The sequence below is a fragment of the Triturus cristatus genome, chromosome 8, assembly GCF_964204655.1.
Source record: "Triturus cristatus chromosome 8, aTriCri1.1, whole genome shotgun sequence".
In the NCBI taxonomy this organism is placed as follows: domain Eukaryota; kingdom Metazoa; phylum Chordata; class Amphibia; order Caudata; family Salamandridae; genus Triturus; species Triturus cristatus.
In genome coordinates this window covers 897,448,454-897,592,632 of record NC_140591.1, presented here as the reverse complement: position 1 = coordinate 897,592,632, position 144,179 = coordinate 897,448,454, and positions in this window count along the sequence as shown.

Genomic DNA, 144,179 nt, shown 5'->3' with positions numbered 1-144,179 from the left:
AACTCTTACTCTGGCCTAACAGCTAAGGTTTTAGACTCATACTCTGGCCTAATAGCTAAGGTCTTAAACTCGTACTCTGGCCTGCAGGTTAAGGTCTTAACTCTTACTCTGGCCTAATAGCTAAGGTCTTAGACTCGTACTCTGGCCTAATGGTTAAGCTTTTAACTCCTACTCTGGCCTAATAGCTAAGGTCTTAACTCTTACTCTGGCATACTGGTTAAGGTTTTAACTCTTACTCTGGCCTAATAGCTAAGGTCTTAGACTCATACTCTGGCCTAATGGTTAAGGTCTTAACTCTTACTCTGGCCTAATAGCTAAGGTTTTAGACTCGTACTCTGGCCTACTGGTTAAGGTCTTAACTCTTACTCTGGCCTAATAGCTAAGGTCTTAGATTTGTACTCTGGCCTAATGGTTAAGGTCTTAACTCTTACTCTGGCCTAATAGCTAAGGTCTTAGACTCGTACTCTGGCCTACTGGTTAAGGTCTTAACTCTTACTTTGGCCTACTGGTTAAGGTCTTAACTCTTACTCTTGCCTAATAGCTAAGGTCTTAGACTCATACTCTGGCCTAATGGTTAAGGTCTTAACTCTTACTCTGGCCTACTGGTTAAGGTCTTAACTCTTACTCTGGCCTACTGGTTAAGGTCTTAACTCTTACTCTGGCCTAATAGCTAAGGTCTTAACGCTTACTCTTGCCTTATAGCTAAGGTCTTAACTCTTGCTCTGGCCTAATAGCTAAGGTCTTAGACTCGTACTCTGGCCTAATGGTTAAGGTCTTAACTCTTACTCTGGCCTACTGGTTAAGGTCTTAACTCTTACTCTGGCCTAATAGCTAAGGTCTTAACTCTTACTCTGGCCTAATAGCAAAGGTCTTAGACTCGTAATCTGGCCTAATAGCTAAGGTCTTAACTCTTACTCTGACCTAATAGCTAAGATCTTAGACTCGTACTTTGGCCTAATGGTTAAGGTCTTAACTCTTACTCTGGCCTACTGGTTAAGGTCTTAGACTCGTACTCTGGCCTAATAGCTAAGGTCTTAGACTCGTACTCTGGCCTAATGGTTAAGGTCATAACTCTTACTCTGGCCTACTGGTTAAGGTCTTAACTCTTACTCTGGCCTACTGGTTAAGGTCTTAACTCTTACTCTGGCCTAATAGCTAAGATCTTAACACTTACTCTGGCCTAATAGCTAAGGTCTTAGACTCGTACTCTGGCCTAATGGTTAAAGTCTTAACTCTTACTCTGGCCTAATATCAAAGGTCTTAACTCTTACTCTGGCCTAATAGCTAAGGTCTTAGACTCGTACTCTGGCCTAATAGCTAAGGTCCTAGACTCGTACTCTGGCTTAATGGTTAAGGTCTTAACTCTTACTCTGGCCTAATAGCTAAGGTCTCAGACTCGTACTCTGGCCTAATGGTTAAGGTCTTAACTTTTTCTCTGGCCTAATAGCTAAGGTCTTAACTCTTACTCTGGCCTAATAGCTAAGGTCTTAGCTTCGTACTCTGGCCTACTGGTTAAGGTCTTAACTCGTACTCTGGCCTAATGGTTAAGGCCTTAACGCTTACTCTGCTCTAATAGCTAATGTCTTAGACTTGTGCTCTGGCCTAATAGCTAAGGTCTTAGACTCGTACTCTGGCCTAATGGTTAAGGTCTTAACTCTTACTCTGTCCTACTGGTTAAGGTCTTAACTCTTACTCTGGCCTACTGGTTAAGGTCTTAACTCTTACTCTGGCCTAATAGCTAAGGTCTTAACACTTACTCTGGCCTAATAGCTAAGGTCTTAGACTCGTACTCTGGCCTAATGGTTAAGGTCTTAACTCTTACTCTGGCCTAATAGCTAAGGTCTTAACACTTACTCTGGCCTAATAGCTAAGGTCTTAGACTCGTACTCTGGCCTAATAGCTAAGGTCCTAGACTCGTACTCTGGCCTAATGGTTAAGGTCTTAACTCTTACTCTGGCCTAATAGCTAAGGTCTTAGACTCGTACTCTGGCCTAATGGTTAAGGTCTTAACTTTTACTCTGGCCTAATAGCTAAGGTCTTAACTCTTACTCTAGCCTAATAGCTAAGGTCTTAGCTTCATAATCTGGCCTACTGGTTACGGTCTTAACTCGTACTCTGGCCTAATGGTTAAGGTCTTAACGCTTACTCTGCTCTAATAGCTAAGGTCTTAGACTCGTACTCTGGCCTAATAGCTAAGGTCTTAGACTCGTACTCTGGCCTAATGGTTAAGGTCTTAACTCTTACTCTGGCCTAATAGCTAAGGTCTTAGACTCGTACTGTGGCCTAATGGTTAAGGTCTTAACTTTTACTTTGGCCTAATAGCTAAGGTTTTAACTCTTACTCTGGCCTAATAGCTAAGGTCTTAGCCTTGTACTCTGGCCTACTGGTTAAGGTCTTAACTCTTACTCTGGCCTAATAGCTAAGGTCTTAGACTCGTACTCTGGCCTAATAGCTAAGGTCTTAGACTCGTACTCTGGCCTAATGGTTAACGTCTTAACTCCTACTCTGGCCTAATAGCTAAGGTCTTAGACTCGTACTCTGGCCTAATGGTTAAGGTCTTAACTTTTACTCTGGCCTAATAGCTAAGGTCTTAACTCTTACACTGGACTAATAGCTAAGGTCTTAGACTTGTACTCTGGCCTACTGGTTAAGGTCTTAACTCTTACTCTGGCCTACTGGTTAATGTCTTAACTCTTACTCTGGCCTAATAGCTAAGGTCTTAGACTCGTACTCTGGCCTAATAGCTAAGGTCTTAGACTCGTACTCTGGCCTAATGGTTAAGCTTTTAACTCCTACTCTGGCCTAATAGCTAAGGTCTTAACTGTTACTCTGGCCTAATAGCTAAGGTCTTAACTCTTACTCTGGCCTAATAGCTAAGGTCTTAGACTCATACTCTGGCCTAATGTTTAAGGTCTTAACTCTTACTCTGGCCTACTGGTTAAGGTCTTAACTCTTACTCTGGCCTAATAGCTAAGGTTTTAGACTCGTACTCTGGCCTACTGGTTAAGGTCTTAACTCTTACTCTGGCTTAATAGCTAAGGTCTTAGACTCGTACTCTGGCCTACTGGTTAAGGTCTTAGACTCTTACTCTGGCCTACTGGTTAAGGTCTTAACTCTTACTCTGGCCTAATAGCTATGGTCTTAGACTCGTACTCTGGCCTACTGGTTAAGGTCTTAACTCTTACTCTAGCCTAATAGCTAAGGTCTTAACTCTTACTCCTGCCTAATAGCTAAGGTCTTAGACTCATACTCTGGCCTAATGGTTAAGGTCTTAACTCTTACTCTGGCCTACTGGTTAAGGTCTTAGACTCGTACTCTGGCCTAATAGCTAAGGTCTTAGACTCGTACTCTGGCCTAATGGTTAAGGTCTTAACTCTTACTCTGGCCTACTGGTTAAGGTCTTAAGTCTTACTCTGGCCTAATAGCTAAGGTCTTAACTCTTACTCTGGCCTAATAGCTAAGGTCTTAGACTCATACTCTGGCCTAATGGTTGAGGTCTTAACTCTTACTCTGGCCTACTGGTTAAGGTCTTAACTCTTACTCTGGCCTAATAGCTAAGGTCTTAGACTCGTACTCTGGCCTAATAGTTAAGGTCTTAGACTTGTACTCTGGCCTAATGGTTAAGGTCTTAACTCTTACTCTGGCCTAATAGCTAAGGTCTTAACTCTTACTCTGGCCTATTGGTTAAGGTCTTAACTCTTACTCTGGCCTAATAGCTAAGGTCTTAGGCTCGTACTCTGGCCTAATAGCTAAGGTCTTAACTCTTACTCTGGACTAATAGCTAAGGTCTTAGACTCGTACTCTGGCCTACTGGTTAAGGTCTTAACTCTTACTCTGGCCTACTGGTTAAGGTCTTAACTCTTACTCTGGCCTAATAGCTAAGGTCTTAACTCTTACTCTGGCCTACTGGTTAAGGTCTTAACTCTTACTCTGGCCTAATAGCTAAGGTCTTAACTCATACTCTGGCCTAATAGCTAAGGTTTTAGACTCGTACTCTGGCCTAATGGTTAAGGTCTTAATTCTTACTCTGGCCTACTGGTTAAGGTATTAACTCTTACTCTGGCCTAATAGCTAAGGTCTTAGACTCGTACTCTGGCCTAATGGTTAAGGTCTTAAATCTTACTCTGGCCTAATAGCTAAGGTCTTAGACTCGTACTCTGGCCTACTGGTAAAGGTCTTAACTCTTACTCTGGCCTACTGGTTAAGGTCTTAACTCTTACTCTGGCCTAATAGCTAAGGTCTTAGACTCGTACTCTGGCCTACTGGTAAAGGTCTTAACTCTTACTCTGGCCTACTGGTTAAGGTCTTAACACTTACTCTGGCCTAATAGCTAAGGTCTTAGACTCGTACTCTGGCCTAATGGTTAAGGTCTTAACGCTTACTCTGCTCTAATGGCTAAGGACTTAGACTCGTACTCTGGCCTAATGGTTAAGGTCTTAACTCTTACTCTGGCTCAATAGCTAAGGTCTTGGACTCGTACTGTGGCCTAATGGTTAAGGTCTTAACTTTTACTCTTGCCTAATAGCTAAGGTTTTAACTCTTACTCTGGCCTACTGGTTAAGGTCTTAACTCTTACTCTGGCCTGATAGCTAAGGTCTTAGACTCGTACTCTGGCCTAATAGCTAAGGTCTTAGACTCGTACTCTGGCCTAATGGTTAAGGTCTTAACTCCTACTCTGGCCTAATAGCTAAGGTCTTAGACTCATACTCTGGCCTAATGGTTAAGGTCTTAACTCTTACTCTGGCCTACTGGTTAAGGTCTTAGACTCATACTCTGGCCTAATAGCTAAGGTCTTAGACTCATACTCTGGCCTAATGGTTAAGGTCTTAACTCTTACTCTGGCCTACTGGTTAAAGTTTTAACTCTTACTCTGGCCTAATAGCTAAGGTCTTAACTCTTACTCTGGCCTAATAGCTAAGGTCTTAGACTCATACTCTGGCCTAATGGTTGAGGTCTTAACTCTTACTCTGGCCTACTGGTTAAGGTCTTAACTCTTACTCTGGCCTAATAGCTAAGGTCTTAGACTCGTACTCTGGCCTAATAGTTAAGGTCTTAGACTTGTACTCTGGCCTAATGGTTAAGGTCTTAACTCTTACTCTGGCCTAATAGCTAAGGTCTTAACTCTTACTCTGGCCTATTGGTTAAGGTCTTAACTCTTACTCTGGCCTAATAGCTAAGGTCTTAGACTCGTACTCTGGCCTAATAGCTAAGGTCTTAACTCTTACTCTGGCCTAATAGCTAAGGTCTTAGACTCGTACTCTGGCCTACTGGTTAAGGTCTTAACTCTTACTCTGGCCTAATGGTTAAGGTCTTAACTCTTATTCTGGCCTAATAGCTAAGGTCTTAACTCTTACTCTGGCCTAATAGCTAAGGTCTTAACTCGTACTCTGGCCTAATAGCTAAGGTTTTAGACTCGTACTCTGGCCTAATGGTTAAGGTCTTAATTCTTACTCTGGCCTACTTGTTAAGGTATTAACTCTTACTCTGGCCTAATAGCTAAGGTCTTAGACTCGTACTCTGGCCTAATGGTTAAGGTCTTAAATCTTACTCTGGCCTAATAGCTAAGGTCTTAGACTCGTACTCTGGCCTACTGGTAAATGTCTTAACTCTTACTCTGGCCTACTGGTTAAGGTCTTAACTTTTACTCTGGCCTAATAGCTAAGGTCTTAGACTCGTACTCTGGCCTAATGGTTAAGGTCTTAACGCTTACTCTGCTCTAATAGCTAAGGTCTTAGACTCGTACTCTGGCCTAATGGTTAAGGTCTTAACTCTTACTCTGGCTTAATAGCTAAGGTCTTAGACTCGTACTGTGGCCTAATGGTTAAGGTCTTAACTTTTACTCTTGCCTAATAGCTAAGGTTTTATCTCTTACTCTGGCCTACTGGTTAAGGTCTTAACTCTTACTCTGGCCTAATAGCTAAGGTCTTAGACTCGTACTCTGGCCTAATAGCTAAGGTCTTAGACTCGTACTCTGGCCTAATGGTTAAGGTCTTAACTCCTACTCTGGCCTAATAGCTAAGGTCTTAGACTCGTACTCTGGCCTAATGTTTAAGGTCTTAACTTTTACTCTGGCCAAATAGCTAAGGTCTTAACTCTTACACTGGACTAATAGCTAAGGTCTTAGACTCGTACTCTGGCCTACTTGTTAAGGTCTTAACTCTTACTCTGGCCTACTGGTTAAGGTCTTAACTCTTACTCTGGCCTAATAGCTAAGGTCTTAGACTCGTACTCTGGCCTAATAGCTAAGGTCTTAGACTCGTACTCTGGCCTAATGGTTAAGCTTTTAACTCCTACTCTGGCCTAATAGCTAAGGTCTTAACTCTTACTCTGGCCTACTGGTTAAGGTCTTAACTCTTACTCTGGCCTAATAGCTAAGGTCTTAACTCTTACTCTGGCCTAATAGCTAAGGTCTTAGACTCATACTCTGGCCTAATAGTTAAGGTCTTAACTCTTACTCTGGCCTACTGGTTAAGGTTTTAACTCTTACTCTGGCCTAATAGCTAAGGTTTTAGACTCGTACTCTGGCCTACTGGTTAAGGTCTTAACTCTTACTCTGGGATAATAGCTAAGGTCTTAACTCTTACTCTGGCCTAATAGCTAAGGTCTTAGACTCATACTCTGGCCTAATAGCTAAGGTCTTAACTCTTACTCGGGCCTAATAGCTAATGTCTTAACTCTTACTCTGGCCTAATAGCTAAGGTCTTACACTCGTACTCTGGCCTAATAGCTAAGGTCTTAACTCTTACTCTGGCCTACTGGTTAATGTCTTAACTCTTACTCTGGCCTAATAGCTAAGGTCTTAGACTCGTACTCTGGCCTAATAGCTAAGGTCTTAGACTCGTACTCTGGCCTAATGGTTAAGCTTTTAACTCCTACTCTGGCCTAATAGCTAAGGTCTTAACTGTTACTCTGGCCTAATAGCTAAGGTCTTAACTCTTACTCTGGCCTAATAGCTAAGGTCTTAGACTCATACTCTGGCCTAATGTTTAAGGTCTTAACTCTTACTCTGGCCTACTGGTTAAGGTCTTAACTCTTACTCTGGCCTAATAGCTAAGGTTTTAGACTCGTACTCTGGCCTACTGGTTAAGGTCTTAACTCTTACTCTGGCTTAATAGCTAAGGTCTTAGACTCGTACTCTGGCCTACTGGTTAAGGTCTTAGACTCTTACTCTGGCCTACTGGTTAAGGTCTTAACTCTTACTCTGGCCTAATAGCTATGGTCTTAGACTCGTACTCTGGCCTACTGGTTAAGGTCTTAACTCTTACTCTAGCCTAATAGCTAAGGTCTTAACTCTTACTCCTGCCTAATAGCTAAGGTCTTAGACTCATACTCTGGCCTAATGGTTAAGGTCTTAACTCTTACTCTGGCCTACTGGTTAAGGTCTTAGACTCGTACTCTGGCCTAATAGCTAAGGTCTTAGACTCGTACTCTGGCCTAATGGTTAAGGTCTTAACTCTTACTCTGGCCTACTGGTTAAGGTCTTAAGTCTTACTCTGGCCTAATAGCTAAGGTCTTAACTCTTACTCTGGCCTAATAGCTAAGGTCTTAGACTCGTACTCTGGCCTAATGGTTAAGGTCTTAATTCTTACTCTGGCCTACTTGTTAAGGTATTAACTCTTACTCTGGCCTAATAGCTAAGGTCTTAGACTCGTACTCTGGCCTAATGGTTAAGGTCTTAAATCTTACTCTGGCCTAATAGCTAAGGTCTTAGACTCGTACTCTGGCCTACTGGTAAATGTCTTAACTCTTACTCTGGCCTACTGGTTAAGGTCTTAACTTTTACTCTGGCCTAATAGCTAAGGTCTTAGACTCGTACTCTGGCCTAATGGTTAAGGTCTTAACGCTTACTCTGCTCTAATAGCTAAGGTCTTAGACTCGTACTCTGGCCTAATGGTTAAGGTCTTAACTCTTACTCTGGCTTAATAGCTAAGGTCTTAGACTCGTACTGTGGCCTAATGGTTAAGGTCTTAACTTTTACTCTTGCCTAATAGCTAAGGTTTTATCTCTTACTCTGGCCTACTGGTTAAGGTCTTAACTCTTACTCTGGCCTAATAGCTAAGGTCTTAGACTCGTACTCTGGCCTAATAGCTAAGGTCTTAGACTCGTACTCTGGCCTAATGGTTAAGGTCTTAACTCCTACTCTGGCCTAATAGCTAAGGTCTTAGACTCGTACTCTGGCCTAATGTTTAAGGTCTTAACTTTTACTCTGGCCAAATAGCTAAGGTCTTAACTCTTACACTGGACTAATAGCTAAGGTCTTAGACTCGTACTCTGGCCTACTTGTTAAGGTCTTAACTCTTACTCTGGCCTACTGGTTAAGGTCTTAACTCTTACTCTGGCCTAATAGCTAAGGTCTTAGACTCGTACTCTGGCCTAATAGCTAAGGTCTTAGACTCGTACTCTGGCCTAATGGTTAAGCTTTTAACTCCTACTCTGGCCTAATAGCTAAGGTCTTAACTCTTACTCTGGCCTACTGGTTAAGGTCTTAACTCTTACTCTGGCCTAATAGCTAAGGTCTTAACTCTTACTCTGGCCTAATAGCTAAGGTCTTAGACTCATACTCTGGCCTAATAGTTAAGGTCTTAACTCTTACTCTGGCCTACTGGTTAAGGTTTTAACTCTTACTCTGGCCTAATAGCTAAGGTTTTAGACTCGTACTCTGGCCTACTGGTTAAGGTCTTAACTCTTACTCTGGGATAATAGCTAAGGTCTTAACTCTTACTCTGGCCTAATAGCTAAGGTCTTAGACTCATACTCTGGCCTAATAGCTAAGGTCTTAACTCTTACTCGGGCCTAATAGCTAATGTCTTAACTCTTACTCTGGCCTAATAGCTAAGGTCTTACACTCGTACTCTGGCCTAATAGCTAAGGTCTTAACTCTTACTCTGGCCTACTGGTTAATGTCTTAACTCTTACTCTGGCCTAATAGCTAAGGTCTTAGACTCGTACTCTGGCCTAATAGCTAAGGTCTTAGACTCGTACTCTGGCCTAATGGTTAAGCTTTTAACTCCTACTCTGGCCTAATAGCTAAGGTCTTAACTGTTACTCTGGCCTAATAGCTAAGGTCTTAACTCTTACTCTGGCCTAATAGCTAAGGTCTTAGACTCATACTCTGGCCTAATGTTTAAGGTCTTAACTCTTACTCTGGCCTACTGGTTAAGGTCTTAACTCTTACTCTGGCCTAATAGCTAAGGTTTTAGACTCGTACTCTGGCCTACTGGTTAAGGTCTTAACTCTTACTCTGGCTTAATAGCTAAGGTCTTAGACTCGTACTCTGGCCTACTGGTTAAGGTCTTAGACTCTTACTCTGGCCTACTGGTTAAGGTCTTAACTCTTACTCTGGCCTAATAGCTATGGTCTTAGACTCGTACTCTGGCCTACTGGTTAAGGTCTTAACTCTTACTCTAGCCTAATAGCTAAGGTCTTAACTCTTACTCCTGCCTAATAGCTAAGGTCTTAGACTCATACTCTGGCCTAATGGTTAAGGTCTTAACTCTTACTCTGGCCTACTGGTTAAGGTCTTAGACTCGTACTCTGGCCTAATAGCTAAGGTCTTAGACTCGTACTCTGGCCTAATGGTTAAGGTCTTAACTCTTACTCTGGCCTACTGGTTAAGGTCTTAAGTCTTACTCTGGCCTAATAGCTAAGGTCTTAACTCTTACTCTGGCCTAATAGCTAAGGTCTTAGACTCGTACTCTGGCCTAATGGTTAAGGTCTTAATTCTTACTCTGGCCTACTTGTTAAGGTATTAACTCTTACTCTGGCCTAATAGCTAAGGTCTTAGACTCGTACTCTGGCCTAATGGTTAAGGTCTTAAATCTTACTCTGGCCTAATAGCTAAGGTCTTAGACTCGTACTCTGGCCTACTGGTAAATGTCTTAACTCTTACTCTGGCCTACTGGTTAAGGTCTTAACTTTTACTCTGGCCTAATAGCTAAGGTCTTAGACTCGTACTCTGGCCTAATGGTTAAGGTCTTAACGCTTACTCTGCTCTAATAGCTAAGGTCTTAGACTCGTACTCTGGCCTAATGGTTAAGGTCTTAACTCTTACTCTGGCTTAATAGCTAAGGTCTTAGACTCGTACTGTGGCCTAATGGTTAAGGTCTTAACTTTTACTCTTGCCTAATAGCTAAGGTTTTATCTCTTACTCTGGCCTACTGGTTAAGGTCTTAACTCTTACTCTGGCCTAATAGCTAAGGTCTTAGACTCGTACTCTGGCCTAATAGCTAAGGTCTTAGACTCGTACTCTGGCCTAATGGTTAAGGTCTTAACTCCTACTCTGGCCTAATAGCTAAGGTCTTAGACTCGTACTCTGGCCTAATGTTTAAGGTCTTAACTTTTACTCTGGCCAAATAGCTAAGGTCTTAACTCTTACACTGGACTAATAGCTAAGGTCTTAGACTCGTACTCTGGCCTACTTGTTAAGGTCTTAACTCTTACTCTGGCCTACTGGTTAAGGTCTTAACTCTTACTCTGGCCTAATAGCTAAGGTCTTAGACTCGTACTCTGGCCTAATAGCTAAGGTCTTAGACTCGTACTCTGGCCTAATGGTTAAGCTTTTAACTCCTACTCTGGCCTAATAGCTAAGGTCTTAACTCTTACTCTGGCCTACTGGTTAAGGTCTTAACTCTTACTCTGGCCTAATAGCTAAGGTCTTAACTCTTACTCTGGCCTAATAGCTAAGGTCTTAGACTCATACTCTGGCCTAATAGTTAAGGTCTTAACTCTTACTCTGGCCTACTGGTTAAGGTTTTAACTCTTACTCTGGCCTAATAGCTAAGGTTTTAGACTCGTACTCTGGCCTACTGGTTAAGGTCTTAACTCTTACTCTGGGATAATAGCTAAGGTCTTAACTCTTACTCTGGCCTAATAGCTAAGGTCTTAGACTCATACTCTGGCCTAATAGCTAAGGTCTTAACTCTTACTCGGGCCTAATAGCTAATGTCTTAACTCTTACTCTGGCCTAATAGCTAAGGTCTTACACTCGTACTCTGGCCTAATAGCTAAGGTCTTAACTCTTACTCTGGCCTACTGGTTAATGTCTTAACTCTTACTCTGGCCTAATAGCTAAGGTCTTAGACTCGTACTCTGGCCTAATAGCTAAGGTCTTAGACTCGTACTCTGGCCTAATGGTTAAGCTTTTAACTCCTACTCTGGCCTAATAGCTAAGGTCTTAACTGTTACTCTGGCCTAATAGCTAAGGTCTTAACTCTTACTCTGGCCTAATAGCTAAGGTCTTAGACTCATACTCTGGCCTAATGTTTAAGGTCTTAACTCTTACTCTGGCCTACTGGTTAAGGTCTTAACTCTTACTCTGGCCTAATAGCTAAGGTTTTAGACTCGTACTCTGGCCTACTGGTTAAGGTCTTAACTCTTACTCTGGCTTAATAGCTAAGGTCTTAGACTCGTACTCTGGCCTACTGGTTAAGGTCTTAGACTCTTACTCTGGCCTACTGGTTAAGGTCTTAACTCTTACTCTGGCCTAATAGCTATGGTCTTAGACTCGTACTCTGGCCTACTGGTTAAGGTCTTAACTCTTACTCTAGCCTAATAGCTAAGGTCTTAACTCTTACTCCTGCCTAATAGCTAAGGTCTTAGACTCATACTCTGGCCTAATGGTTAAGGTCTTAACTCTTACTCTGGCCTACTGGTTAAGGTCTTAGACTCGTACTCTGGCCTAATAGCTAAGGTCTTAGACTCGTACTCTGGCCTAATGGTTAAGGTCTTAACTCTTACTCTGGCCTACTGGTTAAGGTCTTAAGTCTTACTCTGGCCTAATAGCTAAGGTCTTAACTCTTACTCTGGCCTAATAGCTAAGGTCTTAGACTCATACTCTGGCCTAATGGTTGAGGTCTTAACTCTTACTCTGGCCTACTGGTTAAGGTCTTAACTCTTACTCTGGCCTAATAGCTAAGGTCTTAGACTCGTACTCTGGCCTAATAGTTAAGGTCTTAGACTTGTACTCTGGCCTAATGGTTAAGGTCTTAACTCTTACTCTGGCCTAATAGCTAAGGTCTTAACTCTTACTCTGGCCTATTGGTTAAGGTCTTAACTCTTACTCTGGCCTAATAGCTAAGGTCTTAGACTCGTACTCTGGCCTAATAGCTAAGGTCTTAACTCTTACTCTGGACTAATAGCTAAGGTCTTAGACTCGTACTCTGGCCTACTGGTTAAGGTCTTAACTCTTACTCTGGCCTACTGGTTAAGGTCTTAACTCTTACTCTGGCCTAATAGCTAAGGTCTTAACTCATACTCTGGCCTAATAGCTAAGGTTTTAGACTCGTACTCTGGCCTAATGGTTAAGGTCTTAAATCTTACTCTGGCCTAATAGCTAAGGTCTTAGACTCGTACTCTGGCCTACTGGTAAAGGTCTTAACTCTTACTCTGGCCTACTGGTTAAGGTCTTAACTCTTACTCTGGCCTAATAGCTAAGGTCTTAGACTCGTACTCTGGCCTACTGGTAAAGGTCTTAACTCTTACTCTGGCCTACTGGTTAAGGTCTTAACACTTACTCTGGCCTAATAGCTAAGGTCTTAGACTCGTACTCTGGCCTAATGGTTAAGGTCTTAACGCTTACTCTGCTCTAATGGCTAAGGACTTAGACTCGTACTCTGGCCTAATGGTTAAGGTCTTAACTCTTACTCTGGCTCAATAGCTAAGGTCTTAGACTCGTACTGTGGCCTAATGGTTAAGGTCTTAACTTTTACTCTTGCCTAATAGCTAAGGTTTTAACTCTTACTCTGGCCTACTGGTTAAGGTCTTAACTCTTACTCTGGCCTGATAGCTAAGGTCTTAGACTCGTACTCTGGCCTAATAGCTAAGGTCTTAGACTCGTACTCTGGCCTAATGGTTAAGGTCTTAACTCCTACTCTGGCCTAATAGCTAAGGTCTTAGACTCATACTCTGGCCTAATGGTTAAGGTCTTAACTCTTACTCTGGCCTACTGGTTAAGGTCTTAGACTCATACTCTGGCCTAATAGCTAAGGTCTTAGACTCATACTCTGGCCTAATGGTTAAGGTCTTAACTCTTACTCTGGCCTACTGGTTAAAGTTTTAACTCTTACTCTGGCCTAATAGCTAAGGTCTTAACTCTTACTCTGGCCTAATAGCTAAGGTCTTAGACTCATACTCTGGCCTAATGGTTGAGGTCTTAACTCTTACTCTGGCCTACTGGTTAAGGTCTTAACACTTACTCTGGCCTAATAGCTAAGGTCTTAGACTCGTACTCTGGCCTAATAGTTAAGGTCTTAGACTTGTACTCTGGCCTAATGGTTAAGGTCTTAACTGTTACTCTGGCCTAATAGCTAAGGTCTTAACTCTTACTCTGGCCTATTGGTTAAGGTCTTAACTCTTACTCTGGCCTAATAGCTAAGGTCTTAGACTCGTACTCTGGCCTAATAGCTAAGGTCTTAACTCTTACTCTGGCCTAATAGCTAAGGTCTTAGACTCGTACTCTGGCCTACTGGTTAAGGTCTTAACTCTTACTCTGGCCTACTGGTTAAGGTCTTAACTCTTACTCTGGCCTAATAGCTAAGGTCTTAACTCTTACTCTGGCCTAATAGCTAAGGTCTTAACTCGTACTCTGGCCTAATAGCTAAGGTTTTAGACTCGTACTCTGGCCTAATGGTTAAGGTCTTAATTCTTTCTCTGGCCTACTTGTTAAGGTATTAACTCTTACTCTGGCCTAATAGCTAAGGTCTTAGACTCGTACTCTGGCCTAATGGTTAAGGTCTTAAATCTTACTCTGGCCTAATAGCTAAGGTCTTAGACTCGTACTCTGGCCTACTGGTAAATGTCTTAACTCTTACTCTGGCCTACTGGTTAAGGTCTTAACTTTTACTCTGGCCTAATAGCTAAGGTCTAAGACTCGTACTCTGGCCTAATGGTTAAGGTCTTAACGCTTACTCTGCTCTAATAGCTAAGGTCTTAGACTCGTACTCTGGCCTAATGGTTAAGGTCTTAACTCTTACTCTGGCTTAATAGCTAAGGTCTTAGACTCGTACTGTGGCCTAATGGTTAAGGTCTTAACTTTTACTCTTGCCTAATAGCTAAGGTTTTATCTCTTACTCTGGCCTACTGGTTAAGGTCTTAACTCTTACTCTGGCCTAATAGCTAAGGTCTTAGACTCGTACTCTGGCCTAATAGCTAAGGTCTTAGACTCGTACTCTGGCCTAATGGTTAAGGTCTTAACTCCTACTCTGGCCTAATAGCTAACGTCTTAGACTCGTACTCTGGCCTAATGTTTAAGGTCTTAACTTTTACTCTGGCCTAATAGCTAAGGTCTTAACTCTTACACTGGACTAATAGCTAAGGTCTTAGACTCGTACTCTGGCCTACTTGTTAAGGTCTTAACTCTTACTCTGGCCTACTGGTTAAGGTCTTAACTCTTACTCTGGCCTAATAGCTAAGGTCTTAGACTCGTACTCTGGCCTAATAGCTAAGGTCTTAGACTCGTACTCTGGCCTAATGGTTAAGCTTTTAACTCCTACTCTGGCCTAATAGCTAAGGTCTTAACTCTTACTCTGGCCTACTGGTTAAGGTCTTAACTCTTACTCTGGCCTAATAGCTAAGGTCTTAACTCTTACTCTGGCCTAATAGCTAAGGTCTTAGACTCATACTCTGGCCTAATAGTTAAGGTCTTAACTCTTACTCTGGCCTACTGGTTAAGGTTTTAACTCTTACTCTGGCCTAATAGCTAAGGTTTTAGACTCGTACTCTGGCCTACTGGTTAAGGTCTTAACTCTTACTCTGGGATAATAGCTAAGGTCTTAACTCTTACTCTGGCCTAATAGCTAAGGTCTTAGACTCATACTCTGGCCTAATAGCTAAGGTCTTAACTCTTACTCGGGCCTAATAGCTAATGTCTTAACTCTTACTCTGGCCTAATAGCTAAGGTCTTAGACTCGTACTCTGGCCTAATAGCTAAGGTCTTAACTCTTACTCTGGCCTACTGGTTAATGTCTTAACTCTTACTCTGGCCTAATAGCTAAGTTCTTAACTCTGTCTCTGGCCTATTGGTTAGGGTCTTAACTCTTACTCTGGCCTAACAGCTAAGGTCTTAGACTCGTACTTTGGCCTGCAGGTTAAGGTCTTAACTCCTACTCGGGCCTTCTGGTTAAGGTCTTAACTCTTACTCTGGCCTAATAGCTAAGGTCTTAGACTCGTACTCTGGCCTAATGGTTAAGGTCTTAACTCTTACTCTGGCCTACTGGTTAAGGTCTTAACTCTTACTCTGGCCTAATAGCTGAGGTCTTAACTCTTACTCTGGCATACTGGTTAAGGTCTTAACTTTTACTCTGGCCTAATAGCTAAGGTCTTAGACTCATACTGTGGTAAATATTTCATTACCGGTACTATTTTTATGCGGTAAAGTCTAGTAAGAATAACTCAGTAAATATAAGAGGCAGAATCCGTGGTATTAGAGGTTCTAAAAAGGCTTTATTCCTATACAAAGGAATACAATTCGAATTGCAGGCTTCTATTCCATCACCACGAAAGTTCAGGAAGGAAGGGCATACATTATTGACAGATAATCAGTTTTATAGGAATTGCATTACAGTAAAACAGATGCAGGAGGCGTAACAGCTGATAATACAGATAAAATGTGCATACGTAACTAATAGAGGCGGACATATAGGCGTAACTTAGTAAACGTCATTATACATGAGGTCACAAGTGGGTGGATCCATAAGAGAATCCTGCAATGTCAGCAGAAATATTTGACAGAGATGCGCGCGCAGCCGCATGACGTGTGATTGACGTGCAACTAGAGGGTGAAGGGGACTTGATATTTAGCTCTACATGGGGAGACAGAAGTCTGGGGGGTCATGTCAACCTAATCCCAAATCATATCTAATATCCTATGTTTAAAGAACTGTGTTATCCAAAAGGGAAGGTCTCTAGGATAGAATCTATTCTATACTGACTGTTAGTGCGTGTACAAGCGTCTAAGTGTCTGCATGAGATGCGAGGGGGTAGGAATATTCCATGGTAACGGGGCTATGAATTACTTGCATGAGGACAGCGAGGCCTGGCCCTTTGCACGGTAGCTGGAGGAATGTTTACCTAAACTACTAGACAGGAATGTATCGGATGAGGAGCGGAGCAGATAATCTTGAAGGTGAAATACAGTTTTTGGCAGGCAACAGGCTGGATCAGGCACCGTTAGCCGCGCAGGGAGTAGGACAAAGTTCATGGATACAGATGCAGGTTCAGACTGGAGCTTTCAGAGGCAGAAGGCAGGAAAAGGCTTGATGACAGAATTCTGGGCCTACTCGCCTGAATCTGTAAAATGTGGAAAGTAAACCACATAAAGTCGGTGGCCTTTCATACTTAGGAATGGAATATCCGACCCATTCATGGCGGATCTGAAAGAGTACATGTTGACGGTGGACGCACATGTATTTGCGTCTTCAAAACTGGAACTGGAGGGAACATACATGTACTTATAGCATGCACATGGAGCCGTTGGGGTCTACGATAGGGGACATAACTGATCACAAAATTCATATTTCCTCATTCCCTCCTTGTCCCCTACGGACCCTCAGGAGATATCGATCTTCATCAATCCATCGATCTGTTCATATAGCATCATTTGTTCTTCTTTCTTCTTCCGGAATCTTGAACGAAAACTTGGATGTGGGATACACGATGTGGCACACAGACCACAAATCGCTGGCCCACATTGTAGACATAAGCAGCAACTGAATAGTATGAGAAAGCCAATACCTAGGAAGGATAGGATTCTCCATCCCCAGGCTGACAACACGCTCCAAAACCAACCGGACCAAGTCCAGGTGCCTGGACTCTGGTGTATCTGGCTCATAATCTTATGAAGGCAAGTTATGGCTTTATATACTGACGGCGAATTTTCTGGTATGAAAACGCAGCAACTTGATCCGATGACCCTACAAGCTCCGCCCCTATCGGCCAGGATGACATCAAGGACAAGACGATTTTGAAGCACAACAATCCGCATAGCAGACTGCTCTTCTGTTAAATTGCCCAAGGCTGAAGTAGTCTCGTTCACTACTGCTTCAAGGGTTCTGGTTAATCTACGTATCAGCTTACTATTAGTGACTGTACCTATATAGGGAAAGAAACCTTTATTGAAATCTGTGTATTGCTCCCATGCTGTTTCAGTGTAATCGACAATTGGGAGATCTCTCTGCTGTCTATTGTGTACTAAATGGGTATTTCTGTGATAATCAGGAGGGGCTAGAAAAACAGGTGGCAGAAGGAATGCTATGTAACAGGTACCATCCCAATCTAGAGGTAGACGTATATATGCGGTCTGGCCACATATGAAGTAGGAATGATGGGAAGCTCTAAATGTAGACTTGCCTTGATCACTGAATTTTATTACAGTGGTGCATTTACTATGGCCCATGTGTATGGAACCATTCTTTCTTACACATAATTCCCCTTTAACTGGGAATACTGACATGGCGGGCAAGATTGGTGTAGCTTCAGATTCAACGTTCAGGATCATGAGGTTAAGTGTAAAATTACCTAATCCATATACTTCATTTTCTAGATCAGTTCCTGTTCTTTTGGGAAGTCCCTCCTTGTTAGGGTAGCAGACTTTAAGCAAAACTAGGTTCAGGTTTCCCCATACCCAGTTGTCTTGATAAACTGTGGAATTTGAATCTAGGGAATTAATCAAGCTAAACCATGCTCCACAGGAGCCATTGTGTGTGAACGGATAGGGAAAGAGGGGCAAAACTCCCTTATAGTTCTGATAGGGAGGGAGTCGGCCACATATCCAACAATTTGTGGCATTGCTGGTCTGATGGGAATGATGTAACATACTAATGAATGTGTTGTTGCGCAGCGCAAATCTATAGGACAACTCATGCGGAGGTAATTCGCTAAAAGAATGTTCTGCAGTTACATTGTAAGCACGTTTAAGAATAGGGTAATACATGTGTAATAGTATGCTGGAAATGATGATCAGAAGACTTAGAAAAAACAAAATTAATAATGTTACTGTGCAGTGACTACGAAGTGATTTACAATACGCATGCTTTTTAAGCTGCATCTGTTGATTTCTTTCTCTATACCGGTCTAGAGGATACATGTCAGAGACAAATTCAACCGATTCACCTTGGAGAGGACTTAAACAATCAAATTGTCTGACTTGCTAGACCTTAATTTTAGTTTATAAAGTTCAGTGTTTGTTGGTTCAACCAAGGGGAGCTTTGAGTCTGTCTGTGAGGGAATGCAGGGCTGAGCGTTCACACTAGATGGTAGTCCATAAAATTTCTTGATATGACTCGAGTGCAACCACCCTTTACGTCCCTCGATCTTCACGGCTGTCCTTGTGGTTAGTAGAACAAGCTTCGGCGACTTCCACCTAGGCTCCAGTTGGGTCTTCCGGTCGAAATTCCGGACCAGAACCAGGTTGCCCGGAACCACGTCATGGGGCTTCACCTCAGTATTATCGGGAAAAGCTGCAGCTACCTGTGAACGACAAGATTGTAGTGCAGACATCAAGGAAGCCAGGTAATCTGTCAACATATTACAGTCAACATCAGTGATTTTGCGAGGTATAGGCGTCCCCCACATATTTGGTGGTCTACCGAAGATCACCTCGTACGGGGATAGCCCTGTTCGAGAATGTGCTACCATTCTCATGTAAAAGAGCGCAACTGGTAAGGCTACTATCCAATCGACACCTTTTTCTCTACATATTTTTGACAATCTAATTTTCAGAGTTTGATTATGGCGTTCCACGAGACCTGCTGCCTCGGGATGTCGGACACAGTGGAATTTCCATTGGTAGCCTAACAAAAGGGAAACGTGTTTCATCAGTTCGGAGGAGAACGGCTGGCCGTTATCTGAGTAGACAACACGTGGCAAACCATACCGTGGGAAGAATTCTCGAACTAACTGTTTGGCAGTAGTCGGGGCAGTGTAATCTGAAACCGGGTAGGCTTCTGTCCAACGGGAAAGAGCACAGACAACTACGAGAACATATTTGAATCCTCGACATCGTTCCATCTGGATATAATCCATCTGGAGGGCTTCAAAAGCATGATCGGGAGGTTGAAATCCACCCTGCTCTACGGGGATGCTTTTACCTGGATTGAACTGACAACATATCATACAGGTACGAACTTTTTGTTTAGCTGCTGCTCGCAAGTGTTTGTTGAACCAAATGTGTTGAATGCTGTCTAGCATAGCTTTTTCTCCTAGGTGCGCTGGACTATGTATTGTGTTAATGATGACTTGAACCATGGAGTCGGGAAGAAACCATATAGATTTTTCCTTCGTCATCCATCCTTGATCCGTTTGGATCCCTCCTAATTCAGTCCATTTCTTTATTTCTTCTGGTGTAGCATGTGTCTGTATGTCAATTACATCAAGGGCGGGATCCTTAACTGTCATGCAATGTGTTGGTGTCGGAACTATTGTCTTTGTCATGTTAGTTGTGTGAGTCTGATTCTGAGCAGTCTGTTTAGCTGCTCTGTCAGCTAGGTCATTACCCTGAGAAATGATATCGGTAACTTTTGTGTGGGCTTTGCATTTCATAATCGATATTGCAGTAGGTAGATGAATCGCGTCTAATAGGGCTTGAATGAGGGGTCCGTGTTGGATGTGGGCACCGTGAGAAGTTAAATAACCTCTCTCTCGCCACAGTACGCCGAAGTCATGGACGACTCCGAATGCATAACGTGAATCTGTGTATATGTTGACTTTCTTATTTTTGGCTTGAATACAGGCTTGTGTCAGAGCGATGAGCTCTGCTGAATGAGCTGACAAAGTGTTAATACAATTTGTTTCAATGACTTCAGTGTCTGTTGTGACTGCGTAAGCGGCCACTAACTCTCCTGTACTTGTTCTCATACATGACCCATCTACATACAATGTCAAGTCTGGATCTGACAAAGGGATATCTGTCAAGTCTTGTCTGGGTTTCGTCGTGATAGTAATGACTTCGACACAATCATGTGCCAATGGATCTGTTCCGCCCACTGGTAACAGTGTGGCAGGATTCAACGTATTACAACGTCTGATTTCTATGTGTGGCTGAAACAATGTCAATTCGTAACCAGTGAGTCTCGCTATAGTCAAGTGTTGTGTTTGTGTGCGGTTCAAGAGAACCTCTACTGCGTGTGGTACTTGTACTGTCAATTGGTGTCCTAACACTATGGCATCGCTTTGTCTGATTGCTAAAGCTGTTGCTGCCACCGATTTCAGGCATGCAGGAAGAGCCTGAGCTACTGGATCTAATGTACTAGAGAAATAAGCACATGGTTTGTGTGATCCTGCTTGTTCCTGAGTGAGTACTGACAAGGCAGTACCTTCGCGTTCTGTAACAAAGAGTGTAAACTGTTTACTGTAACATGGTGTTGCTAAAACAGGTGCTTGGCATAAAGCTATCTTTAAGCTTTCAAAGGCATGTGTATGTTCTTGAGTCCAAGGGAGGACAGTCGATGTGGCTGCCTCCTGTGTTGTCAACTGGATGAGTGGTTTTGCTAGAAATGCATATTGAGGGATCCACTGCCTACAGTATGAAGTGAGGCCTATAAAAGCCCGCACCTCCTTTTGTGTCTTGGGTGGTGGCATGTTAGCGATTAACTGGATATGATCAGGTGTAAGCTGTCTTCCCTCCTTGGACAGCGAGTGCCCAAGGTAAACAACTCACTGGACACAGAATTGCAGCTTAGAAGGGGACACCTTGTGCCCCTTGTCGGCCAGAAATTTCAAAACCGTCAGTGACGCTGTTTCACATTCAGGTTCGCTTCGGGCGGTGATCAGCAGATCATCGACATATTGAAGCAAGGCAGTGTTAACTGGCATGTGGATACTGTCAAGTTCTCGTTTCAGTGCTTGGCTATAGATGCTGGGGCTTTCTGTAAATCCTTGAGGTACGCGTGTGAATTTAAAACTTCGTCCATTTAAACTGAATCCGAACAGATATTGACTTTCCGGATCTATTGGGACGCTAAAGAAAGCATTCTTGAGATCAATTACAGTGAAGAACGTTGCTTCTGAGTCAATAGCTGTTAGTAATAAAAAGATATCTGGGACCACAGGGTATTGTGGTACAATACATTTATTTAATTCGCGCAGATCAATAACTAATCGATATACTGGTGGTGCTTTTGGATCCGTTCTTTTAAGAATCGGAATTATCGAGGAATTACATACATTGGAGTCAGTTTCCACAACCACTCCTTGTGCAATGAGCTCGTCAATGATTTGCAGCAAAGCCACAACAGCATCTGGTGGTAACTTGTATTGTCGCATTCGTGGTAGTACTACTCCTGTTTTCAGTGTGACTCGATATGGTGTAATGTTCATGCAACCAACATCAGTGGGGCCTTGTGCCCATAAATGTGTAGGTAAATTCTGCAGCCGGTGATCCATGTCTCTTGACACGTAGTGACCTTTAAAAGTCACGTAGAAATAGTCGTACGCCTTCCGGAGAACAACATATAATGGCTCCTAGAGATTTCAATGTTTTTATACCTAACAAGTTTTCTGGACATGATTTAGTAAGCAATAAATCTGTAGTACGTGTCAATGGACCAACCGTGAGTGGAAGAGGTTGTGTTACGTCATTAATTATAGGTTTTCCTGAGAATCCAAGGGAAATATTTTGTGAGCCTGAGAGGGGTGCCCCTGGAACTTCACTGCGTTGTATAGTTGTTCTGCTTGCCCCTGTATCAAGTAAAAACTTTATGTCTTCCCCTAATAGTTCACTATGTACATAAGGTCCCTCTTGGTCTACAGGAACCTCAATAAGGGGTAAGCCAACTTCCCTCTCTAGGCTATTTCATGTATATCGTTGATATTCGGGATAATCTGCTTGTGCATACTGATACATCTGTTGTGTGGTTGCTTGTGTGGCAGCAATAGGCTGCGCTTGTGGTGGTGCTACGGTCTGTTGTGGAGCTGCCTGTTGCGGAGCTAGTTGTTGCGGAGCTAACCTAGGTTGTGTATGCTGAGGGATTTGTTGTTGATTCTGATCCTGTCTAGGAGGACGTGGTCTTTCCTGGGTTCTACCTGTGGCAATATTATGTTTCAGGACTGGACAATCGTGTATATAATGACCTTGTTGTTTACAATAGTTGCATGTCCCTTTCGTTGGACCTGCGGAATCACCCTTTTGATGACCATCAGCTGGAACTGACTGAGCAACAAGCATTTTCATTTTTGTATCTTTCATACGTCTTTGTTCGTGTTCTTGTTCTTCTCTAATTCTATTGTGGTGATATTGTAACATCTGTAACATCTGTGACGGGGTATTACCTTGCCAGGTACTTTCGAATTTCAATACTCTATTCTTGACTTGTGGTAGGGAATTTTCAACTAATTTTGTCACAAACAGATGAGGATATGATTCGCTACTTGCTTTTATGCCACTATTTATACCAAAACATTTTTCAAATCGGGAATAGAAATCACTAGTGTCTTCATCTTGCTTTTGTTTACAGGCTGAGATTGCACCCCAGTCTTCCTTTTTCGTAGTTAATAAACGTGGCAGTACCTGCACTAGTAATCCTGGTAGTGCTGTAGTCTTTTCCCCAAGCCCTGCTCCTGCAGCTCGGGCCCTTTCTTCGTTTTCTAATGCTGTCCAATCTATCTTTTGGTCTCCCACCTCCCATTCCTTTTCTTTGAGTTTCTCGTAAACACCGGCGGGTAATAGGACTTTTAATATTTTCATAATGTCGGGGTAGGTATACTCTCCCATGAGTAACATGTCTTTTATCTCACGGTGGAAACCTGCTGGATCCTTGTTATGGCTGGGTACTACTTTCTTCATTTCTAATAATTCAATTTTAGTTATAGGCGTGTACACAAACACGCGTGTAAAGTTATTACCTTCACCTCTGATTGGGTGTACTTCGCGTAACGGATTCTGTCTATCTATGTGATACATTTTTCTTCCCATAATGGGAACTGGAACGTGTTCTGGGCATACGAAAGCTATATACTGGTTTCGAAATTCTAGAATTTCATTAATTAAATCAATACCTGACCCTCTCCATTTATTCGTGAGTAGTTCTGTCAATATGTCAGGTAAGGGTCCTGGATCGGAGTGTTGGCTTTTATATAATATAATGAGGTGTTGAATCATGTAAATACTAGCTAAACGCTGTTCGTAGGGGTCAAGATTCAGAAACGTGTGTGCTAGTGCATCATCATTGTATTCGCTGGGACTATCAGCCCATTGTACTGCCGACCTGGCTAATTCTTGTTCGTCCATGGAATCGAGCATATGGTACCCCCTTCGATCTCGGAGTAATTTATCAGCGGCTTGGAATCGGTGTTCGGGGGACCTTGTATTCAACATAGGAGTTTGCAAATGTCGATTATATTCTGGACGTATCGGACGTATCGGGTCATTAAAACCTCTGGTATTATTATGGGGTCTTCCTCTACCTACATAAGCTATCGTATCTAATTGTTCTGATTCTTGCTCCTCCTCTTCCTCTGATTCAACTCTGTCTGCTTCTCGTCTTTCTTTATGTATTCGTTCTACTTCCTTGCGGATCTTTCGATACATGGCGATTATACACGCCTGCCTATCATGTTTCTCTTCTGATATGTTCTGACCCCATTTGGCAAGTTTTTGCATGGTATCATGATCTGCCCCAGGCCTGTCTTGGTTCCTAATCACGCAATTTATGAAAAAGCGTAGTAATTGTCTTTGTACATCCACTTTCTGGTATTCCATGGCTTCGTTAATACTTTCTGGACCTCGTCCTGTTTGGACAAAGCGATATATATTGTCTAGGTGTTCAACCATTCCTGGTATCGTCATTAAATACAATGTAGCTCGTCGTATACGTAGTGATGATATGAGCAATTTGTCCTGTCTACCTGGCACTGGATCGTATCTACAATCCACAAGCTGTTCTTTAAACATGTCGGATGTCGCTAGTTGGGGTGTACGTTGGAGTGCTAAATCTCTAAGGGTCTGTTTATTTCGCGGCGGGGTGGCAAACATGTCTGTCGTACCTCCTGTAGCACCATCTGAGGTGCTGGGCAAGAAAGGATTCGTTGGACGTAGGATAGAGATTGTAGATGCGGGAAAAACTGTAGAAACGGACGGACCTGTGGGAACTTGTGTAAGAGTTTGTAGTTGCGGGGATACAGACGGATGCTCTTGGTGTTGAACACCATCGGCAAGCGGTGTGTGTGGTATGGCATTAGCATACTCGGGAGCTACGTCATCTAAATAGGAGGAAAGGAAAACGTCCTTTGCTGTTTTGGGATGTGTTTTGGGATGTGCTTTTATCGGGAGCAATGGAGGAGTTAAGTCTTTTGGTATTTCCGGGGTAGCCTTAGGTAACCCTTCGGTCAGAAGAGGATACATACCATTCATAAGAGTGTTTCTTTGTCTATCTACTTGTTCTGATTTTACTCGGGTACCTTCCTCAATTAATAGATTTTCTCGGGTTTTATTTGAATTCTCTCTACCTTTCTCTTCCTGTCTGAGCGCTTTTTCTGTACGTCTATATGATTCTTTACGCCATAATTCAATGGCATCTTTCTGTGACTGTCTGGCTTTCTTTTTCCATAATTCTTCTTCTACTCTCATGATGCAATCTGCATCCCAGGTCCCCGCTGCGGGCCATCTCTGATTTTATGGCAAATCCTTGGTGTAGTCCACCCATAAATCAAGAAATAATACGGCATCTAGGCCATGCTTATGATACATAAAGTACCCTGGAGTGTCCCTAGGTGGAATGGGAACAGCTTCTTCGAGTACCCCTTTTCTGGTTTTGATCTGTCTTAATTTCGAAAAGAGCGGCATTTTTAGACGGTTACTAGAACACACTTTATACAATAAACACAATAATGAACAGTCATTCACACCACAATATATATAAAACGTATTAAAACATTTAACACTTAACAGTTTTACGAACGATGATAACTAATAGAAAACTAGTTACTGACATAATACTGACACTAGATAATACTTATTTATATGCAAGACATACTATATATACTGCTAAACAGTACAGATACACTGCTGAAACAGTGCAAACCGGATTTGTGTACCCAAACCCGTCTTGACCGGCACAGACTATGTGCACGTTAAATGCCTCCCCGGTAATGGTACTCACCGGGTAGCTCGGAACGGAAGGCCTCGGAACGGAACTGAAACTGGACCGGACTGGACTCGACTCGACTGGACTCGGAACTTCGGAACCTGGTGGGCCTCTGTATACCTCGGATCTTGCTCTCTCAGCTAGGCTCTGGTCGGGATACTTCGCACTTCTCACCGCCTCGTCTGGGTGTTGATCGCAGCCTCAGTCGCCCCCGCTTGGCCGGAGGGAGATACAGGAAATCCTGCAGGTACGCGTTTTTGTCCGTTCAGCTGTGGCAGGAGACCGGGCCTGCAACGCACCTCCGGCGCGTGAGATGAGAAAGTGTCCCTGTTCGGGCGCCAATTTATGTGGTAAATATTTCATTACCGGTACTATTTTTATGCGGTAAAGTCTAGTAAGAATAACTCAGTAAATATAAGAGGCAGAATCCGTGGTATTAGAGGTTCTAAAAAGGCTTTATTCCTATACAAAGGAATACAATTCGAATTGCAGGCTTCTATTCCATCACCACGAAAGTTCAGGAAGGAAGGGCATACATTATTGACAGATAATCAGTTTTATAGGAATTGCATTACAGTAAAACAGATGCAGGAGGCGTAACAGCTGATAATACAGATAAAATGTGCATACGTAACTAATAGAGGCGGACATATAGGCGTAACTTAGTAAACGTCATTATACATGAGGTCACAAGTGGGTGGATCCATAAGAGAATCCTGCAATGTCAGCAGAAATATTTGACAGAGATGCGCGCGCAGCCGCATGACGTGTGATTGACGTGCAACTAGAGGGTGAAGGGGACTTGATATTTAGCTCTACATGGGGAGACAGAAGTCTGGGGGGTCATGTCAACCTAATCCCAAATCATATCTAATATCCTATGTTTAAAGAACTGTGTTATCCAAAAGGGAAGGTCTCTAGGATAGAATCTATTCTATACTGACTGTTAGTGCGTGTACAAGCGTCTAAGTGTCTGCATGAGATGCGAGGGGGTAGGAATATTCCATGGTAACGGGGCTATGAATTACTTGCATGAGGACAGCGAGGCCTGGCCCTTTGCACGGTAACTGGAGGAATGTTTACCTAAACTACTAGACAGGAATGTATCGGATGAGGAGCGGAGCAGATAATCTTGAAGGTGAAATACAGTTTTTGGCAGGCAACAGGCTGGATCAGGCACCGTTAGCCGCACAGGGAGTAGGACAAAGTTCATGGATACAGATGCAGGTTCAGACTGGAGCTTTCAGAGGCAGAAGGCAGGAAAAGGCTTGATGACAGAATTCTGGGCCTACTCGCCTGAATCTGTAAAATGTGGAAAGTAAACCACATAAAGTCGGTGGCCTTTCATACTTAGGAATGGAATATCCGACCCATTCATGGCGGATCTGAAAGAGTACATGTTGACGGTGGACGCACATGTATTTGCGTCTTCAAAACTGGAACTGGAGGGAACATACATGTACTTATAGCATGCACATGGAGCCGTTGGGGTCTACGATAGGGGACATAACTGATCACAAAATTCATATTTCCTCAATACTGTGGCCTAATGGTTAAGGTCTTAACTCTTACTCTGGCCTAATAGCTAAGGTCCTAACTCTTACTCTGGCCTAATAGCTAAGGTCTTAACTCTTACTCTGGCCTACTGGTTAAGGTCTTAACTCTTACTCTGGCCTAATAGCTAAGGTCTTAGACTCGTACTCTGGCCTAATAGCTAAGGTCTTAGACTTGTACTCTGGCCTACTGGTTACGGTCTTAATTCTTACTCTGGCCTAATAACTAAGGTCTTAACTCTTACTCTGGCCTAATAGCTAAGGTCTTAGACTCGTACTCTGGCCTAATGGTTAAGGTCTTAACTCTTACTCTGGCCTACTGGTTAAGGTCTTAACTCTTACACTGGCCTAATAGCTGAGGTCTTAACTCTTACTCTGGCCTACTGGTTAAGGTCTTAACTCTTACTCTGGCCTGATAGCTAAGGTCTTAGACTCGTACTCTGGCCTAATAGCTAAGGTCTTAGACTCGTACTCTGGCCTAATGGTTAAGGTCTTAACTCCTACTCTGGCCTAATAGCTAAGGTCTTAGACTCATACTCTGGCCTAATGGTTAAGGTCGTAACTCTTACTCTGGCCTACTGGTTAAGGTCTTAGACTCGTACTCTGGCTTAATAGCTAAGGTCTTAGACTCATACTCTGGCCTAATGGTTAAGGTCTTAACTCTTACTCTGGCCTACTGGTTAAGGTCTTAACTCTTACTCTGGCCTAATAGCTAAGGTCTTAACTCTTACTCTGGCCTAATAGCTAAGGTCTTAGACTCATACTCTGGCCTAATGGTTGAGGTCTTAACTCTTACTCTGGCCTACTGGTTAAGGTCTTAACTCTTACTCTGGCCTAATAGCTAAGGTCTTAGACTCGTACTCTGGCCTAATAGTTAAGGTCTTAGACTTTGTACTCTGGCCTAATGGTTAAGGTCTTAACTCTTACTCTGGCCTAATAGCTAAGGTCTTAACTCTTACTCTGGCCTATTGGTTAAGGTCTTAACTCTTACTCTGGCCTAATAGCTAAGGTTTTAACTCTTACTCTGGCCTACTGGTTAAGGTCTTAACTCTTACTCTGGCCTAATAGCTAAGGTCTTAGACTCGTACTCTGGCCTAATAGCTAAGGTCTTAGACTCGTACTCTGGCCTAATGGTTAAGGTCTTACCTCCTACTCTGGCCTAATAGCTAAGGTCTTAGACTCGTACTCTGGCCTAATGTTTAAGGTCTTAACTTTTACTCTGGCCTGATAGCTAAGGTCTTAACTCTTACACTGGACTAATAGCTAAGGTCTTAGACTCGTACTCTGGCCTACTGGTTAAGGTCTTAACTCTTACTCTGGCCTACTGGTTAAGGTCTTAACTCTTACTCTGGCCTAATAGCTAAGGTCTTAGACTCGTACTCTGGCCTAATAGCTAAGGTCTTAGACTCATACTCTGGCCTAATAGCTAAGGTCTTAACTCTTACTCTGGCCTACTGGTTAAGATGTTAACTCTTACTCTGGCCTAATAGCTAAGGTTTTAGCTCTTACTCTGGCCTACTGGTTAAGGTCTTAACTCTTACTCTGGCCTAATAGCTAAGGTCTTAGACTCGTACTCTGGCCTAATAGCTAAGGTCTTAGACTCGTACTCTGGCCTAATGGTTGAGCTTTTAACTCCTACTCTGGCCTAATAGCTAAGGTCTTAACTCTTACTCTGGCCTACTGGTTAAGGTCTTAACTCTTACTCTGGCCTAATAGCTAAGGTCTTAACTCTTACTCTGGCCTAATAGCTAAGGTCTTAGACTCATACTCTGGCCTAATAGCTAAGGTCTTAACTCTTACTCTGGCCTACTGGTTAAGATGTTAACTCTTACTCTGGCCTAATAGCTAAGGTTTTAGACTCGTACTCTGGCCTACTGGTTAAGGTCTTAACTCTTACTCTGGGATAATAGCTAAGGTCTTAGACTCGTACTCTGGCCTAATAGCTATGGTCTTAACTCTGACTCGGGCCTAATAGCTAATGTCTTAACTCTTACTCTGGCCTAATAGCTAAGGTCTTAGGCTCGTACTCTGGCCTAATGTTTAAGGTCTTAACTTTTACTCTGGCCTGATAGCTAAGGTCTTAACTCTTACACTGGACTAATAGCTAAGGTCTTAGACTCGTACTCTGGCCTACTGGTTAAGGTCTTAACTCTAACTCTGGCCTACTGGTTAAGGTCTTAACTCTTACTCTGGCCTAATAGCTAAGGTCTTAACTCTTACTCTGGCCTAATAGCTAAGGTCTTAACTCGTACTCTGGCCTAATAGCTAAGGTTTTATACTCGTACTCTGGCCTAATGGTTAAGGTCTTAATTCTTACTCTGGCCTAATGGTTAAGGTCTTAACTCTTACTCGGGCTTAATAGCTAAGGTCTTAGACTCGTACTGTGGCCTAATGGTTAAGGTCTTAACTTTTACTCTTGCCTAATAGCTAAGGTTTTAACTCTTACTCTGGCCTACTGGTTAAGGTCTTAACTCTTACTCTGGCCTAATAGCTAAGGTCTTAGACTCGTACTCTGGCCTAATAGCTAAGGTCTTAGACTCGTACTCTGGCCTAATGGTTAAGGTCTTAACTCCTACTCTGGCCTAATAGCTAAGGTCTTAGACTCGTACTCTGGCCTAATGTTTAAGGTCTTAACTTTTACTCTGGCCTGATAGCTAAGGTCTTAACTCTTACACTGGACTAATAGCTAAGGTCTTAGACTCGTACTCTGGCCTACTGGTTAAGGTCTTAACTCTTACTCTGGCCTACTGGTTAAGGTCTTAACTCTTACTCTGGCCTAATAGCTAAGGTCTTAGACTCGTACTGTGGCCTAATAGCTAAGGTCTTAGACTCGTACTCTGGCCTAATGGTTGAGCTTTTAACTACTACTCTGGCCTAATAGCTAAGGTCTTAACTCTTACTCTGGCCTACTGGTTAAGGTCTTAACTCCTACTCTGGCCTAATAGCTAAGGTCTTAACTCTTACTCTGGCCTAATAGCTAAGGTCTTAGACTCATACTCTGGCCTAATAGTTAAGGTCTTAACTCTTACTCTGGCCTACTGGTTAAGATGTTAACTCTTACTCTGGCCTAATAGCTAAGGTTTTAGACTCGTACTCTGGCCTACTGGTTAAGGTCATAACTCTTACTCTGGGATAATAGCTAAGGTCTTAGACTCGTACTCTGGCCTAATAGCTAAGGTCTTAACTCTTACTCGGGCCTAATAGCTAATGTCTTAACTCTTACTCTGGCCTAATAGCTAAGGTCTTAGACTCGTACTCTGGCCTAATAGCTAAGGTCTTAACTCTTACTCTGGCCTACTGGTTAATGTCTTAACTCTTACTCTGGCCTAATAGCTAAGTTCTTAACTCTGTCTCTGGCCTACTGGTTAGGGTCTTAACTCTTACTCTGGCCTAACAGCTAAGGTCTTAGACTCATACTCTGGCCTAATAGCTAAGGTCTTAGACTCGTACTTTGGCCTGCAGGTTAAGGTCTTAACTCCTACTCGGGCCTTCTGGTTAAGGTCCTAACTCGTTCTCTGGCCTAATAGCTAAGGTCTTAGACTCGTACTCTGGCCTAATGGTTAAGGTCTTAACTCTTACTCTGGCCTACTGGTTAAGGTCTTAACTCTTACTCTGGCCTAATAGCTGAGGTCTTAACTCTTACTCTGGCCTACTGGTTAAGGTCTTAACTTTTACTCTGGCCTAATAGCTAAGGTCTTAGACTCATACTCTGGCCTAATGGTTAAGGTCTTAACTCTTACTCTGGCCTAATAGCTAAGGTCCTAACTCTTACTCTGGCCTAATAGCTAAGGTCTTAACTCTTACTCTGACCTACTGGTTAAGGTCTTAACTCTTACGCTGGCCTAATAGCTAAGGTCTTAGACTCGTACTCTGGCCTAATAGCTAAGGTCCTAGACTTGTACTCTGGCCTACTGGTTACGGTCTTAACTCTTACTCTGGCCTAATAACTAAGGTCTTAACTCTTACTCTGGCCTAATAGCTAAGGTCTTAGACTCGTACTCTGACCTAATGGTTAAGGTATTAACTCTTACTCTGGCCTACTGGTTAAGGTCTTTACCCTTACTCTGGCATAATAGCTAAGGTCTTAGACTCGTACTCTGGCCTAATGGTTAAGGTCTTAACTCTTACTCTGGCCTAATAGCTAGGGTCTTAACTCGTACTCTGGCCTAATAGCTAAGGTCTTAGACTCGTACTTTGGCCTAATGGTTAAGGTGTTACCTCTTACTCTGGCCTACTGGTTAAGGTCTTAACTCTTACTATGGCCTAATAGCTAAGGTCTTAACTCTTACTCTGGCCTAATAGCTAAGGTCTTAGACTCGTACTCTGGCCTACTGGTTAAGGTCTTAGACTCGTACTCTGTCCTAATAGCTAAGGTCTTAGACTCGTACTCTGGCCTAATGGTTAAGGTTTTAACTCTTACTCTGGCCTACTGGTTAAGGTCTTAACTCTTACTCTAGCCTACTGGTTAAGGTCTTAACTCTTCATCTGGCCTAATAGCTAAGGTCTTAACACTTACTCTGGCCTAATAGCTAAGGTCTTAGACTTATACTCTGGCCTAATGGTTAAGGTCTTAACTCTTACTCTAGCCTAATAGCTAAGGTCTTAACTCTTACTCTGGCCTAATAGCTAAGGTCTTAGAATCGTACTCTGGCCTAATAGCTAAGGTCCTAGACTCGTACTCTGGCCTAATGGTTAAGGTCTTAACTCTTACTCTGGCCTAATAGCTAAGGTCTTAGACTCGTACTCTGGCCTAATGGTTAAGGTCTTAACTTTTACTCTGGCCTAATAGCTAATGTCTTAACTCTTACTCTGGCCTAATAGCTAAGGTCTTAGCTTCATACTCTGGCCTACTGGTTAAGGTCTTAACTCGTACTCTGGCCTAATGGTTAAGGTCTTAACGCTTACTCTGGCCTAATAGCTAAGGTCTTAGACTCGTACTCTGGCCTAATAGCTAAGGTCTTAGACTCGTACTCTGGCCTAATGGTTAAGCTTTTAACTCCTACTCTGGCCTAATAGCTAAGGTCTTAACTCTTACTCTGGCCTAATAGCTAAGGTCTTAGACTCATACACTGGCCTAATAGCTAAGGTCTTAACTCTTACTCGGGCCTAATAGCTAATGTCTTAACTCTTACTCTGGCCTAATAGCTAAGGTCTTAGACTCGTACTCTGGCCTAATAGCTAAGGTCTTAACTCTTACTCTGGCCTACTGGTTAATGTCTTAACTCTTACTCTGGCCTAATAGCTAAGTTCTTAACTCTGTCTCTGGCCTACTGGTTAGGGTCTTAACACTTACTCTGGCCTAACAGCTAAGGTCTTAGACTCATACTCTGGCCTAATAGCTAAGGTCTTAGACTCGTACTTTGGCCTGCAGGTTAAGGTCTTAACTCCTACTCGGGCCTTCTGGTTAAGGTCTTAACTCTTACTCTGGCCTAATAGCTAAGGTCTTAGACTCGTACTCTGGCCTAATGGTTAAGGTCTTAACTCTTACTCTGGCCTACTGGTTAAGGTCTTAACTCTTACTCTGGCCTAATAGCTAAGGTCCTAACTCTTACTCTGGCCTAATAGCTAAGGTCTTAACTCTTACTCTGGCCTACTGGTTAAGGTCTTAACTTTTACTCTGGCCTAATAGCTAAGGTCTTAGACTCATACTCTGGCCTAATGGTTAAGGTCTTAACTCTTACTCTGGCCTAATAGCTAAGGTCCTAACTCTTACTCTGGCCTAATAGCTAAGGTCTTAACTCTTACTCTGGCCTACTGGTTAAGGTCTTAACTCTTACTCTGGCCTAATAGCTAAGGTCTTAGACTCGTACTCTGACCTAATGGTTAAGGTATTAACTCTTACTCTGGCCTACTGGTTAAGGTCTTTACCCTTACTCTGGCATAATAGCTAAGGTCTTAGACTCGTACTCTGGCCTAATGGTTAAGGTCTTAACTTTTACTCTGGCCTAATAGCTAATGTCTTAACTCTTACTCTGGCCTAATAGCTAAGGTCTTAGCTTCGTACTCTGGCCTACTGGTTAAGGTCTTAACTCGTACTCTGGCCTAATGGTTAAGGTCTTAACGCTTACTCTGCTCTAATAGCTAAGGCCTTAGACTCGTACTCTGGCCTAATGGTTAAGGTCTTAACTCTTACTCTGGCCTAATAACTAAGGTCTTAGACTCGTACTGTGGCCTAATGGTTAAGGTCTTAACTTTTACTCTGGCCTAATAGCTAAGGTTTTAACTCTTACTCTGGCCTAATAGCTAAGGTCTTAGACTCGTACTCTGGCCTAATGGTTAAGGTCTTAACTTTTACTCTGGCCTAATAGCTAATGTCTTAACTCTTACTCTGGCCTAATAGCTAAGGTCTTAGCTTCATACTCTGGCCTACTGGTTAAGGTCTTAACTCGTACTCTGGCCTAATGGTTAAGGTCTTAACGCTTACTCTGGCCTAATAGCTAAGGTCTTAGACTCGTACTCTGGCCTAATAGCTAAGGTCTTAGACTCGTACTCTGGCCTAATGGTTAAGCTTTTAACTCCTACTCTGGCCTAATAGCTAAGGTCTTAACTCTTACTCTGGCCTAATAGCTAAGGTCTTAGACTCATACACTGGCCTAATAGCTAAGGTCTTAACTCTTACTCGGGCCTAATAGCTAATGTCTTAACTCTTACTCTGGCCTAATAGCTAAGGTCTTAGACTCGTACTCTGGCCTAATAGCTAAGGTCTTAACTCTTACTCTGGCCTACTGGTTAATGTCTTAACTCTTACTCTGGCCTAATAGCTAAGTTCTTAACTCTGTCTCTGGCCTACTGGTTAGGGTCTTAACACTTACTCTGGCCTAACAGCTAAGGTCTTAGACTCATACTCTGGCCTAATAGCTAAGGTCTTAGACTCGTACTTTGGCCTGCAGGTTAAGGTCTTAACTCCTACTCGGGCCTTCTGGTTAAGGTCTTAACTCTTACTCTGGCCTAATAGCTAAGGTCTTAGACTCGTACTCTGGCCTAATGGTTAAGGTCTTAACTCTTACTCTGGCCTACTGGTTAAGGTCTTAACTCTTACTCTGGCCTAATAGCTAAGGTCCTAACTCTTACTCTGGCCTAATAGCTAAGGTCTTAACTCTTACTCTGGCCTACTGGTTAAGGTCTTAACTTTTACTCTGGCCTAATAGCTAAGGTCTTAGACTCATACTCTGGCCTAATGGTTAAGGTCTTAACTCTTACTCTGGCCTAATAGCTAAGGTCCTAACTCTTACTCTGGCCTAATAGCTAAGGTCTTAACTCTTACTCTGGCCTACTGGTTAAGGTCTTAACTCTTACTCTGGCCTAATAGCTAAGGTCTTAGACTCGTACTCTGACCTAATGGTTAAGGTATTAACTCTTACTCTGGCCTACTGGTTAAGGTCTTTACCCTTACTCTGGCATAATAGCTAAGGTCTTAGACTCGTACTCTGGCCTAATGGTTAAGGTCTTAACTTTTACTCTGGCCTAATAGCTAATGTCTTAACTCTTACTCTGGCCTAATAGCTAAGGTCTTAGCTTCGTACTCTGGCCTACTGGTTAAGGTCTTAACTCGTACTCTGGCCTAATGGTTAAGGTCTTAACGCTTACTCTGCTCTAATAGCTAAGGCCTTAGACTCGTACTCTGGCCTAATGGTTAAGGTCTTAACTCTTACTCTGGCCTAATAACTAAGGTCTTAGACTCGTACTGTGGCCTAATGGTTAAGGTCTTAACTTTTACTCTGGCCTAATAGCTAAGGTTTTAACTCTTACTCTGGCCTAATAGCTAAGGTCTTAGCCTTGTACTCTGGCCTACTGGTTAAGGTCTTAACTCTTACTCTGGCCTACTGGTTAAGGTCTTAACTCTTACTCTGGCCTAATAGCTAAGGTCTTAGACTCGTACTCTGGCCTAATAGCTAAGGTCTTAGACTCGTACTCTGGCCTAATGGTTAAGGTCTTAACTCCTACTCTGGCCTAATAGCTAAGGTCTTAGACTCGTACTCTGGCCTAATGGTTAAGGTCTTAACTTTTACTCTGGCCTAATAGCTAACGTCTTAGACTCGTACTCTGGCCTAATAGCTAAGGTCTTAGACTCGTACTCTGGCCTAATGGTTAAGCTTTTAACTCCTACTCTGGCCTAATAGCTAAGGTCTTAACTCTTACTCTGGCCTAATAGCTAAGGTCTTAGACTCATACTCTGGCCTAATGGTTAAGGTCTTAACTCTTACTCTGGCCTACTGGTTAAGGTCTTAACTCTTACTCTGGCCTAATAGCTAAGGTTTTAGACTCGTACTCTGGCCTACTGGTTAAGGTCTTAACTCTTACGCTGGGATAATAGCTAAGGTCTTAGACTCGTACTCTGGCCTGCAGGTTAAGGTCTTAACTCTTACTCGGGCCTTCTGGTTAAGGTCTTAACTCTTACTCTGGCCTAATAGCTAAGGTCTTAGACTCGTACTCTGGCCTAATGGTTAAGGTCTTAACTCTTACTCTGGCCTACTGGTTAAGGTCTTAACACTTACTCTGGCCTAATAGCTGAGGTCTTAACTCTTACTCTGGCCTACTGGTTAAGGTCTTAACTTTTATTCTGGCCTAATAGCTAAGGTCTTAGACTCATACTCTGGCCTAATGGTTAAGGTCTTAACTCTTACTCTGGCCTAATAGCTAAGGTCCTAACTCTTACTCTGGCCTAATAGCTAAGGTCTTAACTCTCACTCTGGCCTACTGGTTAAGATCTTAACTCTTACTCTGGCCTAATAGCTAAGGTCTTAGACTCATACTCTGGCCTAATAGCTAAGGTCTTAGACTCGTACTCTGGCTTAATAGTTAAGGTCTTAACTTTTACTCTGGCCTACAGGTTAAGGTCTTAACTCTTACTCTGGCCTACTGGTTAAGGTCTTTACCCTTACTCTGGCATAATAGCTAAGGTCTTAGAATCGTACTCTGGCCTAATGGTTAAGGTCTTAACTCTTACTCTGGCCTAATAGCTAGGGTCTTAACTCGTACTCTGGCCTAATAGCTAAGGTCTTAGACTCGTACTCTGGCCTACTGGTTAAGGTCTTACCTCTTACTCTGGCCTACTGGTTAAGGTCTTAACTGTTACTCTGGCCTAATAGCTAATTTCTTAACTCTTACTCTGGCCTAATAGCTAAGGTCTTAGACTCGTACTCTGGCCTAATGGTTAAGGTCTTAACTCTTACACTGGACTAATAGCTAAGGTCTTAGACTCGTACTCTGGCCTACTGGTTAAGGTCTTAACTCTTACTCTGGCCTACTGGTTAAGGTCTTAACTCTTACTCTGGCCTAATAGCTAAGGTCTTAGACTCGTACTCTGGCCTAATAGCTAAGGTCTTAGACTCGTACTCTGGCCTAATGGTTGAGCTTTTAACTCCTACTCTGGCCTAATAGCTAAGGTCTTAACTCTTACTCTGTCCTACTGGTTAAGGTCTTAACTCTTACTCTGGCCTAATAGCTAAGGTCTTAACTCTTACTCTGGCCTAATAGCTAAGGTCTTAGACTCCTACTCTGGCCTAATAGTTAAGGTCTTAACTCTTACTCTGGCCTACTGGTTAAGATGTTAACTCTTACTCTGGCCTAATAGCTAAGGTTTTAGACTCGTACTCTGGCCTACTGGTTAAGGTCTTAACTCTTACTCTGGGATAATAGCTAAGGTCTTAACTCTTACTCGGGCCTAATAGCTAATGTCTTAACTCTTACTCTGGCCTAATAGCTAAGGTCTTAGACTCGTACTCTGGCCTAATAGCTAAGGTCTTAACTCTTACTCTGGCCTACTTTTTAATGTCTTAACTCTTACTCTGGCCTAATAGCTAAGTTCTTAGACTCATACTCTGGCCTAATAGCTAAGGTCTTAGACTCGTACTTTGGCCTGCAGGTTAAGGTCTTAACTCCTACTCGGGCCTTCTGGTTAAGGTCTTAACTCTTACTCTGGCCTAATAGCTAAGGTCTTTAACTCGTACTCTGGCCTACTGGTTAAGGTCTTAACTCTTACTCTGGCCTACTGGTTAAGGTCTTAACTCTTACTCTGGCCTAATAGCTAAGGTCTTAACTCTTACTCTGGCCTACTGGTTAAGGTCTTAACTCTTACTCTGGCCTAATAGCTAAGGTCTTAACTCATACTCTGGCCTAATAGCTAAGGTTTTAGACTCGTACTCTGGCCTAATGGTTAAGGTCTTAATTCTTACTCTGGCCTACTGGTTAAGGTATTAACTCTTACTCTGGCCTAATAGCTAAGGTCTTAGACTCGTACTCTGGCCTAATGGTTAAGGTCTTAAATCTTACTCTGGCCTAATAGCTAAGGTCTTAGACTCGTACTCTGGCCTACTGGTAAAGGTCTTAACTCTTACTCTGGCCTACTGGTTAAGGTCTTAACACTTACTCTGGCCTAATAGCTAAGGTCTTAGACTCGTACTCTGGCCTAATGGTTAAGGTCTTAACGCTTACTCTGCTCTAATGGCTAAGGACATAGACTCGTACTCTGGCCTAATGGTTAAGGTCTTAACTCTTACTCTGGCTCAATAGCTAAGGTCTTAGACTCGTACTGTGGCCTAATGGTTAAGGTCTTAACTTTTACTCTTGCCTAATAGTTAAGGTTTTAACTCTTACTCTGGCCTACTGGTTAAGGTCTTAACTCTTACTCTGGCCTGATAGCTAAGGTCTTAGACTCGTACTCTGGCCTAATAGCTAAGGTCTTAGACTCGTACTCTGGCCTAATGGTTAAGGTCTTAACTCCTACTCTGGCCTAATAACTAAGGTCTTAGACTCATACTCTGGCCTAATGGTTAAGGTCTTAACTCTTACTCTGGCCTACTGGTTAAGGTCTTAGACTCGTACTCTGGCCTAATAGCTAAGGTCTTAGACTCATACTCTGGCCTAATGGTTAAGGTCTTAACCCTTACTCTGGCCTACTGGTTAAAGTTTTAACTCTTACTCTGGCCTAATAGCTAAGGTCTTAACTCTTACTCTGGCCTAATAGCTAAGGTCTTAGACTCATACTCTGGCCTAATGGTTGAGGTCTTAACTCTTACTCTGGCCTACTGGTTAAGGTCTTAACTCTTACTCTGGCCTAATAGCTAAGGTCTTAGACTCGTACTCTGGCCTAATAGTTAAGGTCTTAGACTTGTACTCTGGCCTAATGGTTAAGGTCTTAACTCTTACTCTGGCCTAATAGCTAAGGTCTTAACTCTTACTCTGGCCTATTGGTTAAGGTCTTAACTCTTACTCTGGCCTAATAGCTAAGGTCTTAGACTCGTACTCTGGCCTAATAGCTAAGGTCTTAACTCTTACTCTGGCCTAATAGCTAAGGTCTTAGACTCGTACTCTGGCCTACTGGTTAATGTCTTAACTCTTACTCTGGCCTACTGGTTAAGGTCTTAACTCTTACTCTGGCCTAATAGCTAAGGTCTTAACTCTTACTCTGGCCTAATAGCTAAGGTCTTAACTCGTACTCTGGCCTAATAGCTAAGGTTTTAGACTCGTACTCTGGCCTAATGGTTAAGGTCTTAATTCTTACTCTGGCCTACTTGTTAAGGTATTAACTCTTACTCTGGCCTAATAGCTAAGGTCTTAGACTCGTACTCTGGCCTAATGGTTAAGGTCTTAAATCTTACTCTGGCCTAATAGCTAAGGTCTTAGACTCGTACTCTGGCCTACTGGTAAATGTCTTAACTCTTACTCTGGCCTACTGGTTAAGGTCTTAACTTTTACTCTGGCCTAATAGCTAAGGTCTTAGACTCGTACTCTGGCCTAATGGTTAAGGTCTTAACGCTTACTCTGCTCTAATAGCTAAGGTCTTAGACTCGTACTCTGCCCTAATGGTTAAGGTCTTAACTCTTACTCTGGCTTAATAGCTAAGGTCTTAGACTCGTACTGTGGCCTAATGGTTAAGGTCTTAACTTTTACTCTTGCCTAATAGCTAAGGTTTTAACTCTTACTCTGGCCTACTGGTTAAGGTCTTAACTCTTACTCTGGCCTAATAGCTAAGGTCTTAGACTCGTACTCTGGCCTAATAGCTAAGGTCTTAGACTCGTACTCTGGCCTAATGGTTAAGGTCTTAACTCCTACTCTGGCCTAATAGCTAAGGTCTTAGACTCGTACTCTGGCCTAATGTTTAAGGTCTTAACTTTTACTCTGGCCTAATAGCTAAGGTCTTAACTCTTACACTGGACTAATAGCTAAGGTCTTAGACTCGTACTCTGGCCTACTGGTTAAGGTCTTAACTCTTACTCTGGCCTACTGGTTAAGGTCTTAACTCTCACTCTGGCCTAATAGCTAAGGTCTTAGACTCGTACTCTGGCCTAATAGCTAAGGTCTTAGACTCGTACTCTGGCCTAATGGTTAAGCTTTTAACTCCTACTCTGGCCTAATAGCTAAGGTCTTAACTCTTACTCTGGCCTACTGGTTAAGGTCTTAACTCTTACTCTGGCCTAATAGCTAATGTCTTAACTCTTACTCTGGCCTAATAGCTAAGGTCTTAGACTCATACTCTGGCCTAATAGTTAAGGTCTTAACTCTTACTCTGGCCTACTGGTTAAGGTGTTAACTCTTACTCTGGCCTAATAGCTAAGGTTTTAGACTCGTACTCTGGCCTACTGGTTAAGGTCTTAACTCTTACTCTGGGATAATAGCTAAGGTCTTAACTCTTACTCTGGCCTAATAGCTAAGGTCTTAGACTCATACTCTGGCCTAATAGCTAAGGTCTTAACTCTTACTCGGGCCTAATAGCTAATGTCTTAACTCTTACTCTGGCCTAATAGCTAAGGTCTTAGACTCGTACTCTGGCCTAATAGCTAAGGTCTTAACTCTTACTCTGGCCTACTGGTTAATGTCTTAACTCTTACTCTGGCCTAATAGCTAAGTTCTTAACTCTGTCTCTGGCCTACTGGTTAGGGTCTTAACTCTTACTCTGGCCTAACAGCTAAGGTCTTAGACTCATACTCTGGCCTAATAGCTAAGGTCTTAGACTCGTACTTTGGCCTGCAGGTTAAGGTCTTAACTCTTACTCTGGCCTACTGGTTAAGGTCTTAACTCTTACTCTGGCCTAATAGCTGAGGTCTTAACTCTTACTCTGGCCTACTGGTTAAGGTCTTAACTTTTACTCTGGCCTAATAGCTAAGGTCTTAGACTCATACTGTGGCCTAATGGTTAAGGTCTTAACTCTTACTCTGGCCTAATAGCTAAGGTCCTAACTCTTACTCTGGCCTAATAGCTAAGGTCTTAACTCTTACTCTGGCCTACTGGTTAAGGTCTTAACTCTTACTCTGGCCTAATAGCTAAGGTCTTAGACTCGTACTCTGGCCTAATAGCTAAGGTCTTAGACTTGTACTCTGGCCTACTGGTTACGGTCTTAACTCTTACTCTGGCCTAATAACTAAGGTCTTAACTCTTACTCTGGCCTAATAGCTAAGGTCTTAGACTCGTACTCTGGCCTAATGGTTAAGGTCTTAACTCTTACTCTGGCCTACTGGTTAAGGTCTTAACCCTTACACTGGCCTAATAGCTGAGGTCTTAACTCTTACTCTGGCCTACTGGTTAAGGTCTTAACTCTTACTCTGGCCTGATAGCTAAGGTCTTAGACTCGTACTCTGGCCTAATAGCTAAGGTCTTAGACTCGTACTCTGGCCTAATGGTTAAGGTCTTAACTCCTACTCTGGCCTAATACCTAAGGTCTTAGACTCATACTCTGGCCTAATGGTTAAGGTCTTAACTCTTACTCTGGCCTACTGGTTAAGGTCTTAGACTCGTACTCTGGCCTAATAGCTAAGGTCTTAGACTCATACTCTGGCCTAATGGTTAAGGTCTTAACTCTTACTCTGGCCTACTGGTTAAGGTCTTAACTCTTACTCTGGCCTAATAGCTAAGGTCTTAACTCTTACTCTGGCCTAATAGCTAAGGTCTTAGACTCGTACTCTGGCCTAATAGTTAAGGTCTTAGACTTTGTACTCTGGCCTAATGGTTAAGGTCTTAACTCTTACTCTGGCCTAATAGCTAAGGTCTTAACTCTTACTCTGGCCTATTGGTTAAGGTCTTAACTCTTACTCTGGCCTAATAGCTAAGGTCTTAGACTCGTACTCTGGCCTAATAGCTAAGGTCTTAACTCTTACTCTGGCCTAATAGCTAAGGTCGTAGACTCGTACTCTGGCCTACTGGTTAAGGTCTTAACTCTTACTCTGGCCTACTGGTTAAGGTCTTAACTCTTACTCTGGCCTAATAGCTAAGGTCTTAACTCTTACTCTGGCCTAATAGCTAAGGTCTTAACTCGTACTCTGGCCTAATAGCTAAGGTTTTAGACTCGTACTCTGGCCTAATGGTTAAGGTCTTAATTCTTACTCTGGCCTACTGGTTAAGGTCTTAACTTTTACTCTGGCCTAATAGCTAAGGTCTTAGACTCGTACTCTGGCCTAATGGTTAAGGTCTTAACGCTTACTCTGCTCTAATAGCTAAGGTCTTAGACTCGTACTCTGGCCTAATGGTTAAGGTCTTAACTCTTACTCTGGCTTAATAGCTAAGGTCTTAGACTCGTACTGTGGCCTAATGGTTAAGGTCTTAACTTTTACTCTTGCCTAATAGCTAAGGTTTTAACTCTTACTCTGGCCTACTGGTTAACGTCTTAACTCTTACTCTGGCCTAATAGCTAAGGTCTTAGACTCGTACTCTGGCCTAATAGCTAAGGTCTTAGACTCGTACTCTGGCCTAATGGTTAAGGTCTTAACTCCTACTCTGGCCTAATAGCTAAGGTCTTAGGCTCGTACTCTGGCCTAATGTTTAAGGTCTTAACTTTTACTCTGGCCTGATAGCTAAGGTCTTAACTCTTACACTGGACTAATAGCTAAGGTCTTAGACTCGTACTCTGGCCTACTGGTTAAGGTCTTAACTCTTAACTCTTACTCTGGCCTACTGGTTAAGGTCTTAGACTCGTACTCTGGCCTACTGGTTAAGGTATTAACTCTTACTCTGGCCTACTGGTTAAGGTCTTCACTCTTACTCTGGCCTAATAGCTAAGGTCTTAACTCTTACTCTTGCCTAATAGCTAAGGTCTTAACTCGAACTCTGGCCTAATAGCTAAGGTTTTAGACTCGTACTCTGGCCTAATGGTTAAGGTCTTAATTCTTACTCTGGCCTACTGGTTAAGCTATTAACTCTTACTCTGGCCTAATAGCTAAGATCTTAGACTCGTACTCTGGCCTAATGGTTAAGGTCTTAAATCTTACTCTGGCCTAATAGCTAAGGTCTTAGACTCGTACTCTGGCCTACTGGTAAAGGTCTTAACTCTTACTCTGGCCTACTGGTTAAGGTCTTAACTTTTTCTCTGGCCTAATAGCTAAGGTCTTAGACTCGTACTCTGGCCTAATGGTTAAGGTCTTAACGCTTACTCTGCTCTAATAGCTAAGGTCTTAGACTCATACTCTGGCCTAATGGTTAAGGTCTTAACTGTTACTCTGGCTTAATAGCTAAGGTCTTAGACTTGTACTGTGGCCTAATGGTTAAGGTCTTAACTTTTACTCTTGCCTAATAGCTAAGGTTTTAACTCTTACTCTGGCCTACTGGTTAAGGTCTTAACTCTTACTCTGGCCTAATAGCTAAGGTCTTAGACTCGTACTCTGGCCTAATAGCTAAGGTCTTAGACTCGTACTCTGGCCTAATGGTTAAGGTCCTAACTCCTACTCTGGCCTAATAGCTAAGGTCTTAGACTCGTACTCTGGCCTAATGTTTAAGGTCTTAACTTTTACTCTGGCCTGATAGCTAAGGTCTTAACTCTTACACTGGACTAATAGCTAAGGTCTTAGACTCGTACTCTGGCCTACTGGTTAAGGTCTTAACTCTTACTCTGGCCTACTGGTTAAGGTCTTAACTCTTACTCTGGCCTAATAGCTAAGGTCTTAGACTCGTACTCTGGCCTAATAGCTAAGGTCTTAGACTCGTACTCTGGCCTAATGGTTGAGCTTTTAACTCCTACTCTGGCCTAATAGCTAAGGTCTTAACTCTTACTCTGGCCTACTGGTTAAGGTCTTAACTCTTACTCTGGCCTAATAGCTAAGGTCTTAACTCTTACTCTGGCCTAATAGCTAAGGTCTTAGACTCATACTCTGGCCTAATAGTTAAGGTCTTAACTCTTACTCTGGCCTACTGGTTAAGATGTTAACTCTTACTCTGGCCTAATAGCTAAGGTTTTAGACTCGTACTCTGGCCTACTGGTTAAGGTCTTAACTCTTACTCTGGGATAATAGCTAAGGTCTTAGACTCGTACTCTGGCCTAATAGCTAAGGTCTTAACTCTGACTCGGGCCTAATAGCTAATGTCTTAACTCTTACTCTGGCCTAATAGCTAAGGTCTTAGGCTCGTACTCTGGCCTAATGTTTAAGGTCTTAACTTTTACTCTGGCCTGATAGCTAAGGTCCTAACTCTTACACTGGACTAATAGCTAAGGTCTTAGACTCGTACTCTGGCCTACTGGTTAAGGTCTTAACTCTTACTCTGGCCTACTGGTTAAGGTCTTAACTCTTACTCTGGCCTAATAGCTAAGGTCTTAACTCTTACTCTGGCCTAATAGCTAAGGTCTTAACTCGTACTCTGGCCTAATAGCTAAGGTTTTAGACTCGTACTCTGGCCTAATGGTTAAGGTCTTAATTCTTACTCTGGCCTAATGGTTAAGGTCTTAACTCTTACTCTGGCTTAATAGCTAAGGTCTTAGACTCGTACTGTGGCCTAATGGTTAAGGTCTTAACTTTTACTCTTGCCTAATAGCTAAGGTTTTAACTCTTACTCTGGCCTACTGGTTAAGGTCTTAACTCTTACTCTGGCCTAATAGCTAAGGTCTTAGACTCGTACTCTGGCCTAATAGCTAAGGTCTTAGACTCGTACTCTGGCCTAATGGTTAAGGTCTTAACTCCTACTCTGGCCTAATAGCTAAGGTCTTAGACTCGTACTCTGGCCTAATGTTTAAGGTCTTATCTTTTACTCTGGCCTGATAGCTAAGGTCTTAACTCTTACACTGGACTAATAGCTAAGGTCTTAGACTCGTACTCTGGCCTACTGGTTAAGGTCTTAACTCTTACTCTGGCCTACTGGTTAAGGTCTTAACTCTTACTCTGGCCTAATAGCTAAGGTCTTAGACTCGTACTGTGGCCTAATAGCTAAGGTCTTAGACTCGTACTCTGGCCTAATGGTTGAGCTTTTAACTCCTACTCTGGCCTAATAGCTAAGGTTTTAACTCTTACTCTGGCCTACTGGTTAAGGTCTTAACTCTTACTCTGGCCTAATAGCTAAGGTCTTAACTCTTACTCTGGCCTAATAGCTAAGGTCTTAGACTCATACTCTGGCCTAATAGTTAAGGTCTTAACTCTTACTCTGGCCTACTGGTTAAGATGTTAACTCTTACTCTGGCCTAATAGCTAAGGTTTTAGACTCGTACTCTGGCCTACAGGTTAAGGTCATAACTCTTACTCTGGGATAATAGCTAAGGTCTTAGACTCATACTCTGGCCTAATAGCTAAGGTCTTAACTCTTACTCGGGCCTAATAGCTAATGTCTTAACTCTTACTCTGGCCTAATAGCTAAGGTCTTAGACTCGTACTCTGGCCTAATAGCTAAGGTCTTAACTCTTACTCTGGCCTACTGGTTAATGTCTTAACTCTTACTCTGGCCTAATAGCTAAGTTCTTAACTCTGTCTCTGGCCTACTGGTTAGGGTCTTAACTCTTACTCTGGCCTAACAGCTAAGGTCTTAGACTCATACTCTGGCCTAATAGCTAAGGTCTTAGACTCGTACTTTGGCCTGCAGGTTAAGGTCTTAACTCCTACTCGGGCCTTCTGGTTAAGGTCTTAACTCTTTCTCTGGCCTAATAGCTAAGGTCTTAGACTCGTACTCTGGCCTAATGGTTAAGGTCTTAACTCTTACTCTGGCCTACTGGTTAAGGTCTTAACTCTTACTCTGGCCTAATAGCTGAGGTCTTAACTCTTACTCTGGCCTACTGGTTAAGGTCTTAACTTTTACTCTGGCCTAATAGCCAAGGTCTTAGACTCATACTCTGGCCTAATGGTTAAGGTCTTAACTCTTACTCTGGCCTAATAGCTAAGGTCCTAACTCTTACTCTGGCCTAATAGCTAAGGTCTTAACTCTTACTCTGACCTACTGGTTAAGGTCTTAACTCTTACTCTGGCCTAATAGCTAAGGTCTTAGACTCGTACTCTGGCCTAATAGCTAAGGTCCTAGACTTGTACTCTGGCCTACTGGTTACGGTCTTAACTCTTACTCTGGCCTAATAACTAAGGTCTTAACTCTTACTCTGGCCTAATAGCTAAGGTCTTAGACTCGTACTCTGACCTAATGGTTAAGGTATTAACTCTTACTCTGGCCTACTGGTTAAGGTCTTTACCCTTACTCTGGCATAATAGCTAAGGTCTTAGACTCGTACTCCGGCCTAATGGTTAAGGTCTTAACTCTTACTCTGACCTAATAGCTAGGGTCTTAACTCGTACTCTGGCCTAATAGCTAAGGTCTTAGACTCGTACTTTGGCCTAATGGTTAAGGTGTTACCTCTTACTCTGGCCTACTGGTTAAGGTCTTAACTCTTACTATGGCCTAATAGCTAAGGTCTTAACTCTTACTCTGGCCTAATAGCTAAGGTCTTAGACTCGTACTCTGGCCTACTGGTTAAGGTCTTAGACTCGTACTCTGTCCTAATAGCTAAGGTCTTAGACTCGTACTCTGGCCTAATGGTTAAGGTCTTAACTCTTACTCTGGCCTACTGGTTAAGGTCTTAACTCTTACTCTAGCCTACTGGTTAAGGTCTTAACTCTTCATCTGGCCTAATAGCTAAGGTCTTAACACTTACTCTGGCCTAATAGCTAAGGTCTTAGACTTATACTCTGGCCTAATGGTTAAGGTCTTAACTCTTACTCTGGCCTGATAGCTAAGGTCTTAACTCTTACACTGGACTAATAGCTAAGGTCTTAGACTCGTACTCTGGCCTACTGGTTAAGGTCTTAACTCTTACTCTGGCCTACTGGTTAAGGTCTTAACTCTTACTCTGGCCTAATAGCTAAGGTCTTAGACTCGTACTCTGGCCTAATAGCTAAGGTCTTAGACTCGTACTCTGGCCTAATGGTTGAGCTTTTAACTCCTACTCTGGCCTAATAGCTAAGGTCTTAACTCTTACTCTGGCCTACTGGTTAAGGTCTTAACTCTTACTCTGGCCTAATAGCTAAGGTCTTAACTCTTACTCTGGCCTAATAGCTAAGGTCTTAGACTCATACTCTGGCCTAATAGTTAAGGTCTTAACTCTTACTCTGGCCTACTGGTTAAGATGTTAACTCTTACTCTGGCCTAATAGCTAAGGTTTTAGACTCGTACTCTGGCCTACTGGTTAAGGTCTTAACTCTTACTCTGGGATAATAGCTAAGGTCTTAGACTCGTACTCTGGCCTAATAGCTAAGGTCTTAACTCTGACTCGGGCCTAATAGCTAATGTCTTAACTCTTACTCTGGCCTAATAGCTAAGGTCTTAGGCTCGTACTCTGGCCTAATGTTTAAGGTCTTAACTTTTACTCTGGCCTGATAGCTAAGGTCCTAACTCTTACACTGGACTAATAGCTAAGGTCTTAGACTCGTACTCTGGCCTACTGGTTAAGGTCTTAACTCTTACTCTGGCCTACTGGTTAAGGTCTTAACTCTTACTCTGGCCTAATAGCTAAGGTCTTAACTCTTACTCTGGCCTAATAGCTAAGGTCTTAACTCGTACTCTGGCCTAATAGCTAAGGTTTTAGACTCGTACTCTGGCCTAATGGTTAAGGTCTTAATTCTTACTCTGGCCTAATGGTTAAGGTCTTAACTCTTACTCTGGCTTAATAGCTAAGGTCTTAGACTCGTACTGTGGCCTAATGGTTAAGGTCTTAACTTTTACGCTTGCCTAATAGCTAAGGTTTTAACTCTTACTCTGGCCTACTGGTTAAGGTCTTAACTCTTACTCTGGCCTAATAGCTAAGGTCTTAGACTCGTACTCTGGCCTAATAGCTAAGGTCTTAGACTCGTACTCTGGCCTAATGGTTAAGGTCTTAACTCCTACTCTGGCCTAATAGCTAAGGTCTTAGACTCGTACTCTGGCCTAATGTTTAAGGTCTTATCTTTTACTCTGGCCTGATAGCTAAGGTCTTAACTCTTACACTGGACTAATAGCTAAGGTCTTAGACTCGTACTCTGGCCTACTGGTTAAGGTCTTAACTCTTACTCTGGCCTACTGGTTAAGGTCTTAACTCTTACTCTGGCCTAATAGCTAAGGTCTTAGACTCGTACTGTGGCCTAATAGCTAAGGTCTTAGACTCGTACTCTGGCCTAATGGTTGAGCTTTTAACTCCTACTCTGGCCTAATAGCTAAGGTCTTAACTCTTACTCTGGCCTACTGGTTAAGGTCTTAACTCTTACTCTGGCCTAATAGCTAAGGTCTTAACTCTTACTCTGGCCTAATAGCTAAGGTCTTAGACTCATACTCTGGCCTAATAGTTAAGGTCTTAACTCTTACTCTGGCCTACTGGTTAAGATGTTAACTCTTACTCTGGCCTAATAGCTAAGGTTTTAGACTCGTACTCTGGCCTACAGGTTAAGGTCATAACTCTTACTCTGGGATAATAGCTAAGGTCTTAGACTCGTACTCTGGCCTAATAGCTAAGGTCTTAACTCTTACTCGGGCCTAATAGCTAATGTCTTAACTCTTACTCTGGCCTAATAGCTAAGGTCTTAGACTCGTACTCTGGCCTAATAGCTAAGGTCTTAACTCTTACTCCGGCCTACTGGTTAATGTCTTAACTCTTACTCTGGCCTAATAGCTAAGTTCTTAACTCTGTCTCTGGCCTACTGGTTAGGGTCTTAACTCTTACTCTGGCCTAACAGCTAAGGTCTTAGACTCATACTCTGGCCTAATAGCTAAGGTCTTAGACTCGTACTTTGGCCTGCAGGTTAAGGTCTTAACTCCTACTCGGGCCTTCTGGTTAAGGTCTTAACTCTTTCTCTGGCCTAATAGCTAAGGTCTTAGACTCGTACTCTGGCCTAATGGTTAAGGTCTTAACTCTTACTCTGGCCTACTGGTTAAGGTCTTAACTCTTACTCTGGCCTAATAGCTGAGGTCTTAACTCTTACTCTGGCCTACTGGTTAAGGTCTTAACTTTTACTCTGGCCTAATAGCCAAGGTCTTAGACTCATACTCTGGCCTAATGGTTAAGGTCTTAACTCTTACTCTGGCCTAATAGCTAAGGTCCTAACTCTTACTCTGGCCTAATAGCTAAGGTCTTAACTCTTACTCTGACCTACTGGTTAAGGTCTTAACTCTTACTCTGGCCTAATAGCTAAGGTCTTAGACTCGTACTCTGGCCTAATAGCTAAGGTCCTAGACTTGTACTCTGGCCTACTGGTTACGGTCTTAACTCTTACTCTGGCCTAATAACTAAGGTCTTAACTCTTACTCTGGCCTAATAGCTAAGGTCTTAGACTCGTACTCTGACCTAATGGTTAAGGTATTAACTCTTACTCTGGCCTACTGGTTAAGGTCTTTACCCTTACTCTGGCATAATAGCTAAGGTCTTAGACTCGTACTCTGGCCTAATGGTTAAGGTCTTAACTCTTACTCTGGCCTAATAGCTAGGGTCTTAACTCGTACTCTGGCCTAATAGCTAAGGTCTTAGACTCGTACTTTGGCCTAATGGTTAAGGTGTTACCTCTTACTCTGGCCTACTGGTTAAGGTCTTAACTCTTACTATGGCCTAATAGCTAAGGTCTTAACTCTTACTCTGGCCTAATAGCTAAGGTCTTAGACTCGTACTCTGGCCTACTGGTTAAGGTCTTAGACTCGTACTCTGTCCTAATAGCTAAGGTCTTAGACTCGTACTCTGGCCTAATGGTTAAGGTCTTAACTCTTACTCTGGCCTACTGGTTAAGGTCTTAACTCTTACTCTAGCCTACTGGTTAAGGTCTTAACTCTTCATCTGGCCTAATAGCTAAGGTCTTAACACTTACTCTGGCCTAATAGCTAAGGTCTTAGACTTATACTCTGGCCTAATGGTTAAGGTCTTAACTCTTACTCTAGCCTAATAGCTAAGGTCTTAACTCTTACTCTGGCCTAATAGCTAAGGTCTTAGACTCGTACTCTGTCCTAATAGCTAAGGTCCTAGACTCGTACTCTGGCCTAATGGTTAAGGTCTTAACTCTTACTCTGGCCTAATAGCTAAGGTCTTAGACTCGTACTCTGGCCTAATGGTTAAGGTCTTAACTTTTACTCTGGCCTAATAGCTAATGTCTTAACTCTTACTCTGGCCTAATAGCTAAGGTCTTAGCTTCATACTCTGGCCTACTGGTTAAGGTCTTAACTCGTACTCTGGCCTAATGGTTAAGGTCTTAACGCTTACTCTGCTCTAATAGCTAAGGCCTTAGACTCGTACTCTGGCCTAATAGCTAAGGTCTTAGACTCGTACTCTGGCCTAATGGTTAAGGTCTTAACTCTTACTCTGGCCTAATAACTAAGGTCTTAGACTCGTACTGTGGCCTAATGGTTAAGGTCTTAACTTTTACTCTGGCCTAATAGCTAAGGTTTTAACTCTTACTCTGGCCTAATAGCTAAGGTCTTAGCCTTGTACTCTGGCCTACTGGTTAAGGTCTTAACTCTTACTCTGGCCTACTGGTTAAGGTCTTAACTCTTACTCTGGCCTAATAGCTAAGGTCTTAGACTCGTACTCTGGCCTAATAGCTAAGGTCTTAGACTCGTACTCTGGCCTAATGGTTAAGGTCTTAACTCCTACTCTGGCCTAATAGCTAAGGTCTTAGACTCGTACTCTGGCCTAATGGTTAAGGTCTTAACTTTTACTCTGGCCTAATAGCTAAGGTCTTAGACTCGTACTCTGGCCTAATAGCTAAGGTCTTAGACTCGTACTCTGGCCTAATGGTTAAGCTTTTAACTCCTACTCTGGCCTAATAGCTAAGGTCTTAACTCTTACTCTGGCCTAATAGCTAAGGTCTTAGACTCATACACTGGCCTAATAGCTAAGGTCTTAACTCTTACTCGGGCCTAATAGCTAATGTCTTAACTCTTACTCTGGCCTAATAGCTAAGGTCTTAGACTCGTACTCTGGCCTAATAGCTAAGGTCTTAACTCTTACTCTGGCCTACTGGTTAATGTCTTAACTCTTACTCTGGCCTAATAGCTAAGTTCTTAACTCTGTCTCTGGCCTACTGGTTAGGGTCTTAACACTTACTCTGGCCTAACAGCTAAGGTCTTAGACTCATACTCTGGCCTAATAGCTAAGGTCTTAGACTCGTACTTTGGCCTGCAGGTTAAGGTCTTAACTCCTACTCGGGCCTTCTGGTTAAGGTCTTAACTCTCACTCTGGCCTAATAGCTAAGGTCTTAGACTCGTACTCTGGCCTAATGGTTAAGGTCTTAACTCTTACTCTGGCCTACTGGTTAAGGTCTTAACTCTTACTCTGGCCTAATAGCTGAGGTCTTAACTCTTACTCTGGCCTACTGGTTAAGGTCTTAACTTTTACTCTGGCCTAATAGCTAAGGTCTTAGACTCATACTCTGGCCTAATGGTTAAGGTCTTAACTCTTACTCTAGCCTAATAGCTAAGGTCCTAACTCTTACTCTGGCCTAATAGCTAAGGTCTTAACTCTTACTCTGGCCTACTGGTTAAGGTCTTAACTCTTACTCTGGCCTAATAGCTAAGGTCTTAGACTCGTACTCTGACCTAATGGTTAAGGTATTAACTCTTACTCTGGCCTACTGGTTAAGGTCTTTACCCTTACTCTGGCATAATAGCTAAGGTCTTAGACTCGTACTCTGGCCTAATGGTTAAGGTCTTAACTTTTACTCTGGCCTAATAGCTAATGTCTTAACTCTTACTCTGGCCTAATAGCTAAGGTCTTAGCTTCGTACTCTGGCCTACTGGTTAAGGTCTTAACTCGTACTCTGGCCTAATGGTTAAGGTCTTAACGCTTACTCTGCTCTAATAGCTAAGGCCTTAGACTCGTACTCTGGCCTAATGGTTAAGGTCTTAACTCTTACTCTGGCCTAATAACTAAGGTCTTAGACTCGTACTGTGGCCTAATGGTTAAGGTCTTAACTTTTACTCTGGCCTAATAGCTAAGGTTTTAACTCTTACTCTGGCCTAATAGCTAAGGTCTTAGCCTTGTACTCTGGCCTACTGGTTAAGGTCTTAACTCTTACTCTGGCCTACTGGTTAAGGTCTTAACTCTTACTCTGGCCTAATAGCTAAGGTCTTAGACTCGTACTCTGGCCTAATAGCTAAGGTCTTAGACTCGTACTCTGGCCTAATGGTTAAGGTCTTAACTCCTACTCTGGCCTAATAGCTAAGGTCTTAGACTCGTACTCTGGCCTAATGGTTAAGGTCTTAACTTTTACTCTGGCCTAATAGCTAAGGTCTTAGACTCGTACTCTGGCCTAATAGCTAAGGTCTTAGACTCGTACTCTGGCCTAATGGTTAAGCTTTTAACTCCTACTCTGGCCTAATAGCTAAGGTCTTAACTCTTACTCTGGCCTAATAGCTAAGGTCTTAGACTCATACTCTGGCCTAATGGTTAAGGTCTTAACTCTTACTCTGGCCTACTGGTTAAGGTCTTAACTCTTACTCTGGCCTAATAGCTAAGGTTTTAGACTCGTACTCTGGCCTACTGGTTAAGGTCTTAACTCCTACTCTGGGATAATAGCTAAGGTCTTAGACTCGTACTCTGGCCTGCAGGTTAAGGTCTTAACTCTTACTCGGGCCTTCTGGTTAAGGTCTTAACTCTTACTCTGGCCTAATAGCTAAGGTCTTAGACTCGTACTCTGGCCTAATGGTTAAGGTCTTAACTCTTACTCTGGCCTAATAACTAAGGTCTTAGACTCGTACTGTGGCCTAATGGTTAAGGTCTTAACTCTTACTCTGGCCTACTGGTTAAGGTCTTAACTCTTACTCTGGCCTAATAGCTAAGGTCTTAGACTCGTACTCTGGCCTAATAGCTAAGGTCTTAGACTCGTACTCTGGCCTAATGGTTAAGGTCTTAACTCCTACTCTGGCCTAATAGCTAAGGTCTTAGACTCGTACTCTGGCCTAATGGTTAAGGTCTTAACTTTTACTCTGGCCTAATAGCTAAGGTCTTAGACTCGTACTCTGGCCTAATAGCTAAGGTCTTAGACTCGTACTCTGGCCTAATGGTTAAGCTTTTAACTCCTACTCTGGCCTAATAGCTAAGGTCTTAACTCTTACTCTGGCCTAATAGCTAAGGTCTTAGACTCATACTCTGGCCTAATGGTTAAGGTCTTAACTCTTACTCTGGCCTACTGGTTAAGGTCTTTACTCTTACTCTGGCCTAATAGCTAAGGTTTTAGACTCGTACTCTGGCCTACTGGTTAAGGTCTTAACTCTTACTCTGGGATAATAGCTAAGGTCTTAGACTCGTACTCTGGCCTGCAGGTTAAGGTCTTAACTCTTACTCGGGCCTTCTGGTTAAGGTCTTAACTCTTACTCTGGCCTAATAGCTAAGGTCTTAGACTCGTACTCTGGCCTAATGGTTAAGGTCTTAACTCTTACTCTGGCCTACTGGTTAAGGTCTTAACTCTTACTCTGGCCTAATAGCTGAGGTCTTAACTCTTACTCTGGCCTACTTGTTAAGGTCTTAACTTTTATTCTGGCCTAATAGCTAAGGTCTTAGACTCATACTCTGGCCTAATGGTTAAGGTCTTAACTCTTACTCTGGCCTAATAGCTAAGGTCCTAACTCTTACTCTGGCCTAATAGCTAAGGTCTTAACTCTCACTCTGGCCTACTGGTTAAGATCTTAACTCTTACTCTGGCCTAATAGCTAAGGTCTTAGACTCATACTCTGGCCTAATGGTTAAGGTCTTAACTCTTACTCTGGCCTAATAGCTAAGGTCCTAACTCTTACTCTGGCCTAATAGCTAAGGTCTTAACTCTTACTCTGACCTACTGGTTAAGGTCTTAACTCTTACGCTGGCCTAATAGCTAAGGTCTTAGACTCGTACTCTGGCCTAATAGCTAAGGTCCTAGACTTGTACTCTGGCCTACTGGTTACGGTCTTAACTCTTACTCTGGCCTAATAACTAAGGTCTTAACTCTTACTCTGGCCTAATAGCTAAGGTCTTAGACTCGTACTCTGACCTAATGGTTAAGGTATTAACTCTTACTCTGGCCTACTGGTTAAGGTCTTTACCCTTACTCTGGCATAATAGCTAAGGTCTTAGACTCGTACTCTGGCCTAATGGTTAAGGTCTTAACTCTTACTCTGGCCTAATAGCTAGGGTCTTAACTCGTACTCTGGCCTAATAGCTAAGGTCTTAGACTCGTACTTTGGCCTAATGGTTAAGGTGTTACCTCTTACTCTGGCCTACTGGTTAAGGTCTTAACTCCTACTATGGCCTAATAGCTAAGGTCTTAACTCTTACTCTGGCCTAATAGCTAAGGTCTTAGACTCGTACTCTGGCCTACTGGTTAAGGTCTTAGACTCGTACTCTGTCCTAATAGCTAAGGTCTTAGACTCGTACTCTGGCCTAATGGTTAAGGTTTTAACTCTTACTCTGGCCTACTGGTTAAGGTCTTAACTCTTACTCTAGCCTACTGGTTAAGGTCTTAACTCTTCATCTGGCCTAATAGCTAAGGTCTTAACACTTACTCTGGCCTAATAGCTAAGGTCTTAGACTTATACTCTGGCCTAATGGTTAAGGTCGTAACTCTTACTCTAGCCTAATAGCTAAGGTCTTAACTCTTACTCTGGCCTAATAGCTAAGGTCTTAGACTCGTACTCTGGCCTAATAGCTAAGGTCCTAGACTCGTACTCTGGCCTAATGGTTAAGGTCTTAACTCTTACTCTGGCCTAATAGCTAAGGTCTTAGACTCGTACTCTGGCCTAATGGTTAAGGTCTTAACTTTTACTCTGGCCTAATAGCTAATGTCTTAACTCTTACTCTGGCCTAATAGCTAAGGTCTTAGCTTCATACTCTGGCCTACTGGTTAAGGTCTTAACTCGTACTCTGGCCTAATGGTTAAGGTCTTAACGCTTACTCTGGCCTAATAGCTAAGGTCTTAGACTCGTACTCTGGCCTAATAGCTAAGGTCTTAGACTCGTACTCTGGCCTAATGGTTAAGCTTTTAACTCCTACTCTGGCCTAATAGCTAAGGTCTTAACTCTTACTCTGGCCTAATAGCTAAGGTCTTAGACTCATACACTGGCCTAATAGCTAAGGTCTTAACTCTTACTCGGGCCTAATAGCTAATGTCTTAACTCTTACTCTGGCCTAATAGCTAAGGTCTTAGACTCGTACTCTGGCCTAATAGCTAAGGTCTTAACTCTTACTCTGGCCTACTGGTTAATGTCTTAACTCTTACTCTGGCCTAATAGCTAAGTTCTTAACTCTGTCTCTGGCCTACTGGTTAGGGTCTTAACACTTACTCTGGCCTAACAGCTAAGGTCTTAGACTCATACTCTGGCCTAATAGCTAAGGTCTTAGACTCGTACTTTGGCCTGCAGGTTAAGGTCTTAACTCCTACTCGGGCCTTCTGGTTAAGGTCTTAACTCTTACTCTGGCCTAATAGCTAAGGTCTTAGACTCGTACTCTGGCCTAATGGTTAAGGTCTTAACTCTTACTCTGGCCTACTGGTTAAGGTCTTAACTCTTACTCTGGCCTAATAGCTAAGGTCCTAACTCTTACTCTGGCCTAATAGCTAAGGTCTTAACTCTTACTCTGGCCTACTGGTTAAGGTCTTAACTTTTACTCTGGCCTAATAGCTAAGGTCTTAGACTCATACTCTGGCCTAATGGTTAAGGTCTTAACTCTTACTCTGGCCTAATAGCTAAGGTCCTAACTCTTACTCTGGCCTAATAGCTAAGGTCTTAACTCTTACTCTGGCCTACTGGTTAAGGTCTTAACTCTTACTCTGGCCTAATAGCTAAGGTCTTAGACTCGTACTCTGACCTAATGGTTAAGGTATTAACTCTTACTCTGGCCTACTGGTTAAGGTATTTACCCTTACTCTGGCATAATAGCTAAGGTCTTAGACTCGTACTCTGGCCTAATGGTTAAGGTCTTAACTTTTACTCTGGCCTAATAGCTAATGTCTTAACTCTTACTCTGGCCTAATAGCTAAGGTCTTAGCTTCGTACTCTGGCCTACTGGTTAAGGTCTTAACTCGTACTCTGGCCTAATGGTTAAGGTCTTAACGCTTACTCTGCTCTAATAGCTAAGGCCTTAGACTCGTACTCTGGCCTAATGGTTAAGGTCTTAACTCTTACTCTGGCCTAATAACTAAGGTCTTAGACTCGTACTGTGGCCTAATGGTTAAGGTCTTAACTTTTACTCTGGCCTAATAGCTAAGGTTTTAACTCTTACTCTGGCCTAATAGCTAAGGTCTTAGCCTTGTACTCTGGCCTACTGGTTAAGGTCTTAACTCTTACTCTGGCCTACTGGTTAAGGTCTTAACTCTTACTCTGGCCTAATAGCTAAGGTCTTAGACTCGTACTCTGGCCTAATAGCTAAGGTCTTAGACTCGTACTCTGGCCTAATGGTTAAGGTCTTAACTCCTACTCTGGCCTAATAGCTAAGGTCTTAGACTCGTACTCTGGCCTAATGGTTAAGGTCTTAACTTTTACTCTGGCCTAATAGCTAACGTCTTAGACTCGTACTCTGGCCTAATAGCTAAGGTCTTAGACTCGTACTCTGGCCTAATGGTTAAGCTTTTAACTCCTACTCTGGCCTAATAGCTAAGGTCTTAACTCTTACTCTGGCCTAATAGCTAAGGTCTTAGACTCATACTCTGGCCTAATGGTTAAGGTCTTAACTCTTACTCTGGCCTACTGGTTAAGGTCTTAACTCTTACTCTGGCCTAATAGCTAAGGTTTTAGACTCGTACTCTGGCCTACTGGTTAAGGTCTTAACTCTTACGCTGGGATAATAGCTAAGGTCTTAGACTCGTACTCTGGCCTGCAGGTTAAGGTCTTAACTCTTACTCGGGCCTTCTGGTTAAGGTCTTAACTCTTACTCTGGCCTAATAGCTAAGGTCTTAGACTCGTACTCTGGCCTAATGGTTAAGGTCTTAACTCTTACTCTGGCCTACTGGTTAAGGTCTTAACTCTTACTCTGGCCTAATAGCTGAGGTCTTAACTCTTACTCTGGCCTACTGGTTAAGGTCTTAACTTTTATTCTGGCCTAATAGCTAAGGTCTTAGACTCATACTCTGGCCTAATGGTTAAGGTCTTAACTCTTACTCTGGCCTATTAGCTAAGGTCCTAACTCTTACTCTGGCCTAATAGCTAAGGTCTTAACTCTCACTCTGGCCTACTGGTTAGGATCTTAACTCTTACTCTGGCCTAATAGCTAAGGTCTTAGACTCGTACTCTGGCCTAATAGCTAAGGTCTTAGACTCGTACTCTGGCTTAATAGTTAAGGTCTTAACTTTTACTCTGGCCTACAGGTTAAGGTCTTAACTCTTACTCTGGCCTACTGGTTAAGGTCTTTACCCTTACTCTGGCATAATAGCTAAGGTCTTAGAATCGTACTCTGGCCTAATGGTTAAGGTCTTAACTCTTACTCTGGCCTAATAGCTAGGGTCTTAACTCGTACTCTGGCCTAATAGCTAAGGTCTTAGACTCATACTCTGGCCTACTGGTTAAGGTCTTACCTCTTACTCTGGCCTACTGGTTAAGGTCTTAACTGTTACTCTGGCCTAATAGCTAATTTCTTAACTCTTACTCTGGCCTAATAGCTAAGGTCTTAGACTCGTACTCTGGCCTAATGGTTAAGGTCTTAACTCCTACTCTGGCCTAATAGCTAAGGTCTTAGACTCGTACTCTGGCCTACTGGTTAAGGTCTTACCTCTTACTCTGGCCTAATGTTTAAGGTCTTAACTTTTACTCTGGCCTGATAGCTAAGGTCTTAACTCTTACACTGGACTAATAGCTAAGGTCCTAGACTCGTACTCTGGCCTACTGGTTAAGGTCTTAACTCTTACTCTGGCCTACTGGTTAAGGTCTTAACTCTTACTCTGGCCTAATAGCTAAGGTCTTAGACTCGTACTCTGGCCTAATAGCTAAGGTCTTAGACTCGTACTCTGGCCTAATGGTTGAGCTTTTAACTCCTACTCTGGCCTAATAGCTAAGGTCTTAACTCTTACTCTGGCCTACTGGTTAAGGTCTTAACTCTTACTCTGGCCTAATAGCTAAGGTCTTAACTCTTACTCTGGCCTAATAGCTAAGGTCTTAGACTCCTACTCTGGCCTAATAGTTAAGGTCTTAACTCTTACTCTGGCCTACTGGTTAAGATGTTAACTCTTACTCTGGCCTAATAGCTAAGGTTTTAGACTCGTACTCTGGCCTACTGGTTAAGGTCTTAACTCTTACTCTGGGATAATAGCTAAGGTCTTAACTCTTACTCGGGCCTAATAGCTAATGTCTTAACTCTTACTCTGGCCTAATAGCTAAGGTCTTAGACTCGTACTCTGGCCTAATAGCTAAGGTCTTAACTCTTACTCTGGCCTACTTTTTAATGTCTTAACTCTTACTCTGGCCTAATAGCTAAGTTCTTAGACTCATACTCTGGCCTAATAGCTAAGGTCTTAGACTCGTACTTTGGCCTGCAGGTTAAGGTCTTAACTCCTACTCGGGCCTTCTGGTTAAGGTCTTAACTCTTACTCTGGCCTAATAGCTAAGGTCTTAGACTCGTACTCTGGCCTACTGGTAAGGTCTTAACTCTTACTCTGGCCTACTGGTTAAGGTCTTAACTCTTACTCTGGCCTAATAGCTAAGGTCTTAACTCTTACTCTGGCCTACTGGTTAAGGTCTTAACTCTTACTCTGGCCTAATAGCTAAGGTCTTAACTCATACTCTGGCCTAATAGCTAAGGTTTTAGACTCGTACTCTGGCCTAATGGTTAAGGTCTTAATTCTTACTCTGGCCTACTGGTTAAGGTATTAACTCTTACTCTGGCCTAATAGCTAAGGTCTTAGACTCGTACTCTGGCCTAATGGTTAAGGTCTTAAATCTTACTCTGGCCTAATAGCTAAGGTCTTAGACTCGTACTCTGGCCTACTGGTAAAGGTCTTAACTCTTACTCTGGCCTACTGGTTAAGGTCTTAACACTTACTCTGGCCTAATAGCTAAGGTCTTAGACTCGTACTCTGGCCTAATGGTTAAGGTCTTAACGCTTACTCTGCTCTAATGGCTAAGGACTTAGACTCGTACTCTGGCCTAATGGTTAAGGTCTTAACTCTTACTCTGGCTCAATAGCTAAGGTCTTAGACTCGTACTGTGGCCTAATGGTTAAGGTCTTAACTTTTACTCTTGCCTAATAGTTAAGGTTTTAACTCTTACTCTGGCCTACTGGTTAAGGTCTTAACTCTTACTCTGGCCTGATAGCTAAGGTCTTAGACTCGTACTCTGGCCTAATAGCTAAGGTCTTAGACTCGTACTCTGGCCTAATGGTTAAGGTCTTAACTCCTACTCTGGCCTAATAACTAAGGTCTTAGACTCATACTCTGGCCTAATGGTTAAGGTCTTAACTCTTACTCTGGCCTACTGGTTAAGGTCTTAGACTCGTACTCTGGCCTAATAGCTAAGGTCTTAGACTCATACTCTGGCCTAATGGTTAAGGTCTTAACCCTTACTCTGGCCTACTGGTTAAAGTTTTAACTCTTACTCTGGCCTAATAGCTAAGGTCTTAACTCTTACTCTGGCCTAATAGCTAAGGTCTTAGACTCATACTCTGGCCTAATGGTTGAGGTCTTAACTCTTACTCTGGCCTACTGGTTAAGGTCTTAACTCTTACTCTGGCCTAATAGCTAAGGTCTTAGACTCGTACTCTGGCCTAATAGTTAAGGTCTTAGACTTGTACTCTGGCCTAATGGTTAAGGTCTTAACTCTTACTCTGGCCTAATAGCTAAGGTCTTAACTCTTACTCTGGCCTATTGGTTAAGGTCTTAACTCTTACTCTGGCCTAATAGCTAAGGTCTTAGACTCGTACTCTGGCCTAATAGCTAAGGTCTTAACTCTTACTCTGGCCTAATAGCTAAGGTCTTAGACTCGTACTCTGGCCTACTGGTTAATGTCTTAACTCTTACTCTGGCCTACTGGTTAAGGTCTTAACTCTTACTCTGGCCTAATAGCTAAGGTCTTAACTCTTACTCTGGCCTAATAGCTAAGGTCTTAACTCGTACTCTGGCCTAATAGCTAAGGTTTTAGACTCGTACTCTGGCCTAATGGTTAAGGTCTTAATTCTTACTCTGGCCTACTTGTTAAGGTATTAACTCTTACTCTGGCCTAATAGCTAAGGTCTTAGACTCGTACTCTGGCCTAATGGTTAAGGTCTTAAATCTTACTCTGGCCTAATAGCTAAGGTCTTAGACTCGTACTCTGGCCTACTGGTAAATGTCTTAACTCTTACTCTGGCCTACTGGTTAAGGTCTTAACTTTTACTCTGGCCTAATAGCTAAGGTCTTAGACTCGTACTCTGGCCTAATGGTTAAGGTCTTAACGCTTACTCTGCTCTAATAGCTAAGGTCTTAGACTCGTACTCTGGCCTAATGGTTAAGGTCTTAACTCTTACTCTGGCTTAATAGCTAAGGTCTTAGACTCGTACTGTGGCCTAATGGTTAAGGTCTTAACTTTTACTCTTGCCTAATAGCTAAGGTTTTAACTCTTACTCTGGCCTACTGGTTAAGGTCTTAACTCTTACTCTGGCCTAATAGCTAAGGTCTTAGACTCGTACTCTGGCCTAATAGCTAAGGTCTTAGACTCGTACTCTGGCCTAATGGTTAAGGTCTTAACTCCTACTCTGGCCTAATAGCTAAGGTCTTAGACTCGTACTCTGGCCTAATGTTTAAGGTCTTAACTTTTACTCTGGCCTAATAGCTAAGGTCTTAACTCTTACACTGGACTAATAGCTAAGGTCTTAGACTCGTACTCTGGCCTACTGGTTAAGGTCTTAACTCTTACTCTGGCCTACTGGTTAAGGTCTTATCTCTCACTCTGGCCTAATAGCTAAGGTCTTAGACTCGTACTCTGGCCTAATAGCTAAGGTCTTAGACTCGTACTCTGGCCTAATGGTTAAGCTTTTAACTCCTACTCTGGCCTAATAGCTAAGGTCTTAACTCTTACTCTGGCCTACTGGTTAAGGTCTTAACTCTTACTCTGGCCTAATAGCTAAGGTCTTAACTCTTACTCTGGCCTAATAGCTAAGGTCTTAGACTCATACTCTGGCCTAATAGTTAAGGTCTTAACTCTTACTCTGGCCTACTGGTTAAGGTGTTAACTCTTACTCTGGCCTAATAGCTAAGGTTTTAGACTCGTACTCTGGCCTACTGGTTAAGGTCTTAACTCTTACTCTGGGATAATAGCTAAGGTCTTAACTCTTACTCTGGCCTAATAGCTAAGGTCTTAGACTCATACTCTGGCCTAATAGCTAAGGTCTTAACTCTTACTCGGGCCTAATAGCTAATGTCTTATCTCTTACTCTGGCCTAATAGCTAAGGTCTTAGACTCGTACTCTGGCCTAATAGCTAAGGTCTTAACTCTTACTCTGGCCTACTGGTTAATGTCTTAACTCTTACTCTGGCCTAATAGCTAAGTTCTTAACTCTGTCTCTGGCCTACTGGTTAGGGTCTTAACTCTTACTCTGGCCTAACAGCTAAGGTCTTAGACTCATACTCTGGCCTAATAGCTAAGGTCTTAGACTCGTACTTTGGCCTGCAGGTTAAGGTCTTAACTCCTACTCGGGCCTTCTGGTTAAGGTCTTAACTCTTACTCTGGCCTAATAGCTAAGGTCTTAGACTCGTACTCTGGCCTAATGGTTAAGGTCTTAACTCTTACTCTGGCCTACTGGTTAAGGTCTTAACTCTTACTCTGGCCTAATAGCTGAGGTCTTAACTCTTACTCTGGCCTACTGGTTAAGGTCTTAACTTTTACTCTGGCCTAATAGCTAAGGTCTTAGACTCATACTGTGGCCTAATGGTTAAGGTCTTAACTCTTACTCTGGCCTAATGGTTAAGGTCTTAACTCCTACTCTGGCCTAATACCTAAGGTCTTAGACTCATACTCTGGCCTAATGGTTAAGGTCTTAACTCTTACTCTGGCCTACTGGTTAAGGTCTTAGACTCGTACTCTGGCCTAATAGCTAAGGTCTTAGACTCATACTCTGGCCTAATGGTTAAGGTCTTAACTCTTACTCTGGCCTACTGGTTAAGGTCTTAACTCTTACTCTGGCCTAATAGCTAAGGTCTTAACTCTTACTCTGGCCTAATAGCTAAGGTCTTAGACTCGTACTCTGGCCTAATAGTTAAGGTCTTAGACTTTGTACTCTGGCCTAATGGTTAAGGTCTTAACTCTTACTCTGGCCTAATAGCTAAGGTCTTAACTCTTACTCTGGCCTATTGGTTAAGGTCTTAACTCTTACTCTGGCCTAATAGCTAAGGTCTTAGACTCGTACTCTGGCCTAATAGCTAAGGTCTTAACTCTTACTCTGGCCTAATAGCTAAGGTCGTAGACTCGTACTCTGGCCTACTGGTTAAGGTCTTAACTCTTACTCTGGCCTACTGGTTAAGGTCTTAACTCTTACTCTGGCCTAATAGCTAAGGTCTTAACTCTTACTCTGGCCTAATAGCTAAGGTCTTAACTCGTACTCTGGCCTAATAGCTAAGGTTTTAGACTCGTACTCTGGCCTAATGGTTAAGGTCTTAATTCTTACTCTGGCCTACTGGTTAAGGTATTAACTCTTACTCTGGCCTAATAGCTAAGATCTTAGACTCGTACTCTGGCCTAATGGTTAAGGTCTTAAATCTTACTCTGGCCTAATAGCTAAGGTCTTAGACTCGTACTCTGGCCTACTGGTAAAGGTCTTAACTCTTACTCTGGCCTACTGGTTAAGGTCTTAACTTTTACTCTGGCCTAATAGCTAAGGTCTTAGACTCGTACTCTGGCCTAATGGTTAAGGTCTTAACGCTTACTCTGCTCTAATAGCTAAGGTCTTAGACTCGTACTCTGGCCTAATGGTTAAGGTCTTAACTCTTACTCTGGCTTAATAGCTAAGGTCTTAGACTCGTACTGTGGCCTAATGGTTAAGGTCTTAACTTTTACTCTTGCCTAATAGCTAAGGTTTTAACTCTTACTCTGGCCTACTGGTTAACGTCTTAACTCTTACTCTGGCCTAATAGCTAAGGTCTTAGACTCGTACTCTGGCCTAATAGCTAAGGTCTTAGACTCGTACTCTGGCCTAATGGTTAAGGTCTTAACTCCTACTCTGGCCTAATAGCTAAGGTCTTAGGCTCGTACTCTGGCCTAATGTTTAAGGTCTTAACTTTTACTCTGGCCTGATAGCTAAGGTCTTAACTCTTACACTGGACTAATAGCTAAGGTCTTAGACTCGTACTCTGGCCTACTGGTTAAGGTCTTAACTCTTAACTCTTACTCTGGCCTACTGGTTAAGGTCTTAGACTCGTACTCTGGCCTACTGGTTAAGGTATTAACTCTTACTCTGGCCTACTGGTTAAGGTCTTCACTCTTACTCTGGCCTAATAGCTAAGGTCTTAACTCTTACTCTTGCCTAATAGCTAAGGTCTTAACTCGAACTCTGGCCTAATAGCTAAGGTTTTAGACTCGTACTCTGGCCTAATGGTTAAGGTCTTAATTCTTACTCTGGCCTACTGGTTAAGCTATTAACTCTTACTCTTGCCTAATAGCTAAGATCTTAGACTCGTACTCTGGCCTAATGGTTAAGGTCTTAAATCTTACTCTGGCCTAATAGCTAAGGTCTTAGACTCGTACTCTGGCCTACTGGTAAAGGTCTTAACTCTTACTCTGGCCTACTGGTTAAGGTCTTAACTTTTTCTCTGGCCTAATAGCTAAGGTCTTAGACTCGTACTCTGGCCTAATGGTTAAGGTCTTAACGCTTACTCTGCTCTAATAGCTAAGGTCTTAGACTCATACTCTGGCCTAATGGTTAAGGTCTTAACTGTTACTCTGGCTTAATAGCTAAGGTCTTAGACTTGTACTGTGGCCTAATGGTTAAGGTCTTAACTTTTACTCTTGCCTAATAGCTAAGGTTTTAACTCTTACTCTGGCCTACTGGTTAAGGTCTTAACTCTTACTCTGGCCTAATAGCTAAGGTCTTAGACTCGTACTCTGGCCTAATAGATAAGGTCTTAGACTCGTACTCTGGCCTAATGTTTAAGGTCTTAACTTTTACTCTGGCCTGATAGCTAAGGTCTTAACTCTTACACTGGACTAATAGCTAAGGTCTTAGACTCGTACTCTGGCCTACTGGTTAAGGTCTTAACTCTTACTCTGGCCTACTGGTTAAGGTCTTAACTCTTACTCTGGCCTAATAGCTAAGGTCTTAGACTCGTACTCTGGCCTAATAGCTAAGGTCTTAGACTCGTACTCTGGCCTAATGGTTGAGCTTTTAACTCCTACTCTGGCCTAATAGCTAAGGTCTTAACTCTTACTCTGGCCTACTGGTTAAGGTCTTAACTCTTACTCTGGCCTAATAGCTAAGGTCTTAACTCTTACTCTGGCCTAATAGCTAAGGTCTTAGACTCATACTCTGGCCTAATAGTTAAGGTCTTAACTCTTACTCTGGCCTACTGGTTAAGATGTTAACTCTTACTCTGGCCTAATAGCTAAGGTTTTAGACTCGTACTCTGGCCTACTGGTTAAGGTCTTAACTCTTACTCTGGGATAATAGCTAAGGTCTTAGACTCGTACTCTGGCCTAATAGCTAAGGTCTTAACTCTGACTCGGGCCTAATAGCTAATGTCTTAACTCTTACTCTGGCCTAATAGCTAAGGTCTTAGGCTCGTACTCTGGCCTAATGTTTAAGGTCTTAACTTTTACTCTGGCCTGATAGCTAAGGTCCTAACTCTTACACTGGACTAATAGCTAAGGTCTTAGACTCGTACTCTGGCCTACTGGTTAAGGTCTTAACTCTTACTCTGGCCTACTGGTTAAGGTCTTAACTCTTACTCTGGCCTAATAGCTAAGGTCTTAACTCTTACTCTGGCCTAATAGCTAAGGTCTTAACTCGTACTCTGGCCTAATAGCTAAGGTTTTAGACTCGTACTCTGGCCTACTGGTTAAGGTCTTACCTCTTACTCTGGCCTACTGGTTAAGGTCTTAACTGTTACTCTGGCCTAATAGCTAATTTCTTAACTCTTACTCTGGCCTAATAGCTAAGGTCTTAGACTCGTACTCTGGCCTAATGGTTAAGGTCTTAACTCCTACTCTGGCCTAATAGCTAAGGTCTTAGACTCGTACTCTGGCCTACTGGTTAAGGTCTTACCTCTTACTCTGGCCTAATGTTTAAGGTCTTAACTTTTACTCTGGCCTGATAGCTAAGGTCTTAACTCTTACACTGGACTAATAGCTAAGGTCTTAGACTCGTACTCTGGCCTACTGGTTAAGGTCTTAACTCTTACTCTGGCCTACTGGTTAAGGTCTTAACTCTTACTCTGGCCTAATAGCTAAGGTCTTAGACTCATACTCTGGCCTAATAGCTAAGGTCTTAGACTCGTACTCTGGCCTAATGGTTGAGCTTTTAACTCCTACTCTGGCCTAATAGCTAAGGTCTTAACTCTTACTCTGGCCTACTGGTTAAGGTCTTAACTCTTACTCTGGCCTAATAGCTAAGGTCTTAACTCTTACTCTGGCCTAATAGCTAAGGTCTTAGACTCCTACTCTGGCCTAATAGTTAAGGTCTTAACTCTTACTCTGGCCTACTGGTTAAGATGTTAACTCTTACTCTGGCCTAATAGCTAAGGTTTTAGACTCGTACTCTGGCCTACTGGTTAAGGTCTTAACTCTTACTCTGGGATAATAGCTAAGGTCTTAACTCTTACTCGGGCCTAATAGCTAATGTCTTAACTCTTACTCTGGCCTAATAGCTAAGGTCTTAGACTCGTACTCTGGCCTAATAGCTAAGGTCTTAACTCTTACTCTGGCCTACTTTTTAATGTCTTAACTCTTACTCTGGCCTAATAGCTAAGTTCTTAGACTCATACTCTGGCCTAATAGCTAAGGTCTTAGACTCGTACTTTGGCCTGCAGGTTAAGGTCTTAACTCCTACTCGGGCCTTCTGGTTAAGGTCTTAACTCTTACTCTGGCCTAATAGCTAAGGTCTTAGACTCGTACTCTGGCCTACTGGTAAGGTCTTAACTCTTACTCTGGCCTACTGGTTAAGGTCTTAACTCTTACTCTGGCCTAATAGCTAAGGTCTTAACTCTTACTCTGGCCTACTGGTTAAGGTCTTAACTCTTACTCTGGCCTAATAGCTAAGGTCTTAACTCATACTCTGGCCTAATAGCTAAGGTTTTAGACTCGTACTCTGGCCTAATGGTTAAGGTCTTAATTCTTACTCTGGCCTACTGGTTAAGGTATTAACTCTTACTCTGGCCTAATAGCTAAGGTCTTAGACTCGTACTCTGGCCTAATGGTTAAGGTCTTAAATCTTACTCTGGCCTAATAGCTAAGGTCTTAGACTCGTACTCTGGCCTACTGGTAAAGGTCTTAACTCTTACTCTGGCCTACTGGTTAAGGTCTTAACACTTACTCTGGCCTAATAGCTAAGGTCTTAGACTCGTACTCTGGCCTAATGGTTAAGGTCTTAACGCTTACTCTGCTCTAATGGCTAAGGACTTAGACTCGTACTCTGGCCTAATGGTTAAGGTCTTAACTCTTACTCTGGCTCAATAGCTAAGGTCTTAGACTCGTACTGTGGCCTAATGGTTAAGGTCTTAACTTTTACTCTTGCCTAATAGTTAAGGTTTTAACTCTTACTCTGGCCTACTGGTTAAGGTCTTAACTCTTACTCTGGCCTGATAGCTAAGGTCTTAGACTCGTACTCTGGCCTAATAGCTAAGGTCTTAGACTCGTACTCTGGCCTAATGGTTAAGGTCTTAACTCCTACTCTGGCCTAATAACTAAGGTCTTAGACTCATACTCTGGCCTAATGGTTAAGGTCTTAACTCTTACTCTGGCCTACTGGTTAAGGTCTTAGACTCGTACTCTGGCCTAATAGCTAAGGTCTTAGACTCATACTCTGGCCTAATGGTTAAGGTCTTAACCCTTACTCTGGCCTACTGGTTAAAGTTTTAACTCTTACTCTGGCCTAATAGCTAAGGTCTTAACTCTTACTCTGGCCTAATAGCTAAGGTCTTAGACTCATACTCTGGCCTAATGGTTGAGGTCTTAACTCTTACTCTGGCCTACTGGTTAAGGTCTTAACTCTTACTCTGGCCTAATAGCTAAGGTCTTAGACTCGTACTCTGGCCTAATAGTTAAGGTCTTAGACTTGTACTCTGGCCTAATGGTTAAGGTCTTAACTCTTACTCTGGCCTAATAGCTAAGGTCTTAACTCTTACTCTGGCCTATTGGTTAAGGTCTTAACTCTTACTCTGGCCTAATAGCTAAGGTCTTAGACTCGTACTCTGGCCTAATAGCTAAGGTCTTAACTCTTACTCTGGCCTAATAGCTAAGGTCTTAGACTCGTACTCTGGCCTACTGGTTAATGTCTTAACTCTTACTCTGGCCTACTGGTTAAGGTCTTAACTCTTACTCTGGCCTAATAGCTAAGGTCTTAACTCTTACTCTGGCCTAATAGCTAAGGTCTTAACTCGTACTCTGGCCTAATAGCTAAGGTTTTAGACTCGTACTCTGGCCTAATGGTTAAGGTCTTAATTCTTACTCTGGCCTACTTGTTAAGGTATTAACTCTTACTCTGGCCTAATAGCTAAGGTCTTAGACTCGTACTCTGGCCTAATGGTTAAGGTCTTAAATCTTACTCTGGCCTAATAGCTAAGGTCTTAGACTCGTACTCTGGCCTACTGGTAAATGTCTTAACTCTTACTCTGGCCTACTGGTTAAGGTCTTAACTTTTACTCTGGCCTAATAGCTAAGGTCTTAGACTCGTACTCTGGCCTAATGGTTAAGGTCTTAACGCTTACTCTGCTCTAATAGCTAAGGTCTTAGACTCGTACTCTGGCCTAATGGTTAAGGTCTTAACTCTTACTCTGGCTTAATAGCTAAGGTCTTAGACTCGTACTGTGGCCTAATGGTTAAGGTCTTAACTTTTACTCTTGCCTAATAGCTAAGGTTTTAACTCTTACTCTGGCCTACTGGTTAAGGTCTTAACTCTTACTCTGGCCTAATAGCTAAGGTCTTAGACTCGTACTCTGGCCTAATAGCTAAGGTCTTAGACTCGTACTCTGGCCTAATGGTTAAGGTCTTAACTCCTACTCTGGCCTAATAGCTAAGGTCTTAGACTCGTACTCTGGCCTAATGTTTAAGGTCTTAACTTTTACTCTGGCCTAATAGCTAAGGTCTTAACTCTTACACTGGACTAATAGCTAAGGTCTTAGACTCGTACTCTGGCCTACTGGTTAAGGTCTTAACTCTTACTCTGGCCTACTGGTTAAGGTCTTATCTCTCACTCTGGCCTAATAGCTAAGGTCTTAGACTCGTACTCTGGCCTAATAGCTAAGGTCTTAGACTCGTACTCTGGCCTAATGGTTAAGCTTTTAACTCCTACTCTGGCCTAATAGCTAAGGTCTTAACTCTTACTCTGGCCTACTGGTTAAGGTCTTAACTCTTACTCTGGCCTAATAGCTAAGGTCTTAACTCTTACTCTGGCCTAATAGCTAAGGTCTTAGACTCATACTCTGGCCTAATAGTTAAGGTCTTAACTCTTACTCTGGCCTACTGGTTAAGGTGTTAACTCTTACTCTGGCCTAATAGCTAAGGTTTTAGACTCGTACTCTGGCCTACTGGTTAAGGTCTTAACTCTTACTCTGGGATAATAGCTAAGGTCTTAACTCTTACTCTGGCCTAATAGCTAAGGTCTTAGACTCATACTCTGGCCTAATAGCTAAGGTCTTAACTCTTACTCGGGCCTAATAGCTAATGTCTTATCTCTTACTCTGGCCTAATAGCTAAGGTCTTAGACTCGTACTCTGGCCTAATAGCTAAGGTCTTAACTCTTACTCTGGCCTACTGGTTAATGTCTTAACTCTTACTCTGGCCTAATAGCTAAGTTCTTAACTCTGTCTCTGGCCTACTGGTTAGGGTCTTAACTCTTACTCTGGCCTAACAGCTAAGGTCTTAGACTCATACTCTGGCCTAATAGCTAAGGTCTTAGACTCGTACTTTGGCCTGCAGGTTAAGGTCTTAACTCCTACTCGGGCCTTCTGGTTAAGGTCTTAACTCTTACTCTGGCCTAATAGCTAAGGTCTTAGACTCGTACTCTGGCCTAATGGTTAAGGTCTTAACTCTTACTCTGGCCTACTGGTTAAGGTCTTAACTCTTACTCTGGCCTAATAGCTGAGGTCTTAACTCTTACTCTGGCCTACTGGTTAAGGTCTTAACTTTTACTCTGGCCTAATAGCTAAGGTCTTAGACTCATACTGTGGCCTAATGGTTAAGGTCTTAACTCTTACTCTGGCCTAATGGTTAAGGTCTTAACTCCTACTCTGGCCTAATACCTAAGGTCTTAGACTCATACTCTGGCCTAATGGTTAAGGTCTTAACTCTTACTCTGGCCTACTGGTTAAGGTCTTAGACTCGTACTCTGGCCTAATAGCTAAGGTCTTAGACTCATACTCTGGCCTAATGGTTAAGGTCTTAACTCTTACTCTGGCCTACTGGTTAAGGTCTTAACTCTTACTCTGGCCTAATAGCTAAGGTCTTAACTCTTACTCTGGCCTAATAGCTAAGGTCTTAGACTCGTACTCTGGCCTAATAGTTAAGGTCTTAGACTTTGTACTCTGGCCTAATGGTTAAGGTCTTAACTCTTACTCTGGCCTAATAGCTAAGGTCTTAACTCTTACTCTGGCCTATTGGTTAAGGTCTTAACTCTTACTCTGGCCTAATAGCTAAGGTCTTAGACTCGTACTCTGGCCTAATAGCTAAGGTCTTAACTCTTACTCTGGCCTAATAGCTAAGGTCGTAGACTCGTACTCTGGCCTACTGGTTAAGGTCTTAACTCTTACTCTGGCCTACTGGTTAAGGTCTTAACTCTTACTCTGGCCTAATAGCTAAGGTCTTAACTCTTACTCTGGCCTAATAGCTAAGGTCTTAACTCGTACTCTGGCCTAATAGCTAAGGTTTTAGACTCGTACTCTGGCCTAATGGTTAAGGTCTTAATTCTTACTCTGGCCTACTGGTTAAGGTATTAACTCTTACTCTGGCCTAATAGCTAAGATCTTAGACTCGTACTCTGGCCTAATGGTTAAGGTCTTAAATCTTACTCTGGCCTAATAGCTAAGGTCTTAACTCTTACTCTGGCCTACTGGTTAAGGTCTTAACTTTTACTCTGGCCTAATAGCTAAGGTCTTAGACTCGTACTCTGGCCTAATGGTTAAGGTCTTAACGCTTACTCTGCTCTAATAGCTAAGGTCTTAGACTCGTACTCTGGCCTAATGGTTAAGGTCTTAACTCTTACTCTGGCTTAATAGCTAAGGTCTTAGACTCGTACTGTGGCCTAATGGTTAAGGTCTTAACTTTTACTCTTGCCTAATAGCTAAGGTTTTAACTCTTACTCTGGCCTACTGGTTAACGTCTTAACTCTTACTCTGGCCTAATAGCTAAGGTCTTAGACTCGTACTCTGGCCTAATAGCTAAGGTCTTAGACTCGTACTCTGGCCTAATGGTTAAGGTCTTAACTCCTACTCTGGCCTAATAGCTAAGGTCTTAGGCTCGTACTCTGGCCTAATGTTTAAGGTCTTAACTTTTACTCTGGCCTGATAGCTAAGGTCTTAACTCTTACACTGGACTAATAGCTAAGGTCTTAGACTCGTACTCTGGCCTACTGGTTAAGGTCTTAACTCTTAACTCTTACTCTGGCCTACTGGTTAAGGTCTTAGACTCGTACTCTGGCCTACTGGTTAAGGTATTATCTCTTACTCTGGCCTACTGGTTAAGGTCTTCACTCTTACTCTGGCCTAATAGCTAAGGTCTTAACTCTTACTCTTGCCTAATAGCTAAGGTCTTAACTCGAACTCTGGCCTAATAGCTAAGGTTTTAGACTCGTACTCTGGCCTAATGGTTAAGGTCTTAATTCTTACTCTGGCCTACTGGTTAAGCTATTAACTCTTACTCTGGCCTAATAGCTAAGATCTTAGACTCGTACTCTGGCCTAATGGTTAAGGTCTTAAATCTTACTCTGGCCTAATAGCTAAGGTCTTAGACTCGTACTCTGGCCTACTGGTAAAGGTCTTAACTCTTACTCTGGCCTACTGGTTAAGGTCTTAACTTTTTCTCTGGCCTAATAGCTAAGGTCTTAGACTCGTACTCTGGCCTAATGGTTAAGGTCTTAACGCTTACTCTGCTCTAATAGCTAAGGTCTTAGACTCATACTCTGGCCTAATGGTTAAGGTCTTAACTGTTACTCTGGCTTAATAGCTAAGGTCTTAGACTTGTACTGTGGCCTAATGGTTAAGGTCTTAACTTTTTCTCTTGCCTAATAGCTAAGGTTTTAACTCTTACTCTGGCCTACTGGTTAAGGTCTTAACTCTTACTCTGGCCTAATAGCTAAGGTCTTAGACTCGTACTCTGGCCTAATAGCTAAGGTCTTAGACTCGTACTCTGGCCTAATGTTTAAGGTCTTAACTTTTACTCTGGCCTGATAGCTAAGGTCTTAACTCTTACACTGGACTAATAGCTAAGGTCTTAGACTCGTACTCTGGCCTACTGGTTAAGGTCTTAACTCTTACTCTGGCCTACTGGTTAAGGTCTTAACTCTTACTCTGGCCTAATAGCTAAGGTCTTAGACTCGTACTCTGGCCTAATAGCTAAGGTCTTAGACTCGTACTCTGGCCTAATGGTTGAGCTTTTAACTCCTACTCTGGCCTAATAGCTAAGGTCTTAACTCTTACTCTGGCCTACTGGTTAAGGTCTTAACTCTTACTCTGGCCTAATAGCTAAGGTCTTAACTCTTACTCTGGCCTAATAGCTAAGGTCTTAGACTCATACTCTGGCCTAATAGTTAAGGTCTTAACTCTTACTCTGGCCTACTGGTTAAGATGTTAACTCTTACTCTGGCCTAATAGCTAAGGTTTTAGACTCGTACTCTGGCCTACTGGTTAAGGTCTTAACTCTTACTCTGGGATAATAGCTAAGGTCTTAGACTCGTACTCTGGCCTAATAGCTAAGGTCTTAACTCTGACTCGGGCCTAATAGCTAATGTCTTAACTCTTACTCTGGCCTAATAGCTAAGGTCTTAGGCTCGTACTCTGGCCTAATGTTTAAGGTCTTAACTTTTACTCTGGCCTGATAGCTAAGGTCCTAACTCTTACACTGGACTAATAGCTAAGGTCTTAGACTCGTACTCTGGCCTACTGGTTAAGGTCTTAACTCTTACTCTGGCCTACTGGTTAAGGTCTTAACTCTTACTCTGGCCTAATAGCTAAGGTCTTAACTCTTACTCTGGCCTAATAGCTAAGGTCTTAACTCGTACTCTGGCCTAATAGCTAAGGTTTTAGACTCGTACTCTGGCCTAATGGTTAAGGTCTTAATTCTTACTCTGGCCTAATGGTTAAGGTCTTAACTCTTACTCTGGCTTAATAGCTAAGGTCTTAGACTCGTACTGTGGCCTAATGGTTAAGGTCTTAACTTTTACTCTTGCCTAATAGCTAAGGTTTTAACTCTTACTCTGGCCTACTGGTTAAGGTCTTAACTCTTACTCTGGCCTAATAGCTAAGGTCTTAGACTCGTACTCTGGCCTAATAGCTAAGGTCTTAGACTCGTACTCTGGCCTAATGGTTAAGGTCTTAACTCCTACTCTGGCCTAATAGCTAAGGTCTTAGACTCGTACTCTGGCCTAATGTTTAAGGTCTTATCTTTTACTCTGGCCTGATAGCTAAGGTCTTAACTCTTACACTGGACTAATAGCTAAGGTCTTAGACTCGTACTCTGGCCTACTGGTTAAGGTCTTAACTCTTACTCTGGCCTACTGGTTAAGGTCTTAACTCTTACTCTGGCCTAATAGCTAAGGTCTTAGACTCGTACTGTGGCCTAATAGCTAAGGTCTTAGACTCGTACTCTGGCCTAATGGTTGAGCTTTTAACTCCTACTCTGGCCTAATAGCTAAGGTCTTAACTCTTACTCTGGCCTACTGGTTAAGGTCTTAACTCTTACTCTGGCCTAATAGCTAAGGTCTTAACTCTTACTCTGGCCTAATAGCTAAGGTCTTAGACTCATACTCTGGCCTAATAGTTAAGGTCTTAACTCTTACTCTGGCCTACTGGTTAAGATGTTAACTCTTACTCTGGCCTAATAGCTAAGGTTTTAGACTCGTACTCTGGCCTACAGGTTAAGGTCATAACTCTTACTCTGGGATAATAGCTAAGGTCTTAGACTCATACTCTGGCCTAATAGCTAAGGTCTTAACTCTTACTCGGGCCTAATAGCTAATGTCTTAACTCTTACTCTGGCCTAATAGCTAAGGTCTTAGACTCGTACTCTGGCCTAATAGCTAAGGTCTTAACTCTTACTCTGGCCTACTGGTTAATGTCTTAACTCTTACTCTGGCCTAATAGCTAAGTTCTTAACTCTGTCTCTGGCCTACTGGTTAGGGTCTTAACTCTTACTCTGGCCTAACAGCTAAGGTCTTAGACTCATACTCTGGCCTAATAGCTAAGGTCTTAGACTCGTACTTTGGCCTGCAGGTTAAGGTCTTAACTCCTACTCGGGCCTTCTGGTTAAGGTCTTAACTCTTTCTCTGGCCTAATAGCTAAGGTCTTAGACTCGTACTCTGGCCTAATGGTTAAGGTCTTAACTCTTACTCTGGCCTACTGGTTAAGGTCTTAACTCTTACTCTGGCCTAATAGCTGAGGTCTTAACTCTTACTCTGGCCTACTGGTTAAGGTCTTAACTTTTACTCTGGCCTAATAGCCAAGGTCTTAGACTCATACTCTGGCCTAATGGTTAAGGTCTTAACTCTTACTCTGGCCTAATAGCTAAGGTCCTAACTCTTACTCTGGCCTAATAGCTAAGGTCTTAACTCTTACTCTGACCTACTGGTTAAGGTCTTAACTCTTACTCTGGCCTAATAGCTAAGGTCTTAGACTCGTACTCTGGCCTAATAGCTAAGGTCCTAGACTTGTACTCTGGCCTACTGGTTACGGTCTTAACTCTTACTCTGGCCTAATAACTAAGGTCTTAACTCTTACTCTGGCCTAATAGCTAAGGTCTTAGACTCGTACTCTGACCTAATGGTTAAGGTATTAACTCTTACTCTGGCCTACTGGTTAAGGTCTTTACCCTTACTCTGGCATAATAGCTAAGGTCTTAGACTCGTACTCTGGCCTAATGGTTAAGGTCTTAACTCTTACTCTGGCCTAATAGCTAGGGTCTTAACTCGTACTCTGGCCTAATAGCTAAGGTCTTAGACTCGTACTTTGGCCTAATGGTTAAGGTGTTACCTCTTACTCTGGCCTACTGGTTAAGGTCTTAACTCTTACTATGGCCTAATAGCTAAGGTCTTAACTCTTACTCTGGCCTAATAGCTAAGGTCTTAGACTCGTACTCTGGCCTACTGGTTAAGGTCTTAGACTCGTACTCTGTCCTAATAGCTAAGGTCTTAGACTCGTACTCTGGCCTAATGGTTAAGGTCTTAACTCTTACTCTGGCCTACTGGTTAAGGTCTTAACTCTTACTCTAGCCTACTGGTTAAGGTCTTAACTCTTCATCTGGCCTAATAGCTAAGGTCTTAACACTTACTCTGGCCTAATAGCTAAGGTCTTAGACTTATACTCTGGCCTAATGGTTAAGGTCTTAACTCTTACTCTGGCCTGATAGCTAAGGTCTTAACTCTTACACTGGACTAATAGCTAAGGTCTTAGACTCGTACTCTGGCCTACTGGTTAAGGTCTTAACTCTTACTCTGGCCTACTGGTTAAGGTCTTAACTCCTACTCTGGCCTAATAGCTAAGGTCTTAGACTCGTACTCTGGCCTAATAGCTAAGGTCTTAGACTCGTACTCTGGCCTAATGGTTGAGCTTTTAACTCCTACTCTGGCCTAATAGCTAAGGTCTTAACTCTTACTCTGGCCTACTGGTTAAGGTCTTAACTCTTACTCTGGCCTAATAGCTAAGGTCTTAACTCTTACTCTGGCCTAATAGCTAAGGTCTTAGACTCATACTCTGGCCTAATAGTTAAGGTCTTAACTCTTACTCTGGCCTACTGGTTAAGATGTTAACTCTTACTCTGGCCTAATAGCTAAGGTTTTAGACTCGTACTCTGGCCTACTGGTTAAGGTCTTAACTCTTACTCTCGGATAATAGCTAAGGTCTTAGACTCGTACTCTGGCCTAATAGCTAAGGTCTTAACTCTGACTCGGGCCTAATAGCTAATGTCTTAACTCTTACTCTGGCCTAATAGCTAAGGTCTTAGGCTCGTACTCTGGCCTAATGTTTAAGGTCTTAACTTTTACTCTGGCCTGATAGCTAAGGTCCTAACTCTTACACTGGACTAATAGCTAAGGTCTTAGACTCGTACTCTGGCCTACTGGTTAAGGTCTTAACTCTTACTCTGACCTACTGGTTAAGGTCTTAACTCTTACTCTGGCCTAATAGCTAAGGTCTTAACTCTTACTCTGGCCTAATAGCTAAGGTCTTAACTCGTACTCTGGCCTAATAGCTAAGGTTTTAGACTCGTACTCTGGCCTAATGGTTAAGGTCTTAATTCTTACTCTGGCCTAATGGTTAAGGTCTTAACTCTTACTCTGGCTTAATAGCTAAGGTCTTAGACTCGTACTGTGGCCTAATGGTTAAGGTCTTAACTTTTACTCTTGCCTAATAGCTAAGGTTTTAACTCTTACTCTGGCCTACTGGTTAAGGTCTTAACTCTTACTCTGGCCTAATAGCTAAGGTCTTAGACTCGTACTCTGGCCTAATAGCTAAGGTCTTAGACTCGTACTCTGGCCTAATGGTTAAGGTCTTAACTCCTACTCTGGCCTAATAGCTAAGGTCTTAGACTCGTACTCTGGCCTAATGTTTAAGGTCTTATCTTTTACTCTGGCCTGATAGCTAAGGTCTTAACTCTTACACTGGACTAATAGCTAAGGTCTTAGACTCGTACTCTGGCCTACTGGTTAAGGTCTTAACTCTTACTCTGGCCTACTGGTTAAGGTCTTAACTCTTACTCTGGCCTAATAGCTAAGGTCTTAGACTCGTACTGTGGCCTAATAGCTAAGGTCTTAGACTCGTACTCTGGCCTAATGGTTGAGCTTTTAACTCCTACTCTGGCCTAATAGCTAAGGTCTTAACTCTTACTCTGGCTTACTGGTTAAGGTCTTAACTCTTACTCTGGCCTAATAGCTAAGGTCTTAACTCTTACTCTGGCCTAATAGCTAAGGTCTTAGACTCATACTCTGGCCTAATAGTTAAGGTCTTAACTCTTACTCTGGCCTACTGGTTAAGATGTTAACTCTTACTCTGGCCTAATAGCTAAGGTTTTAGACTCGTACTCTGGCCTACAGGTTAAGGTCATAACTCTTACTCTGGGATAATAGCTAAGGTCTTAGACTCGTACTCTGGCCTAATAGCTAAGGTCTTAACTCTTACTCGGGCCTAATAGCTAATGTCTTAACTCTTACTCTGGCCTAATAGCTAAGGTATTAGACTCGTACTCTGGCCTAATAGCTAAGGTCTTAACTCTTACTCTGGCCTACTGGTTAATGTCTTAACTCTTACTCTGGCCTAATAGCTAAGTTCTTAACTCTGTCTCTGGCCTACTGGTTAGGGTCTTAACTCTTACTCTGGCCTAACAGCTAAGGTCTTAGACTCATACTCTGGCCTAATAGCTAAGGTCTTAGACTCGTACTTTGGCCTGCAGGTTAAGGTCTTAACTCCTACTCGGGCCTTCTGGTTAAGGTCTTAACTCTTTCTCTGGCCTAATAGCTAAGGTCTTAGACTCGTACTCTGGCCTAATGGTTAAGGTCTTAACTCTTACTCTGGCCTACTGGTTAAGGTCTTAACTCTTACTCTGGCCTAATAGCTGAGGTCTTAACTCTTACTCTGGCCTACTGGTTAAGGTCTTAACTTTTACTCTGGCCTAATAGCCAAGGTCTTAGACTCATACTCTGGCCTAATGGTTAAGGTCTTAACTCTTACTCTGGCCTAATAGCTAAGGTCCTAACTCTTACTCTGGCCTAATAGCTAAGGTCTTAACTCTTACTCTGACCTACTGGTTAAGGTCTTAACTCTTACTCTGGCCTAATAGCTAAGGTCTTAGACTCGTACTCTGGCCTAATAGCTAAGGTCCTAGACTTGTACTCTGGCCTACTGGTTACGGTCTTAACTCTTACTCTGGCCTAATAACTAAGGTCTTAACTCTTACTCTGGCCTAATAGCTAATGTCTTAGACTCGTACTCTGACCTAATGGTTAAGGTATTAACTCTTACTCTGGCCTACTGGTTAAGGTCTTTACCCTTACTCTGGCATAATAGCTAAGGTCTTAGACTCGTACTCTGGCCTAATGGTTAAGGTCTTAACTCTTACTCTGGCCTAATAGCTAGGGTCTTAACTCGTACTCTGGCCTAATAGCTAAGGTCTTAGACTCGTACTTTGGCCTAATGGTTAAGGTGTTACCTCTTACTCTGGCCTACTGGTTAAGGTCTTAACTCTTACTATGGCCTAATAGCTAAGGTCTTAACTCTTACTCTGGCCTAATAGCTAAGGTCTTAGACTCGTACTCTGGCCTACTGGTTAAGGTCTTAGACTCGTACTCTGTCCTAATAGCTAAGGTCTTAGACTCGTACTCTGGCCTAATGGTTAAGGTCTTAACTCTTACTCTGGCCTACTGGTTAAGGTCTTAACTCTTACTCTAGCCTACTGGTTAAGGTCTTAACTCTTCATCTGGCCTAATAGCTAAGGTCTTAACACTTACTCTGGCCTAATAGCTAAGGTCTTAGACTTATACTCTGGCCTAATGGTTAAGGTCTTAACTCTTACTCTAGCCTAATAGCTAAGGTCTTAACTCTTACTCTGGCCTAATAGCTAAGGTCTTAGACTCGTACTCTGTCCTAATAGCTAAGGTCCTAGACTCGTACTCTGGCCTAATGGTTAAGGTCTTAACTCTTACTCTGGCCTAATAGCTAAGGTCTTAGACTCGTACTCTGGCCTAATGGTTAAGGTCTTAACTTTTACTCTGGCCTAATAGCTAATGTCTTAACTCTTACTCTGGCCTAATAGCTAAGGTCTTAGCTTCATACTCTGGCCTACTGGTTAAGGTCTTAACTCGTACTCTGGCCTAATGGTTAAGGTCTTAACGCTTACTCTGCTCTAATAGCTAAGGCCTTAGACTCGTACTCTGGCCTAATAGCTAAGGTCTTAGACTCGTACTCTGGCCTAATGGTTAAGGTCTTAACTCTTACTCTGGCCTAATAACTAAGGTCTTAGACTCGTACTGTGGCCTAATGGTTAAGGTCTTAACTTTTACTCTGGCCTAATAGCTAAGGTTTTAACTCTTACTCTGGCCTAATAGCTAAGGTCTTAGCCTTGTACTCTGGCCTACTGGTTAAGGTCTTAACTCTTACTCTGGCCTACTGGTTAAGGTCTTAACTCTTACTCTGGCCTAATAGCTAAGGTCTTAGACTCGTACTCTGGCCTAATAGCTAAGGTCTTAGACTCGTACTCTGGCCTAATGGTTAAGGTCTTAACTCCTACTCTGGCCTAATAGCTAAGGTCTTAGACTCGTACTCTGGCCTAATGGTTAAGGTCTTAACTTTTACTCTGGCCTAATAGCTAAGGTCTTAGACTCGTACTCTGGCCTAATAGCTAAGGTCTTAGACTCGTACTCTGGCCTAATGGTTAAGCTTTTAACTCCTACTCTGGCCTAATAGCTAAGGTCTTAACTCTTACTCTGGCCTAATAGCTAAGGTCTTAGACTCATACACTGGCCTAATAGCTAAGGTCTTAACTCTTACTCGGGCCTAATAGCTAATGTCTTAACTCTTACTCTGGCCTAATAGCTAAGGTCTTAGACTCGTACTCTGGCCTAATAGCTAAGGTCTTAACTCTTACTCTGGCCTACTGATTAATGTCTTAACTCTTACTCTGGCCTAATAGCTAAGTTCTTAACTCTGTCTCTGGCCTACTGGTTAGGGTCTTAACACTTACTCTGGCCTAACAGCTAAGGTCTTAGACTCATACTCTGGCCTAATAGCTAAGGTCTTAGACTCGTACTTTGGCCTGCAGGTTAAGGTCTTAACTCCTACTCGGGCCTTCTGGTTAAGGTCTTAACTCTCACTCTGGCCTAATAGCTAAGGTCTTAGACTCGTACTCTGGCCTAATGGTTAAGGTCTTAACTCTTACTCTGGCCTACTGGTTAAGGTCTTAACTCTTACTCTGGCCTAATAGCTGAGGTCTTAACTCTTACTCTGGCCTACTGGTTAAGGTCTTAACTTTTACTCTGGCCTAATAGCTAAGGTCTTAACTCTTACTCTGGCCTAATAGCTAAGGTCTTAGACTCCTACTCTGGCCTAATAGTTAAGGTCTTAACTCTTACTCTGGCCTACTGGTTAAGATGTTAACTCTTACTCTGGCCTAATAGCTAAGGTTTTAGACTCGTACTCTGGCCTACTGGTTAAGGTCTTAACTCTTACTCTGGGATAATAGCTAAGGTCTTAACTCTTACTCGGGCCTAATAGCTAATGTCTTAACTCTTACTCTGGCCTAATAGCTAAGGTCTTAGACTCGTACTCTGGCCTAATAGCTAAGGTCTTAACTCTTACTCTGGCCTACTTTTTAATGTCTTAACTCTTACTCTGGCCTAATAGCTAAGTTCTTAGACTCATACTCTGGCCTAATAGCTAAGGTCTTAGACTCGTACTTTGGCCTGCAGGTTAAGGTCTTAACTCCTACTCGGGCCTTCTGGTTAAGGTCTTAACTCTTACTCTGGCCTAATAGCTAAGGTCTTAGACTCGTACTCTGGCCTACTGGTTAAGGTCTTAACTCTTACTCTGGCCTACTGGTTAAGGTCTTAACTCTTACTCTGGCCTAATAGCTAAGGTCTTAACTCTTACTCTGGCCTACTGGTTAAGGTCTTAACTCTTACTCTGGCCTAATAGCTAAGGTCTTAACTCATACTCTGGCCTAATAGCTAAGGTTTTAGACTCGTACTCTGGCCTAATGGTTAAGGTCTTAATTCTTACTCTGGCCTACTGGTTAAGGTATTAACTCTTACTCTGGCCTAATAGCTAAGGTCTTAGACTCGTACTCTGGCCTAATGGTTAAGGTCTTAAATCTTACTCTGGCCTAATAGCTAAGGTCTTAGACTCGTACTCTGGCCTACTGGTAAAGGTCTTAACTCTTACTCTGGCCTACTGGTTAAGGTCTTAACACTTACTCTGGCCTAATAGCTAAGGTCTTAGACTCGTACTCTGGCCTAATGGTTAAGGTCTTAACGCTTACTCTGCTCTAATGGCTAAGGACTTAGACTCGTACTCTGGCCTAATGGTTAAGGTCTTAACTCTTACTCTGGCTCAATAGCTAAGGTCTTAGACTCGTACTGTGGCCTAATGGTTAAGGTCTTAACTTTTACTCTTGCCTAATAGTTAAGGTTTTAACTCTTACTCTGGCCTACTGGTTAAGGTCTTAACTCTTACTCTGGCCTGATAGCTAAGGTCTTAGACTCGTACTCTGGCCTAATAGCTAAGGTCTTAGACTCGTACTCTGGCCTAATGGTTAAGGTCTTAACTCCTACTCTGGCCTAATAACTAAGGTCTTAGACTCATACTCTGGCCTAATGGTTAAGGTCTTAACTCTTACTCTGGCCTACTGGTTAAGGTCTTAGACTCGTACTCTGGCCTAATAGCTAAGGTCTTAGACTCATACTCTGGCCTAATGGTTAAGGTCTTAACCCTTACTCTGGCCTACTGGTTAAAGTTTTAACTCTTACTCTGGCCTAATAGCTAAGGTCTTAACTCTTACTCTGGCCTAATAGCTAAGGTCTTAGACTCATACTCTGGCCTAATGGTTGAGGTCTTAACTCTTACTCTGGCCTACTGGTTAAGGTCTTAACTCTTACTCTGGCCTAATAGCTAAGGTCTTAGACTCGTACTCTGGCCTAATAGTTAAGGTCTTAGACTTGTACTCTGGCCTAATGGTTAAGGTCTTAACTCTTACTCTGGCCTAATAGCTAAGGTCTTAACTCTTACTCTGGCCTATTGGTTAAGGTCTTAACTCTTACTCTGGCCTAATAGCTAAGGTCTTAGACTCGTACTCTGGCCTAATAGCTAAGGTCTTAACTCTTACTCTGGCCTAATAGCTAAGGTCTTAGACTCGTACTCTGGCCTACTGGTTAATGTCTTAACTCTTACTCTGGCCTACTGGTTAAGGTCTTAACTCTTACTCTGGCCTAATAGCTAAGGTCTTAACTCTTACTCTGGCCTAATAGCTAAGGTCTTAACTCGTACTCTGGCCTAATAGCTAAGGTTTTAGACTCGTACTCTGGCCTAATGGTTAAGGTCTTAATTCTTACTCTGGCCTACTTGTTAAGGTATTAACTCTTACTCTGGCCTAATAGCTAAGGTCTTAGACTCGTACTCTGGCCTAATGGTTAAGGTCTTAAATCTTACTCTGGCCTAATAGCTAAGGTCTTAGACTCGTACTCTGGCCTACTGGTAAATGTCTTAACTCTTACTCTGGCCTACTGGTTAAGGTCTTAACTTTTACTCTGGCCTAATAGCTAAGGTCTTAGACTCGTACTCTGGCCTAATGGTTAAGGTCTTAACGCTTACTCTGCTCTAATAGCTAAGGTCTTAGACTCGTACTCTGGCCTAATGGTTAAGGTCTTAACTCTTACTCTGGCTTAATAGCTAAGGTCTTAGACTCGTACTGTGGCCTAATGGTTAAGGTCTTAACTTTTACTCTTGCCTAATAGCTAAGGTTTTAACTCTTACTCTGGCCTACTGGTTAAGGTCTTAACTCTTACTCTGGCCTAATAGCTAAGGTCTTAGACTCGTACTCTGGCCTAATAGCTAAGGTCTTAGACTCGTACTCTGGCCTAATGGTTAAGGTCTTAACTCCTACTCTGGCCTAATAGCTAAGGTCTTAGACTCGTACTCTGGCCTAATGTTTAAGGTCTTAACTTTTACTCTGGCCTAATAGCTAAGGTCTTAACTCTTACACTGGACTAATAGCTAAGGTCTTAGACTCGTACTCTGGCCTACTGGTTAAGGTCTTAACTCTTACTCTGGCCTACTGGTTAAGGTCTTAACTCTCACTCTGGCCTAATAGCTAAGGTCTTAGACTCGTACTCTGGCCTAATAGCTAAGGTCTTAGACTCGTACTCTGGCCTAATGGTTAAGCTTTTAACTCCTACTCTGGCCTAATAGCTAAGGTCTTAACTCTTACTCTGGCCTACTGGTTAAGGTCTTAACTCTTACTCTGGCCTAATAGCTAAGGTCTTAACTCTTACTCTGGCCTAATAGCTAAGGTCTTAGACTCATACTCTGGCCTAATAGTTAAGGTCTTAACTCTTACTCTGGCCTACTGGTTAAGGTGTTAACTCTTACTCTGGCCTAATAGCTAAGGTTTTAGACTCGTACTCTGGCCTACTGGTTAAGGTCTTAACTCTTACTCTGGGAAAATAGCTAAGGTCTTAACTCTTACTCTGGCCTAATAGCTAAGGTCTTAGACTCATACTCTGGCCTAATAGCTAAGGTCTTAACTCTTACTCGGGCCTAATAGCTAATGTCTTATCTCTTACTCTGGCCTAATAGCTAAGGTCTTAGACTCGTACTCTGGCCTAATAGCTAAGGTCTTAACTCTTACTCTGGCCTACTGGTTAATGTCTTAACTCTTACTCTGGCCTAATAGCTAAGTTCTTAACTCTGTCTCTGGCCTACTGGTTAGGGTCTTAACTCTTACTCTGGCCTAACAGCTAAGGTCTTAGACTCATACTCTGGCCTAATAGCTAAGGTCTTAGACTCGTACTTTGGCCTGCAGGTTAAGGTCTTAACTCCTACTCGGGCCTTCTGGTTAAGGTCTTAACTCTTACTCTGGCCTAATAGCTAAGGTCTTAGACTCGTACTCTGGCCTAATGGTTAAGGTCTTAACTCTTACTCTGGCCTACTGGTTAAGGTCTTAACTCTTACTCTGGCCTAATAGCTGAGGTCTTAACTCTTACTCTGGCCTACTGGTTAAGGTCTTAACTTTTACTCTGGCCTAATAGCTAAGGTCTTAGACTCATACTGTGGCCTAATGGTTAAGGTCTTAACTCTTACTCTGGCCTAATGGTTAAGGTCTTAACTCCTACTCTGGCCTAATACCTAAGGTCTTAGACTCATACTCTGGCCTAATGGTTAAGGTATTAACTCTTACTCTGGCCTACTGGTTAAGGTCTTAGACTCGTACTCTGGCCTAATAGCTAAGGTCTTAGACTCATACTCTGGCCTAATGGTTAAGGTCTTAACTCTTACTCTGGCCTACTGGTTAAGGTCTTAACTCTTACTCTGGCCTAATAGCTAAGGTCTTAACTCTTACTCTGGCCTAATAGCTAAGGTCTTAGACTCGTACTCTGGCCTAATAGTTAAGGTCTTAGACTTTGTACTCTGGCCTAATGGTTAAGGTCTTAACTCTTACTCTGGCCTAATAGCTAAGGTCTTAACTCTTACTCTGGCCTATTGGTTAAGGTCTTAACTCTTACTCTGGCCTAATAGCTAAGGTCTTAGACTCGTACTCTGGCCTAATAGCTAAGGTCTTAACTCTTACTCTGGCCTAATAGCTAAGGTCGTAGACTCGTACTCTGGCCTACTGGTTAAGGTCTTAACTCTTACTCTGGCCTACTGGTTAAGGTCTTAACTCTTACTCTGGCCTAATAGCTGAGGTCTTAACTCTTACTCTGGCCTACTGGTTAAGGTCTTAACTTTTACTCTGGCCTAATAGCTAAGGTCTTAGACTCGTACTCTGACCTAATGGTTAAGGTATTAACTCTTACTCTGGCCTACTGGTTAAGGTCTTTACCCTTACTCTGGCATAATAGCTAAGGTCTTAGACTCGTACTCTGGCCTAATGGTTAAGGTCGTAACTCTTACTCTGGCCTAATAGCTAGGGTCTTAACTCGTACTCTGGCCTATTAGCTAAGGTCTTAGACTCGTACTTTGGCCTAATGGTTAAGGTGTTACCTCTTACTCTGGCCTACTGGTTAAGGTCTTAACTCTTACTATGGCCTAATAGCTAAGGTCTTAACTCTTACTCTGGCCTAATAGCTAAGGTCTTAGACTCGTACTCTGGCCTACTGGTTAAGGTCTTAACTCTTACTCTGGCCTACTGGTTAAGGTCTTAACTCTTACTCTGGCCTAATAGCTAAGGTCTTAGACTCGTACTCTGGCCTAATAGTTAAGGTCTTAGACTTGTACTCTGGCCTAATGGTTAAGGTCTTAACTCTTACTCTGGCCTAATAGCTAAGGTCTTAACTCTTACTCTGGCCTATTGGTTAAGGTCTTAACTCTTACTCTGGCCTAATAGCTAAGGTCTTAGACTCGTACTCTGGCCTAATAGCTAAGGTCTTAACTCTTACTCTGGCCTAATAGCTAAGGTCTTAGACTCGTACTCTGGCCTACTGGTTAATGTCTTAACTCTTACTCTGGCCTACTGGTTAAGGTCTTAACTCTTACTCTGGCCTAATAGCTAAGGTCTTAACTCTTACTCTGGCCTAATAGCTAAGGTCTTAACTCGTACTCTGGCCTAATAGCTAAGGTTTTAGACTCGTACTCTGGCCTAATGGTTAAGGTCTTAATTCTTACTCTGGCCTACTTGTTAAGGTCTTAACTCTTACTCTGGCCTACTGGTTAAGGTCTTAACTCTTACTCTGGCCTAATAGCTGAGGTCTTAACTCTTACTCTGGCCTACTGGTTAAGGTCTTAACTTTTACTCTGGCCTAATAGCTAAGGTCTTAGACTCATACTGTGGCCTAATGGTTAAGGTCTTAACTCTTACTCTGGCCTAATGGTTAAGGTCTTAACTCCTACTCTGGCCTAATACCTAAGGTCTTAGACTCATACTCTGGCCTAATGGTTAAGGTATTAACTCTTACTCTGGCCTACTGGTTAAGGTCTTAGACTCGTACTCTGGCCTAATAGCTAAGGTCTTAGACTCATACTCTGGCCTAATGGTTAAGGTCTTAACTCTTACTCTGGCCTACTGGTTAAGGTCTTAACTCTTACTCTGGCCTAATAGCTAAGGTCTTAACTCTTACTCTGGCCTAATAGCTAAGGTCTTAGACTCGTACTCTGGCCTAATAGTTAAGGTCTTAGACTTTGTACTCTGGCCTAATGGTTAAGGTCTTAACTCTTACTCTGGCCTAATAGCTAAGGTCTTAACTCTTACTCTGGCCTATTGGTTAAGGTCTTAACTCTTACTCTGGCCTAATAGCTAAGGTCTTAGACTCGTACTCTGGCCTAATAGCTAAGGTCTTAACTCTTACTCTGGCCTAATAGCTAAGGTCGTAGACTCGTACTCTGGCCTACTAGTTAAGGTCTTAACTCTTACTCTGGCCTACTGGTTAAGGTCTTAACTCTTACTCTGGCCTAATAGCTGAGGTCTTAACTCTTACTCTGGCCTACTGGTTAAGGTCTTAACTTTTACTCTGGCCTAATAGCTAAGGTCTTAGACTCGTACTCTGACCTAATGGTTAAGGTATTAACTCTTACTCTGGCCTACTGGTTAAGGTCTTTACCCTTACTCTGGCATAATAGCTAAGGTCTTAGACTCGTACTCTGGCCTAATGGTTAAGGTCGTAACTCTTACTCTGGCCTAATAGCTAGGGTCTTAACTCGTACTCTGGCCTATTAGCTAAGGTCTTAGACTCGTACTTTGGCCTAATGGTTAAGGTGTTACCTCTTACTCTGGCCTACTGGTTAAGGTCTTAACTCTTACTATGGCCTAATAGCTAAGGTCTTAACTCTTACTCTGGCCTAATAGCTAAGGTCTTAGACTCGTACTCTGGCCTACTGGTTAAGGTCTTAACTCTTACTCTGGCCTACTGGTTAAGGTCTTAACTCTTACTCTGGCCTAATAGCTAAGGTCTTAGACTCGTACTCTGGCCTAATAGTTAAGGTCTTAGACTTGTACTCTGGCCTAATGGTTAAGGTCTTAACTCTTACTCTGGCCTAATAGCTAAGGTCTTAACTCTTACTCTGGCCTATTGGTTAAGGTCTTAACTCTTACTCTGGCCTAATAGCTAAGGTCTTAGACTCGTACTCTGGCCTAATAGCTAAGGTCTTAACTCTTACTCTGGCCTAATAGCTAAGGTCTTAGACTCGTACTCTGGCCTACTGGTTAATGTCTTAACTCTTACTCTGGCCTACTGGTTAAGGTCTTAACTCTTACTCTGGCCTAATAGCTAAGGTCTTAACTCTTACTCTGGCCTAATAGCTAAGGTCTTAACTCGTACTCTGGCCTAATAGCTAAGGTTTTAGACTCGTACTCTGGCCTAATGGTTAAGGTCTTAATTCTTACTCTGGCCTACTTGTTAAGGTATTAACTCTTACTCTGGCCTAATAGCTAAGGTCTTAGACTCGTACTCTGGCCTAATGGTTAAGGTCTTAAATCTTACTCTGGCCTAATAGCTAAGGTCTTAGACTCGTACTCTGGCCTACTGGTAAATGTCTTAACTCTTACTCTGGCCTACTGGTTAAGGTCTTAACTTTTACTCTGGCCTAATAGCTAAGGTCTTAGACTCGTACTCTGGCCTAATGGTTAAGGTCTTAACGCTTACTCTGCTCTAATAGCTAAGGTCTTAGACTCGTACTCTGGCCTAATGGTTAAGGTCTTAACTCTTACTCTGGCTTAATAGCTAAGGTCTTAGACTCGTACTGTGGCCTAATGGTTAAGGTCTTAACTTTTACTCTTGCCTAATAGCTAAGGTTTTAACTCTTACTCTGGCCTACTGGTTAAGGTCTTAACTCTTACTCTGGCCTAATAGCTAAGGTCTTAGACTCGTACTCTGGCCTAATAGCTAAGGTCTTAGACTCGTACTCTGGCCTAATGGTTAAGGTCTTAACTCCTACTCTGGCCTAATAGCTAAGGTCTTAGACTCGTACTCTGGCCTAATGTTTAAGGTCTTAACTTTTACTCTGGCCTAATAGCTAAGGTCTTAACTCTTACACTGGACTAATAGCTAAGGTCTTAGACTCGTACTCTGGCCTACTGGTTAAGGTCTTAACTCTTACTCTGGCCTACTGGTTAAGGTCTTAACTCTCACTCTGGCCTAATAGCTAAGGTCTTAGACTCGTACTCTGGCCTAATAGCTAAGGTCTTAGACTCGTACTCTGGCCTAATGGTTAAGCTTTTAACTCCTACTCTGGCCTAATAGCTAAGGTCTTAACTCTTACTCTGGCCTACTGGTTAAGGTCTTAACTCTTACTCTGGCCTAATAGCTAAGGTCTTAACTCTTACTCTGGCCTAATAGCTAAGGTCTTAGACTCATACTCTGGCCTAATAGTTAAGGTCTTAACTCTTACTCTGGCCTACTGGTTAAGGTGTTAACTCTTACTCTGGCCTAATAGCTAAGGTTTTAGACTCGTACTCTGGCCTACTGGTTAAGGTCTTAACTCTTACTCTGGGATAATAGCTAAGGTCTTAACTCTTACTCTGGCCTAATAGCTAAGGTCTTAGACTCATACTCTGGCCTAATAGCTAAGGTCTTAACTCTTACTCGGGCCTAATAGCTAATGTCTTATCTCTTACTCTGGCCTAATAGCTAAGGTCTTAGACTCGTACTCTGGCCTAATAGCTAAGGTCTTAACTCTTACTCTGGCCTACTGGTTAATGTCTTAACTCTTACTCTGGCCTAATAGCTAAGTTCTTAACTCTGTCTCTGGCCTACTGGTTAGGGTCTTAACTCTTACTCTGGCCTAACAGCTAAGGTCTTAGACTCATACTCTGGCCTAATAGCTAAGGTCTTAGACTCGTACTTTGGCCTGCAGGTTAAGGTCTTAACTCCTACTCGGGCCTTCTGGTTAAGGTCTTAACTCTTACTCTGGCCTAATAGCTAAGGTCTTAGACTCGTACTCTGGCCTAATGGTTAAGGTCTTAACTCTTACTCTGGCCTACTGGTTAAGGTCTTAACTCTTACTCTGGCCTAATAGCTGAGGTCTTAACTCTTACTCTGGCCTACTGGTTAAGGTCTTAACTTTTACTCTGGCCTAATAGCTAAGGTCTTAGACTCATACTGTGGCCTAATGGTTAAGGTCTTAACTCTTACTCTGGCCTAATGGTTAAGGTCTTAACTCCTACTCTGGCCTAATACCTAAGGTCTTAGACTCATACTCTGGCCTAATGGTTAAGGTATTAACTCTTACTCTGGCCTACTGGTTAAGGTCTTAGACTCGTACTCTGGCCTAATAGCTAAGGTCTTAGACTCATACTCTGGCCTAATGGTTAAGGTCTTAACTCTTACTCTGGCCTACTGGTTAAGGTCTTAACTCTTACTCTGGCCTAATAGCTAAGGTCTTAACTCTTACTCTGGCCTAATAGCTAAGGTCTTAGACTCGTACTCTGGCCTAATAGTTAAGGTCTTAGACTTTGTACTCTGGCCTAATGGTTAAGGTCTTAACTCTTACTCTGGCCTAATAGCTAAGGTCTTAACTCTTACTCTGGCCTATTGGTTAAGGTCTTAACTCTTACTCTGGCCTAATAGCTAAGGTCTTAGACTCGTACTCTGGCCTAATAGCTAAGGTCTTAACTCTTACTCTGGCCTAATAGCTAAGGTCGTAGACTCGTACTCTGGCCTACTGGTTAAGGTCTTAACTCTTACTCTGGCCTACTGGTTAAGGTCTTAACTCTTACTCTGGCCTAATAGCTGAGGTCTTAACTCTTACTCTGGCCTACTGGTTAAGGTCTTAACTTTTACTCTGGCCTAATAGCTAAGGTCTTAGACTCGTACTCTGACCTAATGGTTAAGGTATTAACTCTTACTCTGGCCTACTGGTTAAGGTCTTTACCCTTACTCTGGCATAATAGCTAAGGTCTTAGACTCGTACTCTGGCCTAATGGTTAAGGTCGTAACTCTTACTCTGGCCTAATAGCTAGGGTCTTAACTCGTACTCTGGCCTATTAGCTAAGGTCTTAGACTCGTACTTTGGCCTAATGGTTAAGGTGTTACCTCTTATTCTGGCCTACTGGTTAAGGTCTTAACTCTTACTATGGCCTAATAGCTAAGGTCTTAACTCTTACTCTGGCCTAATAGCTAAGGTCTTAGACTCGTACTCTGGCCTACTGGTTAAGGTCTTAGACTCGTACTCTGTCCTAATAGCTAAGGTCTTAGACTCGTACTCTGGCCTAATGGTTAAGGTCTTAACTCTTACTCTGGCCTACTGGTTAAGGTCTTAACTCTTACTCTAGCCTACTGGTTAAGGTCTTAACTCTTCATCTGGCCTAATAGCTAAGGTCTTAACACTTACTCTGGCCTAATAGCTAAGGTCTTAGACTTATACTCTGGCCTAATGGTTAAGGTCTTAACTCTTACTCTGGCCTGATAGCTAAGGTCTTAACTCTTACACTGGACTAATAGCTAAGGTCTTAGACTCGTACTCTGGCCTACTGGTTAAGGTCTTAACTCTTACTCTGGCCTACTGGTTAAGGTCTTAACTCCTACTCTGGCCTAATAGCTAAGGTCTTAGACTCGTACTCTGGCCTAATAGCTAAGGTCTTAGACTCGTACTCTGGCCTAATGGTTGAGCTTTTAACTCCTACTCTGGCCTAATAGCTAAGGTCTTAACTCTTACTCTGGCCTACTGGTTAAGGTCTTAACTCTTACTCTGGCCTAATAGCTAAGGTCTTAACTCTTACTCTGGCCTAATAGCTAAGGTCTTAGACTCATACTCTGGCCTAATAGTTAAGGTCTTAACTCTTACTCTGGCCTACTGGTTAAGATGTTAACTCTTACTCTGGCCTAATAGCTAAGGTTTTAGACTCGTACTCTGGCCTACTGGTTAAGGTCTTAACTCTTACTCTGGGATAATAGCTAAGGTCTTAGACTCGTACTCTGGCCTAATAGCTAAGGTCTTAACTCTGACTCGGGCCTAATAGCTAATGTCTTAACTCTTACTCTGGCCTAATAGCTAAGGTCTTAGGCTCGTACTCTGGCCTAATGTTTAAGGTCTTAACTTTTACTCTGGCCTGATAGCTAAGGTCCTAACTCTTACACTGGACTAATAGCTAAGGTCTTAGACTCGTACTCTGGCCTACTGGTTAAGGTCTTAACTCTTACTCTGGCCTACTGGTTAAGGTCTTAACTCTTACTCTGGCCTAATAGCTAAGGTCTTAACTCTTACTCTGGCCTAATAGCTAAGGTCTTAACTCGTACTCTGGCCTAATAGCTAAGGTTTTAGACTCGTACTCTGGCCTAATGGTTAAGGTCTTAATTCTTACTCTGGCCTAATGGTTAAGGTCTTAACTCTTACTCTGGCTTAATAGCTAAGGTCTTAGACTCGTACTGTGGCCTAATGGTTAAGGTCGTAACTTTTACTCTTGCCTAATAGCTAAGGTTTTAACTCTTACTCTGGCCTACTGGTTAAGGTCTTAACTCTTACTCTGGCCTAATAGCTAAGGTCTTAGACTCGTACTCTGGCCTAATAGCTAAGGTCTTAGACTCGTACTCTGGCCTAATGGTTAAGGTCTTAACTCCTACTCTGGCCTAATAGCTAAGGTCTTAGACTCGTACTCTGGCCTAATGTTTAAGGTCTTATCTTTTACTCTGGCCTGATAGCTAAGGTCTTAACTCTTACACTGGACTAATAGCTAAGGTCTTAGACTCGTACTCTGGCCTACTGGTTAAGGTCTTAACTCTTACTCTGGCCTACTGGTTAAGGTCTTAACTCTTACTCTGGCCTAATAGCTAAGGTCTTAGACTCGTACTGTGGCCTAATAGCTAAGGTCTTAGACTCGTACTCTGGCCTAATGGTTGAGCTTTTAACTCCTACTCTGGCCTAATAGCTAAGGTCTTAACTCTTACTCTGGCTTACTGGTTAAGGTCTTAACTCTTACTCTGGCCTAATAGCTAAGGTCTTAACTCTTACTCTGGCCTAATAGCTAAGGTCTTAGACTCATACTCTGGCCTAATAGTTAAGGTCTTAACTCTTACTCTGGCCTACTGGTTAAGATGTTAACTCTTACTCTGGCCTAATAGCTAAGGTTTTAGACTCGTACTCTGGCCTACAGGTTAAGGTCATAACTCTTACTCTGGGATAATAGCTAAGGTCTTAGACTCGTACTCTGGCCTAATAGCTAAGGTCTTAACTCTTACTCGGGCCTAATAGCTAATGTCTTAACTCTTACTCTGGCCTAATAGCTAAGGTCTTAGACTCGTACTCTGGCCTAATAGCTAAGGTCTTAACTCTTACTCTGGCCTACTGGTTAATGTCTTAACTCTTACTCTGGCCTAATAGCTAAGTTCTTAACTCTGTCTCTGGCCTACTGGTTAGGGTCTTAACTCTTACTCTGGCCTAACAGCTAAGGTCTTAGACTCATACTCTGGCCTAATAGCTAAGGTCTTAGACTCGTACTTTGGCCTGCAGGTTAAGGTCTTAACTCCTACTCGGGCCTTCTGGTTAAGGTCTTAACTCTTTCTCTGGCCTAATAGCTAAGGTCTTAGACTCGTACTCTGGCCTAATGGTTAAGGTCTTAACTCTTACTCTGGCCTACTGGTTAAGGTCTTAACTCTTACTCTGGCCTAATAGCTGAGGTCTTAACTCTTACTCTGGCCTACTGGTTAAGGTCTTAACTTTTACTCTGGCCTAATAGCCAAGGTCTTAGACTCATACTCTGGCCTAATGGTTAAGGTCTTAACTCTTACTCTGGCCTAATAGCTAAGGTCCTAACTCTTACTCTGGCCTAATAGCTAAGGTCTTAACTCTTACTCTGACCTACTGGTTAAGGTCTTAACTCTTACTCTGGCCTAATAGCTAAGGTCTTAGACTCGTACTCTGGCCTAATAGCTAAGGTCCTAGACTTGTACTCTGGCCTACTGGTTACGGTCTTAACTCTTACTCTGGCCTAATAACTAAGGTCTTAACTCTTACTCTGGCCTAATAGCTAAGGTCTTAGACTCGTACTCTGACCTAATGGTTTAGGTATTAACTCTTACTCTGGCCTACTGGTTAAGGTCTTTACCCTTACTCTGGCATAATAGCTAAGGTCTTAGACTCGTACTCTGGCCTAATGGTTAAGGTCTTAACTCTTACTCTGGCCTAATAGCTAGGGTCTTAACTCGTACTCTGGCCTAATAGCTAAGGTCTTAGACTCGTACTTTGGCCTAATGGTTAAGGTGTTACCTCTTACTCTGGCCTACTGGTTAAGGTCTTAACTCTTACTATGGCCTAATAGCTAAGGTCTTAACTCTTACTCTGGCCTAATAGCTAAGGTCTTAGACTCGTACTCTGGCCTACTGGTTAAGGTCTTAGACTCGTACTCTGTCCTAATAGCTAAGGTCTTAGACTCGTACTCTGGCCTAATGGTTAAGGTCTTAACTCTTACTCTGGCCTACTGGTTAAGGTCTTAACTCTTACTCTAGCCTACTGGTTAAGGTCTTAACTCTTCATCTGGCCTAATAGCTAAGGTCTTAACACTTACTCTGGCCTAATAGCTAAGGTCTTAGACTTATACTCTGGCCTAATGGTTAAGGTCTTAACTCTTACTCTAGCCTAATAGCTAAGGTCTTAACTCTTACTCTGGCCTAATAGCTAAGGTCTTAGACTCGTACTCTGTCCTAATAGCTAAGGTCCTAGACTCGTACTCTGGCCTAATGGTTAAGGTCTTAACTCTTACTCTGGCCTAATAGCTAAGGTCTTAGACTCGTACTCTGGCCTAATGGTTAAGGTCTTAACTTTTACTCTGGCCTAATAGCTAATGTCTTAACTCTTACTCTGGCCTAATAGCTAAGGTCTTAGCTTCATACTCTGGCCTACTGGTTAAGGTCTTAACTCGTACTCTGGCCTAATGGTTAAGGTCTTAACGCTTACTCTGCTCTAATAGCTAAGGCCTTAGACTCGTACTCTGGCCTAATAGCTAAGGTCTTAGACTCGTACTCTGGCCTAATGGTTAAGGTCTTAACTCTTACTCTGGCCTAATAACTAAGGTCTTAGACTCGTACTGTGGCCTAATGGTTAAGGTCTTAACTTTTACTCTGGGCTAATAGCTAAGGTTTTATCTCTTACTCTGGCCTAATAGCTAAGGTCTTAGCCTTGTACTCTGGCCTACTGGTTAAGGTCTTAACTCTTACTCTGGCCTACTGGTTAAGGTCTTAACTCTTACTCTGGCCTAATAGCTAAGGTCTTAGACTCGTACTCTGGCCTAATAGCTAAGGTCTTAGACTCGTACTCTGGCCTAATGGTTAAGGTCTTAACTCCTACTCTGGCCTAATAGCTAAGGTCTTAGACTCGTACTCTGGCCTAATGGTTAAGGTCTTAACTTTTACTCTGGCCTAATAGCTAAGGTCTTAGACTCGTACTCTGGCCTAATAGCTAAGGTCTTAGACTCGTACTCTGGCCTAATGGTTAAGCTTTTAACTCCTACTCTGGCCTAATAGCTAAGGTCTTAACTCTTACTCTGGCCTAATAGCTAAGGTCTTAGACTCATACACTGGCCTAATAGCTAAGGTCTTAACTCTTACTCGGGCCTAATAGCTAATGTCTTAACTCTTACTCTGGCCTAATAGCTAAGGTCTTAGACTCGTACTCTGGCCTAATAGCTAAGGTCTTAACTCTTACTCTGGCCTACTGGTTAATGTCTTAACTCTTACTCTGGCCTAATAGCTAAGTTCTTAACTCTGTCTCTGGCCTACTGGTTAGGGTCTTAACACTTACTCTGGCCTAACAGCTAAGGTCTTAGACTCATACTCTGGCCTAATAGCTAAGGTCTTAGACTCGTACTTTGGCCTGCAGGTTAAGGTCTTAACTCCTACTCGGGCCTTCTGGTTAAGGTCTTAACTCTCACTCTGGCCTAATAGCTAAGGTCTTAGACTCGTACTCTGGCCTAATGGTTAAGGTCTTAACTCTTACTCTGGCCTACTGGTTAAGGTCTTAACTCTTACTCTGGCCTAATAGCTGAGGTCTTAACTCTTACTCTGGCCTACTGGTTAAGGTCTTAACTTTTACTCTGGCCTAATAGCTAAGGTCTTAGACTCATACTCTGGCCTAATGGTTAAGGTCTTAACTCTTACTCTGGCCTAATAGCTAAGGTCCTAACTCTTACTCTGGCCTAATAGCTAAGGTCTTAACTCTTACTCTGGCCTACTGGTTAAGGTCTTAACTCTTACTCTGGCCTAATAGCTAAGGTCTTAGACTCGTACTCTGACCTAATGGTTAAGGTATTAACTCTTACTCTGGCCTACTGGTTAAGGTCTTTACCCTTACTCTGGCATAATAGCTAATGTCTTAGACTCGTACTCTGGCCTAATGGTTAAGGTCTTAACTTTTACTCTGGCCTAATAGCTAATGTCTTAACTCTTACTCTGGCCTAATAGCTAAGGTCTTAGCTTCGTACTCTGGCCTACTGGTTAAGGTCTTAACTCGTACTCTGGCCTAATGGTTAAGGTCTTAACGTTTACTCTGCTCTAATAGCTAAGGCCTTAGACTCGTACTCTGGCCTAATGGTTAAGGTCTTAACTCTTACTCTGGCCTAATAACTAAGGTCTTAGACTCGTACTGTGGCCTAATGGTTAAGGTCTTAACTTTTACTCTGGCCTAATAGCTAAGGTTTTAACTCTTACTCTGGCCTAATAGCTAAGGTCTTAGCCTTGTACTCTGGCCTACTGGTTAAGGTCTTAACTCTTACTCTGGCCTACTGGTTAAGGTCTTAACTCTTACTCTGGCCTAATAGCTAAGGTCTTAGACTCGTACTCTGGCCTAATAGCTAAGGTCTTAGACTCGTACTCTGGCCTAATGGTTAAGGTCTTAACTCCTACTCTGGCCTAATAGCTAAGGCCTTAGACTCGTACTCTGGCCTAATGGTTAAGGTCTTAACTTTTACTCTGGCCTAATAGCTAAGGTCTTAGACTCGTACTCTGGCCTAATAGCTAAGGTCTTAGACTCGTACTCTGGCCTAATGGTTAAGCTTTTAACTCCTACTCTGGCCTAATAGCTAAGGTCTTAACTCTTACTCTGGCCTAATAGCTAAGGTCTTAGACTCATACTCTGGCCTAATGGTTAAGGTCTTAACTCTTACTCTGGCCTACTGGTTAAGGTCTTAACTCTTACTCTGGCCTAATAGCTAAGGTTTTAGACTCGTACTCTGGCCTACTGGTTAAGGTCTTAACTCCTACTCTGGGATAATAGCTAAGGTCTTAGACTCGTACTCTGGCCTGCAGGTTAAGGTCTTAACTCTTACTCGGGCCTTCTGGTTAAGGTCTTAACTCTTACTCTGGCCTAATAGCTAAGGTCTTAGACTCGTACTCTGGCCTAATGGTTAAGGTCTTAACTCTTACTCTGGCCTAATAACTAAGGTCTTAGACTCGTACTGTGGCCTAATGGTTAAGGTCTTAACTCTTACTCTGGCCTACTGGTTAAGGTCTTAACTCTTACTCTGGCCTAATAGCTAAGGTCTTAGACTCGTACTCTGGCCTAATAGCTAAGGTCTTAGACTCGTACTCTGGCCTAATGGTTAAGGTCTTAACTCCTACTCTGGCCTAATAGCTAAGGTCTTAGACTCGTACTCTGGCCTAATGGTTAAGGTCTTAACTTTTACTCTGGCCTAATAGCTAAGGTCTTAGACTCGTACTCTGGCCTAATAGCTAAGGTCTTAGACTCGTACTCTGGCCTAATGGTTAAGCTTTTAACTCCTACTCTGGCCTAATAGCTAAGGTCTTAACTCTTACTCTGGCCTAATAGCTAAGGTCTTAGACTCATACTCTGGCCTAATGGTTAAGGTCTTAACTCTTACTCTGGCCTACTGGTTAAGGTCTTAACTCTTACTCTGGCCTAATAGCTAAGGTTTTAGACTCGTACTCTGGCCTACTGGTTAAGGTCTTAACTCTTACTCTGGGATAATAGCTAAGGTCTTAGACTCGTACTCTGGCCTGCAGGTTAAGGTCTTAACTCTTACTCGGGCCTTCTGGTTAAGGTCTTAACTCTTACTCTGGCCTAATAGCTAAGGTCTTAGACTCGTACTCTGGCCTAATGGTTAAGGTCTTAACTCTTACTCTGGCCTACTGGTTAAGGTCTTAACTCTTACTCTGGCCTAATAGCTGAGGTCTTAACTCTTACTCTGGCCTACTTGTTAAGGTCTTAACTTTTATTCTGGCCTAATAGCTAAGGTCTTAGACTCATACTCTGGCCTAATGGTTAAGGTCTTAACTCTTACTCTGGCCTAATAGCTAAGGTCCTAACTCTTACTCTGGCCTAATAGCTAAGGTCTTAACTCTCACTCTGGCCTACTGGTTAAGATCTTAACTCTTACTCTGGCCTAATAGCTAAGGTCTTAGACTCGTACTCTGGCCTAATAGCTAAGGTCTTAGACTCGTACTCTGGCCTAATAGTTAAGGTCTTAACTCTTACTCTGGCCTACAGGTTAAGGTCTTAACTCTTACTCTGGCCTACTGGTTAAGGTCTTTACCCTTACTCTGGCATAATAGCTAAGGTCTTAGACTCGTACTCTGGCCTAATGGTTAAGGTCTTAACTCTTACTCTGGCCTAATATCTAGGGTCTTAACTCGTACTCTGGCCTAATAGCTAAGGTCTTAGACTCGTACTCTGGCCTACTGGTTAAGGTCTTACCTCTTACTCTGGCCTACTGGTTAAGGTCTTAACTGTTACTCTGGCCTAATAGCTAATTTCTTAACTCTTACTCTGGCCTAATAGCTAAGGTCTTAGACTCGTACTCTGGCCTAATGGTTAAGGTCTTAACTCCTACTCTGGCCTAATAGCTAAGGTCTTAGACTCATACTCTGGCCTAATGGTTAAGGTCTTAACTCTTACTCTGGCCTAATAGCTAAGGTCCTAACTCTTACTCTGGCCTAATAGCTAAGGTCTTAACTCTCACTCTGGCCTACTGGTTAAGATCTTAACTCTTACTCTGGCCTAATAGCTAAGGTCTTAGACTCGTACTCTGGCCTAATAGCTAAGGTCTTAGACTCGTACTCTGGCCTAATAGTTAAGGTCTTAACTCTTACTCTGGCCTACAGGTTAAGGTCTTAACTCTTACTCTGGCCTGCTGGTTAAGGTCTTTACCCTTACTCTGGCATAATAGCTAAGGTCTTAGACTCGTACTCTGGCCTAATGGTTAAGGTCTTAACTCTTACTCTGGCCTAATATCTAGGGTCTTAACTCGTACTCTGGCCTAATAGCTAAGGTCTTAGACTCGTACTTTGGCCTACTGGTTAAGGTCTTACCTCTTACTCTGGCCTACTGGTTAAGGTCTTAACTGTTACTCTGGCCTAATAGCTAATTTCTTAACTCTTACTCTGGCCTAATAGCTAAGGTCTTAGACTCGTACTCTGGCCTAATGGTTAAGGTCTTAACTCCTACTCTGGCCTAATAGCTAAGGTCTTAGACTCGTACTCTGGCCTAATGTTTAAGGTCTTAACTTTTACTCTGGCCTGATAGCTAAGGTCTTAACTCTTACACTGGACTAATAGCTAAGGTCTTAGACTCGTACTCTGGCCTACTGGTTAAGGTCTTAACTCTTACTCTGGCCTACTGGTTAAGGTCTTAACTCTTACTCTGGCCTAATAGCTAAGGTCTTAGACTCGTACTCTGGCCTAATAGCTAAGGTCTTAGACTCGTACTCTGGCCTAATGGTTGAGCTTTTAACTCCTACTCTGGCCTAATAGCTAAGGTCTTAACTCTTACTCTGGCCTACTGGTTAAGGTCTTAACTCTTACTCTGGCCTAATAGCTAAGGTCTTAGACTCATACTCTGGCCTAATAGTTAAGGTATTAACTCTTACTCTGGCCTACTGGTTAAGATGTTAACTCTTACTCTGGCCTAATAGCTAAGGTTTTAGACTCGTACTCTGGCCTACTGGTTAAGGTCTTAACTCTTACTCTGGGATAATAGCTAAGGTCTTAGCTCTTACTCGGGCCTAATAGCTAATGTCTTAACTTCTACTCTGGCCTAATAGCTAAGGTCTTAGACTCGTACTCTGGCCTAATAGCTAAGGTCTTAACTCTTACTCTGGCCTACTTTTTAATGTCTTAACTCTTACTCTGGCCTAATAGCTAAGTTCTTAACTCTGTCTCTGGCCTACTGGTTAGGGTCTTAACTCTTACTCTGGCCTAACAGCTAAGGTCTTAGACTCATACTCTGCCCTAATAGCTAAGGTCTTAGACTCGTACTTTGGCCTGCAGGATAAGGTCTTAACTCCTACTCGGGCCTTCTGGTTAAGGTCTTAACTCTTACTCTGGCCTAATAGCTAAGGTCTTAGACTCGTACCCTGGCCTAATGGTTAAGGTCTTAACTCTTACTCTGGCCTACTGGTTAAGGTCTTAACTCTTACTCTGGCCTAATAGCTGAGGTCTTAACTCTTACTCTGGCCTACTGGTTAAGGTCTTAACTTTTACTCTGGCCTAATAGCTAAGGTCTTAGACTCATATTCTGGCCTAATGGTTAAGGTCTTAACTCTTACTCTGGCCTAATAGCTAAGGTCCTAACTCTTACTCTGGCCTAATAGCTAAGGTCTTAACTCTTACTCTGACCTACTGGTTAAGGTCTTAACTCTTACTCTGGCCTAATAGCTAAGGTCTTAGACTCGTACTCTGGCCTAATAGCTAAGGTCTTAGACTTGTAGTCTGGCCTACTGGTTACGGTCTTAACTCTTACTCTGGCCTAATAACTAAGGTCTTAACTCTTACTCTGGCCTAATAGCTAAGGTCTTAGACTCGTACTGTGGAAATATGGATTTTTATGATCAGTTATGTCCCCTATCTTGGACCCCAACGGTTTCATGTATAAATCACAAGTACATGTATGTTCCCTCCAGTTCCAGTTATGAAGACGCAAACACATGTGCGTCCACCGCCAACATGTCCTCTTTCAGATCCGCCATGAATGGGCCGGATATTCCATTCCTAAGTACGAAAGGCCACCGGCTTTATATGGTTCACTTATGATATTTTATAGTCCAGGCAAGTAGGCCCTGATTCTGCCATCAAGCCTTTTCTTGCCTTCTGCCTCTGAAAGCTTCAGTCCGAGCTCGCATCTGTATCCATGAACTTTGTCCTCATTCTCTGCGCAGCCAACGGTGCCTGACATCAGCCTGTTGCCTGCCAAAAACTGTATTTCACCTTCGAAATTATCTGCTCCGCTCCCTACCCAATGCATTCCTGTCTAGTAGTTTAAGTAAACATTCTGCCAGCTACCGAGCAAAAGGCCCGGCTTCTCTGTCTTTATGCAAGTAATTCATAGCCCTGTTACTATGGAAGATTTTCTGCCCCCGCATCTAGTATAGACACTTAGACGCTTGTACACGCACTCACAGTCAGTATAGTCAGTATAGAATAAGATTCTACTCTAAGAGACTTCTCTTTTGGATAACATAGTTCTTTAAACATAGGATGTTAGATATGATTTGGGATTAGGTTGACTTGACCCTCCAGACTTCTGTCGCCACATGTAGAGCTAAATGTCAAGTCCCCTTCACCCCCTAGTTGCACGTCAATCACACGTCATGCTGCTGCGCGCGCATTTCTGCCAAATATTTCTGCTGACATTGCGAAATTCTTTCATGGAACCACCCTATTATGACATCATACCTGACGACGTTCTTTAGTTACACCCAGTTACACCCACTTTTGCTACGCATGTATGTTTTATCTTTACTATCAATTGTTACGCCTCCTCCATTTGCTTCACTGTAATGCCTATTGTATAAAAGTGATTACTTATCAATAAAGTAAGGTCTTCACTTCCTGAACCTTCGTGGTGATGGAATCTGGAGCTCATCAATTTAAATTGATCCTGGAATAAAGCCCGTTCCGAACCTCTAATACCACGGATTCTGCCTCTTATTTTACTGAGCTATTGTTATAGATTTTCCGCATCAAATTAAGTTCCGGTAATTAAATTATTTACCACATAAATGGCGCCCGAATAGGGACGCTTTCTCATCTCACGCGCCGGCGGTGCGTTGCAGGCCCGGTCTCCTGTCACAGCTGGACGGACAACAACGCGTACCCACAGGATTTCCTGTATCTCCCTCCTGCCGAGCGGGGGTAACTGAGGCTGCGATCAACACCCAGACGAGGCGGTGAGAAGTGCGAAGTATCCCGACCAGAGCCTAGCTGAGAGAGCAAGATCCGAGGTATACAGAGGCCCACCAGTTTCCGAAGTTTCCGAAGTTTCCGAAGTTTCGAGTCGAGTCCAGTCCGGTTCAAGTTCAGTTCAGTTCCGAGGCCTTCCGTTCCGAGCTACCCGGTGAGTACCATTATCGGGGAGGCGTTCTGACGTGCACATAGGTTGTGCCGGTCAAGACGGTTTTGGGTACACAAATCCGGTCTGCACTGTTTCAGCAGTGTATCTGTACTGTTTAGCAGTATATCAAGTATGTCTAGTATATAAAATTCAGAATTACCTGGTTAGTATCGAGTATTATGCTTAGTGACTAGTTCCCTAAATGGCCATCATTGTCTGTTTCATTTAAATGTTAAATGTTAAAGTGTTTTAAATACGTTCTGTATATTGTGGTGTGAATGACTGTTCATTATTGTGTTTTATGGTATTAAACGTGTTCAAAATTAGGTATCAGATCAGTTCTCAATATGCCGCTCTTTTCGAAATTAAGACAGATCACCACTAGAAAAGGGGTACTCGAAGAAGCTGTTCCCATTCCTCCTAGGGACACTCCAGGGTACTTCATGTATCATAAACATGGCCTAGACGCCACATTATTTCTTGATCTATGGGTAGACTACACCAAGGAATTACCAGAAAGTCAGAGGTGGCCCGCAGCGGGGACCTGGGATGCAGATTGCATTATGAAAGTAGAAGAAGAATTGTGGAAGAAGAAAGCTAGACAGTCACAGAAAGATGCCATTGAATTATGGCGTAAAGAATCATATAGACGCACAGAGAAAGCGCTCAGACAGGAAGAGAAAAGTAAGGAGAATTCAAATAAAGTTCGAGAAAGTGTATTAATTGAAGAAGGTACTCGAGTAAAGTCAGAACAAACAGACAGACAAAGAAATGCCCTTGTGAATGGTATGTATCCTCTTCTGGCCGAAGGATTACCTAAGGCTACTCCGGAAATACCAAAAGACTTGCCACCCCCATTATTTCCGATAAAAGCACATCCCAAAGGGCATCCCAGAACCGCAGAAGATGTTTTTCTTTCCTCTTATTTAGACAACGCAGCTCCCGAGTATGCTAATGCTGCGCCACATAGACCGTCTGCCGAGGGGGTTCAACGCCAAGACCCTCCTCCGTCTGTACCTCTGCAACAGCAAACCCCGACACAAGTTCCGGCAAGCACATCTGTTTCTACATCTGCATCCACACCAATGGTTGCTATATCCCGTTCAACGAATCCTTTCACATCCAGCTCCCCAGGTGGTGCTACCGGAGGTGCTACCAACATTTTTTCTACGCCACCCAGAATAAATAAACTTACTTTTCAAGAATCAGCACATCCACGTACGCCCAAACTCATAAATTCCCGCACGCTTAAGGAACTTCTTGTAGATTGTAGATATGACCCTGTGCCCGGCAAAGAGGACGAAATGATCCTGGCATCATTACGTATCAGACGAGCTGCGGTGTATTTAGGGAAGCTACCAGGAATGACTATGCATCTAGATAATATATATCATTTTGTCCAAACAGGGCGAGATTCTGAATGTATTAACAGAGCTATGGAATACCAGAAAGAGGAGATACAGGGGGAACTGTTACGTTTCCTCATAAATTGTGTGATCAGAAATCAAGACCGACCGGGGGTAGATCCGGAAACAATGCAAACTCTTACCAGATGGAGCCAGAATATATCAGAAGGGAAACATGATAGGCAAACATGTATAATAGCCATGTGCCGAAAGATCCGTAAAGAAATAGAACGCATACACGAAGAGAGATTAGCGGTAGACCAGTTTGAACAAAACGAGGAGGAGGAAGGATCAGGACTGCCCACAGGACAGTCAGAAACCATAGCCTATGTAGGTAGAGGAAGATCTTGTAATAATACTAGATGCTTTACTGATCCGATATGTCCGACACGTCCAGATAATAACAGAAAATTCCAAACTCCTATAATAAATATAAGGTCACCCGAACATTCATTCCAAGCCGCTGACAAATTACTCCGAGAACGAAGGGGTTATCATTTACTCGATTCTATGGATGAACAAGAATTAGCCAGGTCAGCCGTTCATTGGGTTGACAGTCCCGGAAAATATGGTGATGATACAGTAGCACACACATTTTTGAACCTCACCCCAGATGAACAGCGTTTAGCTGGGATTTATATGATTCAACAACTTCTTATACTATATAAAAGCCAACATTCAGATCCTGGTCCCTTACCTGATATATTGACTGAATTACTCACGAATAGATGGAGAGGTTCAGGTACTAAGTTAATTAGCGAAATACTAGAATCAAGAAAGCAGTACATCCTTTTTGTATGCCCAGAACATGTCTCACTGCCCATCAAGGAAAGAACGACGTATTACATGGACAGACAGAATCCCTTACGAGAAGTACACCCAATAAAAGGCGAGGACAATCAGTTTAAACGTGTATTGGTATATACGCCCATATCGAAAATAGAATTGTTAGAAATGAAGAAAGTGGTACCCAGTCATGACAAAGACCCAGCGGGTTTTCACCGAGAAATTAAAGACATGTTACTCATGGGAGAGTATACCTATCCCGACATTATGACAATATTAAAGGTATTAATGCCTGCTGGCATTTATGAAAAACTCAAGGAAAAAGAGTGGGAGGTGGGAGACCAGAAGATAGATTGGACAGCATTAGAGAACGAAGAAAAAGCTCGAGGTCCAGGTTCAGGACTCGGGGACAAGACCAAAGCACTACCAGGTTTACTAGTACAGGTATTGCCACGTTTATTAACTACGAAAAAGGAAGACTGGGGTGCAATATCAGCCTGTAAACAAAAATCAGATGAAGACACTAGTGATTTCTATACCCGATTTGAGAAATGTTTTGGTATAAATAGTGGAATAAAAGCAAGTAGCGAGTCGTATCCACATCTGTTTGTGACAAAATTAGTTGAAAATGCCTTGCCCCAAGTTAAGAATAGAATATTGAAGTTCGAGAGTACCTGGCAAGGTAACACTCCATCACAAATGTTACAAATGCTACAGTACCATCACAACAGGATTAGAGAAGAACAAGAACATGAACATAGACGCATGAAAGACACGAAAATGAAAATGCTAGTTTCCCAGACAGTTTCAGCTGACGGTCATAAGAAGGGTATAACACAGTCCAGTGTTTCAGCAGGTCCTGTTAAAGGGACGTGCAACTATTGTAAACAGCCAGGTCATTATGTACACGATTGTCCAGTTTTAAAATATAATATTGCCATAGGTAACGCAAAAGAAAGAACACGACCAATTAGACAGGATCAGAACCAACAAGGAGCCCCGCAGCATGCACAGTACATGCCAGCTCCGCAACAGTCTATGCCAGCTCCGCCACCGCAGCCTATTGCTGCCACACAAACAACGACCCGACAGATGTATCAGACCGCACAGTATGACTATCCTGATTATCAACGATACTCATGAAACAGCCTAGAGAGGGAAGTTGGCTTACCCCTTATTGAGGTCCCTGTAGATCAAGAAGGACCTTATGTACACAGTGAACTGTTAGGTCAAGATAGAAAATTCTTACTTGATACAGGGGCAAGTCGAACAACAATAAAACGTAGTGAAGTTCCAGGGGCACCCCTCTCAGGCACACAGAATATTTCCCTTGGTTTTTCAGGAAAACCTATCATTAACGAAGTAACACAGCCTCTTGCACTTACGATTGGTCCCTTGACACGAACTACAGATTTATTGCTTACTAAATCATGTCCAGAAAACTTGTTAGGTATAAAAACTTTGAAAGCTCTAGGAGCTATAATATGTTGTTCTCCGGAAGGAGTAAGATTGTTTTTACGTGATTTCAAAGGGCACTACGTGTCCCGAGACATGGATCACCGACTACAGACTTTACCGACACATTTATGGGCACAAGGCCCTACAGATGTTGGTTGCATGAACATTACACCATATCGAGTCACACTAAAGGCAGGAGTGGTACTTCCACGAATGCGACAATACAAGTTACCCCCAGATGCTGTAGTGGCTTTACTACAGATCATTGACGAGCTTATTACCCAAGGAGTGGTTGTGGAAACTGACTCCAATGTATGTAATTCACCGATAATTCCGATTCTTAAACGAACCGATCCAACAGCCCCGCCAGTATATCGATTGGTTATTGATCTGCGCGAATTAAATAAATGCATAGTACCACAATACCCCGTAGTCCCGGACATTTCTTCATTACTGACAGCAATTGATTCCGAAGCAACATTCTTTACTGTAATTGATCTCAAGAATGCCTTTTTCAGCGTCCCAATAGATCCGGAAAGCCAATACTTGTTCGGATTTAGTTTAAATGGACGAAGCTTTAAATTCACACGCGCACCTCAAGGATTTACAGAAAGCCCCAGCATTTATAGCCAAGCACTGAAACGAGAACTAGACAGTATCCGCATGCCAGTCAACACTGCCCTGCTTCAATATGTCGATGATCTGCTGATCACCGCTAGAAGCGAACCTGAATGTGAAAAAGCCTCACTGACGGTTTTACAATTTTTGGCCGAAAAGGGGCACAAGGTGTCCCCTTCTAAGCTGCAATTCTGTGTCCAGCGAGTTGTTTATCTTGGACACTCGCTGTCCAAGGAGGGAAGGCAGCTTACACCAGATCGCATCCAGCTAATTGCTAATATGCCAATACCCAAGACACAAAAGGAGGTGCGGGCTTTCATAGGCCTCACTTCATATTGTAGGCAGTGGATCCCTCAGTATGCATTCCTAGCAAAACCACTCATACAATTGACAACACAGGAGGCAGCCACATCGACTGTTCTCCCTTGGACTCAGGAACATACACAAGCTTTTGAAAGCCTAAAGAAAGCCTTATGCCAAGCACCTGTTTTAGCAACACCATGTTACAATAAACAGTTTACACTCTTCGTTACAGAACGCGGAGGTACTGCCTTGTCAGTACTCACACAGGAACAAGCAGGATCACACAAACCATGTGCTTATTTTTCTAGTACATTAGATCCCGTAGCTCAGGCTTTGCCTGCGTGCCTGAAATCAGTGGCAGCAACAGCTTTAGCAATCAGACAAAGCGATGCCATAGTATTAGGACATCCATTAACAGTACAAGTACCACATGCAGTAGAGGTTCTCTTGAACCGCACACAAACACAACACTTGACTATAGCACGACTTACTGGTTACGAATTAACATTGTTTCAGCCACATATAGAAATCAGACGTTGTAGTACATTGAATCCTGCCACACTGTTACCAATAAACGGAACAGACCCACTTGCACATGATTGTATTGAAGTTATCACTATCACGACGAAACCCAGACAAGATTTGACAGACGTCCCATTGTCAGACCCAGACCTGACATTGTATGTAGATGGTTCATGTATGAGAACAGGTACAGGAGAGCTAGTGGCCGCTTACGCAGTCACAACAGACACTGAAATCATTGAAACAAATTGCATAAATACCTTGTCAGCTCAAGCCGCAGAGCTCATCGCTCTGACACAAGCCTGCATTCAAGCCGCAAATAAAAAAGTCAACATATACACTGATTCACGTTATGCATTCGGAGTTGTACATGACTTCGGCGTGCTGTGGCGAGAGAGAGGTTATTTAACTTCTCACGGTGCCCACATTCAGCACGGACCCCTCATTCATGCCTTATTAGATGCAATACATCTACCCACTGCAATATCAATTATGAAATGTAAAGCTCATACGAAAGTTACTGATATCATTTCTCAAGGCAATGATCTAGCTGACAGAACAGCTAAACAGACTGCTCAAACTCGAACATCCGACATGACAAAGACAATAGTCCCAACACCAACATATTGCATGACGGTTAAGGATCCCGCTATTGACGTAATCGACATACAGACACATGCTACACCAGACGAAATAAAGAAATGGACTGAATTAGGAGGGATCCAAACGGACCAAGGATGGATGACGAAGGAAAAATCTGTGTGGTTCCTTCCTGATTCAATGGTCCAAGTTATAATTAATACTGTACATAGTCCAGCACATCTAGGAGAAAAAGCTATGCTAGACAGCATCCAACACATTTGGTTCAACAAACATTTACGAGCAGCAGCTAAACAAAAAGTTCGTACCTGTATGATCTGTTGTCAGTTTAACCCAGGAAAAAGCATTCCCGTAGAACAGGGTGGATTTCAGCCTCCTGATCACCCTTTTGAAGTCCTCCAGATGGATTATATCCAGATGGAACGATGTCGAGGATTCAAATATGTTCTCGTAGTTGTCTGTGCTCTTTCCCGTTGGACAGAGGCATACCCGGTTTCAGATTACACTGCCCCGACTACTGCTAAACAGTTAGTTCGAGAATTCTTCCCACGGTACGGTTTACCACGTGTTGTATACTCAGATAACGGCCAGCCGTTCTCATCCGAATTAATGAAACACGTTTCACTTTTGTTAGGCTATCAGTGGAAATTTCACTGTGTCCGACACCCCGAGGCAGCAGGTCTCGTGGAAAGACATAATCAGACCCTGAAAATTAGATTGTCCAAAATATGCAGAGAAAAAGGTGTCGACTGGGTAGTAGCCTTACCCGTTGCACTCTTTTACATGAGAATGGTAGCACACTCTCGAACAGGGCTATCCCCTTATGAGGTGATCTTCGGTAGACCACCAAATATGTGGGGGACGCCTATACCACGCAAAATAACTGATATTGACTGTAATATGCTGACAGATTACTTGGCTTCCTTGATGTCTGCACTACAATCTTGTCGTTCACAGGTAGCTGCAGCCTTTCCTGACAACACCGAGGTGAAACCCCATGACGTAATTCCAGGGGATTTAGTTCTAGTGAGGAACTTTGATCGGAAGTCCCAACTGGATCCTAGGTGGAAGTCGCCTCAGCTCGTACTGTTAACGACGAGGACAGCCGTGAAGATCGAAGGTCGAAAAGGCTGGATACATTCAAGTCATATCAAGAAATTTCATGGACTACCGTCAGACGTAAACGACACACCTTGCGTGTCTTCACCGATTGACTCAAAACTTCCTTTGGTTGAACTGAATAGCCATGAACTATACAAACTAAAACTTAGGTCTAACAAGTCAGGCAATTTGATTGTTTAAGTCCTCTCCAAGGTGAATCGGTCGAATTTGTCTCTGACATGTATCCCTTAGACCTGTATAGAGAAAGAAACAAAAGGATAAAGCTGAAACGACATGCGTACTGTAAATCACTGCGTAGTCATTGCACAGTGACGTTATTAATTTTGTTTTTCTTAAGTCTTTTAATAATTACTGCAAGTATATTGTTGCACATATATTATCCTATTTCTAGACATGTTTACAATGTCACTGCCGAACATTCTTTTAGTGAATTACCCCCACATGAATTGTCTTATAGATTTGCGCTGCGCAATAACACTTTTATTAGTATGTTACATCATTCCCATCAGGTTAGCAATGCTACAAATTGTTGGATATGTGGTCGACTCCCTCCCTATCAGAACTATAAAGGAATTCTACCTCTCTTTCCATACCCGTTCACACATAATGGATCCTGTGGAGCATGGTTTAGTTTAATTAATTCCCTAGATTCGAATTCTGCAGTTTATCAAGACAACTGGGTATGGGGAAATTCGAACTTAGGTTTACTAAAGGTCTGTCACCCTAACAAGGAGGGACTTCCCAAAAGAACAGGAACTGATCTAGAAAATGAAGTATATGGATTAGGTAATTTTACGCTTAATCTCATGATCCTGAATGTCGAATCCGAAGCTACTCCAATTTTGCCCGCCATGTCATTTTTTCCAGTTAAAGGTGAATTATGTGTAAGAAAGAATGGTTCCATACATATGGGTCATAGTAGATGCACCACTGTAATAGAATTTAGTGATCAAGGCAAGTCTACATTTAGAGCTTCCCGCCATTCCTACTTCATATGTGGTCAGACGGCATATATACGTTTGCCACTAGATTGGGATGGTACCTGCTACATCGGATTCCTTTTGCCACCTGTTTTCCTAGCTCCTCCTGATTATCATAGAAATACTCATTTAGTACACAATAGAGAAAGGAGAGATCTCCCAATAGTCGATTACACTGAGACCGCATGGGAAAAATACACAGATTTCAATAAAGGTCTCTTTCCCTATATAGGTACAGTTACCAATAGTAAGCTGATACGTAGATTAACCAGAACCCTTGAAGCAGTAGTGAACAAAACTATTTCCGCCTTAGGCAATTTAACAGAAGAGCAGTCTGCTATGCGGATTGTTGTGCTTCAAAATCGTCTTGTCCTTGACGTCATCCTGGCCGATAGGGGCGGAGCTTGTAGGGTCATCGGATCAAGTTGTTGCATTTTCATACCAGAAAATTCGCCATCTGTATATAAAGCCATAACTCGCCTTCATAAGATTGTAAGCCAGATACACCAGAATCCAGGCACCTGGACTTGGTCCGGTTGGTTTTGGAGTGTATTATCTACCTTTGGATGGAAGGTCCTATCCTTCCTAGGTATTGGCTTTCTCATACTATTCAGTTGCTGTCTATGTCTACAATGTGGACCAGCGATCTGTGGTCTGTGTGCCACATCGTGTATTCCACCATCAAGATTTCGTTCATCCCAGAAGAAAAAAGAAGAACAAATGATGCTATATGAACAGATCAACGGATTGATGAAGATTGATATCTCTTGACGGGCAAGTAGGGGACAAGGAGGGAATGTGGAAATATGGATTTTTATGATCAGTTATGTCCCCTATCTTGGACCCCAACGGTTTCATGTATAAATCACAGGTACATGTATGTTCCCTCCAGTTCCAGTTATGAAGACGCAAACACATGTGCGTCCACCGCCAACATGTCCTCTTTCAGATCCGCCATGAATGGGCCGGATATTCCATTCCTAAGTACGAAAGGCCACCGGCTTTATATGGTTCACTTATGATATTTTATAGTCCAGGCAAGTAGGCCCTGATTCTGCCATCAAGCCTTTTCTTGCCTTCTGCCTCTGAAAGCTTCAGTCCGAGCTCGCATCTGTATCCATGAACTTTGTCCTCATTCTCTGCGCAGCCAACGGTGCCTGACATCAGCCTGTTGCCTGCCAAAAACTGTATTTCACCTTCGAAATTATCTGCTCCGCTCCCTACCCAATGCATTCCTGTCTAGTAGTTTAAGTAAACATTCTGCCAGCTACCGAGCAAAAGGCCCGGCTTCTCTGTCTTTATGCAAGTAATTCATAGCCCTGTTACTATGGAAGATTTTCTGCCCCCGCATCTAGTATAGACACTTAGACGCTTGTACACGCACTCACAGTCAGTATAGTCAGTATAGAATAAGATTCTACTCTAAGAGACTTCTCTTTTGGATAACATAGTTCTTTAAACATAGGATGTTAGATATGATTTGGGATTAGGTTGACTTGACCCTCCAGACTTCTGTCGCCACATGTAGAGCTAAATGTCAAGTCCCCTTCACCCCCTAGTTGCACGTCAATCACACGTCATGCTGCTGTGCGCGCATTTCTGCCAAATATTTCTGCTGACATTGCGAAATTCTTTCATGGAACCACCCTATTATGACATCATACCTGATGACGTTCTTTAGTTACACCCAGTTACACCCACTTTTGCTACGCATGTATGTTTTATCTTTACTATCAATTGTTACGCCTCCTCCATTTGCTTCACTGTAATGCCTATTGTATAAAACTGATTACTTATCAATAAAGTAAGGTCTTCACTTCCTGAACCTTCGTGGTGATGGAATCTGGAGCTCATCAATTTAAATTGATCCTGGAATAAAGCCCGTTCCGAACCTCTAATACCACGGATTCTGCCTCTTATTTTACTGAGCTATTGTTATAGATTTTCCGCATCAAATTAAGTTCCGGTAATTAAATTATTTACCACAGTACCCTGACCTAATGGTTAAGGTATTAACTCTTACTCTGGCCTACTGGTTAAGGTCTTTACCCTTACTCTGGCATAATAGCTAAGGTCTTAGACTCGTACTCTGGCCTAATGGTTAAGGTCTTAACTCTTACTATGGCCTAATAGCTAAGGTCTTAACTCTTACTCTGGCCTAATAGCTAAGGTCTTAGACTCGTACTCTGGCCTACTGGTTAAGGTCTTAGACTCGTACTCTGTCCTAATAGCTAAGGTCTTAGACTCGTACTCTGGCCTAATGGTTAAGGTCTTAACTCTTACTCTGGCCTACTGGTTAAGGTCTTAACTCTTACTCTGGCCTACTGGTTAAGGTCTTAACTCTTCATCTGGCCTAATAGCTAAGGTCTTAACACTTACTCTGGCCTAATAGCTAAGGTCTTAGACTTATACTCTGGCCTAATGGTTAAGGTCTTAACTCTTACTCTAGCCTAATAGCTAAGGTCTTAACTCTTACTCTGGCCTAATAGCTAAGGTCTTAGACTCGTACTCTGGCCTAATAGCTAAGGTCTTAGACTCGTACTCTGGCCTAATGGTTAAGGTCTTAACTCTTACTCTGGCCTACTGGTTAAGGTCTTAACTCTTACTCTGGCCTAATAGCTGATGTCTTAACTCTTACTCTGGCCTAATAGCTAAGGTCTTAACTCTTACTCTGGCCTACTGGTTAAGGTCTTAACTCTTACTCTGGCCTAATAGCTAAGGTCTTAGACTCGTACTCTGGCCTAATAGCTAAGGTCTTAGACTTGTACTCTGGCCTACTGGTTACGGTCTTAACTCTTACTCTGGCCTAATAACTAAGATCTTAACTCTTACTCTGGCCTAATAGCTAAGGTCTTAGACTCGTACTCTGGCCTAATGGTTAAGGTCTTAACTCTTACTCTGGCCTACTGGTTAAGGTCTTAACTCTTACACTGGCCTAATAGCTGAGGTCTTAACTCTTACTCTGGCCTACTGGTTAAGGTCTTAACTCTTACTCTGGCCTGATAGCTAAGGTCTTAGACTCGTACTCTGGCCTAATAGCTAAGGTCTTAGACTCGTACTCTGGCCTAATGATTAAGGTCTTAACTCCTACTCTGGCCTAATAGCTAAGGTCAAAGACTCATACTCTGGCCTAATGGTTAAGGTCTTAACTCTTACTCTGGCCTACTGGTTAAGGTCTTAGACTCGTACTCTGGCCTAATAGCTAAGGTCTTAGACTCATACTCTGGCCTAATGGTTAAGGTCTTAACTCTTACTCTGGCCTACTGGTTAAGGTCTTAACTCTTACTCTGGCCTAATAGCTAAGGTCTTAACTCTTACTCTGGCCTAATAGCTAAGGTCTTAGACTCATACTCTGGCCTAATGGTTGAGGTCTTAACTCTTACTCTGGCCTACTGGTTAAGGTCTTAACTCTTACTCTGGCATAATAGCTAAGGTCTTAGACTCGTACTCTGGCCTAATAGTTAAGGTCTTAGACTTTGTACTCTGGCCTAATGGTTAAGGTCTTAACTCTTACTCTGGCCTAATAGCTAAGGTCTTAACTCTTACTCTGGCCTATTGGTTAAGGTCTTAACTCTTACTCTGGCCTAATAGCTAAGGTCTTAGACTCGTACTCTGGCCTAATAGCTAAGGTCTTAACTCTTACTCTGGCCTAATAGCTAAGGTCTTAGACTCGTACTCTGGCCTACTGGTTAAGGTCTTAACTCTTACTCTGGCCTACTGGTTAAGGTCTTAACTCTTACTCTGGCCTAATAGCTAAGGTCTTAACTCTTACTCTGGCCTAATAGCTAAGGTCTTAACTCGTACTCTGGCCTAATAGCTAAGGTTTTAGACTCGTACTCTGGCCTAATGGTTAAGGTCTTAATTCTTACTCTGGCCTACTGGTTAAGGTATTAACTCTTACTCTGGCCTAATAGCTAAGGTCTTAGACTCGTACTCTGGCCTAATGGTTAAGGTCTTAAATCTTACTCTGGCCTAATAGCTAAGGTCTTAGACTCGTACTCTGGCCTACTGGTAAAGGTCTTAACTCTTACTCTGGCCTACTGGTTAAGGTCTTAACTTTTACTCTGGCCTAATAGCTAAGGTCTTAGACTCGTACTCTGGCCTAATGGTTAAGGTCTTAACGCTTACTCTGCTCTAATAGCTAAGGTCTTAGACTCGTACTCTGGCCTAATGGTTAAGGTCTTAACTCTTACTCTGGCTTAATAGCTAAGGTCTTAGACTCGTACTGTGGCCTAATGGTTAAGGTCTTAACTTTTACTCTTGCCTAATAGCTAAGGTTTTAACTCTTACTCTGGCCTACTGGTTAAGGTCTTAACTCTTACTCTGGCCTAATAGCTAAGGTCTTAGACTCGTACTCTGGCCTGATAGCTAAGGTCTTAGACTCGTACTCTGGCCTAATGGTTAAGGTCTTAACTCCTACTCTGGCCTAATAGCTAAGGTCTTAGGCTCGTACTCTGGCCTAATGTTTAAGGTCTTAGACTCGTACTCTGGCCTGATAGCTAAGGTCTTAACTCTTACACTGGACTAATAGCTAAGGTCTTAGACTCGTACTCTGGCCTACTGGTAAAGGTCTTAACTCTTACTCTGGCCTACTGGTTAAGGTCTTAACTTTTACTCTGGCCTAATAGCTAAGGTCTTAGACTCGTACTCTGGCCTAATTGTTAAGGTCTTAACGCTTACTCTGCTCTAATAGCTAAGGTCTTAGACTCGTACTCTGGCCTAATGGTTAAGGTCTTAACTCTTACTCTGGCTTAATAGCTAAGGTCTTAGACTCGTACTGTGGCCTAATGGTTAAGGTCTTAACTTTTACTCTTGTCTAATAGCTAAGGTTTTAACTCTTACTCTGGCCTACTGGTTAAGGTCTTAACTCTTACTCTGGCCTAATAGCTAAGGTCTTAGACTCGTACTCTGGCCTAATAGCTAAGGTCTTAGACTCGTACTCTGGCCTAATGGTTAAGGTCTTAACTCCTACTCTGGCCTAATAGCTAAGGTCTTAGACTCATACTCTGGCCTAATGTTTAAGGTCTTAACTTTTACTCTGGCCTGATAGCTAAGGTCTTAACTCTTACACTGGACTAATAGCTAAAGTCTTAGACTCGTACTCTGGCCTACTGGTTAAGGTCTTAACTCTTACTCTGGCCTACTGGTTAAGGTCTTAACTCTTACTCTGGCCTAATAGCTAAGGTCTTAGACTCGTACTCTGGCCTAATAGCTAAGGTCTTAGACTCATACTCTGGCCTAATGGTTGAGCTTTTAACTCCTACTCTGGCCTAATAGCTAAGGTCTTAACTCTTACTCTGGCCTACTGGTTAAGGTCTTAACTCTTACTCTGGCCTAATAGCTAAGGTCTTAACTCTTACTCTGGCCTAATAGCTAAGGTCTTAGACTCATACTCTGGCCTAATAGTTAAGGTCTTAACTCTTACTCTGGCCTACTGGTTAAGATGTTAACTCTTACTCTGGCCTAATAGTTAAGGTTTTAGACTCGTACTCTGGCCTACTGGTTAAGGTCTTAACTCTTACTCTGGGATAATAGCTAAGGTCTTAGACTCGTACTATGGCCTAATAGCTAAGGTCTTAACTCTTACTCTGGCCTACTGGTTAATGTCTTAACTCTTACTCTGGCCTAATAGCTAAGTTCTTAACTCTGTCTCTGGCCTACTGGTTAGGGTGTTAACTCTTACTCTGGCCTAACAGCTAAGGTCTTAGACTCATACTCTGGCCTAATAGCTAAGGTCTTAGACTCGTACTTTGGCCTGCAGGTTAAGGTCTTAACTCCTACTCGGGCCTTCTGGTTAAGGTCTTAACTCTTACTCTGGCCTAATAGCTAAGGTCTTAGACTCGTACTCTGGCCTAATGGTTAAGGTCTTAACTCTTACTCTGGCCTACTGGTTAAGGTCTTAACTCTTACTCTGGCCTAATAGCTGAGGTCTTAACTCTTACTCTGGCCTACTGGTTAAGGTCTTAACTTTTACTCTGGCCTAATAGCTAAGGTCTTAGACTCATACTCTGGCCTAATGGTTAAGGTCTTAACTCTTACTCTGGCCTAATAGCTAAGGTCTTAGACTCGTACTCTGGCCTAATAGCTAAGGTCTTAGACTTGTACTCTGGCCTACTGGTTACGGTCTTAACTCTTACTCTGGCCTAATAACTAAGGTCTTAACTCTTACTCTGGCCTAATAGCTAAGGTCTTAGACTCGTACTCTGACCTAATGGTTAAGGTATTAACTCTTACTCTGGCCTACTGGTTAAGGTCTTTACCCTTACTCTGGCATAATAGCTAAGGTCTTAGACTCGTATTCTCGCCTAATGGTTAAGGTCTTAACTCTTACTCTGGCCTAATAGCTAGGGTCTTAACTCGTACTCTGGCCTAATAGCTAAGGTCTTAGACTCGTACTTTGGCCTAATGGTTAAGGTGTTACCTCTTACTCTGGCCTACTGGTTAAGGTCTTAACTCTTACTATGGCCTAATAGCTAAGGTCTTAACTCTTACTCTGGCCTAATAGCTAAGGTCTTAGACTCGTACTCTGGCCTACTGGTTAAGGTCTTAGACTCGTACTCTGTCCTAATAGCTAAGGTCTTAGACTCGTACTCTGGCCTAATGGTTAAGGTCTTAACTCTTACTCTGGCCTACTGGTTAAGGTCTTAACTCTTACTCTGGCCTACTGGTTAAGGTCTTAACTCTTCATCTGGCCTAATAGCTAAGGTCTTAACACTTACTCTGGCCTAATAGCTAAGGTCTTAGACTTATACTCTGGCCTAATGGTTAAGGTCTTAACTCTTACTCTAGCCTAATAGCTAAGGTCTTAACTCTTACTCTGGCCTAATAGCTAAGGTCTTAGACTCGTACTCTGGCCTAATAGCTAAGGTCCTAGACTCGTACTCTGGCCTAATGGTTAAGGTCTTAACTCTTACTCTGGCCTAATAGCTAAGGTCTTAGACTCGTACTCTGGCCTAATGGTTAAGGTCTTAACTTTTACTCTGGCCTAATAGCTAAGGTCTTAGACTCGTACTCTTGCCTAATAGCTAAGGTCTTAGACTCGTACTCTGGCCTAATGGTTAAGCTTTTAACTCCTACTCTGGCCTAATAGCTAAGGTCTTAACTCTTACTCTGGCCTAATAGCTAAGGTCTTAGACTCATACACTGGCCTAATAGCTTAGGTCTTAACTCTTACTCGGGCCTAATAGCTAATGTCTTAACTCTTACTCTGGCCTAATAGCTAAGGTCTTAGACTCGTACTCTGGCCTAATAGCTAAGGTCTTAACTCTTACTCTGGCCTACTGGTTAATGTCTTAACTCTTACTCTGGCCTAATAGCTAAGTTCTTAACTCTGTCTCTGGCCTACTGGTTAGGGTCTTAACACTTACTCTGGCCTAATAGCTAAGGTCTTAGACTCATACTCTGGCCTAATAGCTAAGGTCTTAGACTCGTACTTTGGCCTGCAGGTTAAGGTCTTAACTCCTACTCGGGCCTTCTGGTTAAGGTCTTAACTCTTACTCTGGTCTAATAGCTAAGGTCTTAGACTCGTACTCTGGCCTAATGGTTAAGGTCTTAACTCTTACTCTGGCCTACTGGTTAAGGTATTAACTCTTACTCTGGCCTACTGGTTAAGGTCTTTACCCTTACTCTGGCATAATAGCTAAGGTCTTAGACTCGTACTCTGGCCTAATGGTTAAGGTCTTAACTCTTACTCTGGCCTAATAGCTAGGGTCTTTACTCGTACTCTGGCCTAATAGCTAAGGTCTTAGACTCGTACTTTGGCCTAATGGTTAATGTGTTACCTCTTACTCTGGCCTACTTGTTAAGGTCTTAACTCTTACTATGGCCTAATAGCTAAGGTCTTAACTCTTACTCTGGCCTAATAGCTAAGGTCTTAGACTCGTACTCTGGCCTACTGGTTAAGGTCTTAGACTCGTACTCTGTCCTAATAGCTAAGGTCTTAGACTCGTACTCTGGCCTAATGGTTAAGGTCTTAACTCTTACTCTGGCCTACTGGTTAAGGTCTTAACTCTTACTCTGGCCTACTGGTTAAGGTCTTAACTCTTCATCTGGCCTAATAGCTAAGGTCTTAACACTTACTCTGGCCTAATAGCTAAGGTCTTAGACTTATACTCTGGCCTAATGGTTAAGGTCTTAACTCTTACTCTAGCCTAATAGCTAAGGTCTTAACTCTTACTCTGGCCTAATAGCTAAGGTCTTAGACTCGTACTCTGGCCTAATAGCTAAGGTCTTAGACTCGTACTCTGGCCTAATGGTTAAGGTCTTAACTCTTACTCTGGCCTAATAGCTGAGGTCTTAACTCTTACTCTGGCCTAATAGCTAAGGTCTTAACTCTTACTCTGGCCTACTGGTTAAGGTCTTAACTCTTACTCTGGCCTAATAGCTAAGGTCTTAGACTCGTACTCTGGCCTAATAGCTAAGGTCTTAGACTTGTACTCTGGCCTACTGGTTACGGTCTTAACTCTTACTCTGGCCTAATAACTAAGGTCTTAACTCTTACTCTGGCCTAATAGCTAAGGTCTTAGACTCGTACTCTGGCCTAATGGTTAAGGTCTTAACTCTTACTCTGGCCTACTGGTTAAGGTCTTAACTCTTACACTGGCCTAATAGCTGAGGTCTTAACTCTTACTCTGGCCTACTGGTTAAGGTCTTAACTCTTACTCTGGCCTGATAGCTAAGGTCTTAGACTCGTACTCTGGCCTAATAGCTAAGGTCTTAGACTCGTACTCTGGCCTAATGATTAAGGTCTTAACTCCTACTCTGGCCTAATAGCTAAGGTCAAAGACTCATACTCTGGCCTAATGGTTAAGGTCTTAACTCTTACTCTGGCCTTCTGGTTAAGGTCTTAGACTCGTACTCTGGCCTAATAGCTAAGGTCTTAGACTCATACTCTGGCCTAATGGTTAAGGTCTTAACTCTTACTCTGGCCTACTGGTTAAGGTCTTAACTCTTACTCTGGCCTAATAGCTAAGGTCTTAACTCTTACTCTGGCCTAATAGCTAAGGTCTTAGACTCATACTCTGGCCTAATGGTTGAGGTCTTAACTCTTACTCTGGCCTACTGGTTAAGGTCTTAACTCTTACTCTGGCATAATAGCTAAGGTCTTAGACTCGTACTCTGGCCTAATAGTTAAGGTCTTAGACTTTGTACTCTGGCCTAATGGTTAAGGTCTTAACTCTTACTCTGGCCTAATAGCTAAGGTCTTAACTCTTACTCTGGCCTATTGGTTAAGGTCTTAACTCTTACTCTGGCCTAATAGCTAAGGTCTTAGACTCGTACTCTGGCCTAATAGCTAAGGTCTTAACTCTTACTCTGGCCTAATAGCTAAGGTCTTAGACTCGTACTCTGGCCTACTGGTTAAGGTCTTAACTCTTACTCTGGCCTACTGGTTAAGGTCTTAACTCTTACTCTGGCCTAATAGCTAAGGTCTTAACTCTTACTCTGGCCTAATAGCTAAGGTCTTAACTCGTACTCTGGCCTAATAGCTAAGGTTTTAGACTCGTACTCTGGCCTAATGGTTAAGGTCTTAATTCTTACTCTGGCCTACTGGTTAAGGTATTAACTCTTACTCTGGCCTAATAGCTAAGGTCTTAGACTCGTACTCTGGCCTAATGGTTAAGGTCTTAAATCTTACTCTGGCCTAATAGCTAAGGTCTTAGACTCGTACTCTGGCCTACTGGTAAAGGTCTTAACTCTTACTCTGGCCTACTGGTTAAGGTCTTAACTTTTACTCTGGCCTAATAGCTAAGGTCTTAGACTCGTACTCTGGCCTAATGGTTAAGGTCTTAACGCTTACTCTGCTCTAATAGCTAAGGTCTTAGACTCGTACTCTGGCCTAATGGTTAAGGTCTTAACTCTTACTCTGGCTTAATAGCTAAGGTCTTAGACTCGTACTGTGGCCTAATGGTTAAGGTCTTAACTTTTACTCTTGCCTAATAGCTAAGGTTTTAACTCTTACTCTGGCCTACTGGTTAAGGTCTTAACTCTTACTCTGGCCTAATAGCTAAGGTCTTAGACTCGTACTCTGGCCTGATAGCTAAGGTCTTAGACTCGTACTCTGGCCTAATGGTTAAGGTCTTAACTCCTACTCTGGCCTAATAGCTAAGGTCTTAGGCTCGTACTCTGGCCTAATGTTTAAGGTCTTAGACTCGTACTCTGGCCTGATAGCTAAGGTCTTAACTCTTACACTGGACTAATAGCTAAGGTCTTAGACTCGTACTCTGGCCTACTGGTAAAGGTCTTAACTCTTACTCTGGCCTACTGGTTAAGGTCTTAACTTTTACTCTGGCCTAATAGCTAAGGTCTTAGACTCGTACTCTGGCCTAATTGTTAAGGTCTTAACGCTTACTCTGCTCTAATAGCTAAGGTCTTAGACTCGTACTCTGGCCTAATGGTTAAGGTCTTAACTCTTACTCTGGCTTAATAGCTAAGGTCTTAGACTCGTACTGTGGCCTAATGGTTAAGGTCTTAACTTTTACTCTTGCCTAATAGCTAAGGTTTTAACTCTTACTCTGGCCTACTGGTTAAGGTCTTAACTCTTACTCTGGCCTAATAGCTAAGGTCTTAGACTCGTACTCTGGCCTAATAGCTAAGGTATTAGACTCGTACTCTGGCCTAATGGTTAAGGTCTTAACTCCTACTCTGGCCTAATAGCTAAGGTCTTAGACTCATACTCTGGCCTAATGTTTAAGGTCTTAACTTTTACTCTGGCCTGATAGCTAAGGTCTTAACTCTTACACTGGACTAATAGCTAAAGTCTTAGACTCGTACTCTGGCCTACTGGTTAAGGTCTTAACTCTTACTCTGGCCTACTGGTTAAGGTCTTAACTCTTACTCTGGCCTAATAGCTAAGGTCTTAGACTCGTACTCTGGCCTAATAGCTAAGGTCTTAGACTCATACTCTGGCCTAATGGTTGAGCTTTTAACTCCTACTCTGGCCTAATAGCTAAGGTCTTAACTCTTACTCTGGCCTACTGGTTAAGGTCTTAACTCTTACTCTGGCCTAATAGCTAAGGTCTTAACTCTTACTCTGGCCTAATAGCTAAGGTCTTAGACTCATACTCTGGCCTAATAGTTAAGGTCTTAACTCTTACTCTGGCCTACTGGTTAAGATGTTAACTCTTACTCTGGCCTAATAGTTAAGGTTTTAGACTCGTACTCTGGCCTACTGGTTAAGGTTTTAACTCTTACTCTGGGATAATAGCTAAGGTCTTAGACTCGTACTATGGCCTAATAGCTAAGGTCTTAACTCTTACTCTGGCCTACTGGTTAATGTCTTAACACTTACTCTGGCCTAATAGCTAAGTTCTTAACTCTGTCTCTGGCCTACTGGTTAGGGTGTTAACTCTTACTCTGGCCTAACAGCTAAGGTCTTAGACTCATACTCTGGCCTAATAGCTAAGGTCTTAGACTCGTACTTTGGCCTGCAGGTTAAGGTCTTAACTCCTACTCGGGCCTTCTGGTTAAGGTCTTAACTCTTACTCTGGCCTAATAGCTAAGGTCTTAGACTCGTACTCTGGCCTAATGGTTAAGGTCTTAACTCTTACTCTGGCCTACTGGTTAAGGTCTTAACTCTTACTCTGGCCTAATAGCTGAGGTCTTAACTCTTACTCTGGCCTACTGGTTAAGGTCTTAACTTTTACTCTGGCCTAATAGCTAAGGTCTTAGACTCATACTCTGGCCTAATGGTTAAGGTCTTAACTCTTACTCTGGCCTAATAGCTAAGGTCTTAGACTCGTACTCTGGCCTAATAGCTAAGGTCTTAGACTTGTACTCTGGCCTACTGGTTACGGTCTTAACTCTTACTCTGGCCTAATAACTAAGGTCTTAACTCTTACTCTGGCCTAATAGCTAAGGTCTTAGACTCGTACTCTGACCTAATGGTTAAGGTATTAACTCTTACTCTGGCCTACTGGTTAAGGTCTTTACCCTTACTCTGGCATAATAGCTAAGGTCTTAGACTCGTACTCTGGCCTAATGGTTAAGGTCTTAACTCTTACTCTGGCCTAATAGCTAGGGTCTTAACTCGTACTCTGGCCTAATAGCTAAGGTCTTAGACTCGTACTTTGGCCTAATGGTTAAGGTGTTACCTCTTACTCTGGCCTACTGGTTAAGGTCTTAACTCTTACTATGGCCTAATAGCTAAGGTCTTAACTCTTACTCTGGCCTAATAGCTAAGGTCTTAGACTCGTACTCTGGCCTACTGGTTAAGGTCTTAGACTCGTACTCTGTCCTAATAGCTAAGGTCTTAGACTCGTACTCTGGCCTAATGGTTAAGGTCTTAACTCTTACTCTGGCCTACTGGTTAAGGTCTTAACTCTTACTCTGGCCTACTGGTTAAGGTCTTAACTCTTCATCTGGCCTAATAGCTAAGGTCTTAACACTTACTCTGGCCTAATAGCTAAGGTCTTAGACTTATACTCTGGCCTAATGGTTAAGGTCTTAACTCTTACTCTAGCCTAATAGCTAAGGTCTTAACTCTTACTCTGGCCTAATAGCTAAGGTCTTAGACTCGTACTCTGGCCTAATAGCTAAGGTCCTAGACTCGTACTCTGGCCTAATGGTTAAGGTCTTAACTCTTACTCTGGCCTAATAGCTAAGGTCTTAGACTCGTACTCTGGCCTAATGGTTAAGGTCTTAACTTTTACTCTGGCCTAATAGCTAAGGTCTTAGACTCGTACTCTTGCCTAATAGCTAAGGTCTTAGACTCGTACTCTGGCCTAATGGTTAAGCTTTTAACTCCTACTCTGGCCTAATAGCTAAGGTCTTAACTCTTACTCTGGCCTAATAGCTAAGGTCTTAGACTCATACACTGGCCTAATAGCTTAGGTCTTAACTCTTACTCGGGCCTAATAGCTAATGTCTTAACTCTTACTCTGGCCTAATAGCTAAGGTCTTAGACTCGTACTCTGGCCTAATAGCTAAGGTCTTAACTCTTACTCTGGCCTACTGGTTAATGTCTTAACTCTTACTCTGGCCTAATAGCTAAGTTCTTAACTCTGTCTCTGGCCTACTGGTTAGGGTCTTAACACTTACTCTGGCCTAATAGCTAAGGTCTTAGACTCATACTCTGGCCTAATAGCTAAGGTCTTAGACTCGTACTTTGGCCTGCAGGTTAAGGTCTTAACTCCTACTCGGGCCTTCTGGTTAAGGTCTTAACTCTTACTCTGGTCTAATAGCTAAGGTCTTAGACTCGTACTCTGGCCTAATGGTTAAGGTCTTAACTCTTACTCTGGCCTACTGGTTAAGGTCTTAACTCTTACTCTGGCCTAATAGCTGAGGTCTTAACTCTTACTCTGGCCTACTGGTTAAGGTCTTAACTTTTACTCTGGCCTAATAGCTAAGGTCTTAGACTCATACTCTGGCCTAATGGTTAAGGTCTTAACTCTTATCTGGCCTAATAGCTAAGGTCCTAACTCTTACTCTGGCCTAATAGCTAAGGTCTTAACTCTTACTCTGGCCTACTGGTTAAGGTCTTAACTCTTACTCTGGCCTAATAGCTAAGGTCTTAGACTCGTACTCTGACCTAATGGTTAAGGTATTAACTCTTACTCTGGCCTACTGGTTAAGGTCTTTACCCTTACTCTGGCATAATAGCTAAGGTCTTAGACTCGTACTCTGGCCTAATGGTTAAGGTCTTAACTTTTACTCTGGCCTAATAGCTAATGTCTTAACTCTTACTCTGGCCTAATAGCTAAGGTCTTAGCTTCGTACTCTGGCTTACTGGTTAAGGTCTTAACTCGTACTCTGGCCTAATGGTTAAGGTCTTAACGCTTACTCTGCTCTAATAGCTAAGGCCTTAGACTCGTACTCTGGCCTAATAGCTAAGGTCTTAGACTCGTACTCTGGCCTACTGGTTAAGATGTTAACTCTTACTCTGGCCTAATAGCTAAGGTTTTAGACTCGTACTCTGGCCTACTGGTTAAGGTCTTAACTCTTACTCTGGGATAATAGCTAAGGTCTTAGACTCGTACTATGGCCTAATAGCTAAGGTCTTAACTCTTACTCTGGCCTACTGGTTAATGTCTTAACTCTTACTCTGGCCTAATAGCTAAGTTCTTAACTCTGTCTCTGGCCTACTGGTTAGGGTCTTAACTCTTACTCTGGCCTAACAGCTAAGGTCTTAGACTCATACTCTGGCCTAATAGCTAAGGTCTTAGACTCGTACTTTGGCCTGCAGGTTAAGGTCTTAACTCCTATGCGGGCCTTCTGGTTAAGGTCTTAACTCTTACTCTGGCCTACTGGTTAAGGTCTTAACTCTTACTCTGGCCTAATAGCTGAGGTCTGAACTCTTACTCTGGCCTACTGGTTAAGGTCTTAACTTTTACTCTGGCCTAATAGCTAAGGTCTTAGACTCATACTCTGGCCTAATGGTTAAGGTCTTAACTCTTACTCTGGCCTAATAGCTAAGGTCTTAGACTCGTACTGTGGCCTAATAGCTAAGGTCTTAGACTTGTACTCTGGCCTACTGGTTACGGTCTTAACTCTTACTCTGGCCTAATAACTAAGGTCTTAACTCTTACTCTGGCCTAATAGCTAAGGTCTTAGACTCGTACTCTGACCTAATGGTTAAGGTATTAACTCTTACTCTGGCCTACTGGTTAAGGTCTTTACTAGGCCTGGGCAAAAATTTCGTTCCGTTCGCGGAAATTGCGATAATTTGACATTTTTGCGTTCCGCGGAGAGCGCGAAAATGTCAAAAATTCCGGTTTCCGCAGCTTGGCGATAATTTGTTTCTTGCTCGCGCTGTAAAATGATACATTCTCGCGCGCGCGCGATCGCCTTACCTGAATCCCTGCGTTCGCCGACAAGTTTTCTTGATCCGGTCGCGTTCTCCATGAGATGTTGTATTGTTTTTAGCCATTTGCGCTGTCTCGCGACAGTTCGCGCCCGCAGTGACGTCATGCGTCGCGCGATCACGTCTTTCTTCTCGCGATCATGCACCGCGAGAACAACTCAAAACAAGATGGCCGCGCCCGCAAGCAGCCACATGGGTAAGTTGGCGACCCGCAACCATGCAGAAAATCGCGCGAACATGCCGGAAAAAAACTTCCGCATCTTCGCGATATTTCTGCTTGTTTGCGATAATTTTAAACATTCTCGCGATAATTTGCGAAGGTTAATTCCGCAAATTCCGCCCACCCCTAGTCTTTACCCTTACTCTGGCATAATAGCTAAGGTCTTAGACTCGTACTCTGGCCTAATGGTTAAGGTCTTAACTCTTACTCTGGCCTAATAGCTAGGGTCTTAACTCGTACTCTGGCCTAATAGCTAAGGTCTTAGACTCGTACTTTGGCCTAATGGTTAAGGTGTTACCTCTTACTCTGGCCTACTGGTTAAGGTCTTAACTCTTACTATGGCCTAATAGCTAAGGTCTTAACTCTTACTCTGGCCTAATAGCTAAGGTCTTAGACTCGTACTCTGGCCTACTGGTTAAGGTCTTAGACTCGTACTCTGTCCTAATAGCTAAGGTCTTAGACTCGTACTCTGGCCTAATGGTTAAGGTCTTAACTCTTACTCTGGCCTACTGGTTAAGGTCTTAACTCTTACTCTGGCCTACTGGTTAAGGTCTTAACTCTTCATCTGGCCTAATAGCTAAGGTCTTAACACTTACTCTGGCCTAATAGCTAAGGTCTTAGACTTATACTCTGGCCTAATGGTTAAGGTCTTAACTCTTACTCTAGCCTAATAGCTAAGGTCTTAACTCTTACTCTGGCCTAATAGCTAAGGTCTTAGACTCGTACTCTGGCCTAATAGCTAAGGTCCTAGACTCGTACTCTGGCCTAATGGTTAAGGTCTTAACTCTTACTCTGGCCTAATAGCTAAGGTCTTAGACTCGTACTCTGGCCTAATGGTTAAGGTCTTAACTTTTACTCTGGCCTAATAGCTAAGGTCTTAGACTCGTACTCTGGCCTAATAGCTAAGGTCTTAGACTCGTACTCTGGCCTAATGGTTAAGCTTTTAACTCCTACTCTGGCCTAATAGCTAAGGTCTTAACTCTTACTCTGGCCTAATAGCTAAGGTCTTAGACTCATACACTGGCCTAATAGCTAAGGTCTTAACTCTTACTCGGGCCTAATAGCTAATGTCTTAACTCTTACTCTGGCCTAATAGCTAAGGTCTTAGACTCGTACTCTGGCCTAATAGCTAAGGTCTTAACTCTTACTCTGGCCTACTGGTTAATGTCTTAACTCTTACTCTGGCCTAATAGCTAAGTTCTTAACTCTGTCTCTGGCCTACTGGTTAGGGTCTTAACACTTACTCTGGCCTAATAGCTAAGGTCTTAGACTCATACTCTGGCCTAATAGCTAAGGTCTTAGACTCGTACTTTGGCCTGCAGGTTAAGGTCTTAACTCCTACTCGGGCCTTCTGGTTAAGGTCTTAACTCTTAGTCTGGCCTAATAGCTAAGATCTTAGACTCGTACTCTGGCCTAATGGTTAAGGTCTTAACTCTTACTCTGGCCTACTGGTTAAGGTCTTAACTCTTACTCTGGCCTAATAGCTGAGGTCTTAACTCTTACTCTGGCCTACTGGTTAAGGTCTTAACTTTTACTCTGGCCTAATAGCTAAGGTCTTAGACTCATACTCTGGCCTAATGGTTAAGGTCTTAACTCTTATCTGGCCTAATAGCTAAGGTCCTAACTCTTACTCTGGCCTAATAGCTAAGGTCTTAACTCTTACTCTGGCCTACTGGTTAAGGTCTTAACTCTTACTCTGGCCTAATAGCTAAGGTCGTAGACTCGTACTCTGACCTAATGGTTAAGGTATTAACTCTTACTCTGGCCTACTGGTTAAGGTCTTTACACTTTCTGTGGCATAATAGCTAAGGTCTTAGACTCGTACTCTGGCCTAATGGTTAAGGTCTTATCTTTTACTCTGGCCTAATAGCTAATGTCTTAACTCTTACTCTGGCCTAATAGCTAAGGTCTTAGCTTCGTACTCTGGCCTACTGGTTAAGGTCTTAACTCGTACTCTGGCCTAATGGTTAAGGTCTTAACGCTTACTCTGCTCTAATAGCTAAGGCCTTAGACTCGTACTCTGGCCTAATAGCTAAGGTCTTAGACTCGTACTCTGGCCTAATGGTTAAGGTCTTAACTCTTACTCTGGCCTAATAACTAAGGTCTTAGACTCGTACTGTGGCCTAATGGTTAAGGTCTTAACTTTTACTCTGGCCTAATAGCTAAGGTCTTAGCCTTGTACTCTGGCCTACTGGTTAAGGTCTTAACTCTTACTCTGGCCTACTGGTTAAGGTCTTAACTCTTACTCTGGCCTAATAGCTAAGGTCTTAGACTCGTACTCTGGCCTCATAGCTAAGGTCTTAGACTCGTACTCTGGCCTAATGGTTAAGGTCTTAACTCCTACTCTGGCCTAATAGCTAAGGTCTTAGACTCGTACTCTGGCCTAATGGTTAAGGTCTTAACTTTTACTCTGGCCTAATAGCTAAGGTCTTAGACTCGTACTCTGGCCTAATAGCTAAGGTCTTAGACTCGTACTCTGGCCTAATGGTTAAGCTTTTAACTCCTACTCTGGCCTAATAGCTAAGGTCTTAACTCTTACTCTGGCCTAATAGCTAAGGTCTTAGACTCATACTCTGGCCTAATGGTTAAGGTCTTAACTCTTACTCTGGCCTACTGGTTAAGGTCTTAACTCTTACTCTGGCCTAATAGCTAAGGTTTTAGACTCGTACTCTGGCCTACTGGTTAAGGTCTTAACTCTTACTCTGGGATAATAGCTAAGGTCTTAGACTCGTACTCTGGCCTGCAGGTTAAGGTCTTAACTCTTACTCGGGCCTTCTGGTTAAGGTCTTAACTCTTACTCTGGCCTAATAGCTAAGGTCTTAGACTCGTACTCTGACCTAATGGTTAAGGTATTAACTCTTACTCTGGCCTACTGGTTAAGGTCTTTACCCTTACTCTGGCATAATAGCTAAGGTCTTAGACTCGTACTCTGGCCTAATGGTTAAGGTCTTAACTTTTACTCTGGCCTAATAGCTAATGTCTTAACTCTTACTCTGGCCTAATAGCTAAGGTCTTAGCTTCGTACTCTGGCCTACTGGTTAAGGTCTTAACTCGTACTCTGGCCTAATGGTTAAGGTCTTAACGCTTACTCTGCTCTAATAGCTAAGGCCTTAGACTCGTACTCTGGCCTAATAGCTAAGGTCTTAGACTCGTACTCTGGCCTACTGGTTAAGATGTTAACTCTTACTCTGGCCTAATAGCTAAGGTTTTAGACTCGTACTCTGGCCTACTGGTTAAGGTCTTAACTCTTACTCTGGGATAATAGCTAAGGTCTTAGACTCGTACTATGGCCTAATAGCTAAGGTCTTAACTCTTACTCTGGCCTACTGGTTAATGTCTTAACTCTTACTCTGGCCTAATAGCTAAGTTCTTAACTCTGTCTCTGGCCTACTGGTTAGGGTCTTAACTCTTACTCTGGCCTAACAGCTAAGGTCTTAGACTCATACTCTGGCCTAATAGCTAAGGTCTTAGACTCGTACTTTGGCCTGCAGGTTAAGGTCTTAACTCCTACTCGGGCCTTCTGGTTAAGGTCTTAACTCTTACTCTGGCCTAATAGCTAAGGTCTTAGACTCGTACTCTGGCCTAATGGTTAAGGTCTTAACTCTTACTCTGGCCTACTGGTTAAGGTCTTAACTCTTACTCTGGCCTAATAGCTGAGGTCTGAACTCTTACTCTGGCCTACTGGTTAAGGTCTTAACTTTTACTCTGGCCTAATAGCTAAGGTCTTAGACTCATACTCTGGCCTAATGGTTAAGGTCTTAACTCTTACTCTGGCCTAATAGCTAAGGTCTTAGACTCGTACTGTGGCCTAATAGCTAAGGTCTTAGACTTGTACTCTGGCCTACTGGTTACGGTCTTAACTCTTACTCTGGCCTAATAACTAAGGTCTTAACTCTTACTCTGGCCTAATAGCTAAGGTCTTAGACTCGTACTCTAACCTAATGGTTAAGGTATTAACTCTTACTCTGGCCTACTGGTTAAGGTCTTTACCCTTACTCTGGCATAATAGCTAAGGTCTTAGACTCGTACTCTGGCCTAATGGTTAAGGTCTTAACTCTTACTCTGGCCTAATAGCTAGGGTCTTAACTCGTACTCTGGCCTAATAGCTAAGGTCTTAGACTCGTACTTTGGCCTAATGGTTAAGGTGTTACCTCTTACTCTGGCCTACTGGTTAAGGTCTTAACTCTTACTATGGCCTAATAGCTAAGGTCTTAACTCTTACTCTGGCCTAATAGCTAAGGTCTTAGACTCGTACTCTGGCCTACTGGTTAAGGTCTTAGACTCGTACTCTGTCCTAATAGCTAAGGTCTTAGACTCGTACTCTGGCCTAATGGTTAAGGTCTTAACTCTTACTCTGGCCTACTGGTTAAGGTCTTAACTCTTACTCTGGCCTACTGGTTAAGGTCCTAACTCTTCATCTGGCCTAATAGCTAAGGTCTTAACACTTACTCTGGCCTAATAGCTAAGGTCTTAGACTTATACTCTGGCCTAATGGTTAAGGTCTTAACTCTTACTCTAGCCTAATAGCTAAGGTCTTAACTCTTACTCTGGCCTAATAGCTAAGGTCTTAGACTCGTACTCTGGCCTAATAGCTAAGGTCCTAGACTCGTACTCTGGCCTAATGGTTAAGGTCTTAACTCTTACTCTGGCCTAATAGCTAAGGTCTTAGACTCGTACTCTGGCCTAATGGTTAAGGTCTTAACTTTTACTCTGGCCTAATAGCTAAGGTCTTAGACTCGTACTCTGGCCTAATAGCTAAGGTCTTAGACTCGTACTCTGGCCTAATGGTTAAGCTTTTAACTCCTACTCTGGCCTAATAGCTAAGGTCTTAACTCTTACTCTGGCCTAATAGCTAAGGTCTTAGACTCATACACTGGCCTAATAGCTAAGGTCTTAACTCTTACTCGGGCCTAATAGCTAATGTCTTAACTCTTACTCTGGCCTAATAGCTAAGGTCTTAGACTCATACTCTGGCCTAATAGCTAAGGTCTTAACTCTTACTCTGGCCTACTGGTTAATGTCTTAACTCTTACTCTGGCCTAATAGCTAAGTTCTTAACTCTGTCTCTGGCCTACTGGTTAGGGTCTTAACACTTACTCTGGCCTAATAGCTAAGGTCTTAGACTCATACTCTGGCCTAATAGCTAAGGTCTTAGACTCGTACTTTGGCCTGCAGGTTAAGGTCTTAACTCCTACTCGGGCCTTCTGGTTAAGGTCTTAACTCTTACTCTGGCCTAATAGCTAAGGTCTTAGACTCGTACTCTGGCCTAATGGTTAAGGTCTTAACTCTTACTCTGGCCTACTGGTTAAGGTCTTAACTCTTACTCTGGCCTAATAGCTAAGGTCTTAACTCTTACTCTGGCCTACTGGTTAAGGTCTTAACTTTTACTCTGGCCTAATAGCTAAGGTCTTAGACTCATACTCTGGCCTAATGGTTAAGGTCTTAACTCTTATCTGGCCTAATAGCTAAGGTCCTAACTCTTACTCTGGCCTAATAGCTAAGGTCTTAACTCTTACTCTGGCCTACTGGTTAAGGTCTTAACTCTTACTCTGGCCTAATAGCTAAGGTCTTAGACTCGTACTCTGACCTAATGGTTAAGGTATTAACTCTTACTCTGGCCTACTGGTTAAGGTCTTTACCCTTACTCTGGCATAATAGCTAAGGTCTTAGACTCGTACTCTGGCCTAATGGTTAAGGTCTTAACTTTTACTCTGGCCTAATAGCTAATGTCTTAACTCTTACTCTGGCCTAATAGCTAAGGTCTTAGCTTCGTACTCTGGCCTACTGGTTAAGGTCTTAACTCGTACTCTGGCCTAATGGTTAAGGTCTTAACGCTTACTCTGCTCTAATAGCTAAGGCCTTAGACTCGTACTCTGGCCTAATTGCTAAGGTCTTAGACTCGTACTCTGGCCTAATGGTTAAGGTCTTAACTCTTACTCTGGCCTAATAACTAAGGTCTTAGACTCGTACTGTGGCCTAATGGTTAAGGTCTTAACTTTTACTCTGGCCTAATAGCTAAGGTCTTAGCCTTGTACTCTGGCCTACTGGTTAAGGTCTTAACTCTTACTCTGGCCTACTGGTTAAGGTCTTAACTCTTACTCTGGCCTAATAGCTAAGGTCTTAGACTCGTACTCTGGCCTAATAGCTAAGGTCTTAGACTCGTACTCTGGCCTAATGGTTAAGGTCTTAAATCTTACTCTGGCCTAATAGCTAAGGTCTTAGACTCGTACTCTGGCCTACTGGTAAAGGTCTTAACTCTTACTCTGGCCTACTGGTTAAGGTCTTAACTTTTACTCTGGCCTAATAGCTAAGGTCTTAGACTCGTACTCTGGCCTAATGGTTAAGGTCTTAACGCTTACTCTGCTCTAATAGCTAAGGTCTTAGACTCGTACTCTGGCCTAATGGTTAAGGTCTTAACTCTTACTCTGGCTTAATAGCTAAGGTCTTAGACTCGTACTGTGGCCTAATGGTTAAGGTCTTAACTTTTACTCTTGCCTAATAGCTAAGGTTTTAACTCTTACTCTGGCCTACTGGTTAAGGTCTTAACTCTTACTCTGGCCTAATAGCTAAGGTCTTAGACTCGTACTCTGGCCTGATAGCTAAGGTCTTAGACTCGTACTCTGGCCTAATGGTTAAGGTCTTAACTCCTACTCTGGCCTAATAGCTAAGGTCTTAGGCTCGTACTCTGGCCTAATGTTTAAGGTCTTAGACTCATACTCTGGCCTGATAGCTAAGGTCTTAACTCTTACACTGGACTAATAGCTAAGGTCTTAGACTCGTACTCTGGCCTACTGGTTAAGGTCTTAACTCTTACTCTGGCCTACTGGTTAAGGTCTTAGACTCGTACTCTGGCCTACTGGTTAAGGTCTTAACTCTTACTCTGGCCTACTGGTTAAGGTCTTAACTCTTACTCTAGCCTAATAGCTAAGGTCTTAACTCTTACTCTGGCCTAATAGCTAAGGTCTTAACTTGTACTCTGGCCTAATAGCTAAGGTTTTAGACTCGTACTCTGGCCTAATGGTTAAGGTCTTAATTCTTACTCTGGCCTACTGGTTAAGGTATTAACTCTTACTCTGGCCTAATAGCTAAGGTCTTAGACTCGTACTCTGGCCTAATGGTTAGGGTCTTAAATCTTACTCTGGCCTAATAGCTAAGGTCTTAGACTCGTACTCTGGCCTACTGGTAAAGGTCTTAACTCTTACTCTGGCCTACTGGTTAAGGTCTTAACTTTTACTCTGGCCTAATAGCTAAGGTCTTAGACTCGTACTCTGGCCTAATTGTTAAGGTCTTAACGCTTACTCTGCTCTAATAGCTAAGGTCTTAGACTCGTACTCTGGCCTAATGGTTAAGGTCTTAACTCTTACTCTGGCTTAATAGCTAAGGTCTTAGACTCGTACTGTGGCCTAATGGTTAAGGTCTTAACTTTTACTCTTGCCTAATAGCTAAGGTTTTAACTCTTACTCTGGCCTACTGGTTAAGGTCTTAACTCTTACTCTGGCCTAATAGCTAAGGTCTTAGACTCGTACTCTGGCCTAATAGCTAAGGTCTTAGACTCGTACTCTGGCCTAATGGTTAAGGTCTTAACTCCTACTCTGGCCTAATAGCTAAGGTCTTAGACTCATACTCTGGCCTAATGTTTAAGGTCTTAACTTTTACTCTGGCCTGATAGCTAAGGTCTTAACTCTTACACTGGACTAATAGCTAAAGTCTTAGACTCGTACTCTGGCCTACTGGTTAAGGTCTTAACTCTTACTCTGGCCTACTGGTTAAGGTCTTAACTCTTACTCTGGCCTAATAGCTAAGGTCTTAGACTCGTACTCTGGCCTAATAGCTAAGGTCTTAGACTCATACTCTGGCCTAATGGTTGAGCTTTTAACTCCTACTCTGGCCTAATAGCTAAGGTCTTAACTCTTACTCTGGCCTACTGGTTAAGGTCTTAACTCTTACTCTGGCCTAATAGCTAAGGTCTTAACTCTTACTCTGGCCTAATAGCTAAGGTCTTAGACTCATACTCTGGCCTAATAGTTAAGGTCTTAACTCTTACTCTGGCCTACTGGTTAAGATGTTAACTCTTACTCTGGCCTAATAGCTAAGGTTTTAGACTCGTACTCTGGCCTACTGGTTAAGGTCTTAACTCTTACTCTGGGATAATAGCTAAGGTCTTAGACTCGTACTATGGCCTAATAGCTAAGGTCTTAACTCTTACTCTGGCCTACTGGTTAATGTCTTAACTCTTACTCTGGCCTAATAGCTAAGTTCTTAACTCTGTCTCTGGCCTACTGGTTAGGGTCTTAACTCTTACTCTGGCCTAACAGCTAAGGTCTTAGACTCATACTCTGGCCTAATAGCTAAGGTCTTAGACTCGTACTTTGGCCTGCAGGTTAAGGTCTTAACTCCTACTCGGGCCTTCTGGTTAAGGTATTAACTCTTACTCTGGCCTAATAGCTAAGGTCTTAGACTCGTACTCTGGCCTAATGGTTAAGGTCTTAACTCTTACTCTGGCCTACTGGTTAAGGTCTTAACTCTTACTCTGGCCTAATAGCTGAGGTCTTAACTCTTACTCTGGCCTACTGGTTAAGGTCTTAACTTTTACTCTGGCCTAATAGCTAAGGTCTTAGACTCATACTCTGGCCTAATGGTTAAGGTCTTAACTCTTACTCTGGCCTAATAGCTAAGGTCTTAGACTCGTACTCTGGCCTAATAGCTAAGGTCTTAGACTTGTACTCTGGCCTACTGGTTACGGTCTTAACTCTTACTCTGGCCTAATAACTAAGGTCTTAACTCTTACTCTGGCCTAATAGCTAAGGTCTTAGACTCGTACTCTGACCTAATGGTTAAGGTATTAACTCTTACTCTGGCCTACTGGTTAAGGTCTTTACCCTTACTCTGGCATAATAGCTAAGGTCTTAGACTCGTACTCTGGCCTAATGGTTAAGGTCTTAACTCTTACTCTGGCCTAATAGCTAGGGTCTTAACTCGTACTCTGGCCTAATAGCTAAGGTCTTAGACTCGTACTTTGGCCTAATGGTTAAGGTGTTACCTCTTACTCTGGCCTACTGGTTAAGGTCTTAACTCTTACTATGGCCTAATAGCTAAGGTCTTAACTCTTACTCTGGCCTAATAGCTAAGGTCTTAGACTCGTACTCTGGCCTACTGGTTAAGGTCTTAACTCTTACTCTGGCCTACTGGTTAAGGTCTTAACTCTTACTCTGGCCTACTGGTTAAGGTCTTAACTCTTCATCTGGCCTAATAGCTAAGGTCTTAACACTTACTCTGGCCTAATAGCTAAGGTCTTAGACTTATACTCTGGCCTAATGGTTAAGGTCTTAACTCTTACTCTAGCCTAATAGCTAAGGTCTTAACTCTTACTCTGGCCTAATAGCTAAGGTCTTAGACTCGTACTCTGGCCTAATAGCTAAGGTCCTAGACTCGTACTCTGGCCTAATGGTTAAGGTCTTAACTCTTACTCTGGCCTAATAGCTAAGGTCTTAGACTCGTACTCTGGCCTAATGGTTAAGGTCTTAACTTTTACTCTGGCCTAATAGCTAAGGTCTTAGACTCGTACTCTTGCCTAATAGCTAAGGTCTTAGACTCGTACTCTGGCCTAATGGTTAAGCTTTTAACTCCTACTCTGGCCTAATAGCTAAGGTCTTAACTCTTACTCTGGCCTAATAGCTAAGGTCTTAGACTCATACACTGGCCTAATAGCTTAGGTCTTAACTCTTACTCGGGCCTGATAGCTAATGTCTTAACTCTTACTCTGGCCTAATAGCTAAGGTCTTAGACTCGTACTCTGGCCTAATAGCTAAGGTCTTAACTCTTACTCTGGCCTACTGGTTAATGTCTTAACTCTTACTCTGGCCTAATAGCTAAGTTCTTAACTCTGTCTCTGGCCTACTGGTTAGGGTCTTAACACTTACTCTGGCCTAATAGCTAAGGTCTTAGACTCATACTCTGGCCTAATAGCTAAGGTCTTAGACTCGTACTTTGGCCTGCAGGTTAAGGTCTTAACTCCTACTCGGGCCTTCTGGTTAAGGTCTTAACTCTTACTCTGGTCTAATAGCTAAGGTCTTAGACTCGTACTCTGGCCTAATGGTTAAGGTCTTAACTCTTACTCTGGCCTACTGGTTAAGGTCTTAACTCTTACTCTGGCCTAATAGCTGAGGTCTTAACTCTTACTCTGGCCTACTGGTTAAGGTCTTAACTTTTACTCTGGCCTAATAGCTAAGGTCTTAGACTCATACTCTGGCCTAATGGTTAAGGTCTTAACTCTTATCTGGCCTTATAGCTAAGGTCCTAACTCTTACTCTGGCCTAATAGCTAAGGTCTTAACTCTTACTCTGGCCTACTGGTTAAGGTCTTAACTCTTACTCTGGCCTAATAGCTAAGGTCTTAGACTCGTACTCTGACCTAATGGTTAAGGTATTAACTCTTACTCTGGCCTACTGGTTAAGGTCTTTACCCTTACTCTGGCATAATAGCTAAGGTCTTAGACTCGTACTCTGGCCTAATGGTTAAGGTCTTAACTTTTACTCTGGCCTAATAGCTAATGTCTTAACTCTTACTCTGGCCTAATAGCTAAGGTCTTAGCTTCGTACTCTGGCCTACTGGTTAAGGTCTTAACTCGTACTCTGGCCTAATGGTTAAGGTCTTAACGCTTACTCTGCTCTAATAGCTAAGGCCTTAGACTCGTACTCTGGCCTAATTGCTAAGGTCTTAGACTCGTACTCTGGCCTAATGGTTAAGGTCTTAACTCTTACTCTGGCCTAATAACTAAGGTCTTAGACTCGTACTGTGGCCTAATGGTTAAGGTCTTAACTTTTACTCTGGCCTAATAGCTAAGGTCTTAGCCTTGTACTCTGGCCTACTGGTTAAGGTCTTAACTCTTACTCTGGCCTACTGGTTAAGGTCTTAACTCTTACTCTGGCCTAATAGCTAAGGTCTTAGACTCGTACTCTGGCCTAATAGCTAAGGTCTTAGACTCGTACTCTGGCCTAATGGTTAAGGTCTTAAATCTTACTCTGGCCTAATAGCTAAGGTCTTAGACTCGTACTCTGGCCTACTGGTAAAGGTCTTAACTCTTACTCTGGCCTACTGGTTAAGGTCTTAACTTTTACTCTGGCCTAATAGCTAAGGTCTTAGACTCGTACTCTGGCCTAATGGTTAAGGTCTTAACGCTTACTCTGCTCTAATAGCTAAGGTCTTAGACTCGTACTCTGGCCTAATGGTTAAGGTCTTAACTCTTACTCTGGCTTAATAGCTAAGGTCTTAGACTCGTACTGTGGCCTAATGGTTAAGGTCTTAACTTTTACTCTTGCCTAATAGCTAAGGTTTTAACTCTTACTCTGGCCTACTGGTTAAGGTCTTAACTCTTACTCTGGCCTAATAGCTAAGGTCTTAGACTCGTACTCTGGCCTGATAGCTAAGGTCTTAGACTCGTACTCTGGCCTAATGGTTAAGGTCTTAACTCCTACTCTGGCCTAATAGCTAAGGTCTTAGGCTCGTACTCTGGCCTAATGTTTAAGGTCTTAGACTCATACTCTGGCCTGATAGCTAAGGTCTTAACTCTTACACTGGACTAATAGCTAAGGTCTTAGACTCGTACTCTGGCCTACTGGTTAAGGTCTTAACTCTTACTCTGGCCTACTGGTTAAGGTCTTAGACTCGTACTCTGGCCTACTGGTTAAGGTCTTAACTCTTACTCTGGCCTACTGGTTAAGGTCTTAACTCTTACTCTAGCCTAATAGCTAAGGTCTTAACTCTTACTCTGGCCTAATAGCTAAGGTCTTAACTTGTACTCTGGCCTAATAGCTAAGGTTTTAGACTCGTACTCTGGCCTAATGGTTAAGGTCTTAATTCTTACTCTGGCCTACTGGTTAAGGTATTAACTCTTACTCTGGCCTAATAGCTAAGGTCTTAGACTCGTACTCTGGCCTAATGGTTAGGGTCTTAAATCTTACTCTGGCCTAATAGCTAAGGTCTTAGACTCGTACTCTGGCCTACTGGTAAAGGTCTTAACTCTTACTCTGGCCTACTGGTTAAGGTCTTAACTTTTACTCTGGCCTAATAGCTAAGGTCTTAGACTCGTACTCTGGCCTAATTGTTAAGGTCTTAACGCTTACTCTGCTCTAATAGCTAAGGTCTTAGACTCGTACTCTGGCCTAATGGTTAAGGTCTTAACTCTTACTCTGGCTTAATAGCTAAGGTCTTAGACTCGTACTGTGGCCTAATGGTTAAGGTCTTAACTTTTACTCTTGCCTAATAGCTAAGGTTTTAACTCTTACTCTGGCCTACTGGTTAAGGTCTTAACTCTTACTCTGGCCTAATAGCTAAGGTCTTAGACTCGTACTCTGGCCTAATAGCTAAGGTCTTAGACTCGTACTCTGGCCTAATGGTTAAGGTCTTAACTCCTACTCTGGCCTAATAGCTAAGGTCTTAGACTCATACTCTGGCCTAATGTTTAAGGTCTTAACTTTTACTCTGGCCTGATAGCTAAGGTCTTAACTCTTACACTGGACTAATAGCTAAAGTCTTAGACTCGTACTCTGGCCTACTGGTTAAGGTCTTAACTCTTACTCTGGCCTACTGGTTAAGGTCTTAACTCTTACTCTGGCCTAATAGCTAAGGTCTTAGACTCGTACTCTGGCCTAATAGCTAAGGTCTTAGACTCATACTCTGGCCTAATGGTTGAGCTTTTAACTCCTTCTCTGGCCTAATAGCTAAGGTCTTAACTCTTACTCTGGCCTACTGGTTAAGGTCTTAACTCTTACTCTGGCCTAATAGCTAAGGTCTTAACTCTTACTCTGGCCTAATAGCTAAGGTCTTAGACTCATACTCTGGCCTAATAGTTAAGGTCTTAACTCTTACTCTGGCCTACTGGTTAAGATGTTAACTCTTACTCTGGCCTAATAGCTAAGGTTTTAGACTCGTACTCTGGCCTACTGGTTAAGGTCTTAACTCTTACTCTGGGATAATAGCTAAGGTCTTAGACTCGTACTATGGCCTAATAGCTAAGGTCTTAACTCTTACTCTGGCCTACTGGTTAATGTCTTAACTCTTACTCTGGCCTAATAGCTAAGTTCTTAACTCTGTCTCTGGCCTACTGGTTAGGGTCTTAACTCTTACTCTGGCCTAACAGCTAAGGTCTTAGACTCATACTCTGGCCTAATAGCTAAGGTCTTAGACTCGTACTTTGGCCTGCAGGTTAAGGTCTTAACTCCTACTCGGGCCTTCTGGTTAAGGTCTTAACTCTTACTCTGGCCTAATAGCTAAGGTCTTAGACTCGTACTCTGGCCTAATGGTTAAGGTCTTAACTCTTACTCTGGCCTACTGGTTAAGGTCTTAACTCTTACTCTGGCCTAATAGCTGAGGTCTTAACTCTTACTCTGGCCTACTGGTTAAGGTCTTAACTTTTACTCTGGCCTAATAGCTAAGGTCTTAGACTCATACTCTGGCCTAATGGTTAAGGTCTTAACTCTTACTCTGGCCTAATAGCTAAGGTCTTAGACTCGTACTCTGGCCTAATAGCTAAGGTCTTAGACTTGTACTCTGGCCTACTGGTTACGGTCTTAACTCTTACTCTGGCCTAATAACTAAGGTCTTAACTCTTACTCTGGCCTAATAGCTAAGGTCTTAGACTCGTACTCTGACCTAATGGTTAAGGTATTAACTCTTACTCTGGCCTACTGGTTAAGGTCTTTACCCTTACTCTGGCATAATAGCTAAGGTCTTAGACTCGTACTCTGGCCTAATGGTTAAGGTCTTAACTCTTACTCTGGCCTAATAGCTAGGGTCTTAACTCGTACTCTGGCCTAATAGCTAAGGTCTTAGACTCGTACTTTGGCCTAATGGTTAAGGTGTTACCTCTTACTCTGGCCTACTGGTTAAGGTCTTAACTCTTACTATGGCCTAATAGCTAAGGTCTTAACTCTTACTCTGGCCTAATAGCTAAGGTCTTAGACTCGTACTCTGGCCTACTGGTTAAGGTCTTAGACTCGTACTCTGTCCTAATAGCTAAGGTCTTAGACTCGTACTCTGGCCTAATGGTTAAGGTCTTAACTCTTACTCTGGCCTACTGGTTAAGGTCTTAACTCTTACTCTGGCCTACTGGTTAAGGTCTTAACTCTTCATCTGGCCTAATAGCTAAGGTCTTAACACTTACTCTGGCCTAATAGCTAAGGTCTTAGACTTATACTCTGGCCTAATGGTTAAGGTCTTAACTCTTACTCTAGCCTAATAGCTAAGGTCTTAACTCTTACTCTGGCCTAATAGCTAAGGTCTTAGACTCGTACTCTGGCCTAATAGCTAAGGTCCTAGACTCGTACTCTGGCCTAATGGTTAAGGTCTTAACTCTTACTCTGGCCTAATAGCTAAGGTCTTAGACTCGTACTCTGGCCTAATGGTTAAGGTCTTAACTTTTACTCTGGCCTAATAGCTAAGGTCTTAGACTCGTACTCTTGCCTAATAGCTAAGGTCTTAGACTCGTACTCTGGCCTAATGGTTAAGCTTTTAACTCCTACTCTGGCCTAATAGCTAAGGTCTTAACTCTTACTCTGGCCTAATAGCTAAGGTCTTAGACTCATACACTGGCCTAATAGCTTAGGTCTTAACTCTTACTCGGGCCTGATAGCTAATGTCTTAACTCTTACTCTGGCCTAATAGCTAAGGTCTTAGACTCGTACTCTGGCCTAATAGCTAAGGTCTTAACTCTTACTCTGGCCTACTGGTTAATGTCTTAACTCTTACTCTGGCCTAATAGCTAAGTTCTTAACTCTGTCTCTGGCCTACTGGTTAGGGTCTTAACACTTACTCTGGCCTAATAGCTAAGGTCTTAGACTCATACTCTGGCCTAATAGCTAAGGTCTTAGACTCGTACTTTGGCCTGCAGGTTAAGGTCTTAACTCCTACTCGGGCCTTCTGGTTAAGGTCTTAACTCTTACTCTGGTCTAATAGCTAAGGTCTTAGACTCGTACTCTGGCCTAATGGTTAAGGTCTTAACTCTTACTCTGGCCTACTGGTTAAGGTCTTAACTCTTACTCTGGCCTAATAGCTGAGGTCTTAACTCTTACTCTGGCCTACTGGTTAAGGTCTTAACTTTTACTCTGGCCTAATAGCTAAGGTCTTAGACTCATACTCTGGCCTAATGGTTAAGGTCTTAACTCTTATCTGGCCTTATAGCTAAGGTCCTAACTCTTACTCTGGCCTAATAGCTAAGGTCTTAACTCTTACTCTGGCCTACTGGTTAAGGTCTTAACTCTTACTCTGGCCTATTAGCTAAGGTCTTAGACTCGTACTCTGACCTAATGGTTAAGGTATTAACTCTTACTCTGGCCTACTGGTTAAGGTCTTTACCCTTACTCTGGCATAATAGCTAAGGTCTTAGACTCGTACTCTGGCCTAATGGTTAAGGTCTTAACTTTTACTCTGGCCTAATAGCTAATGTCTTAACTCTTACTCTGGCCTAATAGCTAAGGTCTTAGCTTCGTACTCTGGCCTACTGGTTAAGGTCTTAACTCGTACTCTGGCCTAATGGTTAAGGTCTTAACGCTTACTCTGCTCTAATAGCTAAGGCCTTAGACTCGTACTCTGGCCTAATAGCTAAGGTCTTAGACTCGTACTCTGGCCTACTGGTTAAGATGTTAACTCTTACTCTGGCCTAATAGCTAAGGTTTTAGACTCGTACTCTGGCCTACTGGTTAAGGTCTTAACTCTTACTCTGGGATAATAGCTAAGGTCTTAGACTCTTACTATGGCCTAATAGCTAAGGTCTTAACTCTTACTCTGGCCTACTGGTTAATGTCTTAACTCTTACTCTGGCCTAATAGCTAAGTTCTTAACTCTGTCTCTGGCCTACTGGTTAGGGTCTTAACTCTTACTCTGGCCTAACAGCTAAGGTCTTAGACTCATACTCTGGCCTAATAGCTAAGGTCTTAGACTCGTACTTTGGCCTGCAGGTTAAGGTCTTAACTCCTACTCGGGCCTTCTGGTTAAGGTCTTAACTCTTACTCTGGCCTAATAGCTAAGGTCTTAGACTCGTACTCTGGCCTAATGGTTAAGGTCTTAACTCTTACTCTGGCCTACTGGTTAAGGTCTTAACTCTTACTCTGGCCTAATAGCTGAGGTCTGAACTCTTACTCTGGCCTACTGGTTAAGGTCTTAACTTTTACTCTGGCCTAATAGCTAAGGTCTTAGACTCATACTCTGGCCTAATGGTTAAGGTCTTAACTCTTACTCTGGCCTAATAGCTAAGGTCTTAGACTCGTACTGTGGCCTAATAGCTAAGGTCTTAGACTTGTACTCTGGCCTACTGGTTACGGTCTTAACTCTTACTCTGGCCTAATAACTAAGGTCTTAACTCTTACTCTGGCCTAATAGCTAAGGTCTTAGACTCGTACTCTGACCTAATGGTTAAGGTATTAACTCTTACTCTGGCCTACTGGTTAAGGTCTTTACCCTTACTCTGGCATAATAGCTAAGGTCTTAGACTCGTACTCTGGCCTAATGGTTAAGGTCTTAACTCTTACTCTGGCCTAATAGCTAGGGTCTTAACTCGTACTCTTGCCTAATAGCTAAGGTCTTAGACTCGTACTTTGGCCTAATGGTTAAGGTGTTACCTCTTACTCTGGCCTACTGGTTAAGGTCTTAACTCTTACTATGGCCTAATAGCTAAGGTCTTAACTCTTACTCTGGCCTAATAGCTAAGGTCTTAGACTCGTACTCTGGCCTACTGGTTAAGGTCTTAGACTCGTACTCTGTCCTAATAGCTAAGGTCTTAGACTCGTACTCTGGCCTAATGGTTAAGGTCTTAACTCTTACTCTGGCCTACTGGTTAAGGTCTTAACTCTTACTCTGGCCTACTGGTTAAGGTCTTAACTCTTCATCTGGCCTAATAGCTAAGGTCTTAACACTTACTCTGGCCTAATAGCTAAGGTCTTAGACTTATACTCTGGCCTAATGGTTAAGGTCTTAACTCTTACTCTAGCCTAATAGCTAAGGTCTTAACTCTTACTCTGGCCTAATAGCTAAGGTCTTAGACTCGTACTCTGGCCTAATAGCTAAGGTCCTAGACTCGTACTCTGGCCTAATGGTTAAGGTCTTAACTCTTACTCTGGCCTAATAGCTAAGGTCTTAGACTCGTACTCTGGCCTAATGGTTAAGGTCTTAACTTTTACTCTGGCCTAATAGCTAAGGTCTTAGACTCGTACTCTGGCCTAATAGCTAAGGTCTTAGACTCGTACTCTGGCCTAATGGTTAAGCTTTTAACTCCTACTCTGGCCTAATAGCTAAGGTCTTAACTCTTACTCTGGCCTAATAGCTAAGGTCTTAGACTCATACACTGGCCTAATAGCTAAGGTCTTAACTCTTACTCGGGCCTAATAGCTAATGTCTTAACTCTTACTCTGGCCTAATAGCTAAGGTCTTAGACTCGTACTCTGGCCTAATAGCTAAGGTCTTAACTCTTACTCTGGCCTACTGGTTAATGTCTTAACTCTTACTCTGGCCTAATAGCTAAGTTCTTAACTCTGTCTCTGGCCTACTGGTTAGGGTCTTAACACTTACTCTGGCCTAATAGCTAAGGTCTTAGACTCATACTCTGGCCTAATAGCTAAGGTCTTAGACTCGTACTTTGGCCTGCAGGTTAAGGTCTTAACTCCTACTCGGGCCTTCTGGTTAAGGTCTTAACTCTTACTCTGGCCTAATAGCTAAGGTCTTAGACTCGTACTCTGGCCTAATGGTTAAGGTCTTAACTCTTACTCTGGCCTACTGGTTAAGGTCTTAACTCTTACTCTGGCCTAATAGCTGAGGTCTTAACTCTTACTCTGGCCTACTGGTTAAGGTCTTAACTTTTACTCTGGCCTAATAGCTAAGGTCTTAGACTCATACTCTGGCCTAATGGTTAAGGTCTTAACTCTTATCTGGCCTAATAGCTAAGGTCCTAACTCTTACTCTGGCCTAATAGCTAAGGTCTTAGACTCGTACTCTGACCTAATGGTTAAGGTATTAACTCTTACTCTGGCCTACTGGTTAAGGTCTTTACCCTTACTCTGGCATAATAGCTAAGGTCTTAGACTCGTACTCTGGCCTAATGGTTAAGGTCTTAACTTTTACTCTGGCCTAATAGCTAATGTCTTAACTCTTACTCTGGCCTAATAGCTAAGGTCTTAGCTTCGTACTCTGGCCTACTGGTTAAGGTCTTAACTCGTACTCTGGCCTAATGGTTAAGGTCTTAACGCTTACTCTGCTCTAATAGCTAAGGCCTTAGACTCGTACTCTGGCCTAATTGCTAAGGTCTTAGACTCGTACTCTGGCCTAATGGTTAAGGTCTTAACTCTTACTCTGGCCTAATAACTAAGGTCTTAGACTCGTACTGTGGCCTAATGGTTAAGGTCTTAACTTTTACTCTGGCCTAATAGCTAAGGTCTTAGCCTTGTACTCTGGCCTACTGGTTAAGGTCTTAACTCTTACTCTGGCCTACTGGTTAAGGTCTTAACTCTTACTCTGGCCTAATAGCTAAGGTCTTAGACTCGTACTCTGGCCTAATAGCTAAGGTCTTAGACTCGTACTCTGGCCTAATGGTTAAGGTCTTAACTCCTACTCTGGCCTAATAGCTAAGGTCTTAGACTCGTACTCTGGCCTAATGGTTAAGGTCTTAACTTTTACTCTGGCCTAATAGCTAAGGTCTTAGACTCGTACTCTGGCCTAATAGCTAAGGTCTTAGACTCGTACTCTGGCCTAATGGTTAAGCTTTTAACTCCTACTCTGGCCTAATAGCTAAGGTCTTAACTCTTACTCTGGCCTAATAGCTAAGGTCTTAGACTCATACTCTGGCCTAATGGTTAAGGTCTTAACTCTTACTCTGGCCTACTGGTTAAGGTCTTAACTCTTACTCTGGCCTAATAGCTAAGGTTTTAGACTCGTACTCTGGCCTACTGGTTAAGGTCTTAACTCTTACTCTGGGATAATAGCTAAGGTCTTAGACTCGTACTCTGGCCTGCAGGTTAAGGTCTTAACTCTTACTCGGGCCTTCTGGTTAAGGTCTTAACTCTTACTCTGGCCTAATAGCTAAGGTCTTAGACTCGTACTCTGGCCTAATGGTTAAGGTCTTAACTCTTACTCTGGCCTACTGGTTAAGGTCTTAACTCTTACTCTGGCCTAATAGCTGAGGTCTTAACTCTTACTCTGGCCTACTGGTTAAGGTCTTAACTTTTATTCTGGCCTAATTGCTAAGGTCTTAGACTCATACTCTGGCCTAATGGTTAAGGTCTTAACTCTTACTCTGGCCTAATAGCTAAGGTCCTAACTCTTACTCTGGCCTAATAGCTAAGGTCTTAACTCTCACTCTGGCCTACTGGTTAAGATCTTAACTCTTACTCTGGCCTAATAGCTAAGGTCTTAGACTCGTACTCTGGCCTAATAGCTAAGGTCTTAGACTCGTACTCTGGCCTAATAGTTAAGGTCTTAACTCTTACTCTGGCCTACAGGTTAAGGTCTTAACTCTTACTCTGGCCTACTGGTTAAGGTCTTTACCCTTACTCTGGCATAATAGCTAAGGTCTTAGACTCGTACTCTGGCCTAATGGTTAAGGTCTTAACTCTTACTCTGGCCTAATAGCTAGGGTCTTAACTCGTACTCTGGCCTAATAGCTAAGGTCTTAGACTCGTACTCTGGCCTACTGGTTAAGGTCTTAACTTTTACTCTGGCCTGATAGCTAAGGTCTTAACTCTTACACTGGACTAATAGCTAAGGTCTTAGACTCGTACTCTGGCCTACTGGTTAAGGTCTTAACTCTTACTCTGGCCTACTGGTTAAGGTCTTAACTCTTACTCTGGCCTAATAGCTAAGGTCTTAGACTCGTACTCTGGCCTAATAGCTAAGGTCTTAGACTCGTACTCTGGCCTAATGGTTGAGCTTTTAACTCCTACTCTGGCCTAATAGCTAAGGTCTTAACTCTTACTCTGGCCTACTGGTTAAGGTCTTAACTCTTACTCTGGCCTAATAGCTAAGGTCTTAACTCTTACTCTGGCCTAATAGCTAAGGTCTTAGACTCATACTCTGGCCTAATAGTTAAGGTCTTAACTCTTACTCTGGCCTACTGGTTAAGATGTTAACTCTTACTCTGGCCTAATAGCTAAGGTTTTAGACTCGTACTCTGGCCTACTGGTTAAGGTCTTAACTCTTACTCTGGGATAATAGCTAAGGTCTTAACTCTTACTCGGGCCTAATAGCTAATGTCTTAACTCTTACTCTGGCCTAATAGCTAAGGTCTTAGACTCGTACTCTGGCCTAATAGCTAAGGTCTTAACTCTTACTCTGGCCTACTTTTTAATGTCTTAACTCTTACTCTGGCCTAATAGCTAAGTTCTTAACTCTGTCTCTGGCCTACTGGTTAGGGTCTTAACTCTTACTCTGGCCTAACAGCTAAGGTCTTAGACTCATACTCTGGCCTAATAGCTAATGTCTTAGACTCGTACTTTGGCCTGCAGGTTAAGGTCTTAACTCCTACTCGGGCCTTCTGGTTAAGGTCTTAACTCTTACTCTGGCCTAATAGCTAAGGTCTTAGACTCGTACTCTGGCCTAATGGTTAAGGTCTTAACTCTTACTCTGGCCTACTGGTTAAGGTCTTAACTCTTATTCTGGCCTAATAGCTGAGGTCTTAACTCTTACTCTGGCCTACTGGTTAAGGTCTTAACTTTTACTCTGGCCTAATAGCTAAGGTCTTAGACTCATACTCTGGCCTAATGGTTAAGGTCTTAACTCTTACTCTGGCCTAATAGCTAAGGTCCTAACTCTTACTCTGGCCTAATAGCTAAGGTCTTAACTCTTACACTGACCTACTGGTTAAGGTCTTAACTCTTACTCTGGCCTAATAGCTAAGGTCTTAGACTCGTACTCTGGCCTAATAGCTAAGGTCTTAGACTTGTACTCTGGCCTACTGGTTACGGTCTTAACTCTTACTCTGGCCTAATAACTAAGGTCTTAACTCTTACTCTGGCCTAATAGCTAAGGTCTTAGACTCGTTCTCTGACCTAATGGTTAAGGTATTAACTCTTACTCTGGCCTACTGGTTAAGGTCTTTGCCCTTACTCTGGCATAATAGCTAAGGTCTTAGACTCGTACTCTGGCCTAATGGTTAAGGTCTTAACTCTTACTCTGGCCTAATAGCTAGGGTCTTAACAGGTACTCTGGCCTAATAGCTAAGGTCTTAGACTCGTACTTTGGCCTAATGGTTAAGGTGTTACCTCTAACTCTGGCCTACTGGTTAAGGTCTTAACTCTTACTATGGCCTAATAGCTAAGGTCTTAACTCTTACTCTGGCCTAATAGCTAAGGTCTTAGACTCGTACTCTGGCCTACTGGTTAAGGTCTTAGACTCGTACTCTGTCCTAATAGCTAAGGTTTTAGACTCGTACTCTGGCCTAATGGTTAAGGTCTTAACTCTTACTCTGGCCTACTGGTTAAGGTCTTAACTCTTACTCTGGCCTACTGGTTAAGGTCTTAACTCTTCATCTGGCCTAATAGCTAAGGTCTTAACACTTACTCTGGCCTAATAGCTAAGGTCTTAGACTTATACTCTGGCCTAATGGTTAAGGTCTTAACTCTTACTCTAGCCTAATAGCTAAGGTCTTAACTCTTACTCTGGCCTAATAGCTAAGGTCTTAGACTCGTACTCTGGCCTAATAGCTAAGGTCCTAGACTCGTACTCTGGCCTAATGGTTAAGGTCTTAACTCTTACTCTGGCCTAATAGCTAAGGTCTTAGACTCGTACTCTGGCCTAATGGTTAAGGTCTTAACTTTTACTCTGGCCTAATAGCTAATGTCTTAACTCTTACTCTGGCCTAATAGCTAAGGTCTTAGCTTCATACTCTGGCCTACTGGTTAAGGTCTTAACTCGTACTCTGGCCTAATGGTTAAGGTCTTAACGCTTACTCTGCTCTAGTAGCTAAGGCCTTAGACTCGTACTCTGGCCTAATAGCTAAGGTCTTAGACTCGTACTCTGGCCTAATGGTTAAGGTCTTAACTCTTACTCTGGCCTAATAACTAAGGTCTTAGACTCGTACTGTGGCCTAATGGTTAAGGTCTTAACTTTTACTCTGGCCTAATAGCTAAGGTTTTAACTCTTACTCTGGCCTAATAGCTAAGGTCTTAGCCTTGTACTCTGGCCTACTGGTTAAGGTCTTAACTCTTACTCTGGCCTACTGGTTAAGGTCTTAACTCTTACTCTGGCCTAATAGCTAAGGTCTTAGACTCGTACTCTGGCCTAATAGCTAAGGTCTTAGACTCGTACTCTGGCCTAATGGTTAAGGTCTTAACTCCTACTCTGGCCTAATAGCTAAGGTCTTAGACTCGTACTCTGGCCTAATGGTTAAGGTCTTAACTTTTACT